This window comes from Stenella coeruleoalba (assembly GCF_951394435.1).
Source record: "Stenella coeruleoalba genome assembly, chromosome: 5".
Taxonomy (NCBI): domain Eukaryota; kingdom Metazoa; phylum Chordata; class Mammalia; order Artiodactyla; family Delphinidae; genus Stenella; species Stenella coeruleoalba.
In genome coordinates, this window is record NC_137150.1 from 32,878,485 (window position 1) to 33,000,380 (window position 121,896).

At 45.8% G+C, this 121,896-nt stretch overlaps 2 protein-coding genes across 2 annotated transcripts; one reads left to right on the plus strand and one right to left on the minus strand.

The window, feature by feature from the left end:
* The first annotated feature begins 17,820 nt into the window (after positions 1-17,820).
* Positions 17,821-71,406, plus strand: RAB6B (RAB6B, member RAS oncogene family). Its single transcript, XM_079922776.1, has 8 exons — positions 17,821-18,434; positions 44,276-44,334; positions 64,130-64,183; positions 64,367-64,472; positions 65,714-65,825; positions 66,860-66,953; positions 69,557-69,623; positions 71,271-71,406. Exons 1-8 carry the CDS (start codon positions 18,365-18,367, stop codon positions 71,333-71,335), a joined length of 627 nt encoding a protein of 208 aa, XP_079778902.1. The 5' UTR covers positions 17,821-18,364; the 3' UTR covers positions 71,336-71,406.
* A 7,215-nt stretch (positions 71,407-78,621) lies between these two features.
* On the minus strand, positions 78,622-117,689 carry SRPRB (SRP receptor subunit beta). Its single transcript, XM_079921924.1, has 7 exons — positions 117,482-117,689; positions 116,824-116,918; positions 115,685-115,762; positions 112,781-112,863; positions 103,328-103,464; positions 96,123-96,177; positions 78,622-80,922 (listed from the first exon to the last, which is right to left on the minus strand). Exons 1-7 carry the CDS (start codon positions 117,633-117,635, stop codon positions 80,709-80,711), a joined length of 816 nt encoding a protein of 271 aa, XP_079778050.1. The 5' UTR covers positions 117,636-117,689; the 3' UTR covers positions 78,622-80,708.
* Between the last annotated feature and the right edge of the window lie 4,207 nt (positions 117,690-121,896).

A 121,896-nucleotide genomic window follows, 5' to 3' on the forward strand; every position in this document is an offset into this window, starting at 1 on the left:
TGGGACAACATTAAATGCAACAACATTCGCATTATTGGGGTCCCAGAAGGAGAAGAGAGAAAGGACCCAAGAAAATATTTGAAGAGATTATAGTCGAAAACATCTCTAACATGGGAAAGGAAATAGCCACCCAAGTCCAGGAAGCACAGAGAGTCCCATACAGGATAAATCAAGGAGAAACACGCCAAGACACATAGTAATCAAATTGGCAAAAATGAAAGACAAAGAAAAATTATTGAAAGCAGCAAGGGGAAAACGACAAATAACATACAAAGAAACACCCTTAAGATTAACAGCTGATTTCTCAGCAGAAACTGTACAAGCCAGAAGGGAGTGGCATGATATACTTAAAGCGATGAAAGGGAAGAACCTACAACCAAGATTACTCTACCCAGCAAGGATCTCATTCAGATTCGATGGAGATATCAAAAGCTTTACAGACAAGCAAAAGCTAAGAGAATTCAGCACCACCAAACCAGCTGTACAACAAATGCTAAAGGAACCTCTCTAAGTGGGAAACACAAGAGAAGAAAAGGACCTACAAACACAAAACAATTAAGAAAATGGTAACAGGAACATACATATCAATAATTACCTTAAACGTGAATGGATTAAATGCTCCAACCGAAAGACACAGGCTCACTGAATGCATAAAAAAACAAGACCTATATATATGCTCTCTACAAGAGACCCACTTCAGACCTAGGGACACATACAGACTGAAAGTGAGGGGATGGAAAAAGATATTCAATGGAAATGGAAATCAAAAGAGAGCTGGAGTAACAATAGTCATATCAAATAAAATAGACTTTAAAATAAAGAATGTTACGAGAGACAAGGAAGGACACTATGTAATGATCAAGGGATCAATCCAAAAAGAAGATATAACAATTATAAATATATATGCACCCAACATAGGAGCACCTCAATACATAAGGCAACTGCTAACAGCTCTAAAAGAGGAAATTGACAGTAACACAATAATAGTGGGGGACTTTAACACCTCACTTACACCAATGGACAGATCATCCAAACAGAAAATTAATAAGGAAACACAAGCTTTAAATGACACAATAGACCAGATAGATTTCATTGATATATATAGGACATTCCATACAGAAACAGCAGATTACACTTTCTTCTCAAGTGCGCATGGAATATTCTCCAGGATAGATCACATCTTGGATCACAAATCAAGCCTCAGTAAATTTAAGAAAACTGAGATCATATCAAGCATCTTTTCTGACTGCAACGCTATGAGATTAGATACAAATTACAGGGGAAAAAACCGTAAAAAACACAAACACATGGAGGCTAAACAATACATTACTAAATAACCAAGATATCACTGAAAAATTCAAAAAGGAAATCAAAAAATACCTAGAGACAAATGACAATGAAAACACGACGATCCAAAACCTATGGGATGTAGCAAAAGCAGTTCTAAGAGGGAAGTTTATAGCTATATAAGCCTACCTCAAGAAACAAGAAAAACCTCAAATTAACAATCTAACGTTACAACTAAAGGCACTAGAGAAAGAAGAAAAAACAAAACCCAAAGTTAGCAGAAGGAAAGAAATCATAAACATCAGAGCAGAAATAAATGAGACAGAAACAAACAAACAAAAACAATAGCAATGATCAATAAAACAAAAAGCTGGTTCTTTGAGAAGATAAAATTGATAAGCCATTAGCCAGAATCATCAAGAAAAAGAGGGAGAGGACTCAAATCAATAAAATTAGAAATGAAAAAGGAGAAGTTACAACAGACACCGCAGAAATACAAAGCATCCTAAGAGACTACTACAAGCAACTGTACGCCAATAAAATGGATGACCTTGAAGAAATGGACAAATTCTTAGAAAGGCAAAACCTTCCGAGACTGAACCAGAAAGAAATAGAAAATATGAACAGACCAATCACAAGTAATGAAGTTGAAACTGTGATTAAAAATCTTCCAACAAACAAAAGTCCAGGACCAGATGGCTTCACAGGTGAATTCTATCAAACATTTAGAGAAGCGCTAACACCCATCCTTCTCAAACTCTTCCAAAAAATTGCAGAGGAAGGAACACTTTCAAACTCATTCTATGAGGCCACCATCACCCTGACACCAAAACCAGACAAAGATACTACAAAAAAAGAAAATTACAGAACAATATCACTGATGAATATAGATGCAAAAATCCTCAACAAAATAGTAGCAAACAGAATCCAGCAACACATTAAAGGGATCATACACCATGATCAAGTGGGATTTATCCCAGGGATGCAAGGATTCTTCAATATATGCAAATCAATCAATGATTAACAAATTGAAGAATAAAAACCATACAATCATCTCAATAGATGCAGAAAAAGCTTTTGACAAAATTCAACACCGATTTATGATAAAAACTCTCCATAAAGTGGGCATAGAGGGAAACTACTTCAACATAATAAAAGCCATATACGACAAACCCACAGCAAACATCATTCTCAATGGTGAAAAACTGAAAGCATTTCCTCTAAGATCAGGAACAAGAAAAGGATGTCCACTCTAACCACCATTATTGAACATAGTTTTGGAAGTCCTAGCCATGGCAATCAGGGAAGAAAAAGAAATAAAAGAAATAGAAATTGCAAACAAGAAGTAAAATTGTCACTGTTTGCAGATGACATGATACTATACATAGAGGATCCTAAAGATGCTACCAGAAAACTATTAGAGCTGGTCAATGAATTTGGTAAAGTTGCAGGATACAAAATTAATGCACAGAAATCTCTTGCATTCCTATATACTAATGATGAAAAATGTGAAAGAGAAATTAGGGAAACACTCCCATTTACCACTGCAACAAAAAGAATAAAATACCTAGAAATAAACCTACCTAGGGAGACAGAAAACCTGTATGCAGAAAACTATAAGACACTGGTGAAAGAAATTAAAGATGATACCAACAGATGGAGAGATATACCATGTTCTTGGATGGGAAGAATCAATATTGTGAAAATGACTCTACTACCCAAAGCAATCTACAGATTCAATGCAATCCCTATCAAATTACCAATGGCATTTTTTACAGAACTAGAACAAAAAAATCTTAAAATTTGTATGGAGACGCAAAAGACCCCGAATAGCCAAAGCAGTCTTGAGGGAAAAAAACGGAGCTGGAGGGATCAGACTCCCTGACTTCTGACTATACTACAAAGCTACAGTAATCAAGAAAATATGGTACTGGCACAAAAACAGAAATATAGATCAATGGAACAGGATAGAAAGCCCAGAGATAAACCCACACACCCGTGGTCAACTAATCTATGACAAAGGAGGCAAGGATATACAATGGAGAAAAGACAGTCTCTTCAATAAGTGGTGCTGGGAAAACTGGACAGCTACATGTAAAAGAATGAAATTAGAACACTCCCTAACACCATACACAAAAATAAACTCTAAATGAATTAGAGAACTAAATGTACGTCCGGACACTATAAAACTCTTAGAGGAAAACATAGGAAGAAAACTCTTTGACATAAATCACAGCAAGATCTTTTCTTTTTTGACCCACCTCCTAGAGTAATGAAAATAAAAATTAAAAAAAACAAACGGGACCTAATTAAACTTAAAGGCTTTTGCACAACAAAGGAAACCATAAACAAGAGGAAAAGACAACCCCCAGAATGGGAGAAAATATTTGCAAATGAATCAATGGACAAAGGACTAATCTCCACAATATATAAACAGCTCATGCAGCTCAATATTAAAAAAACATACAACCCAATCCAAAAATGGGCAGAAGACCTAAATAGACATTTCTCCAAAGAAGATGTACAGATGGCCAAAAAGCACATGAAAAGCTGCTCAACATCACTAATTATTAGAGAAATGCAAGTCAAAACTACAATGAGGTATCACCTCACACCAGTTAAAATGAGCATCATCAGAAAATCTACAAACAACAAATGCTGGAGAGGGTGTGGAGAAAAGGGAACCCTCTTGCACTGTTGGTGGGAATGTAAATTGATACAGCCACTATGGAGAACAGTATGGCAGTTCCTTAAAGAACTAAAAATAAAATTACCATATGACCCAGCAATCCCACTACTGGGCATATACCCAGAGAAAACCATAATTCAAAAAGACACATGCACCCCAATGTTCATTGCAGCACTATTTACAATAGCCAGGTCATGGAAGCAACCTAAATGCCCATCGACAGACAAATGGATAAAGAAGATGTGGCACATATATACAATGGAATATTACTCAGCCATAAAAAGGAACGAAATTGGGTCATTTGTAGAGATGTGGATGGATCTAGAGACTATCATACAGAGTGAAGTATGTCAGAAAGCGAAAAACAAATATCATATATTAACGCATATATGTGGAACCTAGAAAATGGTACAGATGAACCAGTTTGCAGAGCAGAAACTGAGACACAGATGTAGAGAACAAATGTATGGACACCAAGTGGGGAGAGTGGCAGGGTATGGGGGTAATGGTGTGATGAATAGGGAGATTGGGATTAACATATGGATGTTAATATGTATAAAATGGATAACTAATAAGAAAATAAATAAGTAAGCATTAAAAACAATTCATGTATTGAAAAAAGAAAAGAACAAAGTTTTTGTTTTTTTTATAAAGTCCAGTCCTCTATACATGAATTTTCTTTACTCATTTAATATGCTTACACACATTTTAGAATTTAAAAATCACACTCTTTCACTGGACTTTGTGTGAGATTGCAAAGATGGGCCCTCTCAGGCCACAGGGACACATGGAGGGCAGGGGGACAGAACAAAACATTTGTGGCAATGAGTCAGGAATCTACAAATCACTGTACTGTCTACCTGAATACTACTGAATCTTATTCCACGTCTTTGGATGGATAACCTCATATGACCATGTTTTTTTTTTAATAAATTTATTTATTTTTGGCTGCCTTGGGTCTTCATTGCTGCATGTGGGCTTTCTCTAGTTGCCACGAGCGGGGGCTACTCTTCGTTGCACTGCACGGGCTTCTCATTGTTGCGGAGCACAGGCTGTAGGCACAGAGCCTCAGTAGTTGTGGTTCACGGGCTCTAGAGCGCAGGCTCAGTGGTGTGGCACACGGGCTTAGTTGCTCCGTGGCATGTGAAATCTTCCCAGACCAGGGATCAAACCCGTGTCCCCTGCATTGGCAGGCGGATTCTTAACCACTGCACCGCCAAGGAAGTCCATGAGCATGATTCTTATGTGTTGATCGGGCATCTCTGGAGACACACCTTCCTCTCTCCTCCCACCTCACTGCACTGGGACGTTCGTGGGGCACATAATTCACACTTTAGAAAGGAACACTTTTCTCTAACACGCGTACAAAATAAAGCGAGCATGGCAGTTTCTATGTCCTGAGATTAAGGGTTGCATTCCAGAGAGAATTAACAGTAAGCCTGGAGCTAGAGGGTTACAGAGCACGCCTACAAATAAACTACTTCAGGTAATGATGAAAAGATCTGAATAAGCAGAGAATTAATTTTTTTTTAAATTTTCTCTTTCATATGAGGTAAAACCAGTATGAGTTTTGTAGAAAGAATGCATACTTATTATAAATTATTCAAGCACTGTGTAGAGGTTAAAGAAATTCAAATGCCACTACTCATAAATAATTAATATTTACATTAGGAGGGTATCATTCTAGACATCGTTTCATGTATGTGTTCCAGAAAAGCTAAATAGATATACTGAAATATCTTATCACTTCTCAGCTTTTTGGCTAAGATCAAGTGTATATATATTGAAATATTTTGATAAATATGTGATTTTTAATATGCTATTTGTAATGTTATTGTATTTCAGTTCATTTTTAGTTAAAACCTGAAAAAGAAATCAAAAGGAACATGAAACAATGATAAAATTTCAAATAAATATTTATTCACTTCAAGAGGGTTTTGTAAAAGATCCTTCTATAATTACAAAAAGAGTTTAGAGGGAAAAAACACATTGATATGAGAGTAATCATTTTTACTTTCCATACTTCAATGTAGGCATTATCATTGGACTCCCTGATATGAAAGATGAGGACACCAGATCCAAAGCCTTCCTTCCCCTCCCTCACATCATCATATATTGTGATATTAATATGTTTACATAAATAGTATTTATATTTTAGTTTGTAACTACAGTTTGTAAAATGTTTTGTATTACTATTATTTCATAGTTAAATATTTCCAAATCTTAACACAGCTTCTCCACTCCTGAAATCTACATTTTGATTTACAGACATTTAACTCCAAGTAAGACCTTAACCCCTCTCTGATGTTTATTTCTTGAATGTTTTTGTCCTTGGAAGTATTTATTTTCAATAATACTTCCCCTTAAATTTTTCACTTATGGCTTACTTTTTCTTGAATATTTAAAATTTTCCCAAGGCTTAGAGAAATTAAAGGATTTTACCCTATGTCACAGAGCTAGGATGCAAAGTCAAGATGAAAACACAGGACTGATTTCAAAGTTTACCCTTTTGTCATCCATCCATTATCCACTGCCCTCATCCACTTACACACTTGCTCATTATCCATCATTCCCACCTATGTAGCTCTGACTCTATCCATCTGTTATCCCCATCCATCCATCAAGCATCCACCTACCTACTTCATCATCCCTCCATTCACACACATGATGCAGACTTACATGCATGTATATGTAGCCATTTATCGACCCCCTATTTTGTCTGTCAGTCCACCCACCACCCTTCCATTCATCTGTCTATCCATATATCTACATTCATTTACTCCAATATCCACCCATGTACATAAATCCATACATAATTACACCCACTCTTTCGGACAATCTTCTATTCAGCTATTCATCCACAAAGCCACCCATTCAAAAATTAGTCCGTTCCATCTCCCATGGATCCTTTTATCCTTTCTATTAATTCATCTACTCATCCAGACAGTTTTTCAATTCATCCAATCACTGATAACTCTGAAATCTAGACCTTCCATAGAATAAGGAGTGGTATCCCTCTAAGATTCTCTTGTGATCTCATTCCATTTCACATCATCAAAAGAAGACCACATACATATATACAATGGAATATTACTCAGCCATAAAAAGGAATGAAATTGGGTCATTTGTAGAGACGTAGATGGACCTAGAGACTGTGGTACAGAGTGAAGTAAGTCAGAAAGAGAAAAACAAATATTGTCTATTAACGCATATATGTGGAATCTAGAAAAATGGTACAGGTGAACCGGTTTGCAAGGCAGAAATAGAGACAGATGTAGAGAACAAACATATGGACACCAAAGGGGGAAAGCGGGGGTGGGGGTGGTGGTGGGATGAATTGGGAGGTTGGGATTGACATATGTACATTAATACGTATAAAGTAGATAATAAGAACCTGCTGTATAAAAAAAAGAAAAAAAATTGAACAAAAGAAGAAAAGAGAGAAGACCACAGCATTCCATGGGAGCAATAAGGAGGTCTGTGAGCTCACACCCTAATCATCTCTCAGCCATATGAAAATTCTTACAACAGAGACTGTGGATCTTATGGCTCTAAGCATGGAGCCCTCTGTTAACAATCTCCCCAATAACTGAAACTTCTGATCTTCTCACAATAACCAATCCCCTCTTTATTGAAGGGTCATCAGCAAAGATGACAGCTGCAGACCATGAGGCAGAAATTTTGCCCATATTTGGATTGCTTTAGACCTCCTCCAACATTGGCCTGATATTTTTGTTGTGGGCAAACCTTTCAAAAATCCACCCACTGCTCAGCTCTCTGGCCATCCAGCCACTATTGAACATGACCTGCCAATTTACACATAGTTTAACAACTACTCCACCCCACCCTATGTAGGTTAAGCAGCCTGGAAGCCTCACTTCAATGGACCGCAGTAAGAACTTGATGGGAGAGAAGCTCAGTTTCTCACTCAGATGAGTGATTCATAGCTAGAATGACTGGATAAAGGCGATTTACAAAAAACACACATCACAACAAATCAAAAGGAAATAGAGTAGAAATAAAAATAAATTTTAAAGACTCTCTTGCAGAGTAATTTGCAAAGTAGAGATAAGGAAACTCTAATCAAACCTAAAGCTGAAAAAGGAAAGGAGAAAGAGGAAGAAGGAGGAAAAAGAAGGGAACGTAAATTATGATGATAAGGAATTCAAGGAAGAGAAAGGGAGGTGCAAGATAGTGAACTAGCCCTGTCTTCTGGTTGCCTCCCCCAAGAAATCAATGACAGAGAAATTACAGAAGTAAGATGGAGAAACTAATATAAACACTTTGACTAACCCCTGGGAGACTAAGCTGGGTGACTAATGGGAAACGTTAGTAGCAGTCTGAGGCGGGGGTGGCAGGTACACAGGTGGGAAGAAAGGGTGGTGGAGAGATGTTAAGTTCTGTTCGTTCCTGGCTGCTGTATTTCCCGGAGGATGGCTGGAGCCTCTGTCACGGGAGAAAAGGAATGAGCGGCAGCAACTTGGCTGCTCGGGGTGCCAGGCTCATAGCAGAGCCACGCCCATCTGGGATTCTGATGAAGCACATGCAGGCTGCCCAGATGCCCAGACATCTGCTCTTCCATCCCAGTCTCCTCCAGACCCTCATGGATGGCAGATGACGGTTTCAAGGACAGTAGGTGATCCCACTCACGAGACCATTCTAAAGACTCTGTCTTCTATCATTGCTGCTTTTTTCGAAGAATCTAGGAGTCCCTGACTAGAGAGATTTCTCTGTGACACAAAAGCAAGAAGGAGGTTGAGTAGCAGTTCTGGAGTACCCAGGGCTCTCCATCTGGTGTGAGTCATCCCCACACCACCCTTCATACTTACCAGGAGCGACAAAAACAGACCTTCATCGTATCCCTTACTCATTATCTGATTGGACAGCTGATAACCACAAGGGACACGGGAGTTCACAAGCCAAAACCAGGAGAGACTTAAGGATTAAAACCACTATAAAAGATATACACAAACTGGACACAATGCATACAGATCAACTGTGTAAAATAAGTATAGCAAATGTAGCAAATATATTCAAAGGTATAAGGGAGAATATCTGTAAAAGGAAGAAGGAACAAGAAGCAATTTTTTAAAAACCCCTCTGATAGAAGTTTAGGTGATTCATTCCGGACACCAAGAAAAACTAGGCGCAGTTTTTAAAAATATACTTGAAGGTATTGGAGAGAGAACAAAGTAGCAAAGATGTAGTGGGCCTAGATTTTGGAGAAAATGGGAATCCAGGAAGGTGTGCCCAACATTTGGACTACATCTGGCCCAGAAGCATTTACTAATTCTGGACAAGTCAGCCGAGAGTCTGGGAGGTGTACTAGTCAGGCTCAAAGGAATGGGGTAGATAGTTGGAGTCTAGGATTCACTGAAGAAGAGAGACTCATGTTGGGATGAGAACCCAGAGAAGTGCAGCCTAGTCATCAGTTTGGACTGCAAGGAGACCAGCTCTCACAGAGACTTCAGTCCAGCTCCAAAGTATTTCAGTTTCTGAAACTGGATTAAATGAATATCGTTTGCTAGGATTCCCTAGTGCCTGGCATAAACAAATGTAAATCCTCCTTAAAGAAAGATAACACCTTCCTAGGCATCAAGGAAAAGCAAATTAAAGCTACTGTGAGAAATCACTACCTATCCACCAGAATGTCTAAAATTAAAAGACTGACAATATTAAGTGTAAGCAAGGATGTGAAACACTGGAACTCTCATATATCACTGCTGCTTGGTACAACTACTTTGGAAAGCTGCAAGTATATACTAAATCTGAAAATAGACATACTCTATGATTTAGCAATTCCACACTTAGGTATATGCCCAGAAGAAATACACGTGTATATCTGGAACATATATTCATCAAAAAACACATCTAAGAATTTTCATAACAGCAATATTTGTAATAACCAAGCACTGGAAACAACTGAAATGTCCCTCTACAATAGATGGATAAATAAACTGATATATTCACACCGTGGAACACTATACAACCTCAAAAGTGGATCAACTACTACTACATGCAACACCATGGGTGACTCTCACAAACGCAGTATTTAATGAAAGAAGCCAGAGATGCAAGAGTACATATTGTTTGGGACTTCCCTGGTGGTCCAGTGAGTAAGACTCCATGCTCCCAATGCACGGGGCCCAGGTTCAATCCCTGCTCAGGGAGCTAGATCCCACATGCATTGCACAGCTAAGAGTCCACATGCTGCAACTAAAGATCCCACATGCTGCAATGAAGATCCCGCGTGCTGCAACTAAGACCCAGCACAGCCAAAACAAATAAATAAATAATAAATAAATATAAAAGAAAGAGTACATATTGTTTGACTCCACTTATACAAAGTTTAAATATGGGCAAAACCAGTCTTTGCTGAAATATCTGAATAGTTCTTTCCTTTGTGGGAACAGAACAATGCCTGGGAAGGGGCATGACGGAGACTTCTGGGATGCTGGCAATATTCCTCTTCTTTTTTTTTTTTAATTGAAGTATAGTTAATTTACAATGTTATGTTAGTTTGAAGTGTACAGCAAAGTGATTCAGTTATACATATATATATAAAATATTCCTGTTCTTGATCTGAGTGGTGGTTAGATAGATATGTTCACTCTGGAAAAATTCATTAAGCTGTACACTTGTGATTTGTTGACTTTTAGGCATGCATGATACATTTTAATAAAAGTTTACATTAAAATATGTAGGTAGAAAGGTGGAGCAAACATACTCTTCCCTGTTCCTCCTGCTAAATACAATTGAATACTCCAGATATTATGTACAAAACAAACATAAGAAAACTCTAAAAGGTGGAGAGAAGAAGGCAGACCAGCTTTGGACCTTAGGGCCTGAGGAATGACATGGTGATGAGTTCCCTGGGTTTTCCTTTTATCTCTTATGTCCTGGACTTGGAGCTGAAGAAGCTAGTGACTAAAAAACACCACTGAGCACAGAAAAAAATAAAGCCCCAACCAAAGCTTGCTCTCTCTAGTCAATGGAGCAGGAGAGGGGCAGCTTAGTAAGACAGAAAACTTTTAGTCAAACACTGCAGAAAAACTGTGAGGTCCCCCCACTCCCACCTACCTACCCCAGTAAAGTCCAAGCGGTGAGTATAGACTTCTACCATCTCTAAGCTAGATCAAGGTGCCCCAATCCTTCAGCTGGGATGGGGGCATCAGAGAAGACCAAGATGGGAGCTGGGCCTGTTGTCCCCACTGGGCAGTATGGGGTGGGGGGAGGTGGGCAGTGACTCCCACCTGTAGTGTCAGCGAAGACCATGTGGGGAGACCGGATGTTCACCCCCTCCCCAACAGTAACAAGGCCCAACTGATCTTTGACAAATGGCCGAAAATAATTCACTAGAGGAAGAACAATGGTGCTGAAGCAGCTGGACATCCATAGTCCAAAAAAACCCAAAATAAGCCTCCAACCTAAGTTTCATAGCTCATACAAATTTAACTCAAAGTGAATCATGAACTGAAATGTAAAACATAAACCTATTTTTAACCTTTTAGGAAAAAACATAGAAAATCTTTGAGACTTAGGGCTTAGTCATAACAGCAAAAGCACAATTCTTAAAAGAAAAAAAATCAGTAAGGTGGGCTTCATCAAAATCGAAAACTTTTACTCTGCAAAAAACCCTGTTAAGAGGATGAAAACATAAGCTGCAGACTGGGAGAAAAATATCTGCAGACCACATATCTGACAGAGGACTAATACCTAGAATATATAGAGAACTCTCAAAATGCAACAGTAAAACAGCAAACAATCCAATTAAAAAATGAACAAAAGCCATGAACAGATATTTCAGAGGATATACAGATAGCAAATAAGCACATGAAAAGATGTTTAATATTACTAGCCATTAGAGAAAAGCAGATTAAAACCACAGTGAGATATCTCTACACACTTCACAGAATGGCTCAAAAAATAGTGACAAAACCATATGCTGGTGAGGATGTGGAGAGACCGGATCCCTCATGTGACGTTGGTAGGAATATAAAGTGGTACCAACTGGAAAAGAGTTAGGCTATTCCTTTAAAAGAAAAAAAACTAAACATGCAGCTACCATATGACCCAGAAATTGCACTCCTTGGTATTTATCCCAGAGAAATAAAAACTTATGTTCACACAAAAACCTGTACATGAAAACAAACAAACAAACAAACCTGTACATGAATGTTCATAGCAGCTCTATTTGTAATGGCCCCAAACTGGAAATAACCCAGATGCCCTTCCATGGGTGAATGGTAAACAAGTTGTGGTAATCCCTACTATGGAATACTGGTCAGCAGTAAAAGGGAGCCAACTACTGATACACAGAACCTGGGTGAATTGCCACAGAAGTATGTCAGGTGAAAAACACCAATCCCAAAATGTTACATACTGTATAATTTCATTTATATAACATTCTTAAAATGACAAAATTATTGAGACAAAGAACAGTTTAGTGGTTGCCAGAGATTAGGAAAGGGGTGGGGCAGGAGGAAGAGGGTGTCCCTATAAAAGGACCTCATGAGGCACCCTTGTGGGGATGGAAATGTTCTGCACCTGTCGGTATCTTGGTTGTGATATGGTACTATAGTTTTGCAAGACGTTACCACTGAGGGAATCTGGATAAATGATGCACAGGATCTGTCTTATTTCTTACAACTACTTGTAAATCTATAATGATCTCAAAATAAAAAGTTTAATTAAAAATGCATATAATAATATGTATAAATGAATCACTTTGCTATGCACCTGAAACACTGTAAATCAACTATACTTCAAATTTTTAAAAAGTTTTTAAAAAGTGCATATAATAGCAAAGAGCTGAGAAGAGTCAAGACTCTCGAAGAAAATGAAAACTATAAGTGAAGGTGTAGAGCTATATGAGCTGAGGATTATTGTTGGAAAACAGTTTGGCATAAGATTAAACATATACTTAATTCTATACCTCAGTTTATTTACTCAAAACACAGCTTGCAAAAATTTCTCACAGGTGTATCAGGAGGCACATAAAGAATGTTCACAACAGCATTATTTGTAGTAGCAGAAGGAAAACTGGGTACATTTTCCAGTGTTAATTTCCTTGTTTTACTAATGTACTATGGCTATGTAAGATGTTATCATTGTGAATCTAAAAGTATTTTACATTTTTAAACTGGACACATTTTACTGAAAATGATTTTAAAATTGGAGCAAACAATGGAATACAAAATTGCAGTGAAAATGAAAGGACTGCTGTTATACGCATCAACAGATGAATCTTAGGAACATGACGTAAGAAAAATGTAAGTCATAGGAGAAAAACACGTCATTTGATACCTTAGATAAAGTTCAAACGATGCAAACAAAAGGAGATATTGTTGAAGGACACATCCAAATGTGATAAACTCAACGAAAAGGCAGCTGGGGTTCTGCATTTCTGTGTTGGGGAGGGAGGGAGCAGCAGGGGTGCAGTGGAGGGAAACAACAGACGCCTCAGAATATTGTGATGTTTGATTGCTCCAGCTGGGTGGAGGGTGAATGGGCATTCCTGATGACAGGTTTTCTTTACAACTTATATATACATTGTTAGCCTCAATAGGAAGCTTTACATAATTTTCAAAAATGGAACACAAGGATGCCATGTGGAAGAAACTTGTTCCAGTGGGATTGCCAAACTGAGTGTCACAGTGGCCACATTTCACATTTTGTTTTCCCCACCTGGAGAAAGCCTGTCTGCTCTAGGGCAGGTTAAGAACAAGACCCCAAATAAGGAGAGATGAGCAATGACAAAAGATGGGGAAGGAGAGGGATGTGGAGCCAACTCTGATCCCATAGCCTGATGACCACATTCTGTGAGCAATGCCACTGTCTGCTCCCGCTACCTGAGCCAGCCCACGTCGCTGTACCTAAGTAGCTGGAGTCGGGCTTTTGTCATTTGAACTGGAAGAATTGGACAGAGTCCCACAAGGCATCCTGGCCCACAGTCAGCTGGGGCTGGTAAGCATGTAAGTTGACTCAGAGGCTTAGAGGTGCCCAGAGGGGCCCGTGCCCCACCCCTCCCTCCCCTATGGCCCCACTGCCTCATGTATGGACCAGATGGTCAGGGAAGGCACAGGACTTGCGCAGGCTTACCGATAGATGGTACAATTTCTGTCACACTTCGTCTTCCCACAGATGATTTCCTCAGGATGTGACAAGAGTGTGTGGGAAGACAGCACCAGATGTTACGAAAAGGTGTGGGTAGGAGGAAGGGTGCCCCGCTGGGTGCCTCCCCTGCCCCTCCCATGGAGGGACCACTCATAGAGGCAGGAAGGGCTGCAGCTTGGGAGGCTTGTCTCCTTCTAGGGCATCCTTCAGCCCCATGCTGGATGCAGCCTCCTGAGAGAGCAAAACCCCAGAGCAGAAGTGGGGTGGGAGTTTGAAATGTGGCCCCGTGCCTGATGCCAGGCATCATAGGGGAGATATCCCAGGGTGATGCCCTACAGTCTATGGGGCTCCAAACCAAAGGCCATTCTGAGAAGTGGAACAGTTGTTTGTTTGTTTTTTTCCCAGTGGGAAAAGGATGAATTTTTTAGTTTTTAAATTTATTTTTATTTAGAAAATTTTTTATTGAATGAAAGATTCTTTAAATCCTACAGTGCTTTACAATTTTCAAAAGTTTCACACATATGATTTCATATAATCCCATAATAACCTTTTTCTTTCTCCTACCCCTATATTGCCCCTTCCCCTTCCCTCTCCCCACTGGTAACCACAGTTTGTTCTCTGTATCTGTGAGTCTACTTCTTTTTTGCTCTATTTACTAGTTTGTTATAGTTTTTACTTGCCACATATAATATCATACAGTATTTATCTTTCTCTGTCTGACGTATTTCACTTAGCATAATGCCCTCAAAGTCCATCCATGTTGCTGCACACAGCAAAATTTCATTCTTTTTTATGGCTGAGTAGTATTCCATCTATATCTATATCTATATCTATCTATCTATCTATCTATCTATCTATCTATCTATCTATACACCACATCTTCTTTGTCTTTATCTGTTGATGAACACTTACGTTGCTTCCAATTGTAAATAATGCTCCTATGCACATTGGGGTGCATATATCTTTTTGAATTATTATTTTTTGGATATATAACCAGGAGTGGAATTGCTGCATCATCTGGCAGTTCTATTTTTAGTTTTTTGAGGAACCTCCATACTGTTTTCCACAGTGGCTGCACCACTTTACATTCCCACCAAGAGTGTACAAGGGTTCCCTTTTCTCCACACCCTTGTCAACATTTGTTATCTTTGGACTTTTTGATTATAGACATTCTGACTGGTGTGAGATAATATCTCATTGTGGTTTTGATTTGCATTTTCCTGATGATTAGTAATACTGAGCACCTTTTCATGAGCCTGTTGGCCATCTGCATTTCCTCTTTGGAAAAATGTCTATTCAGTTTTTCTGCCCATTTTTTAATTTGGTTGTTTTGTTTTTTTGATGTTGAGTTGTATGAGCTCTTTAAATACATTGAATTTTAACCCCTTATCAGTCATATCATTTGCAGACATTTCTCCCATTTAGTAGGTTGTCCTTTCATTTTGTCAATGGTTTATTTTGCTGTGCAAAAGCTTTTAAGCTTAACTAGGTCCCATTTGTTTATGTTTGCTTTTGTTACCTTTGCTTTAGGAGATGGATCCAAAAAAAAAACATTTCTGCAATTTATGTCAAAGAGTGTTCTGCCTATGTTTTCCTCTAAGAGTCTTATAGTACCTGGTTTTACATTTAGGTCTTTAATCCATTTTGAGTCTATTTTTGTATATGGTGTTAGAGAATGTTCTAACTTCATTCTTTTACACATAGCTGTTCAGTATTCCTAGTGCCATTTATTGAAAAGAACAAGACAACAATGTCCACTCTCACCTTTTTTATTCAGCATAGTTTTTGAAGTCCTAGCCACAGCAATCAGAGAAGAAAAAGATATAAAAGGAATCCAAATTGGAAAGAAAGAAGTAAAACTGTCACTGTTAGCAGATGAAATGATACTATCCATAGAAAATCCTAAAGATGCCACCAGAAAACTACTAGAACTCATCAATAAATTTGGTACAGTTGTAGGTTACAAAATTAATATACGGAAATCTATTGCATTTCTATACACTAACCGCGAACTATCAAACAGAGAAATTAAGGAAACAATCCCATTTACCATCACATCAAAAAGAATAAAATACCCACGAATAAACCTACCTAAGGATGTTAAAGACCTGTATTCAGAAAACTATAAGACACTGATTAAAGAAATTGAACATGATGGAAACAGATGGAAAGATATATCGTGTTCTTGCATTAGAAGAATTAATATTGTCAAAATGACCATACTATCCAAGTCAATCTACATATTCAAAGCAATCCCTACCAAAATACCAATGGCATTTTTCACAGAACCAGAACAAATAATTTCACATTTTGTATGGAAACACAAAGGACCCCAAATAGCCAAAAAAATCTTGAGAAAGAAGTACAGAGTTGGAGGAATCATGCTCCCTGGCTTCAGACTATATTACAAAGCCACAGTAATCAAAACAGTATGGCACTGGCACAAAAATCAGACACATAGGTCAGTGGAAGAGAATATAGAACCCAGAAATAAATCCACACACTTATGGTCAATTAACATATGAGAAACGAGGCAAAAACATACAATGGGGAAAAGACAATCTCTTCAATAAGTGGAACAGTTGTTCTGATTTGCGTTCTAGACATTCATTCAAACTTTCAACAACTATTTCCTAAGCTCTGAGCTAGGTCCTTGGGATTCAGTAGTGGAGCCTCAACTGCTGATTTCATGGAACTCACTCTCTGGTTTTTAATAAGCAATGAGAGAAAGAGAGACTCTAAGTAAACAAACCATGGAGCCAGACAGGGAGACATCCCAAGCAAGCCATGTAAGTCACAAAGCGGTCAACAAATGTCCTCTGGAAATCTCCAGAGATGAAGGCTGCTTCTCACTTTTCTCTCTGTATGAAATACACATATACACATGCAACTTGTTCCTAAACATTTGGGTTATAATCCCAAATAAATGTTCATTGAACAGTCCTAAAAGCATAGACCACGTGGTGGCAGCACGGTAGAGGCAGCTTTGCAAAACCTCAAAGCTAGCATTAGCCAGAATGCTAGGACTGGGTTGGGAGTGCTTCTAACACCTGGCACCTGCTCCTTGTTCTCACCCACTCACAACTTACTCTGTGTGCCTTAAAAGGTCGGATGAATACAGAGGCAAATGGGAGGTCTCCCTCCTGTGCTCCAGGAGCTCATTGTCCAGATACACCTAATTGCCAGGGCAAGGAGCGGCATTGTCAACACGGAGGCCCCAGGGTCCAGGGATCCAGGGCACCGTTCTGGAGATGGAGGTGCTGACATTCAGGGCCTCATTGTTCCTTCTCTCCCACGGGGCATTAGGTTTAGGATAAAATGATCCTTAGGAGCGGTTGGTTTGAGGGAGGTACGCCTTTTACTGGTGCTTCCTCTCTCACTGGGCATGTCTGTGGGGACACCTATGACCTCACAGATTGTGCCCAAGAGGAGGGATCTGGGTCTAGAGAGGGTAGGGAGGGCAAGAGACGCACAAGATGACAGTAGAGCCTGCCTGAGCACACACGGTCCACCACACCCTGGCTCATTCTCCACTCCTTTCCTTTCCACCCTCTAGGATGGCCAGGTTGAGTGTGCATTGGTGTTGCAGGAGGTGGAGGAAGGGACTAGCATCTAGGTTTAAAGACCAGAAACGAATATCCCCTGATAATTTCACGTCATTTTCTGGATTCAAAGGAGGGGTAGAGTGGGGAAGACAGACGTAGAGGGGCAGTGAGATAGGGCTCGATTCGGGGATCTCTCTGAGGCACGGCGAGGCGGTTCTCTCCCCCGCCGGGTGCGGGCTCCGGGTGGGTGGACTGGCGCCCCCCAGCCCCGCAGGCCCCGAATGACATCAGAGGCTGGGGAGCGCGCAGAGCGCAGGCGCGGGCGGAGAAGAGAGGCGGGAGGGGGGCCGACCAGTGCGGCTTGGGAGAGCGCTCCTCCGCCCTGCGCGCAGTCCCTGCGCCCCGCTCAGCCCGCGCCTAGCTGTTCGCGCCGCGCCTCGGGCGTCCAGAGCGCGCCCCTCGCACCGCATCAAGCGCCGCCCGCGGCAGCCCAGCCCCAGCCTTCCTCCTCCTCCTCTTCTTTCTCCTCCTCCTTCTCCTCCGCCGTCGGACACGCAGCCGCAGGCCGGGGCCGGGACGCAGCTGGGGAGTCAGGGACGCGCGCAGCCAGCCCTTCCCCCTCCGGCTCCCGCACCGCCGGCCGCCTCCCCTCGCCCTCCTCCTCTCCCCTCCCTGCTCCTTCGCTTCTCCTCCTCCTCCTCCTCTCCCAGCCCAGGCTGCCAGCACCATGTCCGCAGGGGGAGATTTTGGGAACCCACTGAGAAAATTCAAGTTGGTGTTCTTGGGGGAGCAGAGTGGTAAGTACCCCGCTTATTCTCTTGGCTTGGCGTCGAGTCGAACCCCCGCCAAATCATCCACCCGATTGGGACCCCGGCCCCGGCTCGAAAAGGCCCCTCGGTGCCTGGGTAGAGGGGAGGTTTGGGGATGAGAAGTCGGGGCCGGCTCGGGCGGGGCCGGGCAGGGGAGGGCCCAAGGGTAAGGGCCGAGGAGACGCTGGGGCCGGAGGTGGGGGTGAGGGTGGGATCTGGGGTGGGGGCTCGGGGTGCGGGTGCAGGTGCGGCGCGGCGGGGAGGCCGGAGGGCGGCGGCTCGCTCAGCGGCGCCGGCCGAGGCGTGAAGGCTCCGGGCTCGCTGGCTCGCTCGCACTGCGGCACCGGCTGCGGGCGACCGCGCAGGTGGCGGGGCGCCGGTGAGGGTCGCGGGGAGGACGGCGCCCCTCTTTGGAGAACGAGACGGGACTGGCGTCTGGCCGCTCCCCACCCCGCGGCACCGGAGGGGTTCCCTGGGGCCCCTGCCCGGAACCGTAATTACGGGCACGTCCAGACCCCAGGGCAGACGGCCGCGGGCGGGGGGAGACCCACAGATGTCTCCTCTGAAAAGAGCGGGTGCAGGTCGTGGGGGAACAGGGCGCCTACCTCCCCTGGCTTACGTCCGACTGGGCACAGAAGGTTCTAGACCCGCTGCCCTTCGCCAGTGTGTATTAGCCCCTATGGGGCTCAGGGATCTGGGCGATGACAGCAAGGGTTCCCCAGTGCGAGGCAGATTTGGGGGATGGTACGGGGCGCCTCACACCAAGAGCCGTGACGCCCGGGGCTGGGCAGAGAAAGGACCAGGCGACACGCCCTGCCTGGCTTCCCAGCACCCCTCCCCAGAGCGTTGGCGGTGGATTCTTCCCACCCCCCAGCTCACCGCCCTTCTTGGGGGAGGGGAGGTCACCGTGGCAGCGGGCCAGGGGCCGGGGAGAGGGGTAGACAAATGGCTTACGTACTGCCCAGCAGCCTCCCCAGGGAAAGCATCTCTGAAATCCAGGTTAGTCCCGAGGTGGGAAGACCAGGTTGAGGAGCATGGACCCTGTGACACTTGTAGGAAGGAGTGGTTTTTCAGAGCATCCCTCCAGAGGCCTCTCACCTGGGGCTGCAGGGAGACCAGCTGGGCCCTGACCAGCTCTGCTGTGGGAGAAGGCCGTCTCTGGGAGCAGGACCAGCAGCTCTAGCTCTACAGACCAGTCCCGTTCACCTGGCTTGGTGCCTGTCTATACAAGGGGCCAAGACACACACAACCTTGGGAGGCCCTGGTGGGCTCCGGGAGCAGTGCTGCTGTGATGCGTGTGCCTATGGGTTGTGGAGGTCACACACCTGCCTGCTGCTTCTGCTCATTACAGCTCAGAGAAGGGTGTCAAAAGGTGGTCGAGTTCTGACATGGGTTTTGGGGCCAGGCTGGGCGTTTCAGAACAAAATCAACTCAGGCAGCCAGCCCTGTGTCCTGGACTCTGAGTTTCTGATCTTAGTAGATTCCAGTTTCACAAAACTAACTTTTCCTTGTGCCTAAAGGGATTTGGGGGGTGGGGGTGGTCTTCACATCCCAGTGCTAGTGTTAGTGGGCCTAGAGCCCTGGGAGTTGAATTCTTAGCTGTGTTCCCTTGAGCAGATTTCAAAGCCTCTCTGAGCCTTAGTTTCTGTCTCTGTAAGATGGTTGCCTAAGGGCAGTTCTCTTACCCCTTCATGTTTCCTCAGTGTCTCCCAAAGGGCCTGGACCATGGGAGGTTCCCAACAAACACTTGTTTATTCCAAGTCTGAACATGCTTCAGCAAAGGACCAGGGGTTTGATGAGGAGAATGGTGTGTTTGAGGTAAAACTTTGGGCTCCCACGGAATCTCTGATGGGCTGAGGCCCCTACTGAGCCCTGCAAACCCCCTTTGCCCCTAAAATCACAGAAATGAGACCTGAAGGCCTCAGAGAGTGAGCCCCCCACCTCTCCAGCATGTTTATATGGGAAGTTCCAGCCCCAGGGATGGGGTGTCGACCCAGAGTCCTATTGTGAGTTGTTAACCCTTCTGGGACTGGAACCACATCTCCTGTTCCCAGTCATTAACATGCCGTTGGGAAATAAGGTGACCTTGAATTGGGGAAGCCAAGAATTGGGGCGCTTTCCTGATAGGGGGTTAGGGTTGCCATACTCTGGCCAGGCTTGTGGCTATGTTGGGTGACCTGGTGGAGATACCGGGCTAGTTGGTTGGGAGCTTGCTTTCTGGGCCCTTTGAACATGGTCATTAGGGAAAAAGGCACTGCCATCAGTGCCACTGGCTATTAGCCACTCTGGTCCCTTCTGGCAGGGAGCCCTAGGACCCTGAAAGGCCTCCTCCCACTTTGTTGTGTCATTAGTGGGTTGTTTACCTTCAATTTTACAGAGCTTTTGGGGTCCCTGAGTTAGGCAGGAGACATGGGCATCTCTGAGCCTGGTGGGACAGAGGAATTGCCACCGCAGCCATGGCTTCCATCTTGCCCACATGCACTTTTACACGTGTTGGTCCTTTGTGCCCGCATCCTCTACAGCCTGTGTGGTGGAGGGAATTCTGAGTTCCCACTGAATTCTGGCCATCACCTCCACCCTGGGTCTCCCTCCCTGTGTGACCTTGGAGGTACCTCCCCTTCTGTACTCAGGGAACTTGGGTCAGCTGAGCACAGCAGGGACTTCTAGAACAGCATGGGCTGGCCTGTATGAGCTGAGTCCCCTGGAAAGGAGCCAGGGGAAGGAGATGGCCTTCTCCTGTTCCCGGTGCCTGGCTTACTGGTAGCATCTCTCTAGGCCAGTGGGCGAGGACAGCTGGATCCCAGAGAGGAGTGCCCAGCCTGGAGCCCAGTGATGAGGAGGGTGCCCAGGACCAGATAATCCCAGGGGCATCGGGCCTTCAGAGATTCCAGGGATCTGGTTTGGGTGGGAAGCCTTGAGGAGCCAATCTGGAGAGAATACCTCTAGCCCATGAGAGAGTACCACCTCCTAGCAGCCGAATGATTGCCTTACTGTGAAGCATGGAATACAGGCTGGCCAGTATCAGCCTGGCAGGGGGAGGGATTGTGGAGAGGTTGCTGTGGACCCAGGATGAAGGATTTCCTTGCAGTGTGGAGGCTGTGCAATCCTGCTGGGGCTCAGATGGCTCTCTGGGCCTGCTGGCCGTGCCCTTGTGCTGATGGCAATGGAGGGTGAAAGAGGGGGTGATGCACACCAGTCCCGACTTGGGCACTTGGTGGCATCCAGAGAAGGCAGGCATGAGCAGATATCTGAGGAAGGAGCTCGACCTGGGGGACACAGCCCTCCTCCTGAGTTCTGATGGCGTTCTGTGGGGCTCCAGCTTCACGCGGGGCTTCTCCGAGTGTGTGTGGCAGGGAGGGGGAAGTGGGCTGTGTCTGCTGCACTCTGGCCTCTGCTCACCTCCCTTCCCTGAGACTCCTCCAGCCGGAGCAGGAAGATTGATGGACACAAGTTTGGTCTCCTTCCCCAGGCTGAGGCCAGTAGGCCAGCTTCTCCCTGTGACCAGCCACCTTCCTGTCCTTCCCTGGCAGTTGTGTTGCTGGAGGTGCCATCCATGCCGAGCACGATGTGAGTGGCATCCCTGGACTCATGCAGCATAGTGACCCAGCAGGCAGCTTTGGTTGTTTTCTCATTTGTTCAACCATCCCTCTCTCCCTCCCCCATCCGCCTCTCTCACTTCCTCCTCCCAGCATCCGTTTATTCATTCAGTCAGATCTTTGAGTGTATCCCTGCCTCGTGGAACTTATAGTCCACTGGGGAGCACAGACATCTGCAGATATAATTACAGTAAAGGTCTGCGAGGGCCGTGACGAGGGAGGAACAGCTGCTGCAGAAGCACATAGCAGGGCGTCCTGCCCACCTATGGGGGCAGGTGTCAGAGGCGCCTTCTAAAGGCGTCAGAGGGGGAGACGCTTCTATAGGCAGCATGCTGGTGCTCCTTCTTTGGGCTGAGTGCGGGGAGTAGGTCTTGCAAGGGGCCCACCCTCTCCAGGGAGTTTTGCCTGCTCTTCTCCCTCCTGCATTGAGGAAGTGCGTGGGGTAGAGAGCAGGACAAGGGTGGAGAGCAGGACAAGGACAAGGAGAGCAGGACAAGTAGCAACTGCTGAGAGGGAAGGGCTGCCCCTCCACTTTCATCCCTGTCCTCACTGCCAGGAGGGTCCTGCCTGACCCCTGCCTCCCCGCAACCCACACTGCTGCAGCCCCACAGGGAGCCCACCGCTGGCTTGGTGGTTGTGCCTGAAGCCCATCCCAGAAGTGGACTCCTCCCAGATCTGCTGGCCCTGCTGTGCCCAGCCTAGCTGGGCACTCACCATGGTGGAGCTTTGTTTTTTTCTGAACATTTTTAGAAACAATCACATGCTGCCCCAAGACCTCTGTTGTCTTGGTTCCTCAGGATTTTAAAATGCTTATTAACTTCTTTTAGGTACAGAAACCCTAACTGAATTTTAAGCCCCTTAAGGGCAAATTTCAGCACCTTAAGGTGACTAGTCATCTTAGTCATCCTTCCCCCCTCTCCGCCTGCAGGAGTTTTGTGCTCATTAAATATCTCATTTGAAAATGATGAGAGATCTTTGCTGTGTGGGATTTGCTGATGGCCCATCAGTAGATTGAAAGCGACAGGAGTCAAGGCCGCTTTGGAATAGGATTCTTCATCCTGACACCTGCCGCTTTCTCAAGCCAGAGGATTTTTATCTGCAACACTTACAGAGTCCTTCATAGAGGATTGGCTCATTTAGCCTTGGTCACACCCACCTCACCGTTCATCTCACGGAAGCTGAATTTCTCAGGGCACCCCCATCCCCACCATCTCTGCAGAACTTTGAGAAGCAGCAAGGCCACCAGAGGTGGGGCGGAAGGGACACATCCAGACCCGGCAGAGCTCTCTTTGAGATCTGAAGTGAATCACCCAGTGTCTCTGTGCCTCAGCTTCTTGGTCCTGCTTTCTCTCTTCCCAATTTTTCTCCCTGCCTCAGTGGCTGGAATGAGAGAGGGAACCTTGGATGTCAGGTGCAGGCCCAGAACCTTTGCTTTATTTGTTTAAAGAACTGGGTGTGAGGTCAGACAGACAGACACCAAGATGAGAATTAACCTGTACTTGGTATAAGAGAAAAGTGGCACCCTCAGTGCTAATGATAGATGCTCGAGAACTCACCAGAAGACAAAAAAGAAACTGTGAGAACACGTTCTGGTGGTGCAGGTGTAATAGTAATTACCATCGTTTGCATGGTCTGATTATCATTATCATTTGCAGCCTCCAAATTATAATGAATACCATTAAAATATAACAAAATAACCTCATTGTCCTTTTGTTACTTATTAAATCCCTAAAATCAGCCCATGAATATTTATCCTTATAGGTGTTGCCTTGACATTGCAAGCTCGCCCAGGGCAGGCCTGAGGGTGGTACCATCTGTGTCCCATCCAGGCTGCAAAGTGTTCCTGTCCTCCCCAACCGTTCTTCCACTGTTGCAGAATGAATGAGCCTTTGAATGTGCAGGGCTTTCTGGTCTCAGTGTAAATCATTTAGAGAAACTGATGGATAGACCCGTTGGGGAGGGTGAGGAAAGGTTAGGTGGAACAGCAAAATTCATAATCATGGGGGGTGGACTACTGTACTGGGCATTTCCTCCACTGTCTGTGTATCTGTCTGTCATCCTTTTCCATTTCTCACCACAGAGAAGATGGGGGAGGTTGCCAGGGAGAAGTACTTGACGCACCCTGAGATGAGCAGCTTTTGTGAGAGCTCAAAAGACAGGCTGCCGGGAAATGGGGCTGCAGGCAGGGCTGGGCACTTAAGCCCTGAGGGGACCGCGATGATGAGGAAGCCAGTCTCTGCTTCCTGGAACAGGGCAGGAAAGGATGCAGATTCCTAACGCCTGAGGACTCCTAAGAGAGCTTCTTTACTGAACTTGAAATTTCCAATTCCCTTTTTTATTTCAGTAACTTTGGCCCTGAACTAAGTGGGATCTTTTTTAAAAAGTAAATTTTCACTACCGTGAATATGTTATCGTTTTTAGTAAAATGATTTATTTTCAGTAGAAAAGCATATTTATCCTGGTCTCTTGGTAACAAGGCCGGTGGGAGCCTGAGTGACTCGGCCAGGTGCCTTCTGTTCCCCGGGGGGTGACATACCCAATGGACAGACCAGGGTTCGGGAGAAAGCAGATGATGCCTCACCCCTGAGGGCAGAATGGAGCCTTTACAGTAAAGGTTACCTCTATAAAATGCATTAAAAGAGTGGCAGCCTGGAGCCCCAGCAGGACGGGCGACGGAGGAAGACTTCATTTGGGTGAGCTCTGTGCTGGAGACCACAGCTTTCCTCCAGGGTCTGGGCAGTTGGGGAATGGGCTTGTTGCTTTAGTGGGGTTTCCCTCGAGAAAGGGGTTTCCAGTATTGGGATGACTGGCTCACCCATTTCCCCCTGTGGCTGGAGATGAGGTGAGGGCAGGTCACAGAGGCTGGCTCAGCCAGGTTCTAGCTGAGAACTCATTACTCAGAAGGGAAGAACCAGTCACACTGAGAAGCTGGTTCCTACCTTCTCTGGGGGTAGCCCTTCCTCTGGCCTCATTCTCCCTCCAGGCCTGGAGATATCAGGGCCCTGGAGACCCTGATTCTGTCTAGGGTCTGCCACCAGCTGGCCATGTGGTTGGATTAGCCCCAGCCCACCTTTCACTTTCTCGATGTGTCCCTGGAGGCTAGTGAACTTGGTGATCACTAGGGCCAGTGGAGCTCTAAGTGGTTCTATAATTCAGCACCAGCTTAGAGTATGACGCCAAGCCAGTAACACTCCCAGCCTGGGTACGGCACGGGTCAGAGGGGCTGCAGGGATGAATGTATGGGATCAGGGCCTCTGCCAACTGTTTCCCCTGGAACTGCCCTGGGCTCCAGTGCAGGGTCCTCTCCAGTCTGCCACCTCTTCTCTTGGCCAACATTCTAGGCCCACCTACCTGGGCCCAGCCTTACCTACTGTGCCCTCGGGGTGCTTTGGTTCATCCCTTCTGATGATGTGTTTGGCTCAGGTTGCCAGGCAACAGGGATGGAGCTGTTTTGCCCTTCCTGCCGACAGGCATTTATCTCATACAGAGGACAGCAGAATGGGTGACAGCTCCCAGGTACTCCTACTCCGGGACACTTCCTTCTGTAGCCAGGTGGGTGGGTGGTAAGTGGGGAGGGCTGGGAAGAGGCCAGAGCCAAGAGGGATATGCGGTGTCCCCAGTAGACCAGTCCCAGCTCCTACTCCAGCCCCAACACCAACGGCATCCTCTTGAGCCCTGGGCTTCCACCCCAGCCTGGCCCTCTCTGTCTGGGTGTTGGGATGTAACACCCAGACAGAGAGGGGCCTCAAAAATGAGGACCCCCGGTGCTCATTTCCCTCCAAGACAGTAGGGTCTTTATGACCTTACTGGACTTCCAAGATGTGTCTAATACATCGATATGTGGCACATGCTAAATGCTCCAGTAAGAGGTAATTTTGTTGGTGAAATAGTGACGGCACCCCCCCTCCCCGCCTGCTCGTAGATGTATGAGGGGAGGAGAAGTAGGGGTGCAAGGTTTGGAGAATCACTGATGGACCGTTTTTGTGTAGTGAGCTGCAGGGCAGCGTTCTTGTGATCTGACAGGTAGAGCTGCTTATCACTTTTGTAGATGAGGGAAGTGAGGCTCTGAGAGGCGAAGACGTTTACACAGGGTGTGGGACCCAGAAGCTGCTACTGCTGAGCTGGGAAGGACCGCCAGGTCTCTGACTCACTGGCCGGCGTTCTCCCTGCTGCCTGGCCTGGCAGGGAGGGGGACAGACTCACCCTGACCCCCTGTGGCCCCACAGCTGCTCACAAGCAGAGCACCTCAAGTTCACTGCCACTGTCCTTCCCTGAGGACACGGCCCAGGGACTGCAGGCTGGAGGGTCTGCGGTGTTGTGAGTGGGACAGTTCTTGGACCTCAGCCAGTGTTGATGTGAGTATTAACTACACAAGCAAGGCTGCGGGTGTGGTCTGCTGGGGAATCAGGGGAGGCTTCCCAGAGGAGGTGGTGCACAGTGAGCAGGAATTCACTGGCAGGTGAGGGAGGCATCACGAGCAGAGTGCCCAGCTGTGCCAAGGCTGAGGGCTGTGATGGGCATGGGCCTTCTAGGGAATTGGGTATCCTTCACGTGGCTGGGCTCTGGTGTGGTTGGGGGAACGTGGTGGGAGGAGTTGCACCTGGGGAAGCAGGGTCAGGCCACACACAGGAGTCTGGGTCTTCCCTGCAGGCAGCTGGGACCCAATGGGGGGCGTCAACCAAGGAGGGACATGCTTATGGGTTAGAAGACAAGGCTATGGCCCACTTCCAGGCAGGAGATCCAGGTGGCCTGACCCAGGCCGGCTGGGAACATTCAGAGGATGGAATTTAGAGGAGGCCTTGTGACAGGTATCAGCTTGAGCTTCCTTCCAGCCCTGAAGTTCACCTCTGCTGCGGATGTATATTTTCTTGATTCTTTCTCTGTTGACTGAGGACTCAGGAACAATGAAGGGTTGTAGAGGAGGGACTTTTGTCCTTCTCTGCAAGACCACACTGTCCCCAGATGTACCCAAACTGGCTGCCTTAAGCTCCTCTGCCCTTCCAGCCTCCACAGTGCCCTGGGTGCTCTGGGACTGCTGGCAGCCCTTCCAGACTCTTCCCGTCCGCCAGCTGCTCAGGGCGGGTGTACACCTGGAGAGGAGCGGGCCGCTGGGTGTGTGAGCTCCTGCCTCCTGTGCAGCCTCCTGCCACTGCCTCCCTTGCTGGGCTTCTCTTCCAGCAGACACCTGACTCCCTTCCTGTGCTTTCTTCCATAGATTCCCTTGCTCTTCTCTGCCAGCTTCCAGCTTCCCAACCAGCTCAGGCGTCCCTGAGGACTTGAGGGAGGACTGTGTGGGGAAGAGCTTCCCTCCCCGCCTTGGAAACAGAAACCTAGTCTTAAGCTGGCTGTGCAAAAGGCAAAGGGTGGGAGCCAGGGAGCTGGCGTGGAGACAGGGGGCTGCCTTCCTGAACCCGGCCCCCACCCGCAGGCCCGCTCACGGTCTGATGGTCTGTCCTCAAGGCCTGAAACGCCACCCTCCAAAGCCCTGGTAACCTTTGTTCCCTGCCCCTCGTGTCTTCCGCCCATGGAGGTTACTGAGCCCCACCTGGGCATTCCTTTGCCAGTGTAGCTGGTAGGGGGAGAATACCCTAATTATGCATCGTCAGCGGTCACAGCACATTTCAGTGGCCCCTGTGGGCAGGGCCACGTTAATGGTCTGTGAGATCAGAGTGGGTAAGGAGACCTGTGCCCTCGGTTGGTGCTCAGCAGAGGTGTCGCCCCTGCCCAGAGTTGCTGGACTAGAGAAAACGGCCTGGAAGCTGGCCGCAAGCAGCTCAGCCCAGCTTTGACCTGTTTGAAACCCCGCTGGGTACCCCCGTTGCCCCCATCCCGGGGCAGAAGCAGGACCAAGAGACACATCCCTGGTTCGGGACTGCAGAGCTGCGAGTGTGACCTCCACATGGGGGTCAGGTCCCTCTGGGGGCGGCGTGCGGATTCCGAGAGAGGTAGAGAAAATGTTCTGACCCTGTTGACGAGCGGGGAATAAACATCACACAGACTGAAGAGGATAAAGTGAAGCATTCAAACTCACATTTCTTGTGTATTTCCCCATCCAGTGAAGGATGGGGGGTGGGAGTCGGGAAGTGCAGGGAAGAGAGGGCCATGGAGGCACTGAGGGGAGGCCCCCCCACCAGACACAGGTGCCGGAGCGCGCCTTCACAGGCCTGCTGGCCGCCACGTGCTGCGGCCTTGGGAAAGCCCGGGTGGCATAAGGCTCTAGGCAATGGTGCTGTCCGTCCTGGGGCCCCAACCAAATAGAATTAAAGGGTCCTGTGGAGGCACTGATTCCGGTTGGGGCACAGGAGTGACGGGACTAATTCTGTTTTCACGTGGAGGATGAGCTGAGGGGTGGGGGCTGCTGCTGTGAGGAGGCCGACGACCCTCGGCCAGGCAGAGCAGGAGTGGAGAGAAGGGCTCTCAGCTCGGCCCCGGGAGATGAGGGAGGGCATTCTTCAGCTCCACGGCCCCAGTGCTGCGACACCGGGCTTCCATGAGCAGACTGAGCCTCGTCTCTCCCTCCACAAGGCCAGTTGGCTCTGCCCCACTGGGACCCTGCAGTTCCCAGACTGGGCTGCTGCAAGTAGGGTCAAGCCTTGGGGCCAGGAGATTATTTGGTTCTGCCCTTCTCTGTGTAGAGAGCGCCTCTGAGAAGGGTTTATTTTTAGGGGGAAAAAAAAGCCACTCTCAGATTAGCCACTTATTTTAGGGATATTAGCAGATCCTACTTGTAGCACCAGGATCCGGAAATTCTCCCCTGACTCGAATCCGTCACTCCCCCACATCCAGCCAAAGCACTGCCGGCTGCTGCCCACGTCAGAATGTGAAATGCAGGCCTGGAAAGTTGCCTTGCCAGCCCACCCACCCTGGTTCTCTCCCACCTGCATCAGAAGAGGGCAGAACCCCAGGTGTTGGGCCAGAAGAGCCAGCTCCTCCCCTTTCTCCGTCATGCAGCCAAAGGGTCATCTAAGCCAGAGTTCTGGTCTGGACAGCAATGTCCACTCATCTGTCCACCTCACCTCGGGGGGCTGGAAGTGCTGTGGGAAATGTATGGTGAGGTAGTCACAGCCCCTGCCCACCACAGCCTCCGTGCAGGGCAGCTGAGGGCTTCAGTCCTAAACAGAGAGACCTGCGAGGTTCTGCAGCAGGTGACCAGCCACTAACACCGCCGCAGGAGAGGAGGCGGGGGCTGAGGGAAGAGTAGAGGGGGCATCTTTTAGGAATGTGAGATGGTTTGACAGATACAACCTAAGGTGACCCTGAATGAGTCACCCCCTTGCCTAGTCCCTTCCCCTTGAATGCAGATGGAACCCGACACTTGCTTCTAGCCAGTGTGGTGTGGCAAAGATGATGGGCTGTCACTCCCACGATTGTTTCTCTAAAAGACTCCTCTGCTGGCCTTGAAGGCGTGAGCTGCCATGTGGTGAGAGGGCAGTGAGGGGTCATGTGGTGAGGAACTGTGGGTGGCCTCTAGGGGAAAAGCAGCCCCTGGCCGGTAGCCCCCAAGAAGATGGAGACTCAGTCCTCCAGTCACGAGGGACTGAATTTGGTCAGCCACCACAGACAGGAGCTTGAAAGAGCACCCCGAGCTCCAGGAAGAAACGTAGCCCAGCCAATACCATGATTGTAGCCTTGTGAGACTGCGAACAGAGGTTCCAGGAAAGCCGTGCACAGACTCCTGCCCCAGGGGAATGTGATATAATAAATGTATGTTGTTTTGATCCTCTAACTTTGTGGTATTTGTTACACAGCAACAAATAACTAATACAGATGGGGTGAAGATTTTTCCAGGGAAGACACACCTTAGAGATGTCCTCCTTTTGCAGACAAGGAGTTGGAGCTTCCATGAGGAACTATGACCTGCTCCTGGTTAAGCAGCTGGCTGGGGCCATGGGAGGAGGGAGGCCCTCCTCCAGGGAGGCCCCAGGAGTCGGGTCCTGGTTCTTTCTCTGCTACTTCTCCTCCTTTGTGCAGCTTTGAGCAAACCCTCCTGCTTCCTGGGCCTCCAGTTTTTCCTCTGTTACGTGAAGGACTGGATCTGATGATCTCTAGGTGACTTCTTGCCATGACTTGGCATTCTGAGGCCACTCTGATCTGTGATCCTTCTAGAAGCCAGGCCTCAGGGCCTTTGTGAGTTTTAATCTCTGCTGCTCCTCCCGTGTTGTGTGTTTCCACTGTGGCTTCAGGAGGCATGATCTTCCTGTCCTGGGCATACTTCTATAAGCCTGATGGGTTCAGGCAAACCTCTGAAGTGGAGCTCTTGGCTGTGCACCAGGAGTTACTATCTGGCCGTGACCCTGGGGTCATGTGATCCTGGGCAAGCGGCCCCTCTTCTCTGACCTCACATCTCCTAGCTCAGTGAGAGGCTTGGACAGAATTAGTTCCAGAGTCCTCTATGGCTCACACCCTCTGGGGTGCTGCTTTGGAGAAGGGCTCCTTAAGGACCTGGAGCTTGTGGGATGGGACAAGTGAGCCTGGATACATCTTCTTGGTACCCAGGCGTCCAAGTCCAGGGGCAGACCTGAATATACGCCCAGTTTCTTGTTCCCCAGCCTGGCCCTCCAGCCACCCCAGTGCCTGGCCAGCAGTCATCTCTGGTCCACAAGGGCTGGAGACAAAGAATCCTCCTTGCCTGCTGGGTGGTCCTGTGCTCACTCTCAGGCCCAGGGGTCCGGAGATCTAGAGTGCATCTTCCACCCCCGAAACAATGGTCCTTGTCTCTAAACTTCACCTGGAAGGCCATCCCTACTCTCCAGGTGAATCTTGAGCAGGTGCCCTTGAGCCCATCCTGAGGGCAGGAGGGGTCTTCTTTCTATTGACTGAATGGGGAGGTCTCCACATCCACTCTTCCCTCACCAGCTGGCTCTGGACATGCGGCTGGGATTGTGCCCATTTCCTCTTTGGCAAAGCAGCAAGGTGCACAGAGTGAGCAGGCTGTGTGAGGGTATGCAGGGACAGGAGGGGGCGCTGGGCCCCCACAAGTGCCGGGAGCAGCTCCCTGTGCTCGGGGAGGCCTTGGAGTCAGCACCCTTGGTCAGCGCCAGCCCAGGGTTCCTCTGAAGGATGCCATGCCTCCAGCAGCCTGTGACCTTGAGGCCACCTTCCACCTGACCGGGCAAGCTTGATCTCATGGCCAGGCAACAGCTGGGCCCCCTTGGATGGGGGCTGTGGGTCCACTGTCACAAGGCCCCTCTGACTGGACCTCAGCTGATAATCTGGAAAACACAAGCCATGGCTCTCAGCGCTCTGTCTACACATTGTCACTGCCCCACTGTCCTCTCCCTGTGAATGAGGCTTTTAATAGCAATGCCACCAGCAATTTGCCTTAGGAAGAGAAGTATAAATGTGAGCATGTACGTATATTACTTTGCCAACCTCCATGCTGTGGATGAACCAAGAGTTCCTCTCAGTTTAATAAACTACCAAATTGCATTAACACCAGCCTTGTCAAAAGATCAGCTGGTGGTGGGAATTTAGCATGTGTTTCTTCCTTCTCTCAAACGTACATATCCTCACTATGGTTGAATTCTTCACAGCACCCATGCAGCTACTCAGACATGTGACACGATTGGCCAGCGTAGGGTCGGACTAGAGTTGGGCTGAGCCTCAAGCCAATTGGAATGGAGTGCATCCTGCCCATCCAGGTCTGGCTGTCCAGGGAAGCCAAGCCAGAGTGTGTGCACTGCAGGCGGGAGCTCCTGTTCTAGCTGGGGGTGGAGAGTGGCTAGCACTCAAAGCTAGCAGGTGCTGCTACTGCTGTTGGGACCTGGAGGGGAGACCCAGCCCCTCTTTGAAGCTGAGAAGAGTGTTCAAGATGACTCAGTGAGGTAGAGAGGGTCCAGACAGTGGGTGAGCTGGCCATGGTGGGGAGGAACTCTGCAGCCCACATGAGCTGTGTGCTCAGGCTCAAGTGGTTTTCAAGAAATCCTGAAGACGTCATCCTTGATGAGGTTCTCAGTTTCGTAGCTAAGACACCAGGGGTACTAGAGAGTCGTCCCCCCCCCCCCCCCCCCGCCACCAGGGCTTCTGGTGCTTGCTGGGTTGAGAGAGAGAGAGAGAGAGAGTGTGTGTGTGTGTGTTTGCATGCATCTAAGTGAGCATGAGCTCACTTAGATAGCATAAGGCTCTAGGTGGTTATGCCAAGGTTCTGCCCACCAAGCTGTCCTGTCCAGGCTTACTCCATCTCCTGGCCTGTGGTTAGAAGGGCTCACAGCAGTTCCCCAGTGCCCAGCTAGGTCCCTGTTCTTGGTGAAGACTGTTGATGCCAAGTACAGTTATATTCTATTTCCTTAGGAAAATTTCACGTTGACCACAATGTTTAATCAGAGCAAGCCATTTCCTGAATGTGTGCAGAATCTGAGACAGGGATATAACATACATATGTGTGTGTGTGCATAATTTTAAAAATCGTCGTATTTCGTTTTTTCCTTTAACTTTTTATTTTGACATAAGTTTAGGCTTATAGAAAGTTGTAAGACTAGTGTGAAGGCTTCTCACATGCCTTCCACCCAGAATGTTAACATTTTACTGCTCCTGTGGGATTCATAGCACTTCTGTGAAGTAGGCACTTCTGCCTCCATTGTACAAATGAGGATGCTGAGCCTCAGAGAGTATAGTAACTAACTCAAGATCACACAGCAAATAAGTGGCAGAGCCAAGATTAAAATCCAGGCCTGTCAGTTGTGTGTAACCATGTGTGATGTAAGCGTGAGTGTGTAGGTGTCTTGCTCCTTCTGCCCAAAGAACTTCCTTTCTTGTGTTGTAGATCTGCTAGCAAGAAATTGTCTTGGCATCTGACTTCTTTATATCAATTCCATTTTTGAAATATTTTTGCTGGGTATAAAATTCTATGTTGACAATATTTTTCTTTCAGTACTTCAGAGATGTCACTTCATTTTCTTCTGGTTTGCATGGTTTCTGACAAGGTAACAAAGATTTTTATTCTATATTTTCTTAGGCCTGTGAGCCAATATATTCTTGTTATTTTTGTTTAAACAGTCAGTTATCTTTTAAAGAGATTTCAATGATACAAAAGAAATCTTACACATTTTCCCATGTAGTGACCATTCCCTGTGTTCACTATTCCTTTATGTGGACCCACATTTCCATCTGGTGTCATTTCACTTTTTCCTGGAGTACTACCTGTACAGATCTGCTGCTGATGAATTCTGTCAGCTTTTGAATATTTGAAAAAGTTTTTATTTCATCCTTATTTTTGAAAGATGTTGTATATATCTGAAAGTTACAGAATTCTAGGTTGATAAGTTTTTCTTTCAGGACCTTACAGATACTGCTCCATTTTCTTCTTGCTTGCATTGTTTCTGAGGAGAAGTTGCTGTCTTCTTTATCTTTGTTTCCCTGTATATAGTGTGTCATTTTTCCCTGGCTACTTTTATGATTTTCTCTTTATCACTGATTTGGTGCAATTTGATTATGATGTGCCTCTGTGTGATGTCTTTTATGTTTCCTTTGCTTGGGGTTTGTTGAACTTTTTGGATCTGTGGTTTACATTTTCTCTCAAATTTGTAATATTTTCAGTAAAACTTTCTTCAATTCTTCGAGAACTCCAAATACATGTATGTTAATCTACTTGATGTCATCCTATGGCTCACTAGTGTTCCAGTAATTTATTTCTGTTCTTTTTAGTCTGTGTTTTATTTTAGATATTACTCTGTCTTCAAGTTCATTGATCTTTTCTTCTGCATTTAATCTGGGATTAATCTGTTGCTAACCCATCTAGTGTATTTTTCATTTCCCACATTGTAGTTTTTACTTCTAGAAGGATGATTTGTGTCTTTTTAAATATCTTCCATATCTCTGTTTAACTTTTTGAACATATGAAATACAGTCATAATAATTGTTTTTTAAAATATTTTTGTTTGCTAATTCTAACATTTGTGTCAGTTTCGACTGATTTTTTTCTCCTTATTAAGGATTTATTTTATTGCTTCTTTTCATGCCTGGTAATTTTTTATTGGATGCTAGACATTGTGAATTTTGTCATGTTGTGTATTGGATGGTTTTTGTATTCCTATAAATTCTTAGGATTTGTTAGCTGGGACTGGAGTGGTGCTCAGTCTGGGGCTAATTATTTCCCACTCTTGAGGCACAGCCCTTCAGAGTTCTCTCCCCAGTGTGCCATGAATGAGGAAGCTTTTCACTCTGGCTGGTAGGAACAGGCACTATCCCAGGCCTATGTAGATGCCAGGTGCTGTTTCCTTTTTAATCCATTTGGGTGGTTCTTTCCCAAGTCTTGAGCAGTTTCTTTACACACCTTTGCTGATCAGTCCTCAGCTGAAGACTTAAGTGAGCCACTTCGCAGACCTCTGGTGTTCTCTCTCTCTTTGTGCACCTCTTTCCTCTCTTGTGAACTTCGGCTGACATGTTTTCTCCAGACTCTCAGCTCTATCTCCCCACTCCCTGTGCCATGTCCTGAAGTTTTCTCAAGGCAACAATTTGGGGGCAGTTGGGGGGCTCACTTGATTTGCTTCATGTCTCTCAGGGTTTACTGTCCTTTACTGCCCTTATGTACTGTCTTGAAAATCAGTTTCATATATTTTGTCTGTCTTTTGATTGTTTCCAGTGAGAAGATAAATCTGATGACCAGAAGCTAACATCTTGGGTCTTTGTTTTTTCATTTAATCATTTATTTGTAGGGGACACTGGTCTGGGCCCATGAGTGAGAACATTGGCTTGGACAGGAGTGTTGTCTAGTTAGTATTCTTTTTTTTTTTTTTTTGTGGTACGTGGGCCTTTCATTGCTGTGGCCTCTCCCGTTGCGGAGCACAGGCTCTGGACATGCAGGCTCAGCGGCCATGGCTCATGGGCCCAGCCGCTTCGTGGCATGTGGGATCTTCCCGGACTGGGGCACGAACCCGTGTCCCCTGCATCGGCAGGCGGACTCTCAGCCACTGCACCACAAGGGAAACCCTAGTTAGTATTCTTGACTTTCATCTGTGATATTCATACAATTAATTATATAAACGTAAATTTGCTGCATGATTTCTGCACTCTGGAGTCTTGGCAAGAACTTTCTGCTATCCAGCTCTTATTACAAGCTCATCATTAACAACTAGTTTGGTCTTGTCTTATGAATACTGAGAATTGTACAGTTGATCACGTTAGCTTTTTTTTTTTTTTTTTTTTTTTTTTTTTTGCTCTGACCTCCAGAGAGCTCAGGCAGTTTCTTAGTCTGACTTTAATGATCGGGTAATATATTTTAAGATGTATGTCTGTGAACAAACTTTTTGCTCCAGCCTTCTCTTTTTAGCTTATTTATCCTTTCCCTTATATCCCTCTTAAAATTCTTAGTTGCAAATAAGAGAAGTCTACTCTCACTCTCCAGCCGATTCAAGCAGTGTATCAGAGCAATGACTGGGGAGCACAGAGTCTCTGGGAGGGTCAGAGTCAGAGAACCAGGCTTGGAGCAGCAGCCTGACTCACACCAGCACTGATCCAGGGGTAGACGCAGTCCCTCTGCTGGGTACTGTCAAAGGCTGGTGTTGAAACCCACATCAGAATCCAGGGACATCCCACACCTCACTAGATTCATGTCGGTCATTTCTGGTGAGTCTCACGTGAGCATCTGATGGGAGAATTCTAGGTAGGATGCCTACAACAGAGCTGCAATGGAGGCTCTTGCATTGGGGAGGATGGCTTAAGACCTCTCCAACACAGTAGGGGCATTCAGAGGAATTGGGCAGCTATCCACTATTGTTATTGATAGGTAGCTACTGTATCCTGATATTATTTTAAATAATATAGTCACCAGTGATCCTTTTGTGGGGGAAAGAAGGAGAGGGTTAACCCAGGCTATCAGATGAGTGTGAGCTCTCCTGTGCACAGCAGTCATGCCAACGCACAGCCTGGTGCACCCTCCCTGGCCTCTGTGCCCCTCCGCCCTCCCACCAGAGCAGACAGCGGAGCACAGACCCTTCTTGGGCTCTCAGGGCTCTAGGCCTGTGGGGGTGGGAGTGGGAATGGGATGAAATGTTTGAAGGTTAGTGAGACCCAAGGGTCAAAGGGACTCCGCCCACAGCTGGAAATGAGCCCCTCCCTTGGTCCTTTTATCCAGCTGCATTTCAGTCTTGGTAAGCATTGTCACTCGCCTCAGACTGGAAGCAGCCCTTAAAGACCATCTAGCCTGACCTCATTGGAATAATGACCTCTTAGCTCAGTGAGCGGCAGAGGTGAGATAATATGTTGGTGGGGGAAGAGAGTGGATGACACCCCACAGCGACTGACCCAGGGCAGGCTTTCCTGGCATCACTGGGCTCAGACAGAGCAGATGCGGACAGTTGGAGGACAGTGGGGAAGCGAGAGCGTCGGGGATGGACCAGGCTCCCAGCTGGAGCAGGAGAAAGGGCCTGGGCCGGACCAGCCCCTACCACTGTCCTGCGACCACTCCTTCCGCTTCTCCCCCCTCCTCCCTCCTCGGTTCTGTCTTCCCTGGGTCCCCGGGTGAGGCCCAGGTGACTGAGCATCCTCTGGCAGAGGGAATTAACACACTTAATTAAAGTGTCCAATTAAGAGCTTTACATATTTCTTAATTACCGCCTGAGTCTTTGGGGGGATGGTTTGAAATGGGATTTTCACGTGTTTCCTCATTTAGCCTATGGTGAGCCAGCCAGCCCCTCAGGGCTCAGGTAGGAGCTGGCAGAGCCCTGTTCTGCAGCAGCTCTTCTGAGCATGAGGTGGCAGGGTGGGGTGTGCAGCAGGAGCCCGGTGCCCAGCCCCCCACGCCTCTCCACCTTGCAGGAGAGCAGGGCTGGGTTTTCTGGTTTGTGAAAATAGAACAAAAGGAAACAAGGATCAGACAGATGAAGCTGGTGTCTCCAGCTGTTCGTCTTATCACCACAGGGCCTGGGGGCTGTGCACCTCATGGTCAGGCCAGGAATGGGGGGCTTTGTAGGCAGGGAGGTGCATGGGACTGGTGGAGCCATCTCCCCAGGCCCCTGCAGGGCAGGGACACTGGACCAGGAAGGGACTGGCCTCCTTCCCAGCACTCCCCAGCATTTCCCATCTGTGTTCTGGAAACTGAGCTGATGGGACACCTGAGTTAGCTGGGCCCATCGTAGGAATGGGTTGCTGGTCTGAGCCCTGGGGAAGCAGATTTGCCTTTTCAGCCCCGAGGGCCACCTTGTGACAGCTTCGGACCTTCTCTGACCTGGGCAGGCTGATGGGGCTATGGGCCAAGAATGCAGAGACCCTTTCCCTGGCATGGGGACTGCTTTCCTAAAAACACAAGTGTCTGAGAGGTGGGCAGCCTGCCAGGGCAGCCTAGAGATGGCAGTGAGGTCTGCCACATCTTTCCTGCCTGCCACCCTGGGCCCAGCTCTGTGACCCCGAGGAGGACCAGTGGAGACCCCACTGACCATCCAGCAGCGCCCCTGTGCTGGTGTGGGCGGCAAACGTGAGTGAGCAGCTGGGCACAGAGGGTGGGGCAAGGTTCGGGTGTGGCTCGGTGGGGGGGGAACCCAGGGGTGGGGCACACAGTGCCGGGTCTTGGCAGACCCTCTACCAAGTCTCCAGCGAACTTCTTGCACTCTGCCTCACATATTGCCCCATTTCTGGCCCTCACGGCAGTCTTTCCACCTCCACCCTCACCCGCAGTTGAGGTGACAGGGCGGAGAGGGGTCCTTCCTGGAGCAAGACAGTGTCGGAGTGGGAGTCTGGGTGCTCACAGCCCACTCAGCTGTCAGCCTGTGGCCCGGGCCCCAGCCATGCCCGGGAACTCTCATAGGCACTGACCCCAAAGCCCTGGGAGTCTGGCTTCACGTGGCAGCCATGGTGAGATGTGGGTAAGGGACAGCTGTATGCAGAGGACACCTCAGCCTCACATCACCAGACCCCTCTGGTCCCTCTCCTGGGAATGCTGTCCCCCTGATGCCTTGTCTTCACCAGTCAAGACCCAGCCCAAATGCCACCGCCTGCAGGATGCTTCTGCAGTTCCCCAGCAGAGAGTGGCCTTACCTTTTTGTTGGCCTCTTGGTACCCCCTCTCAAGTTGCCTCGCATCTTAGGTGTTTGCACCTGAATCTGGCTCTGCCACTGGGTGAGGGCTGCTGTAGGGCAGAAGGACATCTGCTTCTCACTATGAATTCTGGGCCTAGCCTGGGCCTAGCACAGAGTAAGCCCCCACTGGGTGTTTGTTGAATGAACAGAGAGGCCTCACGTCCTCTGTGGCTACCTAGAAGCCACCTGAATGTACAAAAATCTACTTACCTGGGACCTGCCACTGAGATGGGGACTGGGGCCCATGGGAGGCTGGTGGAGTGAGTGGTCCCCATGGGTGAGGTCCAGGTGGGTGCTGCTAGCTGGCTATGAAGGGCCACCTTGCACTGGTTGAACTTCCAGGGTGTGTGGAACCGAGCTCATCGGGACAGCCCACGGGTTTGCAAGACCTCTGGGCCCGAAGCTTAGATGTGGGTAAGGAAAGGACTGTTCCGTGGTGACATCAATAATGGAAAATAAGCTTAGATCCTCAGCTCATGAGGTTGCATGATTATTACCCATCATTATGTAATGATTTTTTTCGGAATGTAGTGCTGGTATCTGTGCTTTGGTCTGACAATTTTAAAGAAAGCTTTTATGGGTGACCTGAATCCAGAGTGATGACCTGGTGTTTGCTTCTTGTCCAGTTCGCTTGGGCTTAAGGAATGGCCCCATCGTGTGCTAGTCACAAAGCCAGGTGTCAGGGAGGCGTCCTGGGCTCTCCTCTGAGTCTGACCAGTTACCAGGTCCTGTCACTCTCCTCTGCTCTCCACTTCTCCCCAGCGCCACTGCCTTTGCTTTAACTGAGATCCGCCATCCCTCGCTGGATTCCTGCCTCCAATCTGGCCCCTGTAGGCCCTTCCCCCCTTAGAAGGGTAAGTTTTCTTCTTAAAGCACAGAACTGTTGCTCTGATTACCTAATACTCTATAACAAACCACCCCAAACTTAGTGGCTCAAGAGGATGAAAATATTTACTTTGCTCAGGAATCTATAATTTGGGCAGGTCCTAGCGGGGAAAGGGTGCCTCTGTTCCACTTTGATGGCTCCAAGGCTGGACTTGAGTCATCTGAAGGCTCGCCCACCCACAGGTCTTCTGGCTGTTGGCTGCTGGCTGGAGGCCTCCGTGGAGGTTCTCCCACGTGTAGGCTGCCTTGGGCTTCCTCACAGCATGGCGGCTGGGTTGAAGGGCTAGCTTTCAGAGTGTGAGGGAGCTGGAGCATTCCAGACTGAAGCTGTGCTGCCTTTTCTAACCTCGCCTCGAGTCACACACGGTGCCATTTCTGCCACAGTCACGGGCCCACAGATTTACCTCTGGATAGAGTGTCTGTGGTACATTGTAAGAAGAGCACGTGGTATGGGGCATATTTTGTGAGCCATCGTGACCATTATGAGCTGCCACACCTTTCCCACCACCTCTCTGCTTAAGACCCTTCGGGAGCTCCTGCCGCCCCTAGGAGAGAATCGTGCTCCTTGGTGTGGCCACATGGCCTGGCCATCTAGCCCCTGGCCCACCGGGCTTGCCTCTATCGGTCCGTCCCTTCCCTTCCTCTACAACTGGCCCCATAGATGGATTTTGGTTTAAATCAACTCAGTGGCCACACGTAGCTTCCTTGAACAGTGCTTGTCGTTTACCCCTCTCCTTACACACCTGGTCTGGCCCCATTTTCCCTGAGCCAAAGGACAGGGGAAATGACCTTGACCTTGTTGCCTCCCATCTCTTTGCACAAGCTTTTTATCTTCCTGCCTGTGTGCATTTGCTCCCGCTGTTCCCTCCGCCCGAAATACCTGGTCTCCTCTGACCCCCGCTTCCCACAGTTCAACAGCTGCCCTTGCAGCCTTCCTGATGCCCAGCCCCCTGGGCCCCCGCCCTTTGTGATCTCCGCTTTGCTGCTGGTCAGACCTTCCCATAAACCAGCGCAATGTCATTCATGAGGTGAGGTCTTTGGCATCATAGCTGGTTTTATATGTCAGCTCCACTGCTTCCCAGCCATGTGACCTTGGGGATACGAACCACCTCACTGGATCATGATGAGGATTAATGAGGAAACCTAAGAATTTCTTGTCTGGCGCTGAGCAGAATCCCAGTAAGAGTTAGCGTTTCCATTCCTTCTTTCTAGAGGCTCCTAATAAGTGCTCAGGAATGCATTTTCTCACCCTCATTTGGGTGAAAGAGGGAAAATGTCTCCCTGCTTAATCATGTGGGATTAAACCACCAGAAGATGATAAGCATATTGCTGAGCCATGAGCAGAGAGAGAAAAGCTCAATAATGATTGCCTGCTTATTTTTAATAAAATCCTTCCAATAGAGCTGAATCTCTGCCCTGGGAAAGAGCTCCACGTTGCTGCAGTGGTGTCGGAGAGCAGTTGTTAGAAGGGCAGTGGGACAGTATGACCTTGAGGACAGGGCTGTGTGGGAGGCGGCCCTCCCACAGGCTGCAAGGGGCCTCAGGAGGGCAGGGGACCTCAGGGGGAGGGTCTCCCCCCCCTCCCCCTGCCCAGCCCTGTCTGAGCTGCTTGAATGCGCTGTCCTCTTAGACCTCCCCTTGGCTGGCCCAGTGGTGGTGCCCTGTCAGCTGACGGCTCCAGCTGTCGCGCTGCTCTTTGCGGTGAGACGAGAGTGGCCAGGTAGGTGGGCTGTGCAGGCTCTTTATACCCAGGTTCCAGCACCTTCCACCCAGAGCAGTTGTTGAGGGTGGGGTGTGGGGTCAGGAAGTGCGTGGGGCGGCCCCTTTACGCAGCCAGCTCCTTTACGTGATGCCAGGGCAGCAGTGGGCGAGGGGCTCCTTTGTAAAGCTCCGCCTCAGGGCCCTAGGGACAAAGCATGGAGGCACCTTTCCTGCTGTTGGTGCTGCATAGTGTTGCCTGGGCTCTGCTCTGAGGGCTGGTTGGTCCCCTGCAGGCTGGTGAGCCCCACCCTGGAGCCCTGGGGCCGTGGGTCAGGGTGGAGGCCTGGCTCAAGCTGGGGCCGGGGCAGGACACACCAGCCATGGTGCTGATGCACACTTGCCTGCAGTAAAGGGTGCACACTGAGGCCGCAGGGAGGGTGAGCAGTTAGAGGCCTCTAAGCAGGGAGGCCAAGCTGACAGGTTCAGACAGGGTCTGAGCCATGTTGTCCTGGCAGCCATGGAAAGAATATGGGTGGTCTTGGGGAAGCTCTGAGGCAGGGAAGAGGAGGGCTTCTGCTCTGAGAAATGAGAAAAAACACCTAGAAGAGTGGGAAGAAATCATCCCCTTTTGATAACGAGGCTGTCATTCAGTCCAGGCCTCAGTTGGTGTGCTGGGCCTCAGGTGTCCTAACCCATCCATCCTTGCTTTGCTGAGCCCTCCGTTTGCCCAACCCGTGCCTGAATTCCCAGTTTCTGGCCTTGCAGGTTGGGTCAAGCACTGCCTGAGTAGGGAGAGGCCCTGCCTCCAGCCCATCCCAAGAAAAAGGTGCCTTGACTTGGCAAGGCTATTCCCGGAGCTCCGTGACATCTACAGTGGTGGCAATAATGACCCAGCCGAATCCTGAAACCCAGCATGACCCAAAGACGCTGAGGAGCGTCAGGGATAGGAGCTCAATCCCTGGTCCGACCACCTTATCCTGGCCGTGCTCGGCTCTGGCCCTAGGCAAGGAGCTGTCAGCTCGTTTCCCCTTGTATAAAATGGGGGTGCATGAGTACCTGCTTCAGGGTTGGGGACTAACCAGGGTGGTCTTAAGGACTTAGTACAGCGTAGCTGCAAACACAGAAGTCCTGCAAGCTTCAGGTAGGCGGGTGTCCCGTCTCCTCTGTTTACTGCTGTCGTGTAAATCTGTGCCTGGCACAGCCTTGGGGTGTGCCTGACGCGCTCCGTAAATACAGGGTTCAGGTGTTCCCTGTTACGGTGACTGTGAGAAAGCTCAGAAAATATTGGCACTGGCCAGGACCCCACACCTAAAAGTTCTTCCTGCACAGTCCCAGGACACTACTTGTTCCTTTGGCATTTTCTCCTCCCACCTAGCAGTCGCCCTGCAAGCCACTGTGAAGCCACTGGCAGTGGCTGGCGCCCGAAGAAGGGGAACTTGGCAGAGAAGCCTTGCAGGGCTTTCTGATCTCTCAGCTCCTCCGTGAACCTCCTGTTCCTTTAGTGGCTTTTGGGGATTCCGCTGTCTCTCCTCCCTGCCTGCTCAGCTGCCCCAGGGGAGAGCCCGCTGGAGAAGAGGACCGTGTCCCTTTCGCCAAGGTGTGAGGTGCTGTGTGTCACCACAGAGGGGAGCTACCAGTGGGCCCTGCAGTACCTCTCTTCCCGAGGAGGAAGGACCTTTCCATTGTCTCTTGGAAAAGGAGGATGCCGTGCGCTCCCTGATTTCATCCTCCTCCTGCTGGCTCGGGTTGCTCCACTTTTCACTGTGTGGTCGGTCCCCCCTCAGCAGTTCCCAGCCAGGCCTTTCTGTGGCCTCAGAGCCTCAGAGCCGATCCTCCAGGTGTGGGAAGCCCCCACTTCTCACCTTTGTGTAAGTTTGAGTGGAGATTTAAAGCAATTGGAAAGTACTTTACAGATTTAACTTTTATTAGAAGCTCAAAGGGCAGTTTCCAGGTAAACTTACAAGAGATCCTGGGTGTATTACTGCTCACCCCAGAGATACTGAGAAGAGAAACGAGGCTATTCTGACACCAGCGGGTGTACTGCAATTCAGTCCTGGCGCTACCCACTCTGAGCTGGTGTCAGGCTGCCCAGGTTTAAGGGCACAGTCCCCAGCTAGATTGCCACCCACCTCAGACGCAAGCTGTAGGTGGAGTCCCCAGGAGCAGTCGCATTTCTGACCAGCTGGCTGCAAATCTGGGGGTGCCCACGACCCTCCTCAGGTTCCATAATTCACCAGAATAACTCACAGAACTCAGGAAAGCACTCTACTTACAATTACAGTTTTACTATGAAAGATACAAATCAAGAACAGCCCAATGAAGAGACGCGAAGGGTGAGGTCTGGGAGGCCTGGAACCGAGCAGTGTGTCTTCTCCCTGTGGAAGACAATTGCCCTTCCCTTACAAGTGCTGGCTGTTGGGAGAGGACTGCACTCACCTGGTGCACTACTGAGGCTTCCGAACTGGAAAAGGACCTTTCCCAGAGGAACCCCATTGGGTTGCCCTGCTCCGTCCAGGCAGTGACCAGCCACCCTTCCAGGCCCAGCCTGTGGACATCCCATCCAAGAATCGGGGAGAGGTGGAATGAGAGCTCTTGGGCGCTGGCTGTCTTGCGTTCCCTGCCAGAGTTATCTGTCTTCAGCAGCCCGGAGCACAAAGAGCTCTGAGCCAAGCTCAGCTGGTGCGGTCCCCCTCTGAGCCTCCCAGGGCCATGGCAGAGACTCGGTGGGACGGAGTAGCACTCCATGCTGGGCCTGACCTAACAAATATTCCTATCTCCCTTCCTTCCCACCCAGATGCTCACAAATGCTGCAGCAGGCATTTCCGCCACAGCCAGGCCTCAGGGGACCTGCACAGGGTTAGGTCAGAAGCCAAACCCTGCAATTTGGGAAATTAGCAGCATTTATGGGATTCCCAAGGGACTTCCTGGTTCTTTTAGCCATACCAGTGGTTCTCCGTTGGAGGTGTTACTGCCCCTTAGAGGGCATTTGCAAATGTGCAGGGGAGTTCAGGCTTGTCACGGTGACGGGGGATCCTGAAGGCATTTACCCAGCAAGGTCCGGGGATGCTAAACATCCTGCGAGGAGCTGGACAGTCAGGCACACGTTATGAAAAATAGTCCTGCCCAAGAGAGACACTGGGGAGTCATTTACTTCCCCTGCCCTCTGGTTCCTTGGAAAGCCACGTTCCTCATCAGTGCCCAGGCTGAAATAAAGGAGCATGTCTCCATCCTAGCCTGTGACCAAGGGCAAGGCAGTATTTCCAGGTGAGCGTGGGCCCATGTGACAGAAGCATCTTGTAGTGCACACACTTGCTCTGATTCTTCAGGTATGGCTCTTGCATCAGTTGGGCTCTTATGGGTCAAGGAAGACTTGGATTTGGGTGGTAAGAGTTCACAGGGCAGGGGGAGGCCTCCTCCTTGGTGCCTGGCAGGAACGCCACTGCAGCCCACCCAGTGTAGACTTGGCTGCCTCACCTCAATGTCCCTCTCTGGGGGTCCCACCTCCCACTTCTGTTTCTGCATCTCATCTTTTCCTCTGGGCTTTTTTGTTTCATTATCTGTTTTTGTCACATGAAATGTGTTTAGAGGAGCCTAGCTCGGATCACGGCTAAACCCCTCTCTTCTTGTTGTTTTACAGTCGGGAAGACGTCTCTGATCACGCGGTTCATGTATGACAGCTTCGACAACACGTACCAGGTGAGTTCCTGGGTCCCTGCCCCCCACCAAGCCCCGCAGTGTTTGCAGCCTTGACAGCCACCTGGACACCATGCCAGCCTCCCTCCCAGGGTTGCTGATGCTAGGATGAGAGTGGGGCATTCCTGGGACCTAGGGCATCCATCTTGCCTTGGAGGAGCTTCCCATCTGCACACTGGTCCCAGCCCGGTAAAGACCCTGGGCCCTTCTGAAGATGCAAACCTCAATAAGGGAAATGTTTCCAGTAGAGAAAGGACACCTTTCAGTCTGTGTTCTCTTGCCCCCCATGGCAGGGCTAAACCATGACAGTGTTTGGTTTCTTGGGGGCATCACCATGTGGAGGAGGATGGGCAAGAAGCAAAATGAGGGACGTGAAAGAGCAGTAGGAGAACTTGCTCCTCCAGCGTGGCTGTGTGCTGGACCTTCGTGAGTGCGTACACACACACACACGCACACACACTCATACACACGCACACACGCCCCCCCACACCCACACATACATACGCACACACCCACACACGCATACACCCACACCCACGCGCACACACACACGCCCCCACATACACACACGCCCACACCCACACGCCCACACACACAGCCACACACGCACGCACACACACGCGTGCACACATGCCCACGCACACACGCGCGCACACACACACACACACACACACACACACACACACACACACACGGTTGCTGGGACACTTCCTTCCCTGGAGAGGCTGGTGTGATGGGCCTGCACTGCTCTACATGGGCAGGAGGCTGGATAGAGTGACCTGTGTGCTCCTGGCTCTCAAGGGTGGTCTGGAATTAACCAGAGGTGGCTCCATGTAGCCTAAGGCTGAGTTCTTGAAGGTCAGTAACATTTCACTTTCCTGTCACCACTGATGAGCAAATGAAGTGAATTTCCCCTGCAGCTAAAGCTGTTATCACAAAGCACCAAACTTAATCATTTCAACTATTTTTAAGAAAAAATATATTGTTTTCTTCCTTAAGACAGACACAAATAATAATTCAATTTTCTAAGCCAGTGGGTTCTGTGAGATAGTAGTTCCAAGGGATGTTAGTAGGTGTTATTTGAGGGAAAAAAGGCAGGGAGAAGGGTTCGGGGCTTAGGGAACACTGATGAACGAAAGTAAATCTACTTTTCTACTGCAGGACTTCTCAGGGCCTTTTACTACATCAGTGTATGGTTTTGATTTGCTGAAAGGGAGATGTAGTGTGCAGGATCTCCCAGATGTATTTGGTCATGGAATCCTTTTGTCATCGAGTCCTCAAAGGATAAATATTTATAGAACACACTGGGGACTGCTGTGCTAAGAGGTCTCCCACATCCTGGGACCTACAGAGCATGCAGAGCACAGCCCACTGCAGATTACGGTTCTGTGTCTACTCTTTAGTCTGTCTGTCTCACTCTGGACCAGGCAGCATCTTTGCCTCATACACAACTCCTTTCTCTGCCTCCCTCTAAATCCCTACTTTTCCTCTGCTGTCATCTGAAATACCAGATAACTAGCGGACTTGGTAAGAATTGACTGAAGGGTAAGGACATGGGGCCCCGAGTGCCGTACACAGCCTTGGACATCTGCTCTGGGATGATTATCTCAGCCACACTTTGTCTTGCTTGGTACAGGCCAGGCTCTGTACCACGGCAGGCTTGCAGAGCCCTCTCCTCCCTGTAAGGGGAGTCCTACTGCGTCGCTTTGCATCCGAATCACAGCTCTAACTTCAGTTCTCAAGTCTGACTTGGTATTTGCATATTTGTGTGTGTATTCATGTGCATGTGTGTGTGTGTCAGTGAATGATCTCACAGATATTGTTTTGATTATTTGATTTTTCAAATATTAAGTTACTTATAATACTTCTTGTTGATGTCCCATTGATAATAAGTGATGCCCTTGGCTGGCTGGTGTTCTTGGCAGTGGTGGGCAGTAGAGATGGCCTCAGAGCCTTTGCAGTGGTCTTCACTGGTGTGGATCAAAGCCTCAACTCCTCCCCATGTCGTTTGAGTCTCCAGTGTCACCTCCTATGGCCCACTGCTTGTCCCATATCCCGTGGTCCAGCGGGCCTCCCTGCTTGCTGCTCCCCACTCAGTGACATTTTCCCACTTCCATGCCTTGGCTCATGGTGTCACCTCTGCTGGAATGCCCTTCCCTCTTCTCTCCTCTGCTGTGGAAAATTCCTCTGACTCATCAAGGCTCAGAGCACATGTTTGTCTGTGGTCAGGACCCTCCTCATGCTCTGCACCCCTCCACGGCTCCATCTTCCCTAGCACACTGTCCTCGGGGCTCCTTTGCCCTCCCAGCCCTACAGGAACTCCTACTGCTCTGGCTGCCGGATGGGATCTCAGCTTGGCTGAGGCCAGGACCCCTCGGATCCACCTCTGCGTTCATGGGTCCAGAGCAGGGCCTGCCCACAGCTGTGTCAGCTGGTGTCAGAATCCACCACAGTGGCTTCAAGAGGCCCTGTCTGCCTTGGTTTTTAGACTCCATCTGACTGAGCAGCCACAGTGGCCCAGTGTCGATGTCCAGTGTCCTGGCAAAAAGTGAAGAAAGCCCAAGTCCCTCCCCACTGTAGGCTTTTCTGACTTTTTTTTTGGCTGCAGGTAGAATTTCTCTCCCAATACCCTCTAAGATGGTAGTTAGGCTGGGAGGCTGGGGCTCCAGTTGTGTGCTCACACAGGCCCATTTTCATGAATTCTCTGGAGATGGAGAGGGGGAAATGTTACTTTTTCTTAACATGGTGGCAGAGGCACTTGGGAAGTAGACAAGATGCCTGAGGGCCCCGGGGGATGTTCCCAGTTGTGCCCCCCTATGCTGACCACTCCCCAGCACTGCCCACAAATACCCTGTGTACCAACCAGTACAGCCCAGCAGAGCGCCCCTGTCCCCGCCTTGATTGGCTGAGGTGCCCAGAAAGTTCCCAGGGCGGCTCCACCGCTCCACCCCTCCCATCCTTATTTGTGTCTCTGGCTCTGTCTCCCACCCCCTCCCCTATTCACTTATTCTGACAACGGATGTTTGTCAAGTGCTTACTCTGTTTGCAGAGAAGTGGGAGAAAATGACCTGGCCACAGAATCTGGCCCTGCCCTGAGCCAGGCATGGAGGGTAGAGAGGGTTCAACCTCATCCTGGGTGGCAGCGAGTCCTCCCTCTGTCTGGGGCTGAACATGCCCGAGGCCCCAAGGAGCTGGCATGAGGAGCTGGGCACGCAGAGCGCGGTTCCCCGCCAGACCTCTCCGGGGTCCGGTCCGCCTGGCAGGCCCAGGGGAGATGCTGCCTTGTTGACCTGTGGCCTTGGGAGCGGGTCTCCTGCCGCCTCCTGCCTGGCATTTCCCCTGCACACACGTGTACCTTGTTCTCCTCTTGACATGTGCATTCCCCAGCCTCTCACCACCCACCTGTCACCCCATCTAAATCCACTCACTTAAAGAAGCAAAAAGTCAAGACTTACAGCCTGGTGAGATTCATGTCTGCAACAATGCTCTTATATAAAATCCCAACTAAAAAATGTCTTTCAAAATGTACTAAGAAGAAACCCCTGGTACCTGCACCGTGATGAGATGTGGCCCTCTCTGTGGGTCCCCCATCTTGGCTGCATGTTAGCAGTACCTACTGGGGGGATGACTGGAGATGCACAGGCTGGGTCAGGCATTAGCATTTTTAAATCTCAGAGGTGACTGAGATGAACTGATAACCAAGGCTGGAGCCCCCGGCCTGTCCCTAGACCTCCCACCCAACACAAGTTAGGAAAGCAGCCAGTGGGTCCCGGCCCGCTGGGGCTTACCTAGGTGCTCCTGGGAGTGTCTCTGGAGGACTGCACTGGAGCACTCCCTGGGTCCCACGGTGCCTCTGGGAAGGGGACAGCATGGCTGTGTCCACTGTGCCCTCACAGGCCGAGGGACTGCCTGAGTTGCTGTTAGCCCCTCAGTGATCTGGGGGCTTTCCTCTCTCCCTGCTAGCTGTGTATTAGTTTCCTGGGACTGCTATAGCAAATTGCCACAAACCAAGTGGCTGAAAACAACAGAAGTTTATTCTCTCACAATTCCAGAGGTTAGAAGTCTGGAATCACCAGAGCCACGCTCTCTCCAAAGGCCTGGGAGAGAATCCTTCCTACCACTTCCAGTCATTGGATTTAGGGCCCACCCTAAATCGTGGATGATTTTTCATCCTGAAACCCTTAACTAATTACATTCACAAAGACCCTCTTTCCAAATAAGGTCACATTCTGAGATTCCAGATGGACAGAATTTGGGAAGAGGACACTCTTCAACCCACTACACAGTGTCCCAGCACCTTCCAGTCTGATCCTACTGGGGACCCCTCCAGGCTCCAGGCCCCTCTGGCGCTTCACGTGCTACTGGCCCAGCATCTGACCTGGGGAAGCCGTTTCCCCAGGAGCCTATCTGGCAGCAAGTCTTTTTGTTCTTACAGGGCTTTTCAGAATGATCAGATGTTTCTTTATGTAACATTTGTAAGTTGATTTAATAAAGTAAATACGTTCACTGGGGCCTGGTCATTGACGCCATGGAGCTGCCCATCTGGCTGCTCAGCAGCCCCCAAACCAGCACCTGCCCCGCCCCGACAATTCACCCCTGCAGCACGGGTGGCCTTTCAGGGGAGCTGAGCTCCCGCTGGGTCTCACAGCAGCACATCCCAGGTGCTCAGGGAGGGGGCGTTTGTGATGACCATGGTATGTGAGGGGTCGTCCGTGTGGGGCTTTGAAGTCTCTCTTTCTGGGGCAGCGAGTTCTGCTAATGCTTGTCCAACCAGACTCAGGAAGGTGGTCTGGAGGCTGCCAGGCTTGGGCATCCAAGCCCCACACCTAAAGTGTCTCCACATCGCCTTCACTGGTGGGCCTGAAGTGGGCCACAGTGAGGAAGAAGGACCTGGGGATGGGTCAAGCCAGAATGTCCTCCTTGGACACCCAGCCTCACACTCATGGGCGCTGCTCTCTGATCCCCTCCCCTGCCGGGGCCAGGGAAAAGGAAAGGCCTGGGGACTTGGGAGTAGGTTGCTGATGGCACTGAGCACCTTTCTGTCAGGGGGTCACTGTGAGGAGATGAGTGAGCCCACACAGAGCCCACAGCAGCCAAGAGAGACCAGGAGACAGGATTCCCTCTGATAGGTGGGGAGGTGCCCGGGGCTCCACCTTGAAGAGGAGGTGCAGCCAGTCAGACGAGTGGATGGGTCGGCACGCAGGGTCCAGGGGAGATGGCTTTTGTGGCCACAGCATGGAGCACTTGGTCAGCAAGAGGCAGGAGATTCAGAGGAGCCACATGGCGTGCTGCAAGGGCACCGGGCAAGGCAGCTGGCCCTTGGCCTACGGGGTGCATGGTGCAGCATCCGTCCCATCTGCCAGGGTGTGTGTGCACATCGTACTGTGCTGGGCACCCAGCTCTGAGGGCAAGGTCCGGTGGTGGGGTGGCCAGGCTGCAGCTCTGCAAGGACAGATCCTGGGCGGTGGGCGGGTAGAGGTGAGGGGGTGGGCCTCACGTGGCCACCCTACGCCCCCCGGGGAGCATGGTCTGCGGCTGGAGTGCTGACATGGGGCTGAGGCTCACGTCATAACCAACACTGCTGTCGTCGTCCAGGTACTTCCCTGCTCATCCTCCCATTCTCTCATCCTACATTAATGCGTGGAGCTCGTCAAGAGTGTTGTGGTCCTTGGGGGCGTGGAGCTTCAGACAAGGCAGGGATCAGTGGCTGTTCTAGTGGGTGTGGAAGCCTTCCTGGAGGAGAGGGTGGGAGCTGAGTGGGAAAGGGCAGGGAGGATCTGATGCCACTGTGTGGGAGGGAGGATTAGTAACTGAAGGAGAAGCCTTGGTGGGGGCCCCAGGTGCAATGATCCAGTGCTGCGCATGCGTGGGGGGCGGTGCCGGGGCGGGCTGTGCCCTTTTGGAGTGGAGGGTCCTAGCGGGCCTGTGGATGGGCTACTGGCTGAGCTGCCTTTTGACTTTCACGGCCTTAGGCACTTTTGCCTTCCAGGGCACTTTGCTCCTTCCTTCATTAAAAAGCCATATATATATATATATGCACACAAATATATATAATGTATGTAAATTATATTTTATAACTGTATTGTTATAAAGATGAAGACAATACAGGCTGGATTCATTATTATATGTCATTATTATTATATTCATTTTTTTCTTTTGATTTTAAAAGAAATTAAAATTTAAAAAGTTAAACAAAAAAAAACACAGGGCTTCCCTGGAGGCGCAGTGGTTGGGGGTCAGCCTGCTGATGCAGGGGACACGGGTGCGTGCCCCGGTCCGGGAGGATCCCACGTGCCACGGAGCGGCTGGGCCCGTGAGCCGTGGCCGCTGAGCCTGCGCGTCCGGAGCCTGTGCTCCACAACGGGAGAGGCCACAACAGTGAGAGGCCCGCGTACCGCAAAAAAAACAAAACAAAACAAAACACATTTTTCTGGGCCTCTAAAAGTACTGTGGGTTCCAGGGTCTGTGCCTGCTGTCCCAGTGGGTAAGTGGGCCTAGTTGATGAGGCTGTGGAGGCCCTAGGAACTCAGCGGGGCTTGGGCTTACGGGGCAGGGAATGGAGAGAGCTATTGTGGTTCCTACGGTGGGCCCCGATGGGATCAAAGACCCCAGAGTTTGCAGGAGACAGGCCTGTGGGCCCCGGCCAGGGCAGGGATGGCAGTTGCAGCAGGGCCCGCAGACTTGGATGCAGCTCTGTGAGTGGAAGGGCGGAGCATGGGAGGGAGGAACGTCACTGAGCAGTCATGCAGGGCTGCGTGGGATGAGTGAGGGGCCTGGGCCAAGCCTGGGCCTAGACACACAGGACAGTGGGAGGGGCGAGTGGACAGAGTAGGCCTGTGGGGTGCAGAAGAGGGAGAGGAGTGGGCCCTGGGTTTCTGTCCAGACACCCCAGAAGAATATCGGTGCCGTCAACACAAAGCAAAATGAAAAGTTGAGTGGGAAGTGATAGTGGAACAGTCAAGTGAAGATGTTTGAAAATGGCTGTTATGTGGGTGGGCCCAGGAGACGCTGGAAGGATCTGGATTCCTGAAGTCCCAAGAGCTACTGAGTTTTCTGGGTCAGACTGTAGAGAGCAGGTGGAGGGCCAGGAGGAGGGGCCTTTCCCCATAGAATCCAAGATGCCACGTGTCCCCAGGTGGTGTCCAGGTAACCACCCGGCACCTGGAGAGACAGGGGCAGAATCTTCCACCCCTGTCGAGGTGGTCAGAGTGGGGTCACACAGAGGAGAAAGAGTCAGCACATCCTCTTATATCAGCTCTTTTTTTCTCCTCCAAAACAATGCTGCATGCAGAGGCCTGGGTTCAAATCCCACCTCTGTCACTTAGCTGAGAGATTCTGGGCCAGCATCCCAGTTTCTTAGCATTGCATTTTTTAACCTGGAAATTATTTGGATGGCATTTAACCCCTGCATCACCTAGACCAGTGGCCTCAAACTTTAGCAGTAGGGATGTGGTTAATTTGTATTTAAACCATAGCTCATGGAGGTCTTAAAGCCTGGATGATGGAAAATTATACGCCAGAAATACTGTTGATACAAATGTGCATTACCATGCTCTATATAGAGAGCGAAGCAAACCAACAACTCCACAACAAACTAAGTTGGTAATGATGAAGTGAAGCTAACAATAACTTACTAACATAGTGTTTTCATGGGAAACTGTGGGCCTCCCAACCATGCTTGCCTGTGCAGAGCTCTGGCACTCTGCCAGATGCTGCCAGGGCCCCAGACTTCTGGCAGAACACTGGACTCCATCTTTGGTTAGCTCTAGCAACATGATGATTTTATCATATTAATGTAGTAGAGTTCCACCTTTCGCAAACATTAGGCTCTGTGGTCAAAATGTGAGGTGACACTCTTATATAGTGAAATGCCCCTGAATGCCAGGCAGGCAGCTTGGCAAGATGACCTTGCCCTCAGACACCCACTTGGGCACCACCAGTCACCCAGGTGCTCCTTTTGGACGTTTACCTGGGACTGGTCTGAGGGCAGACTTGCTGTAACATCTTTTCTTTCCCTCCCTCCTCTCCCCTGCGCTTCTCTTGCTCTTTTGTCAAGCATATTGCAAATTAGGTATGAAGTCATCCTCTAGTAGAGAAACCTGACTAACCTGGCTTAAACAAGGAAGGGCTTTGGTTTTTCAGGTGCGAGAAGTCACGGTAGGACTTGAGGTGGCCCAGCTGCCCAGTGATGCCATCAGGCAGGTCCCAGACCCCTGCTGTCAGTCTATTCTGCCTTCTTGTTCTGTGGGTTATCTTCATGCAGCCTGGCTCCATAGGTCACCTCTGCATTCAAGGCAGATAAAGATAGCAAGAGCTTCCCTAGAATCCCCTCCCCCTCCAGCAGACTGCAGCTTATGTCGTATTGGCGAGAACTGAGTCACATGATCACCATTATCCTTTAGAGAGGCTGGGAAAGCAGCATTTCACTTTTACTTCCAGGTTGGCAAGGGAGTAGGAGGTTGCCAGTTGGTATTGGGGGAGTCCAATAGCACCTGCTAGCGTTCATAAGTGAAGTGGCCCCATCGTGCGACTCTGACCCAGGTTTTAGTAATCCTTCCTAATTCGCTTCATAGGTTACTCATAGACAGCGCTTAGATGCCCTCAAAAGTCCATCCCCCAGAACATCTTTTTCCCTAAGAGATGAGGAGAGGGCTGATGCATTGCATCCATTTGTGAGCCTGTGGGAGACCTCTCAGGGAGCTTCAGGCCACACATCCCTGGGCATCTGTGTGGCTTCTGGAAGGATTGACTAATTTTGATGACATTTCACCCCTTGTTTAAAGTTGTAAGGTGCATATTGCTTGGTTGATGTTTCAGAGCACAGTCAGGAAATAAAAGAGCAATTGATAAATATTTGTATTGGGTGGTGACTGGCGTAAGCCACTCCCCATTGGGAGGAAAGTGGCCACAGGGACTGTGTAGACTTTGAGACTGAGGTGTCTGAAAGAATCCTGGTACCTGCGCTGTGGCCTCCCAGCCAGCCGCCCCTCCTCCGCAGCACTTGGTTGAGCTGCTGGCAAGGCCAGACCATGCCCAGCGTGTTTCCCAGAGGCTGCTGTCTCCTTCCCCCACAGCGTCCACTTGCTGGTCTGAATCCGTAAGTTTTGCCAGCTTCATTTTGCATGCTTATTTGCATGTCTTTACCGATACTCTCATCTGATGGTTGGTGGTGCAGAGCACAAACAGCAGCTTCATTGTCAAGGGCTTGTCATGCCCAGCTGCTTTCTGCCACTTGGGGATGCTTCCCCAGCCACGGGCCAAGGCCTGGCCAAGGCTAAAAGAAGACACAAATACATTCCTTTTCATGATCTCTCTTCCAGAGAAGAGAATCTTGAGTCAATTCATGCAAATTACCATGCAAATTTCCACAGCACACTTTATTACTGTGTCTTGTCAGAATGTGGATGCAAAATTACATTTCATAATAAATGCACGTAGCAAAAACGATTTCAACAAGTGCCTCAGGAAACATCTCTTTCCTCGGGCATATGCTGGGCCAATGGGAGCTTTCGTGTAGAGGGAGGCGTGTAACGCACCATCATTCTGAACTGTGTGTCTGAGCCCCTGTTAACACTGGTTAATACCACATTCAGAAGGAGATAAATGTGGACGCAGCTATGAAATCTGTCCTTGTTAAGGTTCCACCTGTTTTGTATAAAACGAAGTGCCTGCCATTTTTCATAAGCAGTACAGTTGGCAAGTACAGCAATATTAAAGGAATAAATAAGCATTGCCAGGTTTGGGGTGATCTAACCACAACAGGATGCAGTCCAGCCTCCTCGGAGGGGCATCGAGCCCATCGAGCCCAGGAGGCTCACCCAGCACAGTCGAGGAGGGAAGGGGAGGATCGTGGGGGTCATGTACTGGTAGGAGAGTCTCAGAGTCAAGCCTGCTGCTCGTGTTGTCTTGATACCCTCTTTACATCCTTGTGGAAAAGTTTCCAGCAAGAATAATTTATTGCATACCTCATAAGAGGATACGGAATACAGAAAATGAATGCTGTGGCCAAGACTCCATGGTTCGTTTGGAACCCACCTCTTTGAGGGCCAGCCTTTCCTGAAGCTCTGGGAACACTCATTTATTGGGATGTGAATACAGATTACAAGCACAAAGGTTCCCAGGACCAAGTTTCTACAGCATCTTTTGGAAATCCCTCAGTCAGTTGGTCAGTCCTCATTTTGTTTGCACAGAGTACCTTCATGCAGTCTAACTCATTTGATCCAAGAGTCCTTGGAGGAAGCTGTGATTATCCCCATTTTAGAGATAAGAAGCTGAGGGCCAGAGAGGCTGTCATTTTCCCAGGATACTCCCAACACAGTGTTCTTCCAAGCCCATTATACAGCATTCAGAGCCTGCCAAGGCACTGGCAGAGGTCCCTGAAGACGGACCAGGGCCCTCTGGGCACATGACCCCACCCAGGTCCATTTGGGTGGGGCACTCTGCTAGCTGCATGCCAGATCCTCTAGGCCTGGCCATGCACTGCTCTAGGAGGCACTGACAGGGAGCCTAGGGTTGCTGGCAGAAATCTGTCCCCCTCCCCCATGGAGGCTCCTGGTCACCTCAGCCTCTTAGCCTCCTGGCCTCACCAGGGCTGTGTGCATACATTGATCTGGGCTTTACCTTCAAAGGAGAAATGACTCCCTCCCCACCACACACTCATACCCACACAAGCCTCTTACACCTACTACCTTCCACATGCAGATACACAGTTGCATGCACACTCGTGTATCTCCATTCATCACGTGTCTACTCACATACACTCATAACCACATTCCCATCAATACACTCACACACTGTATGACCTGTGCTGACCTTTGAGAGGGAATGGAGGTTGTGGCCTACGTGGGTAGCTAGTTGTTCTTTTTGTCTGGAGTCCCCATATTATCCTTTCAGATAATTTCTATTGATCCGTTTTCAAGTTCACTGTTTCATCTGTCATTTGCTGTCTTCTGTTAAGCATTTAAAAATTTCAGATATTGTATTTTTAGTTCTAAATTTATATTTGCTTCTTTATAGTTTCTCTGCTGAGATGCACAGATTAAAATCTGTGTCTTCATTGTGAGCATGTTTTCTTTATATGTTTGAGCATAATTGTATTAGCTGCCGAAAAATGCTTGCTACTTTCAACATCTGGGTCACCTCGGGGCTGGTCTCCATTTATTCTTTTTTTTCTTAAATACGGCTTTTAGTTCATATGTATAGTAATTTTGAGTTGTATACTACACATTGTGATCAAGACTATGGATTCTGCTTGTTCCTTTGGAATAGTACCTGTTGAACCCAAATTCTCAATTCTCTCCCCCGTGGTAGGCAGCAACTTAAAGTTCTGTTCAGCTTTGTTTGTTTGGTTTTCAGTCTTAGGCTACTTGTGATCTCTTTGGGCCAGAGATTTGGGTAGCATTTACATGCAGAATTTGGGATTTCTCATCTCCAGGATTTTCCACATGTTCCAGCTGCTGTGATAGTTTTATGATCTGCCCTCTCATTTTTAACCAGTAAGACTATGGGTTTCTTGCCAAGTTGTAGCTACCCCTCAGCTCCAGCCGGGGCTGCCTTTAGGTGAATGAACAGTCGTAAAAACAGGAGCCTTGCCCAGGGCCATTCTCTTCTTTTAAGTGTTGACTCCCCTCTAGATTCTACCTGCTTTTGTCACTTTCTAGTGCCTTCAGTTAGTTGTTTTTTACATTCTGCTCAGAATTTATAATTGTAATCTGTAAGAGGGTTGGTTCTGATTACCAAAATCGGAACACCCCCATTCCCTCCATCTGGGATTTACTCCCCGTACTTCCCATCCTCTACTATTTCCCCATCTTCACCTGCTGGTAAGTTAGTATTCACTCAAGGACTGGCGTAGTTGCCCTGCCTTTCCTCAAGAAATCAATCAGAAGCAAGGTCCGCCTCCTCTTAGAGACCCTCTAACTACAATAGTCCTACCCATCTGTCAGGGACCATAGTTCTGTGTGCTAATCTTAGCGCCTCCACAAGTTTGGAAGTTCAAGGCTGAATCGTGAACTGTGACTAGGTGTTAGCCATATGGAGGAGCATTCCACGGGAGGGAACAACTCCTTATAGGCTGGGACCAGGGCTTATTTTGGTCTAACACATAGTAAACACTCAAGAGTGAATAAGTGAATGAGTGCTACTTACTTACACCATATGCCAGAAAGGAGCTGCCCAGGAAAGACTGTGACCACCTTCTCCCTGCAGATCTGGCCTGTCTGGGAGCAATGGGCTCCAGCTGGCAGTAGTGTAGGGCCAACTGCTTATGCCTTGTGTCTGGAAAAATAAATGACGCCAAGGAGCTAGAAAATTTCTGGTAACCAAGGCCATCTTAAAAGTTCTTGTTTCTGTTCTGCCCTTAGAGAGCTGACTTTTGTTGTTGTTGTTAAAATGCAAATGAACTTCCTCTTAATGTGGACTCTGCCGAGCTGTTATGGCTAATGACCATAGATTCTGACCAGAGGGAGCCAGAAAGGATGTGACCCACACACACACACTCAGTGACAGCTTCAGAAATGAAGGGACTTCAGGAAGCAGAGGGAATACAGCTCAACAGTCAGGAGCAGGGGCTTTGCAGTCAGGGAGACCTGGGTTCTAATCCTGCCTCTGCCACCCCCACCTGTATGACCTAAGTTCAGAGTGAGCCTTGGTTTTTTCATCCGTGATTAGCCCCTTCTGCAGGCATGGGCATCTCCCTGTCTCTCACCCCAGGCAAGGAATCTGCCCCTCCTCCTGGATACCACAGACTCCTCAGACCAATTACAGCAGGAGCTCAGAATCTACGCAGTTGTTTGCAAACTTTACTGCACAAATGAGTTATCTGAGGGCTTGTCTGGAATTCTGATTCCCAGACTGACACCCCAGAGATTGTGATTCTGTCTGGGCTGGGCTCAGCAATCTGCATACTTAACAAGCTTCTGATGTGATTCTGAAGCAAGTGGTCCATGCACTACGTGTTGAGAATTACCACATCACTGGCCACTGGGAGAGACTGACTAGTATGAGATCTTTCCAGTTTAGAAAAGAAACTGTTAAATGAGGGGCCCTGAGGCCAACCTGAGGGCTCAGAAGATGACTGGATTCAGCAGAGGAGCTGAATCTTGATCTCTGATTAGGTTTTAACCATGTGGAAGAGCCTTAGAAAAGGCACAGAAACACAAAGTGACTTGTGCGTGTAGAGTCCTGACCACAGTATTATTACTAAAGTATGAAGTGCAAGCTGGGAAAGAGGGGAACGAGGTCAAAGGAAGCGACGGGCAGACCCTTTGCAGGCCAAGCTGAAGTGTTTGGATTGTTTCCTGGGGGCAGTAGGGAGTGATATGGTCAGATTTATGTTTTAGAAAGATAACACTGGTGCTGGTGAGAGATTATTTATCCAGGGAGAACCTCAGGGCAGAGAGACCAGTCAGGAAGCTGTTAGGCTGTTCAGGTAAAAGAAGTTGGAGGACTGAACTGGGGCAGTGCTGGTGGGGATGGAGAGAAGCAGACAGGTGAAAACACTCAGGACGCAAAGTATCAGCTCAGTGATTCCTCTGCTGTGAGGGGGTGGACGAGAGAGCAAGGGAAGAGGAGGAACTCAGGAGGGCTTCTGGAGGCTTGGGCACCCATGGAGGTGGAGGTGCCATTCATCGAGATGGGGAAAGTAGAAGATGTAAGTCTGGAGGGGGATGAGGGGCTCCGGGTGGGACACATATGTTTAGTGAGAGGTCTAGAGGACACGTGGATGGACATGTCCAGTAAGCGGTCAGATACCTGGATCTGGGGCTCAGGACAGAGGTGAGGCCTGGAATGTAGGTTGGGAAGCCAGCAGCACATCCTTTTTGAAGCTGTGACAGTAAATGAGGTCCCCTGACACAGTAGGGAACACCAACATTTTAGGGACAGAGAAAGGAAGAGGATCCTGTAAGAGGCCAATAAGGGACAGCAGTTAGAGAGGCAGGGAGAGCCAGAAACAAGTCACATCATGAAAACAAAGGAAGGAGGAGTGTCAAGGAAGAGATTGGTCCACAGGGTCAAGTACATCTAGTAGAGTCTGGCCTATAGAGTGTCCTTACAATTTGCAGATGAATGGCCATGGCGACCACAGCCAGAGCAGCCTCAGTGGGCAGAGGGGCAGGAGTCAGACCACTGAGCAGTGGGTGAGAAGAGAGGAAGTGGGGACAGCTGGTTTGGGTCCTTTTCCAAGAAGCATACCAAGGGAATGGAGGTGAGAGATTGGCAGAGAGCTGGAGAGCCACTTAGTGACAGGGAAGGGTTTTTTTTTTAAGGATGCAAGAATTTTAAGAATGTTTCTTGGATGAAAGGAAAGAGTGAGTAGAGAATGAGGGGTTGAGAAAAGAGAAAAGAACCTTGATGGCTGAGAGGCTCAGGGCCAAGAGAACCCCAAGGAGAGGCTTGCTTTGACAGAAGGAGCAAATGCTCAGAGGCTGGAGGGATGGAGATACGGCTGGACACACATAGACAACTTTGCAAATATCTTTGTATTCTGGCTCTGCCATTTCCAGCTGTTGACACTGAGCAAGTAATTTAGCATCTCTTATACAGTTGACCCTTGAACAAGGTGGGTCTAAACTGGGCTGGTCCACTTACATGCAGTTGTTTTCAGTAGTAAGTACTACAGTACTACACCATCTGCAGTTGGTTGAACGGAGGAACCGAAGTGCGATACAGAGGACCGACTGTAAGTTATACACGGGTGTTCCACTGTGTGGATGGTCGGCACCCCTAACCCACACGTTGCTCAGGGATCAACTTTACTCAGTCTTCTTAGCAGAAACGTATAAATACTAAAGAGCATAACTCATGGCACAGGTTATCAGGATTAAGTTAAGTAATGCATATTAAGTTCTTACCTGGCACATGATGAGCACTCAGATGTTTAGTCATTGTTACTGTAGTTATTGTTGTTATATTAGAGGGTAAAAGCAAGGAATTGAAGTGGTTTGTACTTGATGTTGTAAAGTAGATTTGAGGCCATCTTCTGAGAGTGAGTCTCGTGGAGGATGAAGCAGGGACAAAACAGGAGGATGTTAGGAATTGTTACTGATGTGGATGGAAACAGGAGGTGGTCGAGGACAAGTCACATGTTTTTATATATCACAGACTTACCATTTCTGGTGCTCCTATATTCCTTCTTTAAAGATCCAAACTTCCATCTGTAAAATTTCCCTTCAGCCTAAAGTGTTCATTTCCTGTAATGAGGGCTGGTGACAAATGATCACAGTTTTCCCTTATCTGAAAATGTTTTTGTTTTGCTCTCAGTGTTGAAGGAAATTTTCACTGGCTTTAGAATTCTAGGCTTACATGATGGGGATGATGGTGGTTTGTTTCTTTTAGAATTTTAAAGGTGTTGCTCCATTGTCTTCTGTTCTCAATTGTTTCTGAAGGGAGATCAACCATCATTCCTGTCATTGTTTCCTTGTATGTATTGTGTCTTTCTGTTTCCTAGCTGCTGTTAAAGTTTTCTCTCTATCTTTAGTTTTCAGCAATTTGACTATGACTTGTGTGGGTGTGGTTTCCTTTGTATCCTGTTTTAGGTTCACTGAGCTTCTTGAAGCTGTGGGTTGATGTTTCTAATCAAATTGAGAAAATATCTGACCATTAGTTTTTGCTTGTTTGTTTGTTTTTACTCTTTCTGAAACCCCATCTACATGTATATCAGGTCTTTATATTGCCCTAGAAGTTCCTGAAGCTCTGTTCATTTTTATTCTATCTTTTAAAAATCTGTGCTTCAGTTTGAACAACTTCTTTTGGACTGTCTTCAAGTTTACTGCCCTTTCCTCTGAAGTGTCCTAGCTGCTGTTATTCAAATCCAAGGCATTTTTATTTCAGGTATTGTGTTTTTTTGTGTTAAGATTTCTGGGTTTTGTTTTAGTCTACATATATCTCTTGAAATTCACCCATCTTTTTCCTTTATATTTTTCACACAGTTATAATAATTATTTTAAATTTCTTGTCTGCTAATCCAACATCTGAGTCATCTGGGTATCTGTTTCTGTTGAGTTTTTTCCCATTAATTATGGGTTAAATTTCCTGCCTCTTCACGTCTAATCCTTTTTTATTGTGTAGTGGACATTGTGAATAATAATAAGTTGTAGAGATTCATAGATTCTGTTACCTTCCTCTGAAGAGTGTTGAGTTTTATTTCAATGGGGAATTAAATTATGGGCAACTTAATCCTTTTTTTTTTGGAAGAGTTTACTTACCATGTTTTTTTTTGTTTGTTTTTTGTTTTTTTGTTTTAGTAGATCTTTATTGGAGTATAATTGCTTCAAAATACTGTGTTAGTTTCTGTTGTACACCAAAGTGAATCAGCCATATGCATACCTATATCCCCACATCCCCTCCCTCTTGTGTCTCCCTCCCACCCTCCCTATCCGACCCCTCTAGGTGGTCACAAAGCACTGAGCTGGTCTCCCTGTGCTATGCTGCTGCTTCCCACCAGCTAGCTATCTATTTTACATTTGGTAGTGTATATGTGTTGATGCTACTCTCACTTTGCCCCAGCTTCCCCCTCCCACCCCGTGTCCTCAAGTCCATCCTCTATGTCTACATCTTTATTCCTGTCCTGCAACTAGGTTCATCAGTACCATTTGTTTTTGTTTTTTTTTTAAGATTCCATGTATATGCGTTAGAATACGGTATTTGTTTTTCTCTTTCTGACTTACCTCACTCTGTATGACAGACTCTAGGTCCATCCACCTCACTACAGATAACTCAATTTTGTTTCTTTCTATGGCTGAGTAATATTCCATTGTATATATGTGTCACATCTTCTGGGCGGAAGACCTAAATAGACATTTCACCAAGGAAGACATACAGATGACCAAGAGGCACATGAAAAGATGCTCAACATCACTAATTATTAGAGAAATGCAAATCGGAACTACAGTGAGGTATCACCTCACACCAGTCAGAATGGCTGTTATCAAAAAATCTAGAAACAATAAATGCTGGAGAGGGTCTGGTGAAAAAGGAACCATCCTGCACTTTTGGTGGGAATGTAAATTGGTGCAGCCACTGTGGAAAACAGTATGGAGGTTCCTTAAAAAACTAAAAATAGAACTACCATATGACCCAGCAATCCCACTACTGGGCATATACCCTGAGAAAACCATAATTCAAAAAGAGTCATGTACCACAGTGTTCATTGCAGCACTATTTACAATAGCCAGGACATGGAACCTACTTACCATGTTTAAAGTTTGTTAAGATAGGTCTCTTTGGGTTTTTTCCTTAGTCCTCTGATATAACCCTTAGTCCTGAGATGACGTCCTTTTTCCCAGAGCTGGCCCTTCTGGGGTTCTCATGAAATGCCTGAGGTGTTTACCAAGTCCTTCTAACTTGGTGGGACTAGGAAGCTACCTCAGGGGAAAAACTGGTTAAGCATAGGATCTCACTTCATTTTCTTCCCTTCCTTTAGAGATTATAACCCCTCCATTTTCTGCCTGCTTTTGATCACTTTTCGGTGATTGCAAATTGTTATTTGTTGCATTTGTGCAGAGTTTATAATAGTTATCTGTGGGTGGGTTAGTTTGATACAAACTACTTAGCCATTATTGGAAGTGAAACTTAGGGAGATGTTTTTGAGCAGAGCTGATGCCTCAGCCACATCCAAGGACAGTGCCTGTGCTTTGACCAGTGTGTGCAGCTGTGGGAAGGTCTTTTGTGGCTCAACGGCCTGGCTGGGTGGGAAGTGTGGCCAGAACAGGTCTGAGAGACTGGGCACTTAAGGAACCAGGTGTTTCCCTGATGTGGAAGAAGCATGAAAGTGGGAATAGAGGTGGGAGAGAGCTGGAGAGATAGGAAGTTGGTCCTTTCAGCCTTACTTTCATCATTACCACTGATCTGCTATTGTGAGGGGTAGTAAAGTATGTGAGTGTTCAGCAAATGGTGTTTATGATTATGGAGGCCACTGGGTTGAGCTTTACCAGAGCTTGATCCACAAGGCACAATCCTTGTCATGTCATCTGGTGACTTCTCTGTCCTCCATGGAAGCACATGTGAGGTGAAATGGGGTGGTTGTTGTTACATTATCATCAGGAACATCACTGTCACCATCCATGCTGCCTACCCTTGAGGGGTATGTTTCTCCGTGGTTCTTTGCTCTATTAGTTTGGATAGAGCTAGGCTGTATTAAAAGAAACTGCAAATAACAGTGGCTTAAGCGAAATAGAAGTCCAGTTCTCCGTCACACAACAGTCTGGGCGTAAGAGTCTCAGGCTGCTGAGGGGGCTCTACAGGCAGGAACTCAGGCTTCCTCTGTCTGGTTCATCTGTCGCCACTACTCTGTCACCTTCATCTGGATGGGCCAATATGACTTATTACCACCTGTCTTTATTCCAAACAGTGGGAAAGGGAAAGGGGCAGCTGTGGGTACGTCGCCTCTCCCCATGAAGGACCCATCCCAGAAGATGCAAATGTCACCTTCACATCCCACTGACCAGAGAACTTAGCCACCCAGCTACAAAGGAAACTGGGAAATACAGTCTTTATTTGGGGCAGCCATGAGTTTATCTATACGTTTGGAGTCGTAATACTATAGAAAGGGAGACTCCTATTTTTCTTTAAAAATGCTTTATTTATGCTTCTAGAACTATTATATGTTCATTGTAGAAAATAGAAAAAGGTACAATGAAAGAAGCCAAAAAAAAAAAAAAAAGCACCCACAGTGTCAGTACTCAGACACCAGCACTATTAAGGCTTTAGTGTAGTCCCTTCACGTCAACGTCTAAGAAAATATGAAAAATACTTGTATCTCTACTTCAGTTCATCAAGTTGGGATCACACTATACATGATGTTTTGTAACCTGCTTTCTTTCACCTGATGACCATTTCCCGAAATCCTTAAATATTTTTCAAGGATGTGATTTTTAATGGCTGCCAAAGTTTCTAATCATTTGGATGAACCACCGTGTCCTTAACCAGTGCCCTGACATTCAGGCTGTGTCGGAGTCTCCATTATTATTAATTACATAGCAGTGACTGTTTCATGCTGCAAGCATCTTGCTCCCGTCACAAACACTGGGTGCAGGTTCGGCGCAGAGAGGTTGGAGGCCTGCCCCAAGCCACACAGCAAGTGAGTGATGGGTCCCAGCCATCTGGCCCAACTGCATCTCCTTGTGCCAGGACAGAGGAGGCACAGGCGTGACCTAGACAGTTGGCTTCCAGTGTGTCGATCTGGGTAGAGAAGAGCTGGTGGGTTTCGCAACGAGATGCTGCTGTGGGTGGCCGTGATGCTCCTGGGGAAAGCCAGCTGCTCTCTGCCCGCCCCCGCGGCAAGCCGCCCTGCCCCCGCTCCACCTCCTGGCCAGTGGTGATCCCGCGCCAGGCGCTCGAGTTCCAGGGCTGAGGAGAAAAGCTTTGGGAGACTCGAGTGGAGGCTGGGAGGGAAGGAGGCAGGCGGGGCCGGCAGGCTGGGGCAGGGAGACCACCTCGTTCCTGCTCCTCCGGGCTCCCCCCTGAGCGGGGCAGGAGATACATGTGCCAGTGGCCCTGCTGCTGGGGAAGCCGCCTCACCTGTTCTCTCCTCTCCTTTCCAAAGCACTTTTCTCTTCCTCTCCAAAAAGTATCACTCCCTAAACACCTATCCTCATCCTTGTTTAGCTCAAACTCACTCCCTCTGAGAGGGGCAAGAGGGTTCACTGTTGAGCTGGGGGTGGGGCAGCAGAGCAGAACCTACCTAAGGCTCGGTGTGGGTGACCCCTTTTCCTGGCTGTGTCCCCGCCTGGGTGTCTCAGCTTTTGCCCCTTTGCCTGAGACCTTTTGGGTTTGACCGTTCTGTGCTTTTGTCTAACAGGCAACCATTGGGATTGACTTCTTGTCAAAAACCATGTACTTGGAGGATCGTACGGTGAGTGCCTGACTTGACTCGGGAGGACGGGCAGGGCTCCTTGGGACCTATCCCCTGGGGCCCACGCTGGGCACCGCTGAGAGCCTGTGCCCGGCCAGCATCCCAGAGCTGGGCCCTCCCTCAGCCCCCACTCCCACCACGAGGACCTCACTGCCCCCTGAGCCTCCTCCCTCCCTGTGACAGGTGCGACTGCAGCTCTGGGACACAGCCGGCCAGGAGAGGTTCCGCAGCCTGATCCCCAGCTACATCCGGGACTCCACGGTGGCTGTGGTGGTGTATGACATCACAAGTGAGTGTGGGGCCTGGGTGCTGGGCGGAGGGCAGCTCGCAGGGGCTCCGGGGCCAGGTGCGGCCCCAGCCAGGCTGCAGAGTGTGTGTGTGTGTGTGAAGATGGGAGAAGACGCTGGTCCCCAGGCCAACCTTGACCTGGCAGCCGTGGTTTTGTCAGCAGCATCCCAGTTCCTTACCGGGTTCCGTGGGAGGGGAGGCCCAGCGGGTCCAGGAGGGCCTTGGGTGGCCTGCACTTCTCACACACTGTGGCTCTTCTGGCCAAATCAGCTGTTCTCAAGAGCGACGCACAGCCCTGAGGGAAGCTCGTGGGGCTGGGGTGAGGGTAGGGCCTGGTGCAGAGCCCCACTGCCCAGGCAGGTGTCAGGGCACACATCTGGCAAGCGCTTGGGCTGCAGTCATGGGTGTGGTGGGAGGATGCCCCAGCCGGCTGCCTCTGGCTCTGACCGCAGGCTCCCTGCACACCTGAGAGCGGGTGGGAGCTGGTCCCTGAGGAGGCCTGGGCTCCTGCAGCCTGATGCTGAGCATAAGGAAGGTCAGGCTGCGAGAAGCCCAGGTTTCCAGGAAAGGGAGCCTCCGCTCCCCTTGGGCCTGCGGGCTGCTGAGTGGTGGGCGTCGCCCTGTGACTGCTCTTCTGTGCGGCGGCATGTCACAGCTTCTGACTGAGGAGGGGGCTGCCCTGAAATGCCTGGCCGCTCCTGGCTTTTATCTGCTCCTGGGGCCGCCTTCCCTGCTCCCCTTACTTTCAGGGCCTGAGGGTGCTCTTCAGAAATCCCTCTGAGCTCCTGTCAGTGGGAGGCTGCTCTGCAGGGCCCTCCTGCGCTGGGAGCTGCTGCGGTCCCACACACACACTGTCACACTGTTTCCAAGCTCAGCCAAGTCTACTGCACCCATTTCTCACTCTGCTGTGAGCCTCCAAAGTCAGGTCCGACTCTCAGGTGGGCCCTAGGACCACTAGTAGGAAGTCATGACCCAGCGGCCTTCCAGATGCTGTGACTTCTCTCCCCAGAGGGTGGCTCAGCATATGAGGGGCCTTCGGGGACCCCGGGCACAGCTCCACAAACACGTGTGGACGTCCTTGGGAGGACCCAGGCCCGCTGGACTGTGCTCCCGCGCTGCCCAGGTGTCTGAGGGTGCACACACCCCTCCCTCCTGCTCCTGGTCTTACTCCCTTCCCGCCCTCCCCCTCTCCTGCCAGGGCTGCCGCTCACGCCCTGTTTTATCTGCACTTTCCACCTCCAGATCTCAACTCCTTCCAACAGACCTCTAAGTGGATCGATGATGTCAGAACAGAGAGGGGCAGCGACGTCATCATCATGCTGGTGGGCAACAAGACGGACCTGGCCGACAAGAGGTAGGTGCAGCGGGCTGCAGGCCGGGCCCCCTCCATACCTCTGCAGCTCCTCCTGGAGGGGGAGTGCTGGGATTTATGGGTGAGCAGCCCCTGTGAGCTACCCCTTGCCCAGCACCCTGTCTGACCTGTCCCCCTTCATCTGGGAAGGACCCCCTTGGGGCACCGGAGGCTTTGAAAGCACCTGGTAGACGCCTACCCACAGGTGTGTCATGTCTGAAGCCCCACCTTCCAGGCTGGCAGGGGCAGGGCAGGCCTCCACGCGTGGCCTGAGGGGAGCCATATGCGCCCGGCTGGCCCAGCAGCGCATGGTCTGGGCCCGGCCTCAGTGCAGACACAGACACAGCAGCCCTCGGGCTCCCACCGGCCCTGCCCCTGTGAAATGCCTGGCTGATGTGGGTGTGGGTGTGAAGGGCCTGGTCCTTCGCTGTGTCTGGGTGGGACGCTCTCCCTGAAGAGGCTGCTTGCTCCACACCATCCTCCAGGCGCAGGGCTGACCCCAGCGCCCTTCCCTGCACTGGTCCACTCATCTCATGGGGCAGGTAGAGCAATGAGTCATGGACTGAGGGCTTCCTGAGATGTACTCTGCCCGTTTAGGGAATAATCTGAATTAGAGGCTGCTTTATTTGAATCTTGTCCTTGAAGTGAAGAAAACGGAGTTCAAAGCTCAGCTCCTTTGCAGTAGGTGACCTTGGGGCCATTACTTTTAACCTCAGTGTTCTCATTTGGAAAATGGGGCTGATGGTACCACCCAGAGAGGCGGTCTGTGGCTGGCAGTGCTTTACGAATGTTGGCTCTGGCCGTGGTGACACTGCGAAAGGGACAGCAAGCCACCTGCCTCAGGGCCTGCTCCCAACCTGGACGGAGCTGCCAAGGAGTAGGGAGGGGCTGGTGTCCTGCTGTGCCCTGAGGGAGCCCTGGGGTCCAGGCCTGACCTCAGGGCTGACTGAGGGGCCCCCATCATCTGAGGCTGCTCCCTCCACCCCCACCAGGGGCTACTTCCCTACTGAACTGGTCCCCCCTCGCCTCCCCTCCAGGCAGATAACCATCGAGGAGGGGGAGCAGCGCGCCAAAGAACTGAGCGTTATGTTCATCGAGACCAGCGCCAAGACCGGCTACAACGTGAAGCAGGTGGGGTCTGCCGCCTTTGGCCAAGGGGCTAGTGACTAGGTGGGGCCATCCAGCCACCAGATGGGGAGCGAGTAGCCTCCAGAGCTCTACTGCTCGCCCTCAGGCCGTCGGGGCTATGGGATCAGCCACCAACTTCAAGGAAGCCGAGAGACGTAGCATTCCCTGCTTCTTACCTCACGTGGGGTGGACGTGCAGGAGAGTCTATCCAATCAGCATTTTGGGGTTCCTGCCTTGTGCTTGGCACGTGCTCAAGGCTGTGGCGGTCCAGGCAGGCTTGGAGACAAGAGCCCACCCACGGTGCGGTCTGAGCTCGCAGTGGGGGGAGGCCTGGGAGTCAGAAGCCTTAGAGGAGCCGTAGAGGGGGTGGGGTTAGGGCTGAGCCTGGGAGCAGGGGGCTTCTCCTGGGTCCACAGACCCCCAAGGAGTCCACGGATGGAATTCAGCAGGTCAGTGGATTTAGGTGGGAAACAAGTGTCTCTGCACTCACCTCTGACGGGTCTCCAGCATTTCCTGCAGCTGTGAGCGTAGGCAACCCAACTCCGTATGTTAGCAGCACCTGGGGATTTATCACGGTAGAGGTCACAGCCGCTTTCTTATCACCTTACGGTGGTGTTGCAGGTCTCTTGAACTTTTTCCCACCTCAGTATCTCAGGGGCTGTCAGACCCCCTGCCGGCTTCTGCTCTTTAACAGGTTCCCAGGCTGCTAGTCACAAGTCTGTATCTTTAAAGATTTTAGAAGTTTGTTTCAATACTAAATGGTCTCCTTTACATAAAACTTATATGTAATTCATTTCACACACTTAAAAGGAGCCCATAGGCTTCGCCAGCCTGCCAAAGGAATCTTTGGTTCAAAAGAAGGTGAGGAACCCCTGTCTGCAGGGAAAAGAGGACTCAGAGAGGTGATGAGAGGGGGCAGCCTGGGCCAGGGGACCGGCATGGGCACAGGTGCCACTGGAGGAGTGTCGGGGCCTGGCTGGGGGTCACTTCTGCCCTGCCGCCCCCAGCAGTGTCCAGGGGCACTAGACAAGCTGCCACTGCGGCAGCCGGCCTCACGCAGTGAGGCTTTACCCAGCCTGGGCAGTGCCTTGCCAGTGGGAGGTGGCAGAGGAGCAGAAAGGGACAGAATGGGAGGCCCCGAGCTCCCAGGACTCAGTGCCCCCACCCCAGTTGGAGGGTCATCAACATGGCTCTCTTCCCTCCCATCCCCTTCCCAGCCTCCTTCGGAATAAGGCCAGGGTGGCCATGGTGTCACCTGGAGGAGGGAGCTACCTGTCCCTGGAGGCCTGCAGGAGACACTGGTTGCTGCTCTGCGCGGCCCTGATGGAAAGGCTTGGGGGGCAGGGAAGCAGAGGGCAGCAGCCCCGAGGGCAGGTAGCCTCTGCCCCCATGGTCGGGGAGATGCCGATGCCCCCCTTTCCGGATTGCTCTGGAAGCCAGGCGATGGTCTGAGCCAGAGTTGTATATGGTCAGTTCTAAGCCTGTGTGGTGGAGAGGCATCCCCATGCAATGTAGCCTCCTGGACTCTGAACGTGAGCATATCTGCTCTCAGAAGCCCCCATGTGACCCCAAGAGCTTCCATCTAACTCCCACTTCTGCCAGCCACGCTCAGAGCCCCCCTGCAGCCTGCCCACAGGTCCATACCACGCAGAGCCCACCAGTGGCTTCCCCGCCCGGACCCTTACCGCCCTTGGTCCTGTCACCCAGCCTGGGTGCTCCCATGTGGCTGGGCTCTGCGGTGAGACCTTGAATAAGACTCACCCTGTCTTCAGAGAGCTCAGGCAATGGAGAAGTTTTAAGCCCAGAGCTCACCTAGTTCCTGCAGTTGGTGTTTGTAGAGAGATGGGAGGGAATTGAGGATCTTCTGGTGCCTTGTGTTTCTGCCTTGTACTTGCCGTCACCCGCTAGGTTCCACGCACGCACACAACCACACGCACACAGTTCTCATGCACACTTTTCAGGCTTACACGCACAGAAACCCCACATGTGTACATGTACACACCATACACACTCATTCCCCCCCCCACAGATGCCACACATCCACACCACACCACCCATACTCCTCTACACGCAATATGCACATCGCACTCACCCACAACCAAGCAAACCCACAATGTCACATTCACACTCCTGTGTCCTTATTCCCTCCAAAAAAATCTCCGCTGTGACTGTGTGGCCCTGACTCCCAGCTGCCCCGATGCCCGTGGACTCGCAGGGCTCCCTGAGGAGAGGGTCATTGTCTCAAGGGCAGGTCGAAAGTCCCTTCCCCACACCAGGTCCCTACATGGGCAGCGGGCCAGAAGCTTGTCTCCCAGGACCTAGATCGTTTTCTGCACTAGGGTAGGTCCCTGCCATCACCATGACCCACACTCAGCCCCTCGTGACCCTGTGGCCAGCCTGCCTGGGTGAGAGCCCTGCCGGGGCCCAACGCCATGCTGGGGGCACAGGTGGGAGAAGTTAGGTGCAGCCCCTGCTGTCCAGGGTGCAGTCAGTGGGACAGAAAGAGAGCAGAGCCCGAGGTCAGGGTGAGAAGAGGCAGAGGGTGGAGACACCGGCAGCAGGAGGGGAAGGATGGGGGCTCATGCTGCATCTCCTCCTCTCCCCAGCTCTTCCGACGTGTGGCCTCGGCTCTGCCTGGAATGGAGAACGTCCAGGAGAAAAGCAAAGAAGGCAGTATCCTTTTCCTTTGACAAGTGAGTGAAAGATGTGCTGCAGAAGCCATTTATTCATTGATTTATCCATGTGGTATGTTAGAACAGTGGGCAGACCCTTGCCAGTTCTCCAGGCCAGCCTTCCTGGCAGATAGCTGTTCTGTGGGGCCTCCTCTGTACAGGGATGAGGCTGAACTCCAAGGTCCTTAAGACCATATCCAGCTCGAACCACCTAAGCTTCCAAAACAGTGTGGGAATGCCAGAGGGATGTGTGTGGAGTGATAGTGTGGGGAGTGAGAGATAGTAAGTGCCCTTCTTTCCAGTGAACACAGACTTGTGTTTCATGGGGACAAGTAGAATCTCCGTTTCTGTGCACTCAGATGTGATTTCAGCATGGCCCAACCTCCTCTATGCGAGACGACTGCCCCACCAGGTGTCTCCTCCCCTGCCTGCCCTGCACAGCCCAGGCCTCCCCACTGCTCTGGGGGCAGGGTCTGCACACCACTCACACCATCCACCCCAGAACTCAGGCCACACCCAAAAGCTGAAACCGAGGCTCAGAGAGGTGGTCTGATTTGCCCAGTGGGAAGGAAGGCAGTTGTTCATTGTCTATTTACTAGTTTATTTATAGTCTACCATGTTATAAATAATGTGTGTTTATGTATATTTACGCTGCGTACACACAAAACAGGATAAAAATGTGCATAAGAAGATTGGGGTTTAGGGAAAATCAGGAAAAGTCATGGACAAAGTCATACTCAGAATATGCCATGGCCAGATGGCCAAAAAGTGGTAAGGAGGGAAGGTGGTAAGTGGTCTTTAGGGGAAGCATGGCTTTTCATAGTACTTAACTTCTGAAGAAGCTCTCCCATCGTCCTTACCTAGGGACCACAAAACCTCCCTAGGACACGGGCAGCAGGTCCCATAGCAGGGCTGCTTCAACCCCTACCCACTCCCAGCCCCACAGGAAGGGCGATTCTGTGCAGTGCCGTGACCAGGCCTGGCCTGGCCTGACTGAGATTTCAGCCTGGTGAGGGCAGAGGGAGCGGCCTGGCTGTGCACTCTGCACCCGCTCCTCTGGCGGTTCCCATCGGTGCTTCTCCAGCCCACAGTCCCCACGGCGCCCGTGGAAAGGGCTGGAGAGGGGCTATGCTGACACCCTTCCCCAGGGATGTGGGTTCTCACAGCAACAGCCTAAGGGTCTAAGCGACCCGTTCTGACGGGAGCTTGAGGGGTCAGGGTTGCTGTGCCCACCTGGGCAAGGCCCGTGTAGCCCTGTACTTTGTGAGGTGGGCTCCATGCCCGGCCGGCAGGCTCCACCTCCTGGGCACTTTGGGGTGGGGCTGATAGGTAACAAGGCCGAGGCTGGTCACCGAGAAGCCTTCTAAGAAAGGGTCTGTCGGGCCTGTGTTTAGATGATGGTCCCACAGCCCAGGACAAGTTTTACTTCTGGTGGATACTGGTGAGGGCATGTGGAAGGGTCGGGGAAGAGGTGGAAGGGTGGGAGCTGGTGACCCTGCATCCTTCCCACCCAGGCAAAGAAAAGAGCAAGTTCCTGGGTGTTTGCTGAGGGACAGAGGGGCTGCGCAGGGCAACTTAGGGGGCACCGGAGCAGGAGCGGGGGTGGGAGCTCCGAGAGCGTCATCTTCCTTAGCCCCGCCCCCTGCAGTGATCGACATCAAGCTGGACAAACCCCAGGAGCCTCCGGCCAGCGAGGGTGGCTGCTCCTGCTAATGCAGCCTGACCGCAGGCTTCCTTTAACACTACTCGCTTGTTGTGTTGCTTCCTATTGGTTAGCTTCCTAAGGGGGGTGGGAGATGAGCTTATCCAGATGGGAGGATTTTTCTTTTCTCTCTGTCTCTAGGAGTCGGGTGGGATGGGGAGGGAGGCTGGGCATCAGGGATCACGTCACTCTTAACAGCTGTTACTTAAACAACTATTTTTTGGTTTGGTTGTAATATATTGTACTTTATTAAGATTGCCAAAAACTGTTAAAATTAAAAAAAAATTTAAACCATGTGTATACAACTTTTTGCCAGATAAAAATGTAGTCATTTTTATTTGAAAGATGTGCTTTTTTGTTTTTGTATATTTGTAAACTTACAGAGAACCTTTTCCACACACCTCCTCCTTCCTGTCCTCTTTGAACGGTTCATCACCTCTGCTCTCCTCCCACCCCCAGACCAATACATTTAAACAATTAACTGGGCGATTTAATTAGGTTCCAATCCCCGGGCTGTCTGGCCCAGACCAACCAGCATCCACCAAACAGGCCCTACCTGGTTAAATCAAACACTGATTGAATGAAACAGCCTCTGAAGAGGCAGCTGTGACTCTGTCCTTCTTCCATGGCCAGAGTGGGGCATTAGTCACGGCCCCGAGCTGAAATTAAGGCCTTGTGAACTGCAGGGGGCCCAGCCGCAGGCCCACTGGAATTATTTCTGCCTCTTTCCCCTCCCTGAAAAGCCTTGAGAGGGCACTCGCCACAGGCAACCTTCCACTCTCTGTGGTCCGCCTAGTGATTGGCAGAACAAGAGGTCATGGGAAGGAAGGAAGGACGGGGTGCTGTTGGCAACTGTGGGCTGGTTTATAGACTGGGGGCACCATGTGTAGTTCTGAAAATGTTTTAGCCAACCTGTCCAGCGATCAGCACACACATCTGGGTTGCAGGGAAGGGAAGGGCAAATGGAATGTCAGTGTGTGTCCCCTGAAGCCCTCCTCCTTGGGTGCCAGGAAAGCTGGAGCCTGTATCACACAGTATTGGCCCGTCTGTGACTGGGGAAGGGAGGGTCTGCAGAACTGCCACCTGGAAGATGCATGTTTGCCAATCCTTGGTTGCTAATACTGTTGATGCTGTTCTGCAAAAGCTGACTTCTTGACGTGTTTCTGCCACTCTGGCACAGTGCAGTTGAAACCTTTGTGCACAGACCTTTGCAGCTATTGTAGCAGCACTCTGCTTGCCTGAGGGTAGGGCTGAAGTGGGGTCCCCAGAAGGCTTCCCAGAGAGACGTCCTTGCCATGTTTGACTCATTTCTGAGAGGACTTAGACCTGAGGACCTATCTGTAAAATCTCTGAAGAGAACTCTCTCTTTCACTAAGTGATGTAGCCTGCTTGGCCAGCATTCCAAATAGACCCAGACTCACCGCCCCTGAGCTGGCCCAAAGCCAGGCAGTGGGCAGCCACTCTGGCCAAAATCGGTAAGCCCTGCCCTCCAAGCCGGCATTGACTCTTCCTCCAGGCTGCTATTGGGCTTGTCATAATTGAGCTAAATGACCATCTGGGGTGTGGTAGGGGGTAAATTCCTCCATAAAGCAGGGCTCTGACAAGTTATTGCAATGAATTTGGAACTTCTCAGAAACTAATCCAAACTGGCAGCCTGTAAGTGCAGCAGGACCTGGCAGGACTCATTGATAAGTTGTCCAGTGGGTCTGTCACACACTCAGCTAAGGAGAGACTGTGTGTCAGAGCTGATCTTTAGAGAGGAGTGTATCTTCGGGTGAAGAAAAGAGGAAGCAGGATTCCCACTGAGCTCCTCTTCCAGAAGGCATAGACCAATGTACGAACGTAATTCCAGTGTCAAGTGTTGAGTTTTTATATGTGTGTACATAATTATATATAGAGATAGATTTGTGTATACACCTTCCACACACACATTCTCACAGAGATTCATGTGCTCAATGTATATTCTTGTTCTTCCTCCTCTCAAGTTGGAACTTGCATTGTGATAACAGTTTTGGAAATTCAAAAGTACTGCAGCGTGTTGAAATAAGAAATACTTAATATTGTCCCAAAACTTGTGATTGTCTTGCCATCAATAAAATACTGCATAGATTTGTTAACTACAGGCAAAACTAGCCCCTGGGAATATGTGCACTCTTTCTGTCTGTACTTGTAAGCACAGGTGTGCATGCCCACGTGGGCCCGTAGCCCCACCATGGCACACCCCCAAGTGGTGCTTGTTGGAAGAGTGCTTACTTACCTGGTGAGAATTCATAGGAGTCCAGGTGACAGCACCCGGCTTGGCTGGCAGTGAGGGCCATTGCTTGTGGCCCCTGGGACAGCCCCATTTGCAGGGATCTCTTTGGGTCTCAGTGAATGAATGGATGGTGGATTTTTATGTTCTTGGTACTAAGAGTACTTTTTCTTAAAACATTCTTGTAAAAAAAGGTAGAAAGTCCTCTTCTCATGTGCACACATACCCAAGGCACCACTTTTTTTTCCATCACAGCCTAGAAGAATAGTAAGAGACTCAGTAGATACAATGTGGCTTGATGTGGCGTAGGTGAGCCCTCCTTTTCCAGTGCGTACACAACATCCTCTCTCCTGAGCCCGGGCTCTCCCAGCCCCGTGGGCCTCTGCAGGTGAGGGCGGTTGCCTCCCCTCATCCTCCCATCTTGGTGGTGCCACACCGCTCCATGGGCACCCTCCTTGGGCCTCATCTCCACCCCTCATTCCTGGGTCTGTCAGGGCAGCCAGACCTCCAGCACAGAAGGGTGTTGGCTCCTTGGCTCCCGTTTTGGGCAGGTGCCATCACTGCCCTCTTGCTTGTAGCTAGGATCTTGTCTCAGGGTTAAGGTTCAATAATGAAATGATCAGGTTCCCTTGAAGAAAATATCATGAAATTCCTCAGCATACGCAGTGAGAGTATCCCACCGTTGCCAAATCCAGGCAAAGGGGAGGAATCCTTTTAGGAAAGGATCTCAGTTTAGCCCGTGGTTCAGTCTCTCTCCCCACAGAGCAGCCCTGACCTGGGAGTAGAGCAGGGTCATCTTCTGTAGCCCTCTTTTTTACTTTGAGGAATCTCAAAGAAAAGCTGTCAGTAAAGCTCCTGTTTTGTGGGCATCTGAAAAATTGAGCACACGGTGGGAAAAGCAGGAAGCATATTTATGAATGCACACATGTGCCGGAGCGAAAGTGTGGTACCAGCATCTTGAGTGCTAGAACTGCAGCTGTGTGGTCCAAGGCGAGCAAGTGCTGACTCAGTCAGAGGCCTCCCTGCCATCATCGTCACGACTCTCTTCCTGACAGCATCCCCAATCGGTCTGGAATGTCCCAGGTTCGAGGAGCCATGGCCAGATCAGTTCCAGTGTCTCAGGCAACAGAAACAAGGGTTGTATGGTGGTAGCTAAGGGTGCAGAACACATCTTGAGTGCAATGTCTCTGTCTTCCTGGTGGCCAGTCAGTGCTGGGAGCCCCTGCCCACAAGTACCAGGTGTGACAGTAATGGCACCGCTGGCTTCGGTGTCCTGCAGGCAGAGCAGCCTCATTCCTTCACATGGCGGAAGGCGGGTGAGGATGTCAGGATGTGAGAACACGTAGCCGAGGGCTGTGAGGTATGTCTGAGCCACACAAAGGGCAGCTGAGCTGAAGTGTCTGTGCATTAACCCGTGCGCACTAGTTTCCTAACTACCTCTCCCCCAAAAATGTGAGGCATTGTCCCCTGGCTACAGCTGATCGAGGTGGAGAGCTCAGAACCCTTCTTATGCCAAGGCAGGAAAACCAAGACTGAAAAGGGTGACTTGCTTACGGTCACCCAGTAAGCCAGAAGCAGTCAGAACCAAGGTGTTTCCACTCTTCATCCATTGCTGGCCTGTGTGTAACAAATGTGACGGTCCGCTGGCACACAGGGCTGCTGGGCACGCGTGCTCCTCAGGCCATCTCTACTCTGGTTCGGATGTAAGTCTGTCCAGCATAGCCGAGTGAGGCAGGAAAGAACCCATGTACATTTCAGGCTCCTCCATTGCAAAGAAGGGCCAGTCCCCAAGTCCACTCTGATTGTCAGACCAGGGCACCCTTTGGACTTTTTGTTTGAAATGGACTGTTTCAGTGTTCCGAAACCTTGAGCTCTCGGTGTGTAAACTCCCTGGACACCAGACCCCCCGCCTCCCTGTGTGGCTGACACTCCAGGCAGGGCGTGGTTTATCCTTGCAGTGGGGTTCAGACCTTCCTTCCAGTGCGAAGCCTCCATACATCGACGGCCAGCCTGTATCACGTGTGTGTCACCTTCCCCCTCGCCCGTCCCCATAAAAGTGATTGGCCGTGAGGAGCACAGAGGGTGGCATTTCCATCTCTCACTGGCTCAGCAGATTTAAATGGCCACATTGACTTTACATAAAACTGTGTAAAATGTGGAAGACTCAGCATGTTGATCAAACAATAAACTGTCCTAATTCTCAACACAAAGGCTCTTGTCTAATGCTTCTAAGTGGTGCAGTCATATATGGGTGGGGGCGCGGGGCATGGTGTGGACAACACAGGTTTCTTCAAGTGCATTCTCCACGAAGACCCTCCTCTCATGTCCCGGTGGTGTGTTCACCATCCAAAGCCCTTTGCTTCTCCCTTCTGTTCACCTGGGCTTTCCAATTCAGAAGGGGGAAAAGGCAGGACCCACTAATAAGATTAAATCCACACACTTCCATAATCTGCATTCTGCCTAAAGGCTGATGGAAACTCCAGGCAGAACTGAGACTCAGGGCTGTGTGATACCTCCTGTCATCCCTGCTTTCCACTCGCCATGGATGAGGGTTAGGAAGGGTGGGTACAGGGGCTGGATCTCCCTTCCAGTGATTTCTAGAAAGTATTTAAAGGCAAGAATTCAAGGTGAACCATAATCACCTTTCAGATGACACTAAGCTGCCTCGTACCCCTCCAGCGGCACCCCACACCAATCAGAGAACCTCCCTGAGACGGCCCTTCAGGTCTCAGTCACCTCCAGACTAAAAAAGGCCCTGAAGGCCAGGAGAGTGGTAGGACCAATCCAAAGAGGACACGAAGGCCAAGATTAGGCCCAGAATTGCCCTGGTCTGATAATGCTGGGAATCCTGGGGCTATAGGGAAAGCCAAGTTCACCAGGTCTTATTCTTCATCAAGTTCAACTTCACTAAAATTATCTTTCCCCTTTAAAGGTACTAAAGTTTCTGGAACACCCTCCAATCTGCCACCTCAAGGAAGCCATCTCTGATTAGGAGGAACAGGAACTAGGTGTCCCTGCCCACTGAGCCTAACTTTCCTGGCTGCCAGGTGTAAACTGTAAGGTAGAGGAGGCACCGGGCCTGAGAGCCAAAGTGCACGTGCTTGTACGGACCAGATCAAAGCCAGAGTAAAGCTGTTCCGGACAAGCAGTCATTCCCCAAGACTGTGGTGTTCAGGGCCACGCGACTGCAGACAGGAAGGGGAGTGGGTCACCTCCCTGAGCATGGTGCTTACACGGACGCCCAGCAACCCCTTCCCCCGCGGGTGAAGGAAGCACTGTTGGGCTTCCCCAGACGTGAATGTGAAGATTAGGGTTGTGGTGAATGTCCTACCTGGAGTGCCCTGCTTGCCATCAAGGGATGTCGCTCAAGGTGGCTTTCCCTATCACTGTAGCTGTGTTTTGCTGTCCAGTGACCAAGGGTGCAGACAGGAGCTTTGATAATCCTGTGCTAACTGCAAATTTTTTTAAAAAGCATATTTTAGTTGAAACAAAAACCTCTTAAGTCAAAAGAACACCAAGTGCCTCACCCACGACAGGACCACAGGGTGGATGCTGGGATCGCAGGAGACACTGAGACACGGGTCAGGTTGGGGCTGCAAGGGTGGCGCAGCAGCACGAGAAAGGGTGAAGGTGAGGGCAGCCCTGAGGCAGTTGACCTTGGGGCCCATGCAGTGGGGGGATGGGGGTGCGGCTCAGTATAGCTAAGATGGAGCCCATGCTAATGAGGGGAGAGCAGGGGCCGCATGGAAAGGGCACATTTCTTCACCTCAGAAAGTGACCATATGCCCATAAAAGCAGGAATTGTGCCATACTTAGTATTCCCGGAGCTGGGTACGGTGCCTGGCGTCTTCTGAATGAGTAAACGCCATACACGGCTCTTGTGAGTAGTCAACAGTTTAGGGCTTCGTAGTTGAACAAGGAAGTGGGACTACTGGCCTGTGCAGAAGTCAGGTCAGGTAACCAACCACCTTCCTTTAAGTAACTGAAGGGCTGAAATAGAAGAGGTTAGCATCTAAACTGCTGCTAATGCACCTTTAGGTGAGAATGGGCATAACCAGTTGAAGCTTTGATAATTCCTTTCTAAATCAAACCTTAAGAAAGAAAAAAAAAAGCATAACATTCTGGCTGAAATGATCTCAAACCAATAGAACACAGCCAAGTGCCTCACACACAGCAGGACCACTGGAATCCCAGGGGTGCTGAGACACAGGGCGTGGGGAAATATAAGGAGCAGACCTCAGGGTCTCCCCAGCAATAGCAGCTGTTGTTGGTCAGGAGCTAAGATCCCAGCAAACCGTCAGGCACCTGGCAGCAGAGGGGCTACCAAGGCCCCCAAATGCTCGGAAAGTGTTGAAAGAGCTGGAAGAAACAGGTGGCCTCAGTGTGCGGGTGTGCTCAGTACCCACGGAGACCCCATTCTGGAAGCGGGTGGTATGTACCAGGACAGTGAGTGCCCAGGGCTTGCTCGTCACAGTTGTCTCCACACCGGCACCACACCACGCCTGCCCCTCCCCACTCGCAGGACACAGGGCCATTCACATCAGGTGGCAGCTGCCCCGGGAGCAGGTCTCAGCGGCCCCAACATGCAGTGGCTCAGACACTGCCGTATTCCCAAGGAGGTGTTTCAAGCCACAGCTGTCTCACCTGTGACATACAGTCATGCCTAGTCTGCTGGTCCCTGTGACCTGACATCCCTCTTTCCACTCTGGCCATACTCGCCATCCCATGAAGAAATGGGCCTACTTTGGCTGAACGGGTTCAGTGCCACAAGAAAATAATTTGACCTCCCATTGAAAACCCTTCCAAGCTCCCAAGGACTAGTCACCATGACCTCACCCTGGCCCAGACCCACAAGAGTGGGATGACTGTGGCACAGGGTTAGGAAGCAGGATGGGACTATGCGGGCTGCCTGCTTCCTTCACCCTGTGAGCAAAACTACACAGGGCTTGTGGCCCAAAGAACTTAGAAACGAAACACACTAAAGGCACACATGATACTACAGGAGGCCACATCACCTGTGAGGGTGCGCCCAGGAGCCCCAGGTGCTTGGTAGAGGTCACGTTAAGCATGCAGATTCCTGAGACCACACCCGATCTACTGCTGAATTGAATGTTCAGAAGCAGGGTCCTCAGGTGAGCTCTTTAACAGGCATCAGTTAATTCTGATGCACACTAACATCTGAGAATCACTGTTTGAGACATAACTTTCCTTTTGCAAAAGATCATCTTTAGGTCTTGAATAAAATTCAACCTTGCTCCCCTTCTTCAAGTCACTTGTTCTGTGTATTGCTTCCTCCAATAAAGTAAAACAGTTTATTACCAGAAAAAAACATCAAAAAAGCTGAGAGAACACACACGCCTCTTAACGGAAGCATCAAGCCATTGATGTTTATTCAGGTGAGCATTACCTATGATTATGTGAACATGTCACATTCATCAGATTCCTTTTGGGCTTCCGGTTCACTGATCTTACCCACTTCCTTAAATTACTACTTGGCTAATAAGGAAAGGGCAAGAAAGAGTCCAAAAGACAGTAATAACATTAGCAGCAGTGAGGCTTCCCAGTAAGAACCCTGCCACGGTCATACTCTTAACGTCTTCTCCGCGCGAGCTTGGGTTTATTTCATACTCCAGCAGCAAGGTGTGTGATGCAGGGTGTGCAGGCGGGGGAGGAGGGGCCCTGGGGTCCCCTCACTCGGAGCCAGAGTGACACACAGGAAGGGGAGACAGCAGGCAGAGGCCTGGGCCGTAGTGTATGTACGTGGGGGCCACACTCACTGGGACGTCATCAGCTCCATGCTTTTCTCCTTTGCCTCTCCCCATCCCTCAAGACTGGGTTAGGCGCCCCACTGCACACTCCTGGAGCACCCTGCGCCTCTCCTGTTAACTGCACTTCCCACACTGCTCTGCGATTAGTGTCTCACTTATCCACAGCCACCCTTGTCTCCTTTGAGGCTTTAGTTGGCTTGTCCCTGAGTGTGTGAGCTAGGGATTGAAGAGTTTCTTCTTATGTACACTGCAATCATTAGGCCCTGGAAACTTGGAGTTGGGCCTGAATCCTAAAACGTGCTCCCATTTGTACCTACTCTACCACTCTATTTAAATGCTTTAAGCTAGACAGGCTGTTTTGTTTACCAAGAAATGTATTAATCATTTATAAAAGCCATTAAAAAAGCCATACATTTAAGAAGACAGCGAAGAACATCACTTTGAAAATGCCATTTTTCTTAAACCATCAGTGAACATGCACTTTAAAAATCTACAGAGAACTTTTTTCATTTTGTATTTGTTCCACAGCATTCAAGCTGACAGTACAAGATAGGAGCTCATCAAACAGCACATGAAGATAGCCCAGGAGCATTCACGCATCCAGAAAAACAGAACAGCTTCTAAATCTCCACATATTCCCCAGTTAAGGGAAACCACTAGAACGTACATTTCTAGTGTACATTTTAGTAGCATTGGGGGATTTAGCGCTTATAGTTCTATCACCTGGGGACGACTCCTAGGGTTCACAACATGTTTTTGAAACCTAAGTGCTATGAGGCTGGAGTGTGGACAAGTCACTGAGCTGATGAAGAACAGACCACTGTCAACACAGCCCTGCTGTTTTCAACCTTCCTTCACATGTCGGAGACCATATTGTAATTGCACCTACAAATCTGAAAATTCACAGAGGACTAGATGATGTACTGCCCATGAATGTCAAAGGCAATTGGAAATCACCCAGTTCCATACACAGACAGGTTTGTTTCCAGGAAAAAGAGACCAAAGCACAGAAGCAGAGGACAAGAAAACATTTTAGATGATATTATATTCTCATGATAATATCCTCTCTACGTGAGGTCGGCTTGTTAGACCTTGACCTTACATCAAGCATATGCTAAAGGGACCTTACATACACTTTGAAAAGGGAAGACACGAATCAAATAAAACTAACTAGCTTGAAAGCAATAAGGGAGAACTGAACTTAAAAACTTCCACACTGGTTTCAACAATAATTTGTTTCCAGAACAAGGAAAAGTTCCTAACTATATTTGTACCCCTTCTTTATCAACTCCAGACCACCACATCCTTTTCCAAAACTGTCAGTCACACACATACACATTCGCGTCTTGTGTTTGCATCTGGCCCTCAGGCGATTTTAGCCAGCCACTTCTCCAAGTCCTGGATGTCAGCAGAGCCAGCGTCCCCTCTTCCGCCCTTGGCACTGCACTCCAGGAACTCCACTTTGAGGGGCAACTGTGAGAATTCAAATTCTTTGCCTTTCTTTCCCAGCTGAGCAGTGGCAGTGCTAGAACTGTCCAGTATGCTGGGGGCAGCAGAACGGGTGACTCGTAAGGTATTGCTGTGAGACAAAAGGAAAATGAGTCAGGAAGCAAAAAGAGCTTAATTTTTATATAACAATTAAAGGCCTTTAGGAAGTTATATTAATTCCTAAATATTTCAGCACTCATTTAAATACTTCATCATAAAACTGTCAATTATGCTATTAGGATTGCTGAATATTTGCATTTACAGGTCACTCTCTTGGACAGACAGGATACGGATCCAACCTAACATGGCCAGATGACAGGAGGGCACTAATGAACCAAGGTCACACCAACCTTCTTCCAGTTCAGTGCCCCCTTCTACTAGCATTTCCTGCATGATGCCATTTTAAGATACAGTTTTAAATTACCCGCTATAAGTATTATAAAACCTTTCTGAAAAGTTTCTGAAAGTGAAGTGTGGGTAGATAGGGTATTTATATTTACCTTGAGTCTATCTGGATACAGAGCTTAGAAATCCAGAAACTATAGACTCTCATATCCAGTTTGGGTACAATTACTATTCTCCAATCTCTTTAACCACTAACACTTTCCCAATTTAAGTCACTTAACTGCCACCTGCTGGCCCTAATAAGAATTGCAAAAGCAAGGCTCATTTGTCTACTTCTCTCCCCCTTTCTGCTGTCCAGAAGCAGAGGAATACAGGCTGACAATCTGCTTCCTTACAAAATAAAGCGTTTCTTGGTGCTGTAAGATTTCATGAAAACTAGTGAAGAATCCACAGGAAAACTAAATACCTTGCTTAGAAAGACACACATAGATGTAAAACGTATTTTAAAAACAAATAATTAGAGAACGGAGCCCACGTTTCCACAGAGCTGGAACTCCCGGCTCGGGGTCTCTTCCCTCCGCTGTCATGGAACTGCCCCGGAGCCCGAGGGGAGGGCAGCCTCACTGAGGCTGCCGGCTCTGGAGGGGCCCCGGGGGCCGAAGCCGCGACAGTCGTGGGGACAGCAGGCTGGAGCCCAGAGAAGAAGTCAGTATCTACTGCTGCTGGACGTGGCCACGTGCCCAGTTCTGGACAATGAGAGAACCATGATTATATATTCCTCATACTGAAAAATGCTTTAACTGCCCAGAAAAATATGAGTGATAAAGGAAACTAAGAATCACATCATCTGCCATCTGCAAACTGGAAACCCAGGAAAGCGAGTGGTTATAATTCCAGTCCCTGTCCAAAGGCCTGAGAACCAGTATAACTGATGGTGTAAAGCCCAGTCCAAGGGCAGGAGGAGACTGACATACCAACTCAAGCAGGCAGGTGGCAAGAAAAAACAAGGCGCTGCTTAAAGGAGCTACAGAGACCGGCGCGAGCAGCGACTAACAGCGCGGACCCCAGAGAGGGGCATGAGATGCTAAGGCTGCTGCTGCCACCACCAAGAAGCCTGTGTGTGAGCACAGGTCACTATTCACACCTCTCCTCCCGGGAGCCTGTGCAGCCCGCCACTGCCAGGGTCCCGGGATCCAGGGACAACTTCCCAGGGAGAACGCACAGCACGCCTCAGGCTGGTGCAACGTCACGCCGGCCTCAGCCACCACAGGCCCGCCCCGCACTCCGTGCTCCTCCCTCCCCCCCGGGCCTGAGTGCGCCAGAGCCCCAGAAGCAGCTGCTCCTTTAACCCAGTCCTGTTTGAGCGAAGGACAGACGCCCTCCAGCGACCTACACACAAAGGCGGGGCCAAATCCAAAGCTGAGCCCCCGGAGCTGTGCGAACAAAGAAGAGAAAGGGAAATTTCTCCCAGCAGCCTCAGAAGCAGCGGATTAAAGATCCACAATCAACTTGATGTACCCTGCATCTGTGGAATACATGAATAGACAACGAATCATCCCAAATTGAGGAGGTGGACTTTGAGAGCAAGATTTATGATTTTTTTCCCCTTTTCCTCTTCTTGTGAGTGTGTACGTGTATGCTTCTGTGTGAGATTTTGTCTGTATAGCTTTGCTGTCACCATTTGTCCTAGGGTTCTATCTGTCCATTTTTTTTTTCCTTAAAAAAATTTTTTTTCTTAATAATTATTTTTTATTTTAACAATTTTATTTTATTTTATCTTCCTTTATTTTATTTGATTTTATCCTCTTCCCTCCCTCCCTCCCTCCCTCCGTCCTTCTCTCTCTCTCTCTCTCTCTCTCTCTCTCTCTCTCTCTCTTTCTTCTTTTTCTCCCTTTTATTCTGAACCATGTGGATGAAAGGCTCTTGGTGCTGCAGCCAGGAGTCAATGCTGTGCCTCTGAGGTGGGAGAGCCAACTTCAGGACACTGGTCCACAAGAGACCTCCCAGCTCCACATAATATCAAATGGCGAAAATCTCCCAGAGATCTCCATCTCAAAACCAGCACCCAGCTTCACTCAACGACCAGCAAGCTACAGTGCTGGACACCCTATGCCAAACAACTAGCAAGATAGAAACACAACACCACCCATTAGCAGAGAGGCTGTCTAAAATCATAACAAGTCCACAGACACCCCAAAACATACCACCAGACGTGGACCTGCCCACCAGAAAGACAAGATCCAGCTGCATCCACCAGAACACAGGCACAACTCCCCTCCACCAGGAAACGTACACAACCCACTGAACCAACCTTAGCCACTGGAGACAGACACCAAAAACAATAGTAACTACAACCCTGCAGCCTGAAAAAAGGAGACCCCAAACACAGTAAGATAAGCAAAATGAGAAGACAGGAAAACACACCACAGGTGAAGGAGCAAGATAAAAACCCACCAGACCTAACAAATGAAGAGGAAATAGGCAGTCTACCTGAAAAAGAATTCAGAATAATGATAGTAAAGATGATCCAAAATCTTGGAAGTAGAATAGACAAAATGCAAGAAACATTTAACAAGGACCTAGAAGAACTAAAGATGAAACAAGCAACAATGAACAACACAATAAATGAAATTAAAAATCCTCTAGATGGGATCAATAGCAGAATAACTGAGGCAGAAGAACGGATAAGTGACCTGGAAGATAAAATAGTGGAAATAATTACTGCAGAGCAGAATAAAGAAAAAAGAATGAAAAGAACTGAGGACAGTCTCAGAGACATCAGGGACAACATTAAACGCACCAACATTCGAATTATAGGGGTTCCAGAAGAAAAAGAGAAAAAGAAAGGGACTGAGAAAATATTTGAAAAGATTATAGTTGAAAACTTCCCTAATATGGGAAAGGAAATAGTTAATCAAGTCCAGGAAGCACAGAGAGTCCCATACAGGATAAATCCAAGGAGAAACACACCAAGACACATATTAATCAAACTGTCAAAAATTAAATAAGAAGAAAACGTATTAAAAGCAGCAAGGGAAAAACAACAAATAACACACAAGGGAATCCCGATAAGGTTAACAACTGATCTTTCAGCAGAAACTCTGCTGAAAGACAGAAGGGACTGGCAGGACATATTTAAAGTGATGAAGGACAGAAACCTACAACCAAGATTACTCTACCCAGCAAGGATCTCATTCAGATTTGATGGAGAAATTAAAACCTTTACAGACAAGCAAAAGCTGAGAGAGTTCAGCACCACCAAACCAGCTTTACAACAAATGCTAAAGGAACTTCTCTAGGCAAGAAACACAAGAGAAGGAAAAGACCTACAATAACAAACCCAAAACAATTAAGAAAATGGGAATAGGAACATACATATCAATAATTACCTTAAATGTAAATGGATTAAATGTGCCCACCAAAAGACACAGACTGGCTGAATGGATACAAAAACAAGACCCATATATGTGCTGTCTACAAGAGACCCACTTCAGACCTAGAGACACATACAGACTGAAAGTAAGGGGATGGAAAAAGATATTCCATGCAAATGGAAACCAAAAGAAAGCTGGAGTAGCAATTCTCATATCAGACAAAATAGACTTTAAAATAAAGACTATTAGAAGAGACAAAGAAGGACACTACATAATGATCAAGGGATCGATCCAAGAAGAAGATATAACAATTTTAAGTATCTATGCACCTAACATAGGAGCACCTCAATACATAAGGCAAATACTAACAGCCATAAAAGGGGAAATCGACAGTAACACATTCATAGTAGGGGACTTTAACACCCCACTTTCACCAATGGACAGATCATCCAAAATGAAAATAAATAAGGAAACACAAGCTTTAAATGATACATTAAACAAGAGGGACTTAATTGATATTTATAGGACAATACATCCAAAAACAACAGAACACACATTTTTCTCAAGTGCTCATGGAACATTCTCCAGGATAGATCATGTCTTGGGTCACAAATCAAGCCTTGATAAATTTAATAAAACTGAAATTGTATCAAGTATCTTTTCCGACCACAACACTATGAGACTAGATATCAATTACAGGAAAAGATCTGTAAAAAATACAAACACATGGAGGCTAAACAATACACTACTTAATAACGAAGTGATCACTGAAGAAATCTAAGAGGAAATCAAAACATACCTAGAAACAAATGACAATGGAGACAGGACAACCCAAAACCTATGGGATTTAGCAAAAGCAGTTCTAAGAGGGAAGTTTATAGCAATACAATCCTACCTTAAGAAACAGGAAACATCTCGAATAAACAACCTAACCTTGCACCTAAAGCAATTAGAGAAAGAAGAACAAAAAAACCCTAAAGTTAGCAGAAGGAAAGAAATCATAAAGATCATATCAGAAATAAATGAAAAAGAAATGAAGGAAACGATAGCAAAGATCAATAAAACTAAAAGCTGGTTCTTTGAGAAAATAAACAAAATTGATAAACCACTAGACAGACTCATCAAGAAAAAAAGGGAGAAGACTCAAATCAATAGAATTAGAAAAGGAGAAGTAACAACTGACACTGCAGAAATACAAAAGATCATGAGAGATTACTACAAGCAACTCTATGCCAATCAAATGGACAACCTGGAAGAAATGGACAAATTCTTAGAAATGCACAAACTGCCAAGACTGAATCAGGAAGAAATAGAAAATATGAACAGAGCAATCACAAGCACTGAAATTGAAAGTGTGATTTAAAATCTTCCAACAAGCTTCCCTAGTGGCACAGTGGTTGAGAGTCTGCCTGCCGATGCAGGGGACACGGGTTCGAGCCCTGGTCCGGGAAGATCCCACAGGCCGTGGAGCGGCTGGGCCCGTGAGCCATGGCTGCTGAGCCTGCGCGTCCGGAGCGTGTGCTCCACAACGGGAGAGGCCACAACGGTGAGAGGCCCGCGTACCTCAAAAAAAAAAAAAATCTTCCAACAAACATAAGCCCAGGACCAGATGGCTTCACAAGCGAATTCTATCAAACATTTAGGGAAGAGCAAACACCTGTCCTTCTCAAACTCTTCCAAAATATAGCAGAGGGAGGAACACGCCCAAACTCATTCTACGAGGCCACCGTCACCCTGATACCAAAACCAGACAAGGATGTCACAAAGAGAGAAGACTACAGGGCAATATCACTGATGAACATAGATGCAAAAATCCTCAACAAAATACTAGCAAACAAAATCGAACAACACATTAAAAGGATCATACACCATGATCAAGTGGGTTTATTCCAGGAATGCAATGATTCTTCAATATACGCAACCAATCAATGTGATACACCATATTAATAAATTGAAAGATAAAAACCATATGGTTATCTCAATAGATGCAGAGAAAGCTTTCGACAAAATTCAACACCCATTTATTATAAAAACCCTGCAGAAAGTAGGCATAGAGAGAACTTTCCTCAACATAATAAAGGGCATATATGACAAACCCACAGCCAACATCGTCCTCAATGGTGAAAAACCGAAAGCATTTCCACTAAGATCAGGAACAAGACAAGGTTGCCCACTCTCACCACTCTTATTCAACATAGTTTTGGAAGTTTTAGCCACAGCAATCAGAGAAGAAAAGGAAATAAAAGGAATCCAAATCGGAAAAGAAGAAGTAAAGCTGTCACTGTTTGCAGATGACATGATAGTATACATAGAGAATCCTAAAGATGCTACCAGAAAACTACTAGAGCTAATCAATGAATTTGGTAAAGTAGCAGGATACAAAATTAATGCACAGAAATCTCTGGCATTCTTATATACTAATGATGAAAAATCTGAAAGTGAAATCAAGAAAAGACTCCCGTTTACCACTGCAACAAAAAGAATAAAATATCTAGGAATAAACCTACCTAAGGAGACAAAAGACCTGTATGCAGAAAATTATAAGACACTGATGAAAGAAATTAAAGATGATACAAACAGATGGAGAGATATCCCATGTTCTTGGATTGGAAGAATCAACATTGTGAAAATGACTCTACTACCCAAAGCAATCTACAGATTCAATGCAATCCCTATCAAACTACCACTGGCATTTTTCACAGAACTAGAACAAAAAATTTCACAATTGTATGGAAACACAAAAGACGCTGAATACCCAAAGCAATCTTGAGAACGAAAATCGGAGCTGGTGGAATCAGGCTCCCTGACTTCAGACTATACTACAAAGCTACAGTAATCAAGACAGTATGGTACTGACACAAAAACAGAAAGACAGATCAATGGAACAGGATAGAAAGCCCAGAGATAAACCCACGCACATATGGTCACCTTATCTTTGATAAAGGAGGCAGGAATGTACAGTGGAGAAAGGACAGCCTCTTCAATAAGTGGTGCTGGGAAAACTGGACAGGTACTTTTAAAGTATGAGATTAGATCACTCCCTAACACCATACACAAAAATAAGCTCAAAATGGATTAAAGACCTAAATGTAAGGCCAGAAACTATCAAACTCTCAAGGAAAACATAGGCAGAACACTCTATGACATAAACCACAGCAAGATCCTTTTTGACCCACCTCCTAGAGAAATGGAAATAAAAACAAAAATAAACAAATGGGACATAATGAAACCTCAAAGGTTTTGCACAGCAAAGGAAACCATAAACGAGACCAAAAGACAATCCTCAGAATGGGAGAAAATATTTGCAAATGAAGCAACTGACAAAGGATTAATCTCCAAAATTTGCAAGCAGCTCATGCAGCTCAATAACAAAAAAACAAACAACCCAATCCAACAATGGGCAGAAGACCTAAACAGACATTTCTCCAAAGAAGATATACAGATTGCCAACAAACACATGAAAGAGTACTCAACATCATCAACCATTAGAGAAATGCAAATCAAAACTACCATGAGATATCATCTCACACCAGTCAGAATGGCCATCATCAAAAAATCTAGGAAGAATAAACGCTGGAGAGGGTGTGGAGAAAAGAAAACACTCTTGCACTGATGGTGGGAATGTGAATTGGTACAGCCACTATGGAGAACAGTATGGAGGTTGCTTAGAAAACTACAAATAGAACTACCATATGACCCAGCAATCCCACTACTGGGCATATACCCTGAGAAAACCATAATTCAAAAAGAGGCATGTACCAAAATGTTCATTGCAGCTCTATTTACAATAGTTAGGAGATGGAAACAACCTAAGTGTCCATCAACGGATGAATGGATAAAGAAGATGCGGCACATATATACAATGGAATATTACTAGGCCATAAAAAGAAACGAAATTGAGCTATTTGTAATGAGGTGGATGGACCCAGAGTCTGTCATACAGAGTGAAGTAAGTCAGAAAGAGAAAGACAAATACCGTACGCTAACACATATATATGGAATTTAAGAAAAAAAAGTGTCATGAAGAACCTAGGGGTAAGACAGGAATAAAGATACAGACCTACTAGAGAATGGACTTGAGGATATGGGGAGGGGGAAGGGTAAGCTGTGACAAAGTGAGAGAGTGGCATGGACATATATACACTACCAAACGTAAAATAGATAGCTAGTGGGAAGCAGCCGCAAAGCACAGGGAGATCCCCTTGGTGCTTTGTGGCCACCTAGAGGGGTGGGATAGGGAGGGTGGGAGGGAGGGAGACGCAAGAGTGAAGAGATATGGGAACATATGTATATGTATACCTGATTCATTTTGTTATAAAGCAGAAACTAACACCACCATTGTAAAGTAATTATACTCCGATAAAGTTGTAAAAAAAACAACAACAAAGAATTAATACAGGGAAAAGCATTTGGGGAGGAGCACATTGGGCCTTCTAAGCAAGGTGGTGCATCCATGGGTATTCACCTTACTATTCTTTAAACTCAATATATGTGGCACATATACTCTTTTACACGTAGTATATTTTACAATTAAAAAACAACTCAAAAGGAAAAAAAGACGAACATTATATTCAGCTCTTGCCATAAGGCCATGTAAACATAGTAAATCTTGGGATTCAGAGGACTATCAAATGCTTCAAAGCTGATAAGGCCTAGTTCTCCTAAACACAAGTTTAAACTAAATTTAGACTCTTAATTTAACTGATATTAACCTTTATAACTTTTTCTCTTTTTATGGCTGTGTTGGGTTCGTTGCTGCACGTGGGCTTTCTTTAGTTGCGGTGACTGGGACTGCCCTTCGTTGTGGTGCACAGGCTTCTCATTGCGGTGGCTTCTTTTGTCACGGAGCATGGGCTCTAGGAGCATGGGTTCAGTAGTTGTGGTTCATGGGCTCTAGAGTGCAGGCTCAGTACTTGTGGCACAGGGGCTTAGTTGCTCTGCAGCACGTGGGATCTTCCCAGAGCAGGGCTCGAACCTGTGTTCCCTGCATTGGCAGGCAGATTCTTAACCACTGTGCCACCAGGGAAGCCCCCTTTATAACTTTTTAACATTTTATTTCACTGCCGTATAATACAGCATTTTTTTCTGTATTGTTTTTCTACGGCCCTTTAGAGTGAAAAACAAATGGACTAAGGAAAATGTGTTTTAAACATGGGAAGACTTGGACTATGCTGTTTAAAAAAATGGATGTACAAATATTATGCCTGTTTTTGTCCAAAAGATAATTCTCAACAATTGCACAGAAAGTTTAGAAAAACAAATCAGCTAATTCCAATTTTTTTAGCTTAATGACAAGCAATATGCAGTCTCAAAAGAGTGAACATCAAGAATAGGAGAAGAGGTGATGAACATGCAATTTCAGAAAGGACAGAAACCACTGAAAGTGACACCAGCAAGATGGCAGAATGGGAGTTTTCAGCTCAAGTCCTCTCACAGAAACATGAATTTGAATAACCATCCACACAGAAGAATACCTTCATGAGAGATAAGAAATCCAGGTTAGAGATGACAGCACCTGGGTATAACACAGAAATAAGAAAAGATGCATTGAAGAGGGTAGAAAGGACAGTTCCACATTACCCACGTTACTGCTCCTGCAAGCCTGAACAATGCAGCATGGAGAGATATGATTCACACGGGGGAAGGAGAGTGAAGTGAGCACCTACTGTGTCATGGAACCTAGCTCCTGACCAGCCCCAGTAGACACAGGTACCTACCTGGCCAGCCATGACAGATTCAGTTTCCAGGCCAGTTTCCATGGACCCAGGCATTAGGCCCACCCACCCACAAACCCAGAAGCAAGGCCAACCCGCCTAGGGACTCCAGCAGCAAGCCCACCCAGAATCTCTGGCTGGACTGACTAGAGAAGTGCTTACTCCGACAAAGTTAGTCTATAATGACTAGAAGAAGTCATTACTTTTTCAAATGTGCAGACACCAAAATAAGGACACAAGGATCATGAAAAATCAGGGAAACATGACACCACCAAAGGAAGAAGATAAATCACCAATAACTGACCCTAAAGAAAAGGAGATCTACAAAGTGCCTGGCAAAGAATTCAAAATAATCATCTGAAAGTCCCATAAGGTACAAAATAACACAGAAAACTCAACAAAATGAGGCAAAGAATAGGTGAACAAAATCAGAAAGTCAACAAAGATATAGAAACCATGAAAAACAAAAATTCTGGAGCTGAAGAACACAATGACTGGATGTGAAAAATTCAACAGCATACTCAATCAAGCAGAATAAAGAATTGGAGAGCTTGAACACAGGTAACTTGAAATTACTCTGTGAGAAAAACAAAAAGAAAAGGCGAAAAAGAGTGAAGAAAGTCTTATGGGACATCATAAAAGGAACCGATATATGCATTATGGGAGTCTCAGAAAGAGTAGATAAAGGCAAAGAATCAGAAAGCTTATTTAAAAAAATAATGATAGAAAACTCCCAAATCTGGGGAGGGAAATGAACATCCAGATCCACTAAGCCCCTAAAACCCCAAATGGATTAAACATAAAGAGAGCTTTAATGAGACACATTATAATCAAACTGACAAAAGTCAAAGACAGAATGTTGAAAGCATTAAGAGAAAGGCCATCTGTCACAAACAAGGGAAAATCCATAAGACTAAAAGTGGATCTCATAGCAGAAACCTTGCAGGCCAGTGGAGAGTGGGACGGTATATTCAAAATGCTGAAAGAAAAAAAACCTGCCATCCAAGAATACTATACCCAGCAAAACTGTCCTTCAGATATGAAGGACAGACAAAAGCTTTCCCAAACACACAAAAGCTGCAGTTCATCACTACTAGTCCTGCCTTATAAGAAATGTTAAAGGGAGTTCTTCAAGGTGAAATAAAACTAATCAAGAACATGAAAACACATGAAAGTATAAAACTAACTGTAACAGTAAGAATATACTAAAATTTAGAATACTCTAGTATTGTAATGGTGACACATAAATCATTTTTAACTCTAGCATAAAAGCTAAAGACAAAAGTAATAAAAATAACGATGACTACAATAATTTATTAATGGATACACAATATAAAAAGATGTAAATTGTGACATCAGTAACATAAAATGTGGGGGAAGGAGAAGTTAATGTATACAAATTTTTGTATACAGTCAAAGTTGTTATCAGCTTAAATTAGACTGTCAGTATTATAAGATGTTTTATATAAGCCATGACAGTCACAAAGAAAACACCTGTAGTAGACACACAAAATAAAGAGAAAAAAGTCAAAGCATAACAATACAAAAGAAATCATCAAATTACAAAGGAAGAGAGGAGACAAAGGAACTATGAAACAGTCAGAAAACCATCAACAAAACAGAATAAGTTCTTACCTATCAATAATTACTTTAAATGTAAATGGTTTAAATTACCAATCAAAACAGAGTGGATGAATGGATAAAAAAACAAGCTTGAAGTACATGCTATCTCCAAGAGATGCACTCTCGATTTAAGGTTCAAAGTAAAGGGACAGAAAAACATATTCTATACAAATGATAAACAAAAGAGAGTAGGGCTGAATACATAAATATCAACAGAATAGACTAAGTCAAAAATTGTCACAAGAGACAAAGAAGGTTATCATATAATAATAAAGGGGCCAATTCATCAAGAGGATAAAATAATTGTGTACATATACATGTATATATGTAACATCAGAGAACCTAAATAAATAAATGGGATACATCACATTAACAGGATGAAGGATAAAAATCTTATGATCATCTCAACAGATTCAGAAAAAGCATATGACAAAATTCAACATCCTTTCATGATAAGAACTCAACAAAATAGTTACAGAAGGTATGTACCTCAAAATAACAAGTGTCATATATGACAAGCCCACAGATAACATCATACTCAATAGTGAAAGCTAAAAGCTTTTCCTCTAAGATCAGAAACAAGATAAGGATGCCTACTCTTGCCACTTCTATTCAACATAGTACTGGAAGTCCTAGACAGAGCAATTAGGCAAAAAAGAAACAAAAGGCATCAAAATCAGAAAGGAAGAAGTAAAATTATCTCTGATTTCAGATCACTTGATCTTAAATATAGGAAAACATAAAAGACCCCCCCAAAAATGAGAACTAACAGACTCAGTAAAATTGCAGGATACAAAATCTACACACAAAAACAAGTTCTGTTTCTATGCGCTACTAATGAACTATCAGGAAAAGAAATTAACAAAACAATTCCATTTATAATAGCATCAAAAACAATAAAATACTTAGACATAAATTTAACAAAGTAGGTGAAAGATCGGTACACTGAAAACTATAAAACAGTGATGAAAGAAACTGAAGACACAAATAAATGGAAAAATGCCCCTTGTTCATACATTGGAATAATTTACATTGTTAAAATGTCCATCTATAGGGGACTTCCCTGGTGGTCCAGTGGTTAAGAATCTGCCTTCCAATGCAGGGGATGTGGGTTCTATTTCTGGTCAGGGAACTAAGATCCCACATGCCGCGGGGCCACTAAGCCCGCACACCACAACTACTGAGCCCACGTGCCGCAAACTACAGAGTCCACTCTCCCCAAATTACTCTCTGGAGCCTGCGCGCCACAACTAGAGAGAAGCTCACAGGCTGCAACAAAAGATCCCACATGCCGCAACGAAGATCCCACGTGCCGCAACTGAGACCCGATGCAAACAAAAAGATCTCCATCTATAAATTTAATGGAATCTCAATCAATATTCCAATGGAATTTTTCACAGAAATAGAAGAAACAATGGTAGAATTCATATGGAACCACAAAAGAACTATAATACTCAAAATAATCTTGAGTAAGAACAATAAATCTGGAGGCATCACATTTCCAGATTTCAAATTATATTGTAAACCTATAGTAATCAAAACAATATGGTACTATAAAAAGACATATAGATCAATGGAATAGGATAGAGCGCCCAGCACAAACCCATGCATATACAGTAAACTAATCTTCAACAAGGATGACAGGAGTATACTATAGGAAAAGGATAGTCTCTTCAATAAATGGTGCTGGGAAAACTGGATATCTACATGCAAAAGAATGAAACTGTGTATGTTATACCATACACAAAATCAACTCAAAATGGATTAAAGACTTAAATATAAGACCTGAAACCATAAAAATCCAAGAAGAAAATGTTCACTGACACTGGTGTTGTGGAAATTAGTTTTAAGATATGAGACCAAAAGCAAATAACAAAGCAAACATAAACAAGTGTGATTATATCAAACTAAAAAGCTTGTGCACAGCAAAGGAAAGAATCAACAAAATGAAAAGGTAACCTATGGAATGGGGGAAAATATTTGCAAACCATATATCTGATAAGGGTTAATATCCAAAATATGGGATTTAGCAATATGTTTTTGGATCTGTCCCAAAACATACAACCCAGTAACAAAAAAAACAAATAATCCAATTTAAAAAATGGGCAAAGGACCCGAACAGACATAGAGGACATACGAATAGTCAACAAGTACATGAAAAGATGCTAAACATCACTATTCATCAGGGAAATGCAAATCAAAACCACAATGAGATGTCACTTCACACCTGACAGAATTACTAACATTAGAAAAAAAAAGATAAGTGTTGGTAAAGATATGGAGAAAAGGGAACCTTGGTACATTGTTGGTGGGTATGTAAATTGGTACAGCTATTACAGAAAACAGCACTGAGATTCCTCAAAAAATTACAAACAGAACTACTACCATATGAATCAGCAATTCCACTTCTGGGTAGTTATCCAAAGGAACTGAAATCAGAATCTCGGAGCGGTATATGCCTTCCATGTTCACTGCAGCATTATTAACAATAGCCAATATATGGAAGCAACCTAAATGTCCATCGAAGGATGAACAGATAAAGAAAATGTGGAACATATATACAATGGAATATTATTTAGCCCTGCAGAAGAAATTCCTGCCATTTGCGACAACATGGATGGACCTAGAGAACATTATGCTAAGTGAAATAACATAGAGTAAGACAACTACCATTATGATTAATTACACTTATATGTGGAATCTAAAACAGTCAAACACATGGAAGCAAAGAGTAGAATGGTGGTCACCAAGGTGGGGGGCAGGGGGAAATGGAGAGATGATGGTCAAAGGGTATAAAGTTTCAGTTATGCAAATAAGTAAGTGCTAGAGATCTAATATATAGCATAGTATTCACTATACACTTAAAATTTGCTAATAGGGTAGATCTTATGTTAAGTGTTCTCATGAAATACATACACACACAAATAATGAAGTACGTAGGAAGAAACTCTGCGAAGTAATGGATATTTTTATGGCCTCGATGGTGATGATGGTTTCACAGGTATATGCTTATCCCCAAATTGAGTTGTATACATTAAATATTCACAGCTTTTTACATATCAATTATACCTCAATAAAGGGGTTAAAATGTTCTTTTGATATTCAATTTGAAGGCATGATGTCTTTGATAAATCTAATTGAATGGCTAACTTTTCTTCTATTATATATTAAAAAGTTTAAAGCACATGGGATTGAATATATCATTCTCAAATGAAAAAAAAAAAAGCCACAGAAAATGACAGACCAGGGCTGGTAAGATTTTTCTGTAAAGAGCCATAAATTAGATATTTTGGGCTAGTGGGTGATATTTAGTCTCTGCCACATATTTTTCTACTTTTCTTCTTTTCTTACCTGTCCTATAAAAATGCAAAACCACTCTTTGTTGGCAGACCCTCAGCAGGAGTTTGTCAACCCCTGAAGCAAACCATATTCTACTAGACTCTAAGCTCCTGAGTACAGGAACAACATCACACTTCTTATAGTCACATCCTAGAGCAGGTCATGGCATATGTTAGACAAATTATAGGTGCTTATTAAATGAGCAAAGGAGAATGTAAATGATAATTGGAAAAAATTTACTAAAAGTTGAGTTTGTACAATTTTTCCTTATCAGATTTTTTTATTAAAAATATCCTTACATAACAGCATAAGAAAACATAACTTGCTCTATTATAATGTTGATTGTATCTCCTATGTAAGCAACCTGTTAGCTAACTCTTACAAATCAGCAGAACACAGAGACATAGATTGCTTAAAATTCAAAAGCTTATAGCTCAATTCACAAATTTTTAAACACTAAAATCAAGCTAAATGATATCGCCACATAGCTTGAAAACAAGAAACACACTACAAAATAGTATCATAGATTTTTATATTCTTCTGAAGTGTTCCTTTCTTGTTCTGTCAACAAAAATTTCCATGGCTTTCAAATTTAGTTTTTAAATCCTTTCATATCTACTATAAACTAGGTCTAGAAACAGTGGGAAAACAAATTGAGCTGTAGTCGCAATAAACCTGAGATTTTCTTTCCATGAAAATTTTAAATACCTATAAACATCCCATTAATACTTTCTACAGTTCCATTAATTCTGTTGTCAATTATTTAACAAGTATATTTCACACCAATCTTCAGGCTAATTGTGATAACCATACAAAACCAAAGACCTTAAGCAATATATACATATTTCCTAAGTGTTAAGAGATACAGTTAACCAACAGGACTTATTCTTACTTACATTTCTTTTTCAAGCTGCTGCTGAATTAACTTTGCTGATTTTGCCATTGTAATGTCTGTAAAGAAATAAAGACACTGCTGTTGTTTAAAGCAGAAGGGGTCTTTTCCCAAGACTTTTTGCACATATGGAAAATTCCTATTTAAACCAGTAAGTTTCTTTGCCCCACCATTTAAAAAAATTTTTATATTACATTGGATTATAGTTGACTTACAATGTTGTGTTAGTTTCAGGTGTACAGCAAAGTGATCCAGTTACACATATACATATATCTTATTCTTTTTCAAATTCTTTTCCCATTTAGGTTATTACAGAATATTGAGCAGAGTTCTCTGTGCTATACAGTAGGTCCTTGTTGGTTATCTATTTTAAATATAGTAATAAGTATATGTCAATCCCAAACTCTCAATTTATCCCTCCCACCAACCCCACCATTTTTTTAAAGAGCTTTTTTTTTAAAAATTTATTTTTATTCTTATTTTATTTATTTTTGGCTGTGTTGGGTTTTTGTTGCTGCACACGGGCTTTCTCTAGCTGCGGCGAGTGGGGGCTACTCTTTGTTGCAGGGTGTGGGCTTCTAATTGCGGTGGCTTCTCTTGTTGCAGAGCATGGGCTCTAGGCTGTGGGCTTCAGCAGTTGTGGCACAGAGGCTCAGTAGTTGTGGCTCGCAAGCTCTAGAGCACAGGCTCAGTAGTTGTGGCACATGGGCTTTGTTGCTCTGTGGCATGTGGGATCTTCCTGAACCAGGGATCAAACCTGTGTCCCCTGCATTGGCAGGCAGATTCTTATCCACTGCGCCACCAGGGAAGCCCGCTTAAAGAGCTTTTTATCACTAGTATTCCATTATCAAAGTAAGCTTTATATTTGCACAAATATTTATATTACAATTATGCTTACAATTAAGCTGGTGACCCTAAAATTGAGAAGCTCTTTCACAGAAGTTTTCTACATCTTACAGACATTTGAAATCAACACATATGTTGTATACATAAGTCCAGCCAATGTAACAAGAAGAGAAGCTACCAGCTTTGTGATTTTAACAAGACCCTTCACTCCAGTAGAAATACCCTGCCTGTCATATAAAACTAAACCAAGAACATTTCCAGCTGATACTAAGATGGTATGTTACGGCATCAAGTGCACTTTAGTAATAAAAAAGCACTGGTTTGGCACCAGCAGAAGCCAAATAAATATAGAAGAAATAAAGAGGTCAGGTAATGACCCTAAGACTGATTCACGATAAGTCATTGTTAGGGTTACTACTAGCTCACCTTTGAGAAATGCATTGAGCTTTTCATAGAATGAGATTAGGTCTGAAAGAGGACTAAAGATCAACTAGTCTATCTTATTTTTAGAAAAGAGAGATTATTTCATTATTGAGGTAACATTGGTTTATAACATGTTTCATGTGTACAACATTATGATTCAATTTGTGTATACACTACACCGTGCTTACTATCAAAAATTTAGTTTCCATCCATCACCATACAGTAGTAGGTGCAAATATCTTTCTGAGTTAGTGTTTCCATTATCTTTGGATAAATATCCAGAAGTGGAATAGCTGGATCCCATGGTAGCTCTATTCTTAATTTTTTGAGGACTATCCATACTGTTTCCCACAGTGGCTGCATTTACATTCCCATCAACAGTGCACAAGGGTTCCATTTTCTCCACATCCTCGCCCACACATGTTATTTCTTCTCTGTTTGACAACAGTCACTCTAACAGGTGTGAGGTAATGTCTAATTGTGGCTTTGATTTGCATTTCCCTAATAGTTAATGATGTTCATCTTCACTAGTGATGAACATCTTCATTATGTGCCCAATGACCATTTGTATATCTTTTCTGGAAAAACATCTATTCAGGTTATCTGCCCATTTTTAAATCAGGTTTTTTGTTGTTGTTGAGTTGTATGGGTTCTTTATATTTTTTGGATATTAACCCCTTATCAGATAATATGATTTGACAATATCTCCTCCCAGTCAGTAGGATGTCTTTTCATTTTGTTGATGGTTTCCTTTGCTGTGCAGAGCTTTTTAGTTTGATATAGTACCACCTGTTTATTTTTGTTTTTGTTTGCCTTGCCTCAGGAGACAGATCCAAAAACATATTGCTAAATCCCATGTCAAAGTCTGAACTCCCTGTTTTCTTCTAGGAGTTTTATGGTTTCAGGTCTTCTATTCAAGTCTTTAATACACTTTTCAGTTAATTTTTGTGTATGGTATAATAGTCTACTTTCATTCTTTTGCATGTGGCTGTACAGTTTTCCCAACACCATTTACTGAAGAGACTGTTCTTTCTCCATTGTATGTTCTTTGCACCTTTGTTGTAAATTAACTGTCCATATGTTTATTTCTGGGCTCTCAATTCTGTTCCATTGACCTGTATGTCTGTTTTGCTGCCAAATACCATGCTGTTTTGATTACTATAGCTTTGTAGTAATATTTTGAAATCAGGGCATGTGATACCTCCAGCTTTGTTCCTTTTTCTCAGAATTGCTTCGGCTATTCACAGTTTTTCATGGTTCCATACAAATGTAAGGAATTTTTGTTCCATTTCTACAAAAAATGTCATTAGGATTTTGACAGGGATTGCTGCAATGAATCTGCAGATTGCTTTAAGTAAAACAGACATTTTAACAATGTTAATTCTTACAGTCTATGAGCATGAACTATCTTGCCATTTCTTTGTGTCTTCCATTTCTCTCAACAATGTTTTATAGTTTTTACTGTATCGTGGGATCTTAGTTCCCTGACCAGGGATTGAACCTGCACCCTCAGCAGTGAAAGTGTGCAGTCCTAACCACTGGACCACCAGGGAATTCCCATCCTTGGTTAAATTTATTCCTGGGTATTTTATTGTTTTTGCTGCAATTTTAAATGGGACTGTTTTCTTAATTTCTCTTTCTGCTTGTTTGTTGTTGGTGTACAGAAACACAACAGATTTTTGTATATTGCTTTTGCACCCTGCAACTTTACTGTATTCATTTATTATTTCTAATAGGTTTTTGGTGGAGTCTTTAGCTATGTTGAATGAGAGTGGCAAGAGTGGGCATCCTTGTCTTGTTCCTGATCTTAGAGGGATAGCTTTCAGTTTTTCACAGTTGAGTATGATGTCAGCTGTGGGTTTGACATGCATAGCCTTTATTATGTAGAGGTACATTCTTTCTATACCCATTTTATTGTCTTTATCATAAGTGGAATAGTTTAAGAAGAATGGGTATTAAATCTTCTTTGAACATTTGGTAGAATTTACCAGTGAAGCTGTCTGGTCCTGGACTTTTGGTTTTTTTGGAAGGCTTTTGATTACTGTTTTAATCTCCTTCCTAGTTATCAGTCTATTCAGATTTTCTATTTCTTCAAGATTCAGTCTTGGAAGGTTGTTTGTTAAGAATGTATTTATTTCTTCTAGGCTGTCCAATTTGTTGGTGTAGTTATTCACAGTATTCTCTTATAACCCTTTGTATTTCTGTGGGATCTGTTGTAATTTCTCCTCTTTCGTTTCTGATTTTATTTATATGAGCCTCCTCTCTTTTTTTTCTTAGTTAGTCTAGATAAAGGTTTGTCAATTTTGTTTATCTTTTCAAAGAACAAGCTCTTAGTTTCTACTATCTTTTTAGTCTCTACTTCATTTATTTCTGCTGGCTTTTAGTATTTCCTTCCTTCTACTGACTTTGGGCTTAGTTTGTTCTTTTTCTAGTTCCTTTAGGTGTAAGGACTGTGGAGATTTTTCTTGTTTCTTGAGGTAGGCAAGTATTGCTATAAACTTGTACTACTTTTGATGCATCCTATTGATCTCGTATGACATATTTTCATTTATCTTCAGGGATTTTTATTTCCTCTTTTCCTCCTCATTGACCTAATAGTTGTTCAGTAGCATGTTGTTTAGTCTCCACATATTTGTGATTTGTTCAGCTTTCTTCTTGTAGTTGATTTCTAGTTTCAAATCTTTGTGGTAGGAAAAGATGCTCGATATGATTTCAATCTTAAGTTTATTGAAACTTGTTTTGTGTCCCAGCATATGGTCTATCCTTGAGAATGTTCCATGTGCACTTGAGAAGAATGTGTATTCTGCTGCTTTCGGATGGAATGTTTTATTTATATACATGTATGTATGTATGTATGTATGTATGTATGTATGTATGTATGTGTGTGTGTGTGTGTATATATTCCACCTGATGTAATACTTCATTTAAGGCCAATGGTTCCTTGTTAACGTTCTGTCTAGATAATCAATTCATTGATGTAAGTGGGAAGTTAAACTCCCCTACCATTTATTGTTGTCAATTTCTTCATTTAGATCTGTTAATAATTCATGTTTTAGTGCTCCTATGTTAGATGTTTATATATTCATAAATGTTACATCTTCTTGATGGATTGTCCCCTTTATCATTATATAAGTCCATCTTGTTCTCTTTGGCTTGAAGTCTATTTGATCTGATCTGAGATGGCTAAACCTGCTTTCTTTTGGCTGCCATCTGCTTGGAGTATCATTTTCCATCCCTTCACTTTGAGCCTATGTTTGTCTTTAGAGATGAGTCTCTGGGAGACAGGACATAGCTGGTCTTGTTTTTTAATACATCCAGCCACTCTGTGTCTTTTGATTGGTGAATTCAATCCACTTATATTTAGGGTGATTATTGACAAATGAGGACTAGTACCGCCATTTTATCTTTTGTTTGCTCTATATCTCCATTGTTTCTGCCTGACATCTTAGTTGGTGGTTTACTAGTTTCCTCCTAGTTTCATGTCTCTGCTCTAGACTTACATTTTGTGGTTACCATCAGGTTTGTATAAGACATCTCATAGATAAAACAGTCCTTTTTCCGCTGATAGGATCTTATCTTCATTTGCCATTATATGGGTTCTGTTCTTTTCCTCTTCCCCTTTTACATTTTTGTCATCTCAAATTATCCCTTTTTATATTGTGAGTTCATTACCAAACTGCAATAGCTATAATTATTTTTACTGCTTTTTCCCCTTTAACCTTTATAATTAACAACCTATTCTGATGTAAAGTTGCAATTTTCTGATTCTATCTATTTATCACCTTACTCAAAGTTTTGCGTACTTTTGCCTCTTTGTTTCAGGTAGAAGAGCTCCTTCCAACACTTCTTGTAAGGCAGGTCTACGGGTAATGAACTCCCTCAGCTTTTGTCTGGGAAAGTCTTTATTTCTCCTTTGTATCTCAAGGATAAGTTTGTTGGAAGAATTCTTGGCAGAGGTTTTGTCTTATAATATTTTGAGCAGGCTATCCCATCCTCTCCTGGCCTATACAGTTTCTGCTGAGAAATCCGCTGATAGATTAATAGGGGTTCCTTTGTAGGCTACTGTCTTTTTTCCTCCAGATGCCTTTAAAATTCTTTATCATTGAATTTTGACAATTTTAACATAATCTGTCCTGGAGAACACCTTTTAGCATTGAGATAATTAAATGTCCTCTTAGCTTTATGGACTTGTATATCCAGTTCCTTCCCTGGCTTTGTGAAATTCTCAGCTATTATTTCTTTAAATAAACTCTCTGCTCTCTTCTCCCTCTCTTCTTCCTCTGGGATAACCATTATCTTTATGAAGGATAATGAAGTTGGATAGTTCTCATAAAATTTTATTTTTAAAAAAATCTTAGTTCTCTTGCCACTCCTACTTGAATCATTTCTAGATCTCTATATTCAAGCTCACTAATTCTCTCTTCCATATGGTCTGCTCTATTTCCAGTGCTTTCTAATGCATTCTTCATCTCATTTATTGACATCTTCAGCTCCAGAACTTCTGTTTGGTTCTCTTTTAGACTTTTAATATCTTTGGTAAAGTATTTCTTCTGTTCATTAATTTTATTCCTGAGCTCACTGAACTGCCCTCCTGAGTTCTCTTGTAGCTTGTTTAGTTTCTTCATAACAGCTATTTTGAATTCTCTATCAGTTAGATTACAATCTTCCATGACTTAAGTTTGGCTGCTGGAGAACTGTCACTTTCTTTTCGTTACACTGTGTACTGTGGTTTTACATGGTACTTGACAAACTGTTCCTCTGCCAGTGCATTTGAAGTAGCAAATACCTTTCTTATGTAGGTAAAGCTTTTTTTTTCTCCTTGATTCTTACAGTTCAACAAGTTGGAAAATAGAGACCTTTCTTTTCTTTTTCTTGCTATAGCACAGGTTTTTGGCTTTTCTTACCTGAGCTGCCTCTGACCATATTTGAGAATTGGCACTTTCCACCCTCTACTACCTCTGCCAGATGTGTCACTGGTACCCTCACTGTCACTGCTTGAGCAGTGGGGGGGTGTGTGGGGAAAAGTGAAGGAGACAGAGTCACGGACACCTTCGCCACATCTGGGGTTGTCGGGTTTGCATGCAGCACTGCCATGAGCCAGGGGATTGGGGTCACAGGCCCCACCACCACTGCTGCTGCGGGTCCCTGTGGCCAAAGGAGCTACTGCAGCCAGGAGGCTGGAGCCATGTGTGCTGTCTTCCCTGTTGCTATAGGGTTCTCTGGGGCTTCAGGCTCAGCCACTGTGGCCAGAGGCTAAGATTGTAGACATTCTTCCACTGTTCCGCCAGTTCTACCTCCTCCATGTGTTCCAGTCCACCCACCTTCAGAAGTAGACTTGTGGATCTCTCCAGCATTCTAGTGTGTTGGGCAGAGGAACCTTTGTTGAGTTTTGGATGTTTTACTAGTTGTAGAATGAAGGGGAGAGACAAAGAAGGTGTCTCACACCTCATGATGCTGACATCACTCCTAATCCGATTTTAAAGGTAATAAAACTGAAGCCTAGTTTTACTGGCTGAGACTAAAATGTTTTTCATTCTTACAAGGTTGCAAACTCTCCTTGATGAAATGTGCTAGATGGCAAACTTGTTTAAAAGGAGAGACTCCATCCTGTCCTTCCTCAACTGTGTATCTGATATGACATATTGTCGATCTGATGAACTTAACTTGGTAAATTAAAATGATTTACGATTAAAAATAAAACACTGTATCAAAGAATAAATGATAACAATCACTCCTTTGTCGCTCCTTAGAACAGCCTGGTAAGGGAGACTAATGAAAATGCTGGAGTATAAATAAATTTTAAGATTTAAAATCCTTAATTTATAGTTCATTAGCAATCATCTCTCACCCTCAGTAATAACAATTGTAGATAACTGTATTAACTCTTAGTAGCAATCCCAGAAAAATCTCAACTATTATTATCAGAAAACATGATAGTACCTTGCTTATTGCAAGCGATTAAGAATGACGGTGTGTTCTTCAGACCAATACTGTCAAGGAGGACTTGATACAGAAACTCTGCCACATCTTTCACCTCTCGCTGGAAGGCTGCACTATCGACAACAAACACAATAGCCCTGGAGGGGGAAAAAAAGAAAAACTGCCATGTGAGCATGCAATAGTGCAGCATTATATTGAAAAATGATACCCTTAATTTTGCCCAATTCAATCCTAATGATTAAAACAAAACAAACTCACATACAGGTGTCTGCACAAGTAATGATACAACACAAATACTTAACAAAGGACTACTTAGTGCTACTATGTATCAATGACTGTATCTAAAAAGACAAAAGAAAATGATGCCTCCCCTCAAGTCCAGCAAATTGTCATATACAAAACCATGTGATAAAACACTAGGACAGACCTTGTACCTGCTATAATAGAAACAAAGAGGAAGATAATTTACATGAAACCAGGTCAGGAACACTTAAAGGAGGATGTAATAGTTGAGTGAATTTTAGCCAGACAAAATACTACTGTGGCAAAGACTGTCTGGAAAGTAGTATGTGCAGGGCACAAAGTGGTGGAACAACATGCTTTGGAGAACTCAAGGTAAGTTAATACACAGGTAGGTGGGGAAATGAAGGAAAACCAGGTCAGACGGCAAAGGGGTGCAACACACTGACCTAAAGAGTTTATGCTTTTCTGTCTTACAAAGAATATTAGTGCCTAAATTACAAATACAACTAAGAGGATAATCAAACTAGAAGCAGAGTGACCAGGTAGGGCCCAACCTAAGGCAGCAACAGTGAGAATCCTCATGTGCCAGAAATAAAGAGATAGCTAAGCTAAAGCAAAGCAGTCCAGGAAAACAGCAGATAATAGGCTTTAGGAACAAGGGTTTGAAAGCCCAGGAGATGTGCAACAGCCAACATGGAGTTGGAAAGCTGGAACTGAACACTCTGTGCAAAGCCTAGTACTTAAAAGCAGTCTAACAGACAACAGTGTGGGAAAATAATCCAAGAAGAATTGAATCACCAGGCCTCCTGTGCCACACACAGAAACAGGGTATGAACTTACACTATCTCATGGTGTAAGATCCCCAAGCAGGAAGATATATAAAAATTGGGCCAGACTCAATGAACTCCTATGGCCCCCAACAGAAGGAAATATGAACCTCTTCTGGAGACAGGCTTTCATAACCTAAAGCAATTTAAAAAAACAAAACAAAACAGCAACCACAACATCAACAGCAAAACCTAACCCCCTTGAACAGGGTATCTGGATCAAAATTACAAAGCACAGTAAATAAACCATTATGAGGGAGAACCACAAAGGCAGATTAATCAGCACTCAAAACTAAAAATAATAAAGCAATCAGTAAAATATTTTAAATTATTTAAAAGAATACTAGACACCATAATAAAAGAATAAAGATAGTACTAAAAAAAAAGGCTGATTTTGAAAGATATGTTTTTATAAGTAAAGAACAAAATTAGTAACAACCCAATGGAAAAGTTAAGCAGAGAATACTACAGCTGAAAAGGATATAATAAACTACAAAATAAAGACGAAAATATCAACTATACGTAAGGTAAAAAGACTTGGAAGATATGACAGAGAAGAGACAAGAAGAGCAGAAATGATAAGGTTCAATGATGTTAATAAGAGTTCCAGGAGGTGAAAGTGAGAATTTGGAAATAGAACTACCTAAAAAGATATTGTTGAGCATTTTCCAGAACTGAAGATACAAATCTTTCAACTGAAATAGCACACTTGAATCCCAACCATGATAAAGCTAAATCACCCCTAAACAGAAGGATAATCTACCCCTGAATACAGGATTAAAAAAACATAAGATTCTGTATCATGAAATGACAATTAGATTGAGCACTGCTTTCCCATCTACAACAACAGATACCTGAAGTCAGGAGTAATGCCTTCAATGTGAAAACAGAAATAACTGCCACCCAGGATTTTATACTCGGCTAAAATAGTTATTCAAAAATGAAGACCAATGAAAAAAGTTTCAAATGAACAAAAGATGAGAAACTTTTATCTCTTATTCACCATTTCTGGAAACATATCCAAAAGATATACGTGAAAGAAAACTGAATCAAAAGGAAAGAGTAAGAGGCAAGAAGCGATAGAGAAAAAAGAAATCCATAAACATCCTGGTAATTCTAGGTGATCACTGAATGACGGAGAAAAATATTAGTAACTGTTGGGTGTTAAAAAAGAAGAAAGAGAAATAAAATGAAAGGAAGATGTGAGGAAGATCAAAGTAAGGTATTTTAAGTTCCAGTGAAAGAAAACCAATATTATTGATTTTAAACTTAAGTAATCAAAGTTTAAAAAAAAAAAAGTAGAGGGTCACAATGAAAAAAGAAAAAATAGCATACTTTCAAACCAGCAGAGGGGGAAAAATGATATTAGGGAAACTTGATTAACCAAAAAAGGTAGGATTAAAAAATTAGAAGCCTCAGATCAATATACTATAAGTTGACCCTTGAACAATGTGGGGATTAGAGGCCTGACCCTCCAGTCAAAAATCTGCGTGTAACTTCACGGTCAGCCCTCTGTATCTGAGGTTTGGCATTGCCGGATTCAACCAACCACAGATTGTGCAGTACATATTAAGTGAAAAAATTCCTCCTATAAGCGGACCCACACAGTTCAAATCCATGCTGTTCAAGGGTCCACTGTAGTAAATGTCTTTTGAATTTGCATTTATTGTGATTATGATTTGAGTTCATTTGTATCTTACATACTTTGAACGTTTTAGCTACCCAAAATACTTGGATCAAAGAGTAATTACACTGTGAACTGTAAAAAATTTATAATTGAAAATGGAAAAAAAATTTTAATTAGAAATTAAAACCCAATTATAGCAAAATTTGCCAGTTCTAGATTTGTATCAATTGTTTGAGGAATAAAAAAAAAAAAAAATCACACAACTCCCAGTTTCCAGTCCAGCATGAAAGAAGCTGGAAGTCACCACTGCATTCTAACAAGTAAAAAGCTAACCAGACTGAAAACTCAACAGCACTTAGATTCATCAGAGAAGTGAGGTTATACAGCAAATCACTCCCCGCCAAATTGGAGAGAACAACACATATATACAGAAAAATACAACTTACTGAGGAATCAGTTGAGAATCAAGTATGAAGCTCACAGTCCAGAGACACAGGTTCACTAAGACTGAGACCTAATCACAGGACACTTCCCTTCCCCTCACACTTCACCACGTTACTAAGAGCAGTTCTTACCCAGTATATTGTGTCCGGCTATCAAGAAAAAATTACAAGACATACTAAAAAGTAAAAAAGAGTTTGAAGAGAAGGGGCAAGCAACAGAACTAGACTCAGATATGGAAGAGATGTTGGAATGATTAGACCAAGAATGTAAAACAACTGTGACTGTGGTGCTAAGGGCTCTAAAAGATAAAGTAGACAACATGCAAAAACAGATGGGCAATGTAAGGAGAGAGATGGAAGTTCTAAGAAATAACTAAAAAGAAAGCTACAGATCAAAAATAACCTAACAGAAATGGAGAAAGCCTTTGATGGAATTATTAGTAGACTAGACATGACTGAAGGAAAGAATCTCTGGCTTGAGATATCTCAAAAGAAGCCTCCAAAACTGAAAAGCAAAGAGAACAAAGACTTAAAAAAACATAACAGAATATCTGAGAACTGCAGGACAACTACAAAAGTTGTAACATATATGTAATGGGAATTCCAGAAGGAGAGGAAAGAGAGGAAAGAACAGAAGAAATATTTAAACAATAATGACCGAAAATTTCCCCAAATTAATGTCAGACACCAAAGCACAGATTCACAGAAACCACAAGAAGCTCAGAAAACACCAAGCAGGATTAATACTAAAAGAACTATACCTAGCCATTATCATTTTTAAACTACAGAAAATCAAAGATAAAGAAAAAAAATCCCACAATAAGCCAGAAGGAAAAAGACCTTACTTATAGAGAAGCAATGTAAGAATTATATTCAACTTCTCAGACATCATGCACGCAAGAAGAGAGTCAAGTGAAATATTTAAGGTGTTGAGAGAAGAATTCCCAAAACCTAGAATTCTATACCGTGTGAAGTTTACAGCATTGAATGCATTTATTAGAAAAGAAGAAAGACTTAAAATCAATCATCTAAGCTTCCACCTTAGGAAGTTAGAAAAATCAGAGTAATTTAAATCTACAGTAAACGCAAGAAATAATGAAAGAGCAGAAATCAACGAAACAGAAAATAGGAAATCAATGGAGAACATCAACAAAACCAAAAACTGGTTCTATGAAAAGATCAATAAAATTTATAAACTTCTAGCCAGTCTAACTAAGAAAAAGAGAAGACACAAATTACAAATATCAGAAATGAAAGGGGATATCACTACAGATTCATGGACATTAAAAGGACAATCAAGGGATACTATAAATAACTCTATGCCCCAAAATGTAATAACCTAGATGAAATGGTCCAACTCCTTGAAAGACGCAATCTGCCAAAACTAACATAAGAAACGGACAATCTGAATAGCCCTGTATCTATTAAAGAAACTGAATCAACAATTAAACCTTCCAAAACTGAGAGCACTAAGCACAGGTGGGATTACTGGTGAATTCTATCAAATGTTTAAGGACATTTATACAATGTTATATGCCACAAATATTCAATTTAAAAAAATTTAAGAAAGAAAATATACAAGTTCTCTATAATTTCTTTCAAAAAATAGAAACAGAGGGAATATTTTCTTACTCATTCTACGAGGCCAGCATTACTTTAAACACAAACCAAGACATTACAAGAAAAGTACAGATAAATATCTCATGAACACAGATGTAAAAATCCTCATGAAAATATTGGCAAATTGAATCCAACAATGTATGAGAAGAATTATACACCATAATTGGTTCTGGACCCAATTCCAATGTGGGGGATGTGGGTTCCCCCACCACCAAGCAATGCTCCTGACACCAGCTGGGTGCCCTACAATTCAACTCAATTCTGATGCTATCTACTTGGAGGTAACATCAGACCTCGCAGGTTAAGGGCTCAGTGCCACAAGACTGCCCTCCACTTCAGATGCCAATTACAAGCCCAGATTGTTACCTGTGCTTCCGACCAACAGGCTACAGACTCGAAGGTCTCACAACTCCTTCCTTCGGTTTGATTAATTTGGTAGCAGGGACCTCAGACACCAGTCAGAAGTCCAGGTTGTTAACTGTACTTCTGACTGACTGGCTATAAATCAGAGGTTCCCATGACCCCTCCTTCTTGGATTCAATTAATTTGTGAGAGCAGCTCAACTCAGGAAACTCATTTAACTCCTAAATTATCAGTTTATTGCAAAAGATATTAAAGGATATGAATCAACAGCCAGATGAAGGGATACATATGGTGAGATCCTGAACAAAGGAGCCTCTGTCCCACGGAGTTTGGGCCCTGCAGGGTGGCATGTGGAAGCATTCTGGTTCCCCAACCTAGAAGCCCTATGAACCTCATCCTTTTGGGGTTTTATAGAGGCATAATTATATAGGCGTGATTAACTGAACAACTGACCGCTGGTGATTGATTCAACCTCCAGCCTCTCTCCTCTCCCTTCCCTGGATGGGAATGAAAAGTTCCAACTCTCTAATCATATGGTTGGTTCTTCCGGCACCCAGCCCCCATCCTTAGGTGCTTTCCAAAACTCACCCCAAAAACGTAACAAAAGACACATTTATCACTCTCATCACTTAGGAAATTCTAAGGGTTTTATGAGCTCTGTGCCAGAAACAGGGATGAAGACCAAATATGCATTTCTCATTATAAATCACAAAATCACAACCACCAAGTGGTATGAAAGGCTGGTTCAACGTTCAATCATCAATTAACATAATCATTTCATTGATATATAAACTAAAAAAGAAAAATCACACAATCGTATCAACAGATCCAAAAAAGCATTTGACAAAATCAAACAACCATTCATGATAAAACCTCCTAGTAAACTAAGAATAGAGGGGAACTTCAACTTGATAAAGAATACCTACAAAAATCAAATGGTTAACGTCATACTTAATGGTGAAAAAAAACAAAGATTTCCTGCTAAGACCAGGAACACAGCAAGGATGTCCCATCTCACCATTGCTTTTGCAACACTGTACTGTAGTTTCAAGCTAATGCATTAGGACAACAACAGGAAATAAAAGATATAGATTAGGAAGGAAGAAATAAAAATGTCTGTATTCGCACATGAAATGACTGTAGATGATCTGAAAAAATCAACCAAAAAGCTCAGGAACTAATAAGCGATTATAGCAGAGTTGCAGGATACAAGGTTGATACACAAGTGAATTGCTTACCCAAATATCAGGAATGAACAAATGGAATTTGATATTAAAAACACAATACCATTTACATTAGCATCCCACAATATGAAACTTAGGTACAAATCATATGAGATCTATATAAGGAAAACTATGAAACTCTGATCAACAAAACTGAAGTAGAACTAGAAAAATGGACAGATATTCCACGTTCATGTATAGGAAGACTAAATAGAGTCAAGATGTCAGTTCTTCCCAACTTAATTTATAGACTCAATGCAATCCCAATAAAAATCTTGGCAACTTATTTGTGGATACTGACAAACTGATTCTGAAGTTTATACAGAGAGGCAAAAGACCCAGAATAGTCAACACAATACTGAAGCAGAATAAAGTTGGAGAACTGATGTTACCAACTTACTATGAAACTATAGTAACAAAGACAGCATGGTATTGGTGAGAGAATAAATCAATAGAACAGAGTCCGGAAAGAGACCTTCATATATACAGTCAAGTGATCTCTGATGGAGGAGCAAAGGCAACAAATGAAGCAAAGATAGTCTTTTCAACAAATAGTGCTGGAACAGCTAGACATCCACATGCAAAAAAATGAATCTAGATATACAGAACTTACACCTTCCACAAAAATTTACTTAAAATGGATCATACAGGGGCTTCCCTGGTGGCGCAGTGGTTGAGAGTCCGCCTGCCGATGCAGGGGACATGGGTTTGTGCCCCGGTCCAGGAAGATCCCACATGCCGTGGAGCAGCTGTGCCCGTGAGCAACGGGAGAGGCCACAACAATGAGAGGCCCGAGTACCGCCAAAAAAAAAAAAAAGGATCACACACCTAAACGTAAACCAAAACTACGAAACTCCTAGGAGATAACACTGGAGGAAACCTAGATGATCTTGGGTTTGACAATGACTTTTTATATACAATATAATCCATGGTAAACTGGACTTCAGTAAAGATAAAAATTTCTGCTCTACAAAAATCAACATCAAGAGAATGAGAAAACAAGCCACAGACTGGGAGAAAATATCTGCAAAAGATATATCTGATAAGGACCGTTACCCAAAATATATAAAAGAACTCTTGAAACCCAACAGTAAGAAAACAAACAACTTAATTAAAAAATGGGTCAAAGATCTTTACAGACACCTCACCAAACAAGATTTAAATAACTTATAAATAGCAAATATAAAAAGATGCTCCACATCATATGTCATCAGGGAAATGCAAATTAAAACAACAATTAGATACCACTACATACCCATTAGAATGCCAAAACCCAGAACACTGACAACACTAAATGCTGGTCAGGATGCAGAGTGACTGGAACTCTTTCATCGCTGGTGGGAATGCAAAATGGTACAGCCACTTTGGAAGAGAGTTTGGCAATTTCTCACAAAACTAAACATACTCTTACTATATGATTCTGCTATTGTGCTCCTTGATATTTACCCCAAAACTTACGTGTACACAAATACCAGCTTAATTCAGAACTGCCAAAATTTGGAGGCAACCGAGATGTCCTTCAACAGGTAAATGGATAAATAAACTGTGGTACATCTAGACAATAGCATATTATTCAGCACTACAAAGAAATAAGCTATCAAACAGTGAAAACACATGGAAGAAACTTAAATGCATATTACTAAGTGAAAGAAGCCAACATGAAAAGGCTACATACTGTATGTTTCCAACTATATGAAATTGTGAAAAAGGCAAAACTATGGAGACAATAAAAAGATGAGTGGTTGTGAGGGGTTAGGGGAGAGAAAGATGAACTGGCAGCACAGAGAATTTTTAGGGCAGTGAAACTACTCTCTAAGATACTATAATGGTGACTACATATCATTGTACCTTTCTTCAGATTCCTAGAATGTACAACACCAAGAGTGAATCTTAATGTAACATACAGACTGAGCGATTATTATGTGTCAATTGAGGTACATCAGTTGCAACAAATGAACCACTGGGGTGAAGGATGCTGATAATAGGGGAGGTTAGACATGTGTAGGGGTAGGGTTATATGGGAAATCTCTGTGCCTTCTATTCAATTTTGCTGTGAACCTAAAACTCTCTAAAAATAGTCTTTTTTTTTTTTTTGCAGTACGCGGGCCTCTCACTGTTGTGGCCTCTCCCGTTGCGGAGCACAGGCTCCGGACACGCAGGCTCAGCAGCCATGGCTCACGGGCCTAGCCGCTCCACAGCACGTGGGATCTTCCCGGACCGGGGCACAAACCCATGTCCCCTGCAATGGCAGGCGGACTCTCAACCACTGCACCACAAGGGAAGCCCATTTTTTTTTTTTTTTTCAAATCAAGCAACAGTCTCAACTATGACAGATTGCTCATCACCACCACCTTGTGGGCCAAGAAGCAACAACAAAATACAAAACAAGATACCTTCAAAAATAAGGAAAGAAACAACTACCTCATTCCATCAACCAGATTCCATCAATTAAAACACATATTATTTCAGGTTCAACTAAGAAAGAAAATACTGCCAATTAAACTATGACACCATTAACTATAAATGGCATTCCAATTTCATAGATGTTAAAATGTGTCTTAAAATAAATGAAATGTGGTATTTTGATTTTCCTCAAGCTCCTACCAGTGTTAGAGACTACACAAGAATAAAGCATCTTAAGCTGAAGCACAAGAAATTTAGGAAATAAGAGTCAGTAATACTAGGACAATACTAAAAGAAATATGAAAATATTCTTCTGTACTTTTCAGGCGTCAGTTTTAGATAATTTATGGATAGAAATAAATAATGTTGGATTTTAATATCTTCTCAGATGCCACCTAGCTTTAAAATTCTTTTTTCAGATTTTAATAGTTCTACACATTACTAAATTTGTCCTCAGAGTAAATGAAAAATTTACTGACATCATAATAAGGGTAAACACTTTCTGAACACTCTGAGAAATATTTTCAAATATTATCTCATATAATCCAAGTGAAGGTGGACTTGCAACCCAGAAATGCTGACCCCAGGGTCCATGCTCTTTCCACTCCAGGACACCAGGATGCCTCCAGAATACCATGAGAGCAAACAACATAGCTGGCCTTGATATAAAGATTTCAGACAAGCCCTTCCCACTTCCTACTTACCTGGCTGAAGCCTTAAACCGCTCTAAGAACTGAAGTCTCAAGCTCTCATGGCCAGGGAGGTCAATCAAGGTCAGGCTAGTGCCCTAAGGATGCCAGCAATATTATTAATGTTTCAGTCCGGATTCACATTTACAACATAAATCTTTCATATCAGATCGCAGGTATCAGAATGGTACCCAATTAATGAATCAGAAAAGGTCACTGTAACTGATTAATGAATCAAACAAATGTTCACAGAGCATCCTCTATTTATAAATCATGGAGTGAAGGCTCTGGAGATTTAACAATGGACGAAAACATGGTCCTGCCCTAACAGAGTTTATAATATAATCAGAAAGGTCAACACAATGTAAAATTACATGTAAATGTAAAATTACAACTTTGATCAATGTTCTGAGGGTACGTGAGAAACCTGACCCTGTATGGGGAAGTCAGGAAAGTCCACCTGAGGCTGGGAAAAATACCAGTATGAATAAAAGCAAAAACATGTGAAAAACAGTAATAAATATTCACAAACTAAATAATATAAGAACCTACATTTTATCATATAACATGTTACGACTGCAGGGATCCCCAACCTTTATAAAAACAAAACATTCTTTTATATTTCTACTGCAATCTAATTTTAAAATATATGTCCACTAGACACACCATTTATTTGTTCCAACTCTGTCAATATTTTTTGTCAATTCTTGATCCAGGTGACAATCACTGAACAGGGCGGGGTTGTGCCACTACGGAGCAGACTGATTAAGTGCCCACTTACATGCTATTCATGCCAGGCCTTCATTCTTGAGCTCAGGTTCAATGCAGATGTGGCAATGCTCAATCCTAAGACTCTCGGGTATAGCCCCGGTACATTTATCAGACCCACGGATCATTTCTCATATGTTCTGCCTTCTCCACAGCCAGCCTCAACCACTATTCAGCAGGAGGAAGTCAGCATTATGCACAGATTTGACATAATTACAGCTGGATACACTGTGACCTGTCACTTAGTCTGTTTAATCTTTTATAGGTAATACACGAAGTGTATTAGCCTTTTTTCTATTTTTATACTGGTAGTGTAGGGACCTCAGGTTGGGACCCCCATCACATTTCATAATCAGCACCACAACACATACTATAAACAATCCATAAGGTACAGTACTAAATACATTACTATTTTGAGAGACTAAATCTAAAACACAAAGAGGGTGGGAAAAGAAGTAAAAAAGGGAGGGATGTTTTACATATTCAATAGAAACATGCAAGTCTTATTTGTAATGTTAAGTTTTCTGATAGCTATATTAAAAAAGTAAAAAGAAACAGGTAAAATTTTAAAAATATGTATTACATAACCCAGTATATCTAAATTAGCTTTATAACATATAAAAAAAATTCAAGAAATTGATATTTGTTCTTTTTTTCATCCCAAGTCTTCAAGATCTGATGTATATTTTATACTTATAGCAGCCCTCAATTTGGACTGGTCATATTTCAGGTGCTCAACAGTCACACACGATCAGTGGCTACTCTGTTGGAAAGTACAGGTCTAAAGCATACCCTGGAATACCCCACTTAAAATATCTAGTACAAGTGCCCCAAGAATTAAAGATCTCCCAAATCTGAAATTTCAAAATCTGAATCCTTGGGAGTTTAAAAAGGTCTGAGTCAGAAACAGTGCCATTATTGAAAAAAGAAAAAAAATACCTCTAAGACATTTAAAAGGATGTCTCTTTATCTTTGCTTACAATGCTTAATACTGGAGGTACCAGAAAAGGGCAGGGCGGGGTGGGGAGGACCCAAGGAGAGGGAGAAAAAGTCTCTAAAATCACCATTCTAATTCATCCATCTACACATCTAATGCCTCCAATCAGTCATCCACCCACCTTCCTTCCACTCACTCACTAAATACCTATTAAGCATTATAATTGGCTTGGCAGTCACTATCTACATTCTGGGGCCATACAGGTACATAAAAAGTCCTTCTCACGATTCCTTATTGGTGTTTTTTAAATATACTCATGTATACTCCATAAGATATCCACTGCAACACTGTTTGTAAAAGCAAGATTGTAACAACCAAAAAACTAAATGTCTGTTAATAGGGCTCTTATTAAATAAAAACTCAACATTAGTTGACAGGAGTAAAAGCTTTCTGATTATACTGTCTTCACATTCAACTGTGATCATGTACTACTTTTCCATGTGTACCTGTAAGATTTTTCTGTCATGTCTCAAAAGTAAAGGCTTTAAGAAAGGAAAAAAAAAATTGTATGGTATAGCCACGTAATGGAATACTATGCAGGTCATAAAACAACCTGGTAGTACTATGTATGCAAATGAGGAAGAAAAAATGAAAACAAATCCAAGCTGTATCAGTTATATTGTTAAATTAAAAACAAAAACAAACGGGAGGGGGTAGAACACAGTGTTAAAAAAGAAAAAAGTAAAGATATACAGATATGTTTGTATAGCATAGACCATCTGGAAGGCTATACAGGAAAATGGTAAGTTACTACCTCCAAAGAGAAGACTTGTAAGAAGGGATAGGAAAGGCAAAATTACTTTTCACCAAATATCCTTTCTAACCTTCTGAATTTTTGTCCCATATACATGTACTAAAGAAAAAGGCTTAATGCTCACTCTTAAGAACTCATGGTAAAGTTGGAATTAAGACACAGAAACAAAAATTAATAAATAATCAGTGTGCATAAGGTACAACAAAGCAGGGGAGGGCATGATTAAGTCCACTGCTTGGATGGTCAAAAGAAGAATTTGTCACATGCACAATATTTATCCATAAAAATAAGCTATGAACGTACCTATGCCCTCAGACTAATTTATCCTAGAAATGTCTTTTCCTGACACACCGAAGTAAAGTAAAACTGTCAGACTCCCCACATTCTAGGAACCTCTTACCCTGTTATTGTTGACTCTGTAGGCAGCAGAGCTGTCAGTGATGGAAGTCTGAGTGTCTCTGTAAAGGCCTGTTAACAACTGTAAAACAAAACAAAACACAACATGGGGGAGATCAGAGTAAACATATAAATAGCAAACCTAAAGAAAGTAACTTTGCTCTAACTCTCCTAGGTGTAAGGTCAAATAAACGAATGTTACTTGCAATAGCTGAAAAGGACCATGTTAGTTTTTTTTTTCTTTCTTCCTTTGCTTGTACAAAAATCTAATTAATTGCAAACTTCATTCCCCTCTCCTTAACGAGAGGAGGGGGATAACTATTATTTTTAAACTATTATTTTCAAATAATAGTTTCAAACGGTTAGTGGCCAAATTTACCGACCTTCCATCAACATTTACAATCATCAAAGTGGAAGGGAAATAATTTATACTCTCAAAAAGAAGAGTAATCAGAAGAAAACCTCCGCTACTCTCTGTAGCAAAAACCAAACATTTAAAAATACTACATAGGGCTTCCCTGGTGGTGCAGTGGTTGAGAGCCCGCCTGCCGATGCAGGGGACACGAGTTCGTGCCCCGGTCCGGGAAGATCCCACATGCCGCGGAGCGGCTGGGCCCGTGAGCCATGGCTGCTGAGCCTGCGCGTCCGGAGCCTGTGCTCCGCAACAGTGAGAGGCTCGCATACCGCAAAAAATAAATAAATAAATAAATAAAAATACTACATGGACTCAAAATAAATATTAGTGAAAAGAAGCCTAAGTAGCCAATAGGCAGAAGAAGAATCACCCTTTAAAAAGGTTTCTTTGACAAAGTCTCAGAAGAATTATACACTGTATACAGATTACTGCCCTCTATCTCTCCAGCTGGTCTGGCATCCTTAGCCATGACATGAAAGTAGTTAGTATATAAAACCCTTAAATGGGATAAGGGTTAAATGTCAGTATCTGGCAAGTACAAGAGAATAGAAATGGTCAAATTCCAGTTTAAGAGCTTTTCAAGAGTCTTTTCATCCTACCAAGTGATTCAAGAATTAACTCCCCAATTTGTCAGCACAGCTTCTTTTCCAAAGTACACCTCACAGGACTAATGGGGTGCCCTCAAATTTCCTATCAAGTTTAAGAGAGGTGTAAATCAAAGCATTTACTCTGACAAAAAGCAATGTTTTCCCGGAGTCACAAAGGCCAACAAGAAGAACAGCTCTTTGACTGCTCCTTCTGCTCCGGATGAACTTCCAGAACACTGTGGAATAGAGAAAAACAACCAAAATTATGCCTTGATTATCAACAATATGCATGTATGGTTGGGCTGTGGGAAATTAAGTCTACCACAGAACACTTCATTCACCTGGAACTTACCTCCATTGTTATTACCACCATTATAATCATTATTGTTTTAGGGACTCCGCTGAGTGCCTAACACTAACAACTGTCAATTTTTTTGCATCTGCAGCCCCTACACCGACGATGTACTCTTCAAGCGCAATCTTGCTCATTAGCTTTGTATCCCCAGCGCCCAGTTCGCAAACATAGGATGCTCAAACTTGGAACGACGACCATTGGAGTCTTCGTAGCAAGAGCAATGAAAGGGAGAGAACCGCGCGCTCACGCAGAACAGGGGCTAGTAACGCTGCGCTGCTCCTGCTGCTTCAGGCAGGAGGGCAGGTTGGTATAAGGGGTGAGTCCCCCTCTCTAGACGCCCCCCCGGTGCCATGTCCGTTCCGCGTCCGCGGTCTGCACAAGCCCAGTCCAAGCTCGGATCCCCGCCAGCCCTGCACCCGCCATATCTACCGACCGCCTCTTTACCCAGCGTCAGCAGCACCGCGACGAGCGCCACCACGACTGACAGCAGCGTCGGGTCCCTCTGCCACAGTTCCTGCCGCAAGGAGTCCAGGTAGAGCTGGAAGGCGCCTCCGACACTGCCGCCGTTCCCCATCCGCCGGGAGTCCGCGGAAGCCATGGCTGAGATCTTGCTACCCGGCACCGCAAAAGCAACGTGGCCCTCGGCTCTGCGCAGGCGTCCGAAGCGGAGCATCACGGGAGTGGTAGTTCCTAGGTTATATTTCCTCCTTCGGAGGCCGGGACCCCGAAGGTCCTGATGGTAGTTGTAGTTCTCTTGGACACTGCGCTCCCGCCGAAAAGACTGAGCTGCCAGACACAAGTATGAGCTACACGCTCATCCTTTAAGATATGAGTCAGATGTCGCCGCTCTCTTCATGGTTGTTGACAAAATGATGGATGAATAAAATAAATGGCTCAAGAAATCTCTGCTGAAGATTTCTAGTCGCTCCCTTCGTGAGGTGAGGTGTCTTGTGAGGAACTCAAGCATTACACAAATATTTCATCGGAAAATCACGTGGCAGGAGGTGTGACCGAAGACGTAAGGTGCGGTATGGGAATGCAGAAAGGGGCGCCTAGTCCACATGGGTTCAGAGAAAAGCTCCCGGAGGAAAACGACAGGAACTGAGCCATGAAGGATGAGTTACCCTCTGCAGGTGAAACAGGAGAAAGGGTGCTCTGTGCAGAAGAAAAGAGCAATTCAGTGTCCCTACACTGTAAATCCAGGGCTGCAACTGAGATACCTACGTTAAGGGAAGCAGCCAGGAAAGTCAATGGGACGGGCAGAGCCTGTTGAAAACTGTCACTCCTGCCCTAAGGGGGCAGCCACCACTCTGCCAGGCAGGTATGTGGGAGCAAGGTGGCCAGTTCTTCAGTTTTTCAAGAGAAGCCAGAAAGAAAGGTTTTTAAGAGAAATTTTCCACTTTTTAAATTTCAGCAAGTAATGAAAACTTGTAGCCCAAATAAAACACCTCATAGGGTCAGAAGTAGCCGGCCTAGGGGCTGTCAGTTTGCAGTCTCTGTCACTAAGCAGGTGTCATTTCAGCAGAAGTGGCAGGAGATGAAGCAGGAAATGTTGGCAAAAACCAGACGTGAAGGGACCGTGTGCTATGCTGAGGAACCTAGACTTTATCTAGAGTGCAGTAAGAAGTTTCAGTTGAGAGTGAAATAGATGACTGGCAGATCAATGGAGAACTATGGTTTGAGAGAGAAAAGACTGGAGGCAGGGAGACCAGCTGGGGCTGTTGCAGTGTTTTGGCAAATGATGCACAGGGTCTGAACCAGGGAAATGTGGAAAGTGGAAAGGAGGGCACAGACATGAGAGATATTTAGAAGGAAAATATATAGGATTTAGTGATTAATTGGATAAGCTGAGTTAAGGAGAAGGAGAGCTATCAAGACTGCATCTGAAGCACTTGGTGTGTGTTGCTGGGAAGATCAAAGTGCTTAACGCGAATCAGAGAACTCAGTTGAAGGGTCTTTGGAGCTGGGGACATAGCCAGGATGAAAACTGCCTCTCTTTTGTGTATATGGAGTTACCAGTGCCTCTGGGAAGTCTGAAATCGTATATCAAGCAGGTGATACCGTAAACAAATGTGAAGTCAGCAATAGGTGCTAGATTTTCATTTGGAAGTCATATGTAAAAAAGTGGTCATTAAATTGTGGAGAGCATGAGGAATGAGGAGGAGAGGGAACCCCACAAAGAAGCTTGAGAAGGGAGGGTCAGCGACACAGGAGTAAAACGTGTCCTGGAATTGGCTAGCAGCATCTCTGCAGCAGAGGTTGAAGGCTTGAGTGAAAAGTGAGCTCAGGGGGAACAGCGGGGAGGGGCGGGGGGAGACAAGGTAATGAGGATAATTGCTCACATTAATGAGTGGTTGCTAGAGCCAGGCATTGTTCTAAATACTTTAAATTTATTAATTTGTTTAATCCTCACAATGACCCATTATCCCAATTTTACAGAGGGAAAACTGGGACAGGGATTGAGTAACCTACCCACCGATTCCAGGCAGTCGGGCTCCTTTATGCTTGACTATATGCTCTAACACAGTAAAATTCATTTTCCAGGCATTTCATTGATAAAGGTAGGCAACAGGGACACCAGATTAAGGAAGGATGTTTAGGATGGGAGGTTAAATTTAGTAAACCAACTTCTATATTTTAAATTAGCATTATGAATTAAAACTGTCAGAACTGACAGTAATCTTACCACATTCTATTTCTTTTCTTTCTTATGGTCTTGATCCCTGCTCTGTATCCACCACCCAACACACACACACACACACACACACACACACACACACACACACACACACACACACACAGTTCCTTTATAATAACTTCTGTTAGGGACTAAAAATGCAGGGAAGGAGGAAGGGCCAGGCATGGAGAACACCTACCAGAAATGTCCTCAGTGTATAGGGATTTTTAGTCAGAGCTACGTGAGTGAACAAGTGCCGTGTTGGTGGTGAAATTTGGGGATGAGGAAGCAGGGCTTTGATAAGACATGGTCCTGCTGTTTTTCAATTTGTTTCCTGCATATTATGAAGGCAGAAGAAATGTGCACACCTTCCACCCGTCTTAGAAGGTGGTGCTGCCATTCTCAGTAATGAGAGCAGGAGAGAATGGCGTCGGAGGCTTCCTGTCCTCTCACGTCTCCGCCTCAGGGACTCCGCAGTCTCCCAGGGGCTCTGTGGGGATGGATGTCAAGGAAGGACGTGCAGACACTGACTGCTGCTGGCTGAAAGTGCTCTGCTGCCTGATTCTAACAGCAGATGGAGAGTTACAACAAAACCAACATAGACAATTTTTTCTTCTCTTCCATTAATTAAAATGTCTCATTCACTGGACGCATTTTTCTCTCCTGTTCCCAGCAGCTCCAAATCACAATGGAACCTATCTCAGACTCAAGGACACCAATCATGTGATTCCCCTACTCTGGCTTATCTCTTTAACTCTGTTTCTTTGAAAAAATGGAGGATTTTTAAAAAAAGAATTAAAATGAGACATTTATTATATTAAAAACTCAATATAATAATGAAAGATCAAAGAAGAAAAACACAAATCACCTTAGTTTTTATACCAATAGTATCTGGTGAACATGATTTCAGACATTGTACAGATATACTGACAAGAAGGCAGTCTAGAGGGAGGAATAAATAAAAAATAGACAGAAATTATTTTCAGAGACTATAATATGCCTTGCTGTGTTCACAGTCCCTAGAACAGTGCCTGGATCATGGTAGGTACTCAGCGCATTGTTGATAAAATTAGATTTGTTGGCTCATTGCAATAAGACAGACCACACGCCAGAGGAATGGTGGGACATCTCACCAAACAAAGGAAAAGAAAGAATTATTATAGGATTTGAGGTGAGGGTGGAGTTTATGTGGATATTACATAAAGCAGAGTGTTGCTAGACTCAAAGCAAAGCAGGGCTGTATGTAAAAAGGTAAACATCAGGTCTGGTCCGCAAAGTGGACCCAGGGTCTGTTTCCTTGGTTACTAGAAAGTTGAGAGATGTGGACTGTTGTGTTCAGAACCCCCTACCTGCAGCTGTTCCCCAAAGTGTATAGGAGTTAGGAAACAAAGGGGCAAACTGAAGAGTTGTTTAGAAGGCAAAATCAGCAGAACTTGCTGACATTGGATGTGGAATGAGGGGAAAGAGTGAATTGAAATTTGACTCCTCAGTTTATGACTCCTGTGAGTGGGTAGCAGACCATGTCTTTACCCAGTATGAAATATATGGAAACAATAGTTGGATTAGGGAAGCAGGAGAGGGAAGGGGTAAGATGATCACCTCACTTTTCTTTCTGTTGGGCTTCCGATTGCTGTGCGAACTCTACCGTATAGATGCACAGGCAGGGGGAGGTGTGAGTGTGGGATGCTGGAAGCAGGGGTGAGCACAATAGATGTAGATGCCCAGGAGTCATTCTCATTGCTTACGGAGGGCCTGGAAAAGCACTGGATCAAGAGAAGAACCCCAGGAAGATTACCCTACTTTTCAGAACTGGTAGGATGAGCCCACAGTAAGACCACAAGAGGACAGAGAGGTAGGAACCAAAGCGAAGAGCTGCTGTGTCAGAGAAACTGGGAGAGGGTTCCAAGGAAGGGTGAGTGGTCAGCCATATCAAGTTAGTAAACAGACTCAAGGATGAAAGAACAAGTTGGTTTTCACAGCTAGCAGGTGGGTGGTAACCTTGACCCGAGTAGCTGCAGGGATGTGAGTGGAGCAGAAGACTGATTTCCCTGTGTTCAGCCATTAATAACCAGAGAGGGGTGGGAAGAATAAGGCTCCACCTTTCAGGAGCTCCACTAAGAATGGGAGGAGACAGGGCAGTGACTGCCATGGGAGGCGGGGTCAAGCTATGATTTTTAGCAAG

Excerpts from the sequence above, each read along its gene's own strand:
- RAB6B (XM_079922776.1), top strand. The coding sequence starts at position 18,365 with ATGTCCGCAGGGGGAGATTTTGGGAACCCACTGAGAAAATTCAAGTTG. Across the intron at positions 18,435-44,275 it reads GTTCTTGGGGGAGCAGAGTG|TCGGGAAGACGTCTCTGATC; the intron begins GTAAGTACCCCG and ends GTTGTTTTACAG. Across the intron at positions 69,624-71,270 it reads GGAGAAAAGCAAAGAAGGCA|TGATCGACATCAAGCTGGAC; the intron begins GTATCCTTTTCC and ends CGCCCCCTGCAG.
- SRPRB (XM_079921924.1), bottom strand. The coding sequence starts at position 117,635 with ATGGCTTCCGCGGACTCCCGGCGGATGGGGAACGGCGGCAGTGTCGGA. Across the intron at positions 116,919-117,481 it reads CGCGGTGCTGCTGACGCTGG|TGTTCTGGAAGTTCATCCGG; the intron begins GTAAAGAGGCGG and ends TCTATTCCACAG. Across the intron at positions 112,864-115,684 it reads ACAGAGTCAACAATAACAGG|GGCACTAGCCTGACCTTGAT; the intron begins GTAAGAGGTTCC and ends TGGCATCCTTAG.